Source organism: Lagopus leucura, unplaced genomic scaffold, assembly GCF_019238085.1.
Source record: "Lagopus leucura isolate 7727_CA_CO unplaced genomic scaffold, USGS_WTPT01 Super-Scaffold_702, whole genome shotgun sequence".
In the NCBI taxonomy this organism is placed as follows: domain Eukaryota; kingdom Metazoa; phylum Chordata; class Aves; order Galliformes; family Phasianidae; genus Lagopus; species Lagopus leucura.
Window position 1 is genome coordinate 8,072,856 of NW_024962254.1, and position 140,332 is coordinate 8,213,187.

At 43.4% G+C, this 140,332-nt stretch overlaps 6 protein-coding genes and 7 non-coding genes across 26 annotated transcripts in view; 4 read left to right on the forward strand and 9 right to left on the reverse strand.

Moving 5' to 3' along the window:
* The first annotated feature begins 5,155 nt into the window (after window positions 1-5,155).
* CEP295 (centrosomal protein 295) lies at window positions 5,156-78,151 on the forward strand. The gene is made up of 32 exons (XM_042862456.1): window positions 5,156-5,192; window positions 10,203-11,023; window positions 31,525-31,696; window positions 36,755-36,839; window positions 39,045-39,171; window positions 41,187-41,387; window positions 42,553-42,677; window positions 43,424-43,517; window positions 45,419-45,532; window positions 46,634-46,774; window positions 48,687-48,870; window positions 50,555-50,722; window positions 51,576-51,800; window positions 52,894-53,000; window positions 54,467-54,664; window positions 55,478-55,575; window positions 55,698-56,754; window positions 57,417-57,588; window positions 57,721-57,873; window positions 59,025-59,246; window positions 64,461-64,564; window positions 67,422-67,560; window positions 69,802-70,032; window positions 72,086-72,240; window positions 72,445-72,598; window positions 73,381-74,042; window positions 74,835-75,008; window positions 75,239-75,356; window positions 76,033-76,236; window positions 76,746-76,854; window positions 77,231-77,330; window positions 77,858-78,151. Exons 1-32 carry the CDS (start codon window positions 5,156-5,158, stop codon window positions 77,942-77,944), a joined length of 6,738 nt encoding a protein of 2,245 aa, XP_042718390.1. The 3' UTR covers window positions 77,945-78,151.
* Window positions 67,095-67,177, forward strand: LOC122175193. Its single transcript, XR_006177332.1, has one exon. It is a non-coding gene; the product is annotated as a small nucleolar RNA U2-19 (small nucleolar RNA).
* A 1,900-nt stretch (window positions 78,152-80,051) lies between the features above and the next one.
* Window positions 80,052-89,915, reverse strand: TAF1D (TATA-box binding protein associated factor, RNA polymerase I subunit D). Of its 11 annotated transcripts, XM_042862449.1 has the most exons (14): window positions 89,857-89,915; window positions 88,892-89,131; window positions 88,338-88,794; window positions 87,893-88,068; window positions 86,818-86,878; window positions 86,265-86,540; window positions 85,192-85,235; window positions 84,655-84,751; window positions 84,498-84,562; window positions 84,061-84,116; window positions 83,376-83,449; window positions 82,994-83,031; window positions 80,713-82,497; window positions 80,052-80,133 (listed from the first exon to the last, which is right to left on the reverse strand). In XM_042862449.1, exons 2-6 carry the CDS (start codon window positions 89,116-89,118, stop codon window positions 86,421-86,423), a joined length of 1,041 nt encoding a protein of 346 aa, XP_042718383.1. In that variant the 5' UTR covers window positions 89,119-89,131; window positions 89,857-89,915; the 3' UTR covers window positions 80,052-80,133; window positions 80,713-82,497; window positions 82,994-83,031; window positions 83,376-83,449; window positions 84,061-84,116; window positions 84,498-84,562; window positions 84,655-84,751; window positions 85,192-85,235; window positions 86,265-86,420. The 11 variants fall into 11 exon arrangements, with proteins under 11 accessions (XP_042718383.1, XP_042718384.1, XP_042718380.1 ...); XM_042862450.1 differs by lacking the exon at window positions 83,376-83,449; XM_042862446.1 differs by having other exon boundaries at window positions 82,994-83,449.
* Window positions 80,899-81,037, reverse strand: LOC122175198. The gene has a single exon (XR_006177337.1). It is a non-coding gene; the product is annotated as a small nucleolar RNA SNORA8 (small nucleolar RNA).
* On the reverse strand, window positions 81,743-81,874 carry LOC122175192. The gene has a single exon (XR_006177331.1). It is a non-coding gene; the product is annotated as a small nucleolar RNA SNORA18 (small nucleolar RNA).
* Window positions 82,777-82,849, reverse strand: LOC122175197. The gene has a single exon (XR_006177336.1). It is a non-coding gene; the product is annotated as a small nucleolar RNA Z40 (small nucleolar RNA).
* Window positions 83,550-83,679, reverse strand: LOC122175199. The gene has a single exon (XR_006177338.1). It is a non-coding gene; the product is annotated as a small nucleolar RNA SNORA1 (small nucleolar RNA).
* Window positions 84,272-84,398, reverse strand: LOC122175194. The gene has a single exon (XR_006177333.1). It is a non-coding gene; the product is annotated as a small nucleolar RNA SNORA40 (small nucleolar RNA).
* Window positions 85,368-85,439, reverse strand: LOC122175195. The gene has a single exon (XR_006177334.1). It is a non-coding gene; the product is annotated as a small nucleolar RNA SNORD5 (small nucleolar RNA).
* Window positions 89,916-89,978: 63 nt separating the features above from the next.
* Window positions 89,979-99,903, forward strand: CUNH11orf54 (chromosome unknown C11orf54 homolog). 2 transcript variants are annotated; one of them, XM_042862637.1, is made up of 10 exons: window positions 89,979-90,090; window positions 91,068-91,211; window positions 92,583-92,706; window positions 93,711-93,809; window positions 94,718-94,791; window positions 95,612-95,713; window positions 95,975-96,151; window positions 96,876-97,025; window positions 97,649-97,765; window positions 99,469-99,903. In XM_042862637.1, the coding sequence occupies exons 3-10, from the start codon at window positions 92,649-92,651 to the stop codon at window positions 99,640-99,642; spliced, it is 951 nt and encodes a 316-aa protein (XP_042718571.1). In that variant the 5' UTR covers window positions 89,979-90,090; window positions 91,068-91,211; window positions 92,583-92,648; the 3' UTR covers window positions 99,643-99,903. The 2 variants fall into 2 exon arrangements, with proteins under 2 accessions (XP_042718571.1, XP_042718570.1); XM_042862636.1 differs by lacking the exon at window positions 91,068-91,211.
* A 222-nt stretch (window positions 99,904-100,125) lies between these two features.
* On the forward strand, window positions 100,126-113,164 carry MED17 (mediator complex subunit 17). 2 transcript variants are annotated; one of them, XM_042862633.1, is made up of 12 exons: window positions 100,126-100,374; window positions 101,408-101,574; window positions 102,024-102,243; window positions 104,179-104,315; window positions 104,434-104,518; window positions 105,025-105,177; window positions 105,903-106,033; window positions 106,718-106,902; window positions 107,300-107,437; window positions 108,480-108,597; window positions 109,845-110,004; window positions 112,799-113,164. In XM_042862633.1, exons 1-12 carry the CDS (start codon window positions 100,143-100,145, stop codon window positions 113,002-113,004), a joined length of 1,932 nt encoding a protein of 643 aa, XP_042718567.1. In that variant the 5' UTR covers window positions 100,126-100,142; the 3' UTR covers window positions 113,005-113,164. The 2 variants fall into 2 exon arrangements, with proteins under 2 accessions (XP_042718567.1, XP_042718568.1); XM_042862634.1 differs by lacking the exon at window positions 112,799-113,164 and adding an exon at window positions 111,893-112,695.
* On the reverse strand, window positions 112,686-121,535 carry VSTM5 (V-set and transmembrane domain containing 5). Of its 2 annotated transcripts, none has more exons than XM_042862638.1 (5): window positions 121,388-121,535; window positions 119,057-119,386; window positions 118,820-118,957; window positions 117,911-118,035; window positions 112,686-113,083 (listed from the first exon to the last, which is right to left on the reverse strand). In XM_042862638.1, exons 1-4 carry the CDS (start codon window positions 121,470-121,472, stop codon window positions 117,992-117,994), a joined length of 597 nt encoding a protein of 198 aa, XP_042718572.1. In that variant the 5' UTR covers window positions 121,473-121,535; the 3' UTR covers window positions 112,686-113,083; window positions 117,911-117,991. The 2 variants fall into 2 exon arrangements, with proteins under 2 accessions (XP_042718572.1, XP_042718573.1); XM_042862639.1 differs by lacking the exon at window positions 112,686-113,083 and adding an exon at window positions 117,071-117,394.
* A 13,771-nt stretch (window positions 121,536-135,306) lies between these two features.
* LOC122175135 (high affinity choline transporter 1-like) overlaps window positions 135,307-140,332 on the reverse strand; it is an 8,029-nt gene continuing 3,003 nt past the window's right edge. Inside the window, exons 3-8 of the mRNA XM_042862565.1 lie at window positions 140,112-140,267; window positions 139,499-139,647; window positions 138,889-139,032; window positions 137,722-137,875; window positions 136,644-136,861; window positions 135,307-135,926 (exon numbers count right to left, since the gene is read on the reverse strand). Of these exons, the coding sequence (XP_042718499.1) occupies window positions 135,405-135,926; window positions 136,644-136,861; window positions 137,722-137,875; window positions 138,889-139,032; window positions 139,499-139,647; window positions 140,112-140,267 (1,343 nt within the window). The 3' untranslated portion in view covers window positions 135,307-135,404. The remainder of the gene's footprint in view (window positions 135,927-136,643; window positions 136,862-137,721; window positions 137,876-138,888; window positions 139,033-139,498; window positions 139,648-140,111; window positions 140,268-140,332) is intronic.

Here is a 140,332-nt window from a genome sequence, read left to right on the forward strand (position 1 = left end):
ATGGGCTTCTGTTTCACTGGGGCTGATACATACTGTATGTAGGGATCTTCTCCCCAAATAGTGCACAGCATTCCATAGAGAGCTCCATTACCATCTTGCCTCATGCTTACATAACGTACCAGATGGAAAGCCTGAAGTTACACGAACAGCCACAAAGAGGTTAATCATTAAATTCAAGCTTTTCCAGGGCAGCAACAGAGCTGACCTCTTGAATAAATTGAGTTTGGGTAAGGCAGCATCGATTTTCCTAAAGAGGTTTCATTACTTAACTCTAGATTGCTATTTCTTTTGACAGTCTAAAGTTAAAGTTAAGAGTAAATCCAAATGCTTTTCCTACTCAACCAGCAACCAACTCAATTGAAATGCAGAGAATATGACAGACCTCCCTCCCTTCACTGCTCTCTCCCCTCCAAGAGAAATTGAACTTCACAGACCTTCAAAACTCATGGAAAAAAAACCAACAAAAAAAAACCCTTTTAAAAACACTCATCTTTATTCCAGAAGCCTTTCTTGCAGCACTGAAAGCCCAGTGCTTATTTTCTCCCAACTACTTTTATCTCTGCATTGTTCTTAACACTTCCTTAGAAAAGTTTCTCTAGCACTCAGCTGAATCATTTTGATTTGGCGCAAGGAGCCCCAGCCAGCTAAAAGAAACCACGCAGGCATTCAGATTTGTCACACAACCTCCCAATCTTTCTGACTTATCTTCTGCTTTACAACACTGAGCTTCCTACTTTCATTTTTAAGAAGATACCTCAGAACCCAAGAGCTGCCCATTACAAGCTTTTCCATTAAACAGAAGGGTTGCTTCTCTACCTTGTTCAAGTACGATAGGAAGCATCCATAAAAGCAAAGTGATTTGTTTCTAATTTGCACCAGGTACTCCAAAATGTTTACTGAGCCACAGCCAAGTGCATCCACAACAAACAGGGCATCCAGGGCTGTGCCTAACTTTCTAAACTCACCATTCTGATTCACATCCCTGGGAAGGTGCAGCTTACTTAGGTAATGTCTAAGAAAAACACAAACACTTGCAAATCTTTTGGAGAAAAGGGATGTCATTTCTAACTCTCCTATTTTGTTTCTTTCACAGTTAAACTTCTCCCGAAGCAGCCATCACTGATTGCATCCACTTGGAATTTTTATGTAAACAAGTGTTGGAATATGAAATGCAGTCAGGAGAAGGATCTCAACTCACAGGATATATACATCCCACAGCCTGTGTGCGTCTCTGCAGAGAGCAAGAACAAAAAAATAACAACATGAAAAAGAAAGAAATGCAGACAAGAACATGGAACCTTTTTGCTTAAGGTCCCTCATGTCTTAAGAATGTATTAGATGATGTTAGAACACCTGAATTTCAGAGCATTACTTCAGAGATGGCTCCTGCTGCAGCTTTTTCTGCTGGAATATTTCACTCTGGCTGTCAGCCAAATCTTCACTAGGCTGATGCCAAATAAATGATACCCAATTTCAACGACAGATGCTGTTGTGTTGACACATAATTGATACATTTATATTCAGGGCTCCCTGGAATTCTGTAACAGCAACACTTTATTCACAGGAAATATTACCTGCAGCAGAACTGCAAGGGACTGGCACAGAGCTGGTGCTGCTACGCTGCTGTACCGTGAAGGCATCAGTAACTATTTGGAACTGGTGGAGACCAGCAAGTTTCTAGGGCCATGGAAAATAAGGAGCCCAGCAGTGAAAGTTAAGAGGCCCCACCAGAAACCAGTGTGCTCACAGAAACAGGAAGCCTGAGAGTTTGCAACACAAGGTGCACATCCCCTTCCTGCAGAGCTCATAACTGTGCAGGAGATGGAGGTTACAGGAACTCCACAGCACTGCACTAACAGCTATGTCTGTAATCTCCTTCTCTCTTTGACTTCCTCGGCTTCCTAGGCAGGAAATGCATTAGCAACCCTTACAAATGTCTTTGGAAAAGGTATGCTCCAAAGAAAACACCACATATCCCCACCTCGTGTGTGCAGTCTCCCGTAAATAACTTGAAATAAACTTTCCTAAATGACATTTATATTGGAAAGCAAATATGTCTCCCCAGGATTAACAAACACTTCAGCACTTACTGAAATTACAACAGGAAAAAAAAGCAGACGACAATACAGCCCGTGCCTACAATCTAACTCTATTTTCAGTAACACAGCATCATATTATTTTCACACAACAAATGAAAGTGTTCACAGGAGGAAGATATTCAGCAAAAAACGCATGCCCATTCAGCTTGAAAGAAAACAATCCTGCATCTACTGAAATCTGGCACAAAAGGCGGCAGCAAATAAGCACCACAGAGCAGAATTTCCTGCCACTTATCCAGCCTGCAGATGTGGCTCAGCAAACGTGCAACGTCAAAAACCCTGCCACGACACTTCTTTTTAATTAAAATAAGGCTAAGCTTAAAAATATTTCTGAATTATGTTATATGGGGATCAAAGGAGTTTGAAGCTGACAGATGATCAGGAATCGCTACCTGGAAACCTTTTCAGCCCCTGGAAAACACATTTTGTTGGCTGTTCCTTAAACTGTATTTTAGAAGACTGAACACAGGCCAGGAAGCTTTGCAGCTCACAGGGCCTTACCTAGCTCTCAGGTGCTGTTCTTGCTCTTCTGCTGGTACCACGGGGAAGACTGAATCCTCCCATCACCGTCTTCCTTACACTGCATGAAAAGGGGACCGGATACACTGACATGGATTCTTCAGACTCTGCACACCACAGCCATTCTCCTTAATTCTTCCTCTCCTGCACTTGTAAGGGTTGCTAAGGCCAAAATCTCAGACTTCTCTTCACACAGAACCTCCCCTTCAGGACTGCCAAGCACACAGTACAAAGATAAACCTGCATAGGGAAAAATATGCATTTATCATCAGAAACCCTCAACTGTCATTTAGTTCAGCAACAAGGGATAGTAACATCCCCAGGACTTACACTTGTGAAACAGAAAGTGACTGAAAAGGTCAAAAAAGCGCATTAAGCAGGAAAGCTTTAGGGGCCAATGGGTTCTTCTCACTGCTGCAAAAGAGGCACTGGAAAACCTGCCTCTGCCAAGAAAACACATCCAGATAATAAAAAACTGAGCAAAAAGCACAGAGGTACCTTAAAAATAAATGAATGAAGTAAAGTAAGTAAAACAGCAAACAATCAAAACACTTCACCCCATGAAACAGCTACAAAAAGGCACTGAAATGTTCCAGTGTCACAAAGGACAGAAGCTCCCCTGGCATCTCAGGATGAGGACAGCATGTGAAGAAACCTCCATGCAGTTTATCAAACTGGGCACAAGGCACATCCAGGACCCAGCCTTCCACAGTCCTGCTCAGAGAAGGCCAGAAGCAAGCCAGCTCCAGCCCTACAGCTGCAGCCATTTGTTGGAGCAGTGCTGAGCCTAAGCTAAGAGGCCAGCCTGTCAGCACTGCATGTTTATTGAGCGCAGGACTGAAATAACAAAGCTGGATGGCTTACAGACAAGATCCAGCCCCTACCTGCTGATTTGAGAGTGCAAACAGAGAAGTGCATGCCAGTTGGTAAGACATGGTGCAGCTACAAGCCAGCTCTATTAGGAGGGGCATCATTAGACAGGGAGGAGCCCCATGTTAATACATACAGACCAACTTGAGTATTTCCGCTTGTAACTGAATTTCCTGTGAAGATTTATTCCTGCAGGCTTCTCTGAGTGCTTTAAGCACCCCTCCTCTGCCTTAAGCACACACGAAATTTAAACTTTCTTTTTTTAAAAAAGAAAACCACCGTTTCACCATGTTCAATAGTAATAACCCCTTCTGCTATTAACAAAAGCACAGATTCAAGAGGTCAAAAGGATTCTCACTCCTACTTCTAACACTGGCTTGTGTCATACTCTGGACACAGAACAGAAAGGTCCCCAGTACTCATTCTCCCACACAGGAAGCAGTGCTACAGCTGGAAGACATGGGGAAAAAAAAACAACAATAAAATGACTGTATACAAATCTTTGTCCCTTCTCCCAGTTTATGCCATAAAAAGTAAGCTGTTGTGTGCCTGCTAGAGATTACTGTACAATGAGCTAACATATTACGTGAATTAGCAGCAGAAAGGAGCCAGTTTCAACTTTCAGAAATGTAAGACTTAGAAGTAGCTCCTCCAATCAGATGTCTGAGCAAATCTTACTTTTACAAACACTGTTTTCTATCCTGTTGAATGTTTGTCCGACCGCTGTGAGAACCAGGAACAATGGAGGGAAGGAGGCTGAGGCTGCAGGCTGAAATCAGCCCAGCTCTGCAGCCGGGCTTCTGAGCAGGACTATCAAACCTAAACACTCAGGCAAGAAGTTGACACGCACTCCTTCCTCCAGGCTAGGGCCCTTTAACACACACAACTCAAGCCTCCAAACACATGTCACTCATCCCAATACCACAGCTACAAGCTCCACCTTTAACATGTCAACTCAGGAAAGCATTTGTTTTTTGTAATCCTATTCAGCGCTGCCACCTAACCCCCCTCGCACCACTTGGATAGATGCTTATTTCACAGTTTCTGTCCTAAGCTATCCTTAAATACAGTAGTAAGCTTTCCCACTCCAAAGTGGGCCACACTGCCATGGCAGGCGTGCTGCATTTACAGCAAGACCCGATGCAGTAAGGTGCACAGGTCTCTAGAAAATGGACTCTTGAGATGCAAAGAACTTCATTGAGTTTCAATAATGGGTTTAGCCTGCTCTTTGGACCTGCTGCAAAGCACTGCACTGTGGCCAGAGAAGGGCTCTCTGTGTACACAAAGCCAAGGTGCCAAACAAAATCAAACTGACAGAGGGTGTAAAACCAGTGAGAGCCATTTATAAATAGAAAGCAGTCTGCGAGCGTGACAAATATACACCCGAGGTCTGCATCCAAGGCATGATTATCCATACCACTAGCACAGAACAAAGCCTGGAATCAAGACGGGCTGTATGCAAGACTTTTCTGTTTGGCAATGTAAACATCATGGAGCTTTATTAAAGACCCTTAGACCTTTATCAGAGAGCCTAACTGAAGGCAGATACTACCCAAGCATTGAAGCCTCCCACCTCAGCCCGCTTGATCTTTTCCTGAGGAGCTCTTCTTTCCTTTACACAGGTGGTAACGATACTGCAGGGCTTTTCTCAGTCTGTTGCAGCTGCCATGGGCATGAGAGGCATTAAGAAGACTTTGCCTGCAGGTAGGGTGGGTGGGTTCTGGCTCATGCAGGTGGGCACTGGGTTGTGCAGAAGGGCAGGAGGCGAGCGGGCACGGCTTGGTGAGCTGGCCAGCTGTGCAGCAGAAGGAATGCTGATGCTCATTACCAGACTCATCAGTGCCTGGGAACTGGGCTAGAACATGAACTCGTGTCTGCTGCCTTCAGCCTTACTGCCTGCTAGCCTCTTATCTTCTCCCTTTCACTATTTTTATCTTGTTTGGTTTCTGCATGTTTTGCATTAGACTTTTTCTAATGATCCTTCTCTGTGCAGTCCAGTTGTGTGTGTATTTCTTCCCTTTTTACCCCCAGCTGTTCTTTGTCTCTGATTTTTTTTCAGTTGTATCATTAGATTTTTTTTCTCCTTCTGTGCTTCCCTCCCACAACGTTGTTTACATTTGTTCTTCCTTTACTTTCATCTTCTTATATTTTTTGCCTTTTAACTCTTATCCTTAGAGGAACCCAGCTTTACTTTTGGAGACCAGCCCTTTCTTATTGATTGCCAGCTGCTTTTTTTGAAACTAATTTGCATTCTCTGCTCTTGTTGTGCCAGACAGAGGACCAGTGATTTTGAGTAGAGCTCTTTCCCCAAAGGCTTTGCTTGGAAATTGTCTCTGTATTTCACAAAAAGAGTGGAAAATAAAGAGCAGCATCAGTGCAAAAGCTGCTTCTGCCTAAGCAAATGTGTTGGTGTCTTTGTCACATGAAGAGCAGAAATGTGGCCTGTCCTGCTGCAGGCACAGATGACTTCTTTGGGCTGAAATGAGCTGCTGGGGTAGGGGGGGTGCAGAATGTTTGGCCTTGTGTTTACTGACACTGGCACCCTTTGGACTCCGGCAGCAACAAACCAATCCATTTGGGTTGGGGCAATTTATTGAGGTGGTACTTTTGTTCACAAGCACTTGTTTAGCTGTGTGTTTGTTTTGTTTTGTTTTCCTGTGCCGTGAGTAGCTCTAAAAAATTAAGAGTGCAAATACACTACAGATAGAGAGTTGAGCTGTAGCTGTATGATGGCTAAACTGGGAGGTTGACACAGTGAGTCTTCCTATTATCTTGTCCCATTTTTAAAAGCCAGTTGCAGAGGAAATACATCATGGTCATAGCAGCCTTCCATTGCAGCTATCCTAGACAATGCTCGATATAAAAAGGAAAATAAAGGTATTTTGGTACTGTTAGCTGACTGCACAAGAGAAACCAAACAGAAATAAAATTAAAAAAAGACTCATATTGCAGTTGAGTGCCACGAATCAGTGACCATGCCTTCCATCTGCACACTCAGTCCTGGTTTCACTGACACCCTCTGCCAAACGTTTGGACCTCAGGTCGCTATCTTGCATATACTTTCAGTGTGGCTACCAGCATCAAGGAAGGCAAGCAGGTATTTTTCTCAAAAGCCTTTCAGCCCCAAGGAGTACCATCAACAAATGGCACAAAATAAATCCTTTGACTGGAAATATTTTCAGCAGCTGCTGAAAAAGCACACAATAATTAGACAGGGTGGACAGTGGTGTCATCTGCACTCACGTGAAACTGCAAGGAAGGACTTATCAGTGCATTGTAGTTATTTAGATTAGCTTTTGACCAGCATGTTGGTGGACCAGAGAGAGGTGGCTCTGTCAAGTCACTAATATATTAAAAATTGTGTTTATGCTTTCATGAGTCCTATGAAGAAAGGTTGAGGGAACTGGGCTTGTTTAGCTTGGAGAAGAGAAAGCTGTGGGGAGACCTCAGTGTGGCCTTCCAGTACTTGAAGGGAGCGTATAAACAGGAGGGTATGACTGTTTACAAGGGTGGATAGTGATAGGACAAGGGGGAATGGTGTCAAACTGAGACAGGGGAGGTTTAGGTCAGACATGAGGAGGAAGTTTTTCACACAGAGGGTGGTGACGCACTGGAACAGGCTGCCCAAGGAGGCTGTGGATGCCCCATGCCTGCAGGCATTCAAGGCCAGGCTGGATGTGGCTCTGGGCAGCCTGGTCTGCTGGCTGGTAACCCTGCACATAGCAGGGGGTTGGAACTAGGGGACCACTGTGGTCCTTTTCAACCCAGGCCATTCTGTGATTCTATGTTAACTCCCATACAGAACAATTTAAATGCTCTGCATCCTATGCTTCAAGAAATTCCACAAGATTTCTAATGAACAGAGTGATCAGGAACTTCTAGCCACACTGACATCTAAAAGCACAAAACTCCCATTTTAAAGGAGAAAGAAGTAACTAACTTCTTTGCAACTAAAAGCAGCATAAAAGAAATCAAATGAAGCTGGACAGAGGAGAGTGAAAAACCCTGAGACCAAACCAGGGCTAGGGCAAAAGGCAACAAAGGGAACAGCATCACACATCTCATCCCCCCAGAACACCCTAAGAGCTCACAAACACCCCATCTCCAGCTGTTTGCCATAGCCAGTACAGAGAGCCTTCTTCCTCTGTTGCCTACAGCAATTCCTGCGTTTGTCTTAACAAGAAAATAATCTCTAACTAACATAAAAAAATAGAGGAGAAACCTGCAGCATTGCAGAGGATCACAATGACAACCTCTGGCCCACCACTACTGCTAAGGCAATGACAGCATTTTAACAGCACATCTCCCCGAGGCAGCAGCAGGTGAGAACTCTGTACAGTGAAAGAGATGCCCTTGCACATTAGCATGGCCTATTAGCCACAAACAGGATTAAGAGCTCAGCAAATCCTCACAGAGCCCACATCTGTCAAGCTATTTCCCATATGGACGGAAAGGAAGGTAGCTTCTCAGCTTTAACGAGCACTTAAGGGAAAGCTGATACTACAATAATTAAAAAAAAGAAAACTAAAGGAAGGGGGAGAACAACACAGAACATCACAACCACAGAGGCTCCTCAGTATATAGCACCTCATGATAAATCGCCACCTGGTAAAAGAGCAGCCCTGCTGTTGCCTTGGTGGCCTCTACAGCACTCACCTCAGAGGCCTTTCAAGAAGACCACAGCAAAGATCTGCTTGGCAGACATTTCTTGAAGCACAGCAGTCAAGTGTCAAAAAAGCAGAGAAATCCAGATCTGCACACAACACAGAATTGCTAGGGGACAACGTGGGCATCAGTCATCCATAGATACTCCTTGCAGCACACGATGGAGGGACTAACAGGAAAACAGGCAGAATGTTTTGCTCTGGAGCAAGCAGCTCCAGAGTCAAAAAATGCCAGGGCCATTCCCAAGGAGCTCAGACTTCAGGAGCAGATGGGACATGGAGCTGTGAGGTATGGCAAACACAGCCCGATTCAGCAGAGAGAATTAGTGCTCAGTTCTCTCAAACCCTGATACCAAAAGATGAATTATCTTCCTGTAAGCGCAGTCCTTGTGACAGCACCGCTCCCTGCTGAACCAGGGCTGTGACTCCTAGTGGAGAAAACTCTCCCTTTTCAGTTCCCCTGAATCACTGCCTCTAAGTAGAGCACACACCATCAGGCCAAGTCCTGCTGGATTCAAAGCTAACAGGGAAGGGAGAAAGATGATGGAGGAGGAAAATATGTAACAAAAACAGAGGAGGAAACTGCTTTACATCGCACATGAAGTTCCGCAGCCAGATTTACTGTCCAGCCTATTTACCATCCCATAAGACAGCTGATATCACCTAATCAGCATGTATATACATACAGGAGCATTTCACTGTCTAATGCACAGAGAAACATGATTAGATTGGATTAAAAAAGAGATTATTTTGCTAGCACACTGCTCTAGGAGCGACTAGAGGAAACAGCCCACTCTCTCACCTGTACACAGCACACACCTCCAAATGCGCAGCCAGCAAGGGTGACCGACAGCCACCTCACACAGTGCGAGCTGTGCTGCAGCCCGCTGCTCTGGGATAGCTTCAAAGCCTGACTGCTCCTCCCCAGACAGATGCAGCCATGCAGTCACTGATAAGTATGGCTCCAGTGGATTGGTCCCACCGCTCTGAGAGCACTGGTCACAGCACACAGGGATGCTCCACGAGCTAAGGGCTGTACAAACAGGGCTTTCCAAACCCACCCTCACAGCACCTGAAGGTGCTGTTAATGGCTCATTTTCACCTCTATCAGTGCCGCCTGTACCTTTTGCTTTGGGTCAACACCTTCATCACAACCTGACTGAAGAGCAAAAACCTCTGCAAGCCTGTGCTGGAAAGAGCACTGCAGAAACAGGTGATTCCCAGAAAGTCCTGTCATAAAAGCACAGAATCACAGAATGGTTTGGGTTGGAAGGGACCTCCGAGATTACCTAGGATCAACCCCCTGTCCCGGCAGAAAGAGTACGTGACAACAGCACCCCACATCATGCTGGTCAACTCTGCCTCTACATTTCCCACACAGCACAAGGGAAGGGTGCAGCCTGATCTGCTCCAAGAGTGAGCTGTTCATTTATGGAGAAAAACGGCTGAGGTTTCCATGTGCGATGCTTGAGGACAGCCCAGAACTGCTGTCCTCCTAACTTCAGCCTTTCGGGACTGCATGGTATAAACAGGCCACTACAGGACAGAGAGCAAAAAGTTCTTGCAAAAGCACTAACAAGAAACTCATCCCACTTTTTTTTTTTTTTTTTAAATAAGGCAATGGGGAATTCCCAGCAGACTTTTATTCCATTATAAAGAAGCAGTCTGATCACAGCTAAAAAGAACAGAGCTTTGCAGATGGAGGCAGAGGAGCTGACACAGATGTCGGGACCACGCAAGGGAGACCTCCATATCACCGAACATTTCTTTCCCCCTCTTTTAATCGCAGATTTGAAGCTCGGGCTCTTTAGAAACACACACGGGAAGAAAACGACTTGCTCTCCAGGTGCCCAATAAAAAAAAAAAGAACCGAAGAAAAGCTCCGAATTGCGCTCCTGTCAGCCTCGGCGGGGACAGCGCCGGAACAAACGGCAGCCGCGCTGAGATACAGAGCGAAGCCGCGTTTCCACGTTCAGAACGGATCATCTCGGTTCCCCCCGACCCGGCTCACCTTTAAAGGCTTTTCTGAGGTTCTCCGATCCCCCGCCAGGCTGCACAAACGCGGCTCCCCGCTCGTCTCCCACACGCAACAGCACTCGCGGCCGGAGAACTGAAATTCCGAATAAAGTGAAGGCGATCGAGGAAGCCGCGGGGCTTTCCAAGAGCTGCTCTCCTCGCGGATCCCCGAAGGAGCCGCGGCTCAGTCCGGCGGCACAGCCGCGCACCGCCCCGTCCCGTCCGGCCGCCGCTCTCCCCCCAGCGGGCCGCCCGCGCACCGCCGCCCGCAAACTTTGTGCTTCCTCCCCGCGGCGCTCCGCCAGCGGCGCTGGGAGCCGCAGGAAGTCGGCCCGCACGGAGCCCCGCCGGCGCCGCGCCTCTCCCGGAGAGGCTCCCCGCACCTCGGGACGGCGGCCCCGCGCGCCCTTACCCGGAGTTGCGTTCGCCAGAGAGAGAGAGAGAGGGGCAGAGCGCGAAGCGGCTGCCGGCAACTTCCCCGCTCCGCCGCACGTGGGGCTGAGGCGCTCCGCTCTCCGCAGAGGACGTGGCAGCTCCCTCCTCCTCCCTCCTTCCCCGGCCGAGCCGCGCCGGAGGCTCCTCCCGGCCCCGCTGTGGCGGAACGCGGGGCGCCCTCTGCCGCATGCCGGGGGCGCTGCCTGCCCGCCGCCGGGGGGACGCGGTGCTGCGGCGGGAAGCGGAGAGAGCGGCCGGCACGGCGCGGGGCCGCGGGTGGGCGGGAGCGATGAGGGGCGGGAGCGGTATGGGCCTCCTTCGCGTCAGAGTGGCGCGGTGCTGAGGAAAGGAGCGGGGTTCGGCTGCCTGCGGTGTTGGGAGAAAAACTCTCTTCCAACACAGGTGGTGTTGCGTTTATTGGTTAGTTAGAAGTGAGAAGGCAAAAATGTAGAGTGTATCAGCGGGAGGGAAGCTTGTTACACACGCTCTGAAGTAATTGGCCCAAAACAAACACAGACATCCCAGAATGTCCTCCCGGAATGGGATGAGGACAGCAGGAGGGCAAAGCGGCTGAGGAGCCCCGCCACAGCCTCAGCTGTCTGAGCCAGCAGGAGCCAACATCTGTGCCACAGAATCATAGAACGGCTTGGGTTGGAAGGGACTGCAAGGATCATCAAGTTCCAACTCCAGTGCTACAGGCAGAGCCACCAACCTCCAGATCTGGTACTAGAACAGGTTGCCCAGGGCCAAATGGGTTGGGTTGGGTTGGAAGGGCCCTTAGAATCCACCCCATCCAGCCCCAACCTCATTCCTGGGCTGGTTGGCACCCAGCAGATCAAGCTGCCCAGAGCCCCACCCGTCCACAGGGCGCGTCCATGGCTCAGGGTGCCTGCACTGCAGACATGCTCTGCTTTCATACTGAGGAGATGCCTATTGCTGTGCTCTTGAGGAGACAGGAGCTGCAGCAGGAAGGGAACAAAAGATCTCAGACATCTATTTGCATTTTCTTCTTCACAGGATTACGCGTTTGGAAAATACGTGGCGCTGCCTGGTCTGCGTGGTTTCAGAACACCTGACAGAAGTTTGCACTGAAAAGGTCATTCAGGAGGGGTCTGCCCATCCTTCAGGTTAACAGCAGGCACGAAGCCGCCCCCATGCTCACTGTGTCGCAATGTGTGGTGCCTTTCTTAGAGCTCAGAATGTTTCCTGGAAGAGCATTCAGGTCAGGCACCTTGATGTGCCCTCAGCTCAGCCTCTCACTGAGCGGTATCACAGTGTCAGGCTGGTACCTCCCACTGCACTGCTCTGCTGAAAGCATCCACTGCTTCCAGCTGGGGGCAGATGTTTAATCTCAAGGTGCACTGCCAATGTGAGATTAGAATTGGACTTTGAAGCTGTAAAGAAGCAGTGCTCCTGATGCTCCAATAACACTGAATTGCTTAGGGCTAAAGCAGAGAAGAAATCAAAACTTTCATATAATAAAAACTAAAGCATCCCTGGCACTGTGGCTATCTCAAACGGCCTTATGAATCGATGCCAGGCAAAGGGCCACCTTTAAGCTCAGCAGTGTTCTGTGCACCAGTGTACCTTTGGACATAGAGTTTTTTTAGCCAAGACACCAGAGTTATCCATAATCATTTAATGGGGCTATTGTGTATGTTTAATGATCACCTGCAGTGGCACAAGAAATGTGCTGTAACAATTATCACTTAAAGCCATTAAGGAAAGATAAAGTGCATTGTACATTGGTCTGACTCAGGTAACAGTTCAGTCAATTTAAGGTCGTGTGTTAAGAATGTGTGAATCTTTCCTGCATACCCCAGTAAAGTACATTCTGAAGGTGTAGGGAAAGACCTACCCAGCAATATCACAGAATCACAGAATGGTTTGGGTTGGAAGGGACTTCAAGGATCATGAATTTGCAACCCCCTGAACACAGGCAGGGCCACCAACCTCCCCACTTAATACTAGACCAGGCTGCCCAGGGCCCCATCCTGGCCTTGAACTCCTGCAGGCACGTGGCATCCACAATCCCTCTGGGCAGCTGTTCCAGCACCTCACCACTCTCTCTGTAAAGAACTTCCCCCCACATCCAACCTAAATCTTCCCTCCTTCAACTTAAAACCATTTCCCCTTGTCCTGCAGTTATTAACTCTTTGAAAGAGTTGATTCCCCTCCTGTTTGTAGGCTCCCTTGAGGTACTGAAAGGCTGCAATGAGGTCACCCCGCAGCCTTCTTTTCTCCTGGCTAAACAAGCCCAGCTCCCTCAGCCTGTCTTTATGGGGAAGGTGCTCCAGCCCCCTGATCATCTTTGTGGCTCTCCTCTGGACCCTCTCCATCAGCTCTCTGTCTTTCTTGTACTGGGGGCTTCAGACCCCATTACACAGTGGCTGCTGCCATCATTCTGGCTTCAGAAATGCAGTGTATCAGAAGGACGTGACTTAGGAAACGCAGTTTCATTCCTAACCTTTAAGCAGAAGGCAATACGTGAGCCATACAGGTTTTTTCCAAACTGCATCTATCTGCAATAGATATGATTAAGTGCATTTGTGTTTAGCTATTGATTTATTCACCTGGCTTCCTCAAATGTCAGATATATGTATGTTTTTTTGTCCAAGAAAAATAGGTCTGTTTGGAGTATTGATTACAACAGTGCAGCCTGCAGTACAGCTCAGCAAAAGCTTTGGTTTGCACTTCAAGACACTGCACTCTTTAATAAATAAACCTGCGCCTCCTTTGGATGTAGATGTAAAATCTGCTGCCAGGATTATATTGTAATATTTATTATTTTATTTTTAATCTAGGAAAAAAAGGCTTTTTCATATTTTTTTTTAAATCATGAGCTTGCAGTAATCTCCCCTTAAACCTGCTTAGAATTATAGATTTCTATTCAGTTTGTATTTGTAAACGAACAAAATGATGGAAAATGAATTGAAATGATTATTATTTTTTTCTATACTAATTGCAGTACAACAGCTTGTTCTGTAGTTACAAGATCAAATACAAAATGTAATGTTATGGGTGCATGCACATAAATACTACCAGGACCTTTTCCTGGAGAGTGTTTCCATTCTGGAGGAGCTCACAGCTGTAAAACCTTACAGATAGAACCATAGAATCATAGAATGGCCTGGGTTGAAAAGGACCACAGTGATCATGTAGTTTCAACCTCTGCTATGTGCAGGGTCACCAGCCACCAGACCAGGCTGCCCAGAGCCACATCCTGGCCTTGAATGCCTGCAGGCATGGGGCATCCACAGCCTCCTTGGGCAGCCTGTTCTAATGAATAATATAGGTAATGTCTTTCCCAACAGAGAAGCAGCTGCAGGTTGTCTGGGCTCTTTGGATTTGTGATTTTCACAGACTCCAGCTCTGGATCTCCTGGAAGGGTGAGGGGCCAACAGCAAAACCATCCCATCTCTGCGCAGACCCACCTCTGAGCTGTGCTGGTGTTTTTACCTTTCAGAAATTATCAAGAACTCCTCCACTTTTTCTTTATTTTTTTTCTGGTTCCACACTGGACCACAAGTGACCATTAGTTATTACTGTCAGAAAGTAGTTGAGTAGTCTCAGAAAAATGAGAGAATCCGTCTAGCTCTTCATTTGTATTCTCTGAGATGGTTTCATTATAGATGTCACTCACCAAACTGCCCCAGAGACTCTATTAAATACTCTTTGCTCTATTCTGGAGAGAGGGGACTCGTGGAGTTCAAAGTGTTGCAGAACAAGTTTCTCAAAGAGGTGCTTTTGGGAGCGAATTGGCTGTGAGCTGGAAGTACCCATATGGGGAACAAGACTTCAGAAATAAACTCTTCATGGTCTCAGATGAAAATTAAAGTTCAACATATGCACAGTAAGAATGAATTTAAGAGCAGGTAAGCAGATAAATGGGGAGGGCCAGATACAAACCAGTACAACTTGAGAAATTCTGACTGGAAGGTCTAAATTCTGACTGGAAGGTCTCATAAAAATATATTTATATCTGTAGCTCACATAGAAACTGAGCCCAGAGCTTCTGACAATCTCCATGTACAGAAAGACAGAGTAAATTATCACAGTGCTTTCTTCTGCCTGTACAAACTGTGGGTAAGCTCTTCAAACAGAATGAGTGTCTCTATTGCCAAGGCAGAACAAGTGGTGCTCACCATCACCACTCTGCAGAACTCCTTTGGAAAATGGTTTCACAATCCCACCGGTTTGCTGAGTGTAGAGACTGACAGAACCTTTAGAAGATTATGTCAGTTGTGATGGAAAACAGAAGACTGGATTTGTCTGCTGCTATAATGTCATGGCTTCACTTAAGCCAAAGAAAATATATTTATTTCTATGAGGAGAAATTCTGATCCACGGATATCTGAAGCTAAGGCTGAGATGCACTAACACACTGTCTCTCTTTCCCAGAAATTTTGTTTATAGCAAGAAAGAAGAGTTTCTTTTTCCTCAGGAAAGAATGCATAACCTACTGAAAGATGCTACCGAAATGTGACATCAGCACAGCTTTGGCTGGTCCTATCCGAAATGCACAAGAATGTTATTCAGGAACTTCTGACAGCTGATGTACATTTTGTGTGCCGGATACCCTACAATAGCTATTATATTTTGCAGGCTAATTCTGTAGTGAGCATTTACTCTTTTTACATTGCTTTTGCTGTCACGAGTGATCAAATGACAGATACACAACTGACTTGATAATAATTGAGTATGTCATCTGCCTTCAAAGGCTCACGGCTCCAAAGCTAAGACAGACTGAGAGCAGAAATGTACGGTGCTACGCTGTACTTTATCTTCCAGGTAGCTAAATATTGTGACTAAAAGTCAGATCAGACAGTGACATCTGTACCGTGTTTTACAGAAGTGAAGAGATAAGTCATGACAAAGCTTTCTTCAGCACAGACTGTTGATATAAATGCTTTGGTAGCTCTGCTTATAATTTTTCTCACTATCTATCTCCTCTTTTGGCTCTGAATTTACAAAAGCTACACCTCCAGCTCTCTACGTCAGAACCATTCTGAGAGCTGATGTTTATGCACAACATTTCCACGTTCAGTCATCATAAATACATGAGCAGCTATGTGACCCATGGATGTATGCTTGAGAAAAGATTTTCTCTGCTTTGAGATTTCTTTCTTAATGAAGAACATAACATATCAGTCAGACCTTCAAAACCTGCACTGTAAATGCAATTGCATCGTGCTGAGCAGCTTCCTGCTAAATGCTTTCAACTCCTATTGATCGTTAGGAACTGAACGCACGTGACTATTTACAGGAAGGGCTGAGACTTTTAAAGAATCAAGCACAAACTAATTTTATTGAGCTTACATACTTGTAATTACCTTCAGGTATGGTTTGACGTTTTCTTTTCATGTAAAAATATACTGAGCTGGCGAACACCTGCTGTCATTTCCTTCTGGGATTCTCGCACCAGCCATCAGCTGCCTGTTGCTGATGACGTTATCTCCAGTTTGCTACTTGCAGTGGCACAGGACAAAATGCTGGAATGTACAAAGGTTTTATGATTAGGAGTCAATGTGCAGTCCTGCAACGATCAGCAGGTAACTTGCCTCCCTTGTGTGTACAAACACGCTAATGATGTGAGCTCTTATGTTTTACCTAAATTATTGCAGCTGGATATCCAAAAGACTGACTCAGTTGAGGACTTTTTCTCTACACAATCAGGTCAATTCCAGACCATAGCTGCTGACTGCCCAATGGTCTGTTAGAGGCCTGGTGGCATTCAGCACGTAGATAGGTTTAAAGCACACCCTTTATTCTTTCTGGCACGTAACGAAGCCTTCTGCTTCCTCCTGCTGCACTGATGATCTCCTTACAGTGCTGGGGGAAGTAAAATAATGTCATTAGTAGTTATCCCCAGATACTATTAGAAAGTCACATAGCAGTATTATCAGGCTTTGTCCTTAGCATATTTAGCAGAGAGATGGATGCCGTGCTTTTTTGATGTAGACATCACTATAATTCTTTGTGATGGCCCTTCACATTTGATGGCATAGCAAAATCCAAAAGCCGTGAGTTAAAGTAGGACAGTTTCAACCTTGAAGTAAAATGCAATCTGTGAGAATGGTTAAATGGTAGGATGCCTTAGTGAGGAAGCGGTAGATTCATTATAACTTAAGTTTCTTTTAATTTAAGTACTAATATCCTTTTTATAAAATATGCATTAGTCATCTGGAGGAAATTTACAGCCCGTATGCTGGCATTATGAGCTGGAGATATTGCAGTTCCTTTTGGTCTCAGAAACTATGAATGTGCAGAATGTTTCTTCACAGGTCCTTATCTGGTGAGTACAGTTGTGTGTGCAGCCCTTGCTTTGCTCACAGCACCTGTCTCTCAGTACTGGGACAGTGTCTGTGATGCATCTCATGTGTGCGGGCCTCAGGTCAACTTTGGGCCTCAGAAGAGACACCCTTCAGGTGTGGACCTCAGAAAGGATGTGAGTGTTGGCAGAAGGAAGAGTGTCAGAAGACAATGCTTACAGTTGGGTGGAGATTCTGGCTGTATATTGGCTGATTACAGTCATGTCAATATAAGATACTTCCATGCATATCATTATAAAGATAGAATGTTTGTTTAGATCCAGTGAAGAGAATTTGGTGACTTGATCAACGCCTTGGTCTTTACCTTCCAAACTACGGTGTTTCTTGAAAGCTTGTGCAGCCTGGGGGTTGTATTGCCATGCAAAACTATGCACGCTGAATTCCAGACTGAAAACTCTTTTCTTTATTAATTAGTCTTTCAGACTTTCAGATTTCAGAATAAATGAAGGGCACTCTGTCTAGTTTCTGCAGTTCTGTCTGGGCTCATTTCCAAGGTCTTCTTTCACATTATATCATGGATATAACATCTGATATTATCCCAGAGACAAAGTTCATCAACTTTTTTTTCCCCAAGGTTTTATATTTATAGTGCAAACACATATTGAGCATTGAGAGAAGTGAAGGAGGAGATGTTCTTTAAACCTCTCCTCTTTCAGCCTCGTAACTTGCTTGAGTAGGTGCTTCTCAGCCACAGGAGCAGTCTCACACAGGCAAGATGGGCATTAAGGGCTGTTTTGGACCCAGACTCATGTGGAAACCCACAGTCAGGATGAGGGTATTTCAAATAGGACATTCCTGATTCTTCTGCCTTGGAGTTCTAATTTGGGAAATTTTCCAATGGAGATGAGTATGATTATGCACCCTAGCGGTTGAAATAATCTCTGGTTACATTTGGATTCGTTGCTACGCATATTTCCTCTTATAAAAATATTAGAGATTATCTCCTTTCACCTCCATCTAGGCACTTGTGGGTTTTTTGTGTTTTTTTTTTCTTTTTTTTTTTAATGAAATTCAATAAGAAGAAAAAATCCAATGCATTTATACTCACAGGAAACCAGTCATGCAAAGCATTCATTTAGGAATGAGATATAGTTACACTGAGTCAATATTAACACAATTACCCACTTAAACAAGCCCAGCTACTCTATGCATTACCCAATTCTCCACTGTTATATACTTACTGGTGCTATTTTTTTGTAACGTTCTTGTCTGTATTCTCTTATTCCTGTGCTTTTAAGAACTACCACTATTAGAAATATAGAAGTACAAACCGTTGTCATGGAAAACCTGCCCTAGCCATACAGATACGTTTCTTTCACTATAAGCAAAACACAAGTGTGAGATCTGGTATTTACAGCTCTGAGACACCATGGTAGATTTGGGAGAGTTGGGTTGAAAAAATTTTTTTTTAGACTGTGAAAATGTTGTAGGAAGCTCTTCTTATTCCTGATGGGACAGAAGGTTTCTGCATTCCTAGTGGGACAAAAGCTTCTGTTTATTTATTTTTTAGTACTTTTTGGAGCAGCAGGGAGATAACAGGGATGAGAATCATCTCTGTTAAATTGTAAGACAAAAATAAATTAGGCCTAGGTGAGTCATAATGTCTTATCTTAATCTATTCCAAATATTTTTCAAGGCCAAGTTGGATGGGGCCCTTGGCAACCTGCACACCGCAGGAGAACTGGGTGGGCTTTAAGGTCCCTTCCAACCTGAGCCATTCTATGATTCTGTGATGATTCTGCTTCAATTTAAACTATTCTTATATGATCTTCATTGCTAAATGACAGAGTACTGAAGGTAAAGATCAACATTTCTCATTTGAAGAATGTTCTAAGAGGAAGATTGTAATTATTTCCTGATAGAAATGGTTTTGAAAAGGATAGTTCCATATAAAAACTCCACTTCTGTAGGAATGGCACAATCACAGAAAATTGTCTTGATAAAAGGTGTAACTAATCTGTTTTAACCACCAGTTCTCAAGGATGAACACTGAAGGCTTGGAGTAAGCCTTTTTTGTGAGCCTCTGAAATCAATGGGAACCTTTTACTAACTTCTGAAGAGTGGATCAATCGTGTTTGCAAAGTGTTATAATTCAGAATATTTATGTCAAGCTCATAATACAGGTTGGAAGTAGGTTTCCAAGAGAAACCTATTCAGATCTGCCATATTCTGCTTTTATTGCCCAGCAGTTTAACAGGCACTAATGTTAATGATTAAACATCCCTCTGCACATCCATGCAGCACGTAGCTGCCTGCTTCTTCATCAGCTGTAGTTAGGTACTCCTCCACCACACTGAGCACATGCAGCCTTATTTGATCCTACAACAGCCAGAATTAACCTGCAGTGCTGCACTGGTAACAGTTACAAGTCACTTAGTAAGGCACCAGAGGCACACTGCAAAAGCAAGTAGAAAAGATGCTCCTAAGCAAAGAGGTTTGCTGCCACGTAGTGTCATGGCCCAATGGAAGCCTGCATCATTGTGCATTTCCTGCCTAGCACTCATCATACATTTTCAGTAAAGTACTTAGTAAATTAAAACTCATACTTTCCCTGGAGAATAGATGGGAAGCCCCCTCCCCTCTGCAGACACCAGGGTTTGTCTCTAGGTTTGAGACCCATAATCCCTCAGGTCCCTGTGAATATTAGTTATTCTACACAGAGCAGAATAGCTTCAGCAGAGGTGGCCAGCAGTGCCCTGTAACCTGGTCCTTCTAGTACTCTGTGGGAAAAACAAGCTCAAAGCTTGAAGCCAGAAGCAACCATGTATCCAGGACTGCATTCACATCTAGGCTCCTTATCAGAGAGCTGTTAGCTAGAACAGGCTTATCAGGACCATCCAGCTGAGCTTAGCCCAAATCTAATCTGAGCAACCTCCTAGCAGTACGTTAGTCAAAGGCCACTGCTGACATTAATATTCCTTCCTCCGGTGTTAATCGTTAGTTAGAAAAATCACTGCAGTATTATTTTCGAGGCAGAAGGAAAGAGGGTAGGGCATCCATAATGCTTGATGTGTCGTGAGAGGGATATGAAGCAGTAACTCCTTGGGAAAGCATTCTGCTGGAAATCGACATTGGCTCCATCCCTCTGCAGCTCACAACTGTGAAATGGCTGTTTTGTCGAGCTTGTCAGCAATCTGCATCACTCAGTTGTCAACACAGAGAGCCTGGGTTGGCTCACAGCGCAGCAATTTCCAGTTGATGAGCTGGTTGAACTGATACATTCACTTTGGGAAATAAACTAAGAATATTCTCATTTTGAGTGAAGCTAGCACTGCATGAATATCCCCCTCAACTAAAAGAGAGACAGAACCGGAGTGTGCATAAGACAAGGTGTGATTAGCAGGAGGGAGAGAAAGAAAGACAACATATCTTTGGAGGGAATTGTTTCATTCATTTTTTCTTGGATATTCCCTAAGGAGATTCTGTTTTCTGTATTGGTTGTGTATGCCATTTGAAGCCAATGAGAACTCATTCTTTCACTTTTTCCCCAGCTCCTGTTTCTCCTCACAATGCATTCACTGCCTGACTGTGGGTATAAATTAGCAGTTGTGTGCAGGCTGCATTTCTTCTCCAAAGAAGAGAGGTCATTTCTTTGTAAATATGGAATCAAAGACTCGTGAATTAATGACTCTCCACGATAGCCAAGCTGGACACAGGAGGGATGAATCCTTGTATCAAGTATCAAGGACAAATATGATTTCTAAAAACAAGATGCACAAGGGCAGGAGTTAGGAACCATGCAGGTAACAGCAAGCCTCACTCCATTGCTTGGATGCTGGAGCAAGGCAGGCTGAAGTTGAATGGTATAGTGGTAATAAGAACAATTCATTGTTTAGCACTGCTCTTATCGGCGGTACTTCATCATTTTCTGGTGCAGGAAAAGAAGGAACTCAGTTTTCTCTTTTATTTTTTTACTTTTTTTCAGTAATGTGGCATGCACAGAAGGAATCCCTCATATTCTATGTAATCTGTTACTGTTAGCATTTTCTGCCACTGGCATTCATTCTCCTTACTGCTTCTCCTTCTCTTGCTGCTACATTTGCCATGGGTCTGAGCATGTAATAGTGATGCAGTACATGTTAGCACAAAGATCAGAGCCGTCTCTCACTACCTTGCTGCAACAGCTGCTGCAAAAACACGCTTTATATTCCTGTTTCTGTTTGACAGAAAAATCATCCTGAAAACCTTTAGACAAATTAAACATTCCTAATGTGCAGCATTTAATGTCAAACTTTCATATTTTATGATTTTTTTTTTCTGTCAACTTGATACGGAGTACGTATAATTGGTAGCCTTAAAATCCTGCAGTGTTAAATGAGCCTTCAAAACTCGGGGCTTATTTTGTTTCTGGTATTGATACCAATCCTTAATTACGCTGGCATTGTGTAACTATCTCAGCACACCCTTATCTGTCGGGTTGGACTTTGTTTCACATTGCATATTTACAGTTGGAGGCTTGACAAGAGGCAGAAGCAATCAAATTGTATTGTCTGGCACAGCATTGGGAAACCGCCAGGTCTCTCGTGCAAAATATTAATAATAGACTGTGTGCTGCCTTTGTAAAACAAAAACATGCCTTGCTTAAACTGCTTAAAAGTTGCATCTCATGTGATGCTGTCAGTATGGGGCCCCAGTGTCAGACATCTAAAGGCGTCTTAATCTTTGTAGAGCTTTTTTCCTTGCAAATCACGCTGTAAGCTCCTGCTGCTGATCTCAGGGTAAGATGCTTACATTAAACAGTTGCTGCAGATAGGAAGGAGCCAACTGTTGCTGGGCAGAAGACGAGCCTGTGAGCCACAAAAGAGCTGACGTTGGGAAGGAATAGACTGCTCCTGCAAGGGGAGGGAGCTGTTCAGGTCCAAGCTTGAATTTAGAGACCTGTCTGGAAACACAAGGTGCTACTGCTGCTCTAAGTTCCTTGAGAGCCAGGCACTTGATTGCTGCATCTGGCAACAGCTGGGAAGAGCTCACACAGGTATATCTCTGTCTCTTGCTGAGATTGATCCAAGGAGGCAGGGATACAACCAGTTCTATTAAGTGGGGGGGAAAAAAAAAAACAAACAAAACAAAAAACCAGAAAGATTTATGAAGAGGCAGCAAAAGATATTTAAAAGGCATTCACAGAGTTGTTAAGAAAGACTTCAGAAATACATGAAGCCACTTCAGGGACTTTGCATTCTAGATATATAACTACTCCATAGCACGTTTTCTATAATCCATCAAGGCCTAAATATTTGGATTGAAGGTCATGCAGCACAGCAAGCTGGATTTTATTAATCTCACCAGAAGAATGAGAAAAGGCTAAATATGAACCACCAGAAATGCAGATGTCAGGAAAGAGAGGAACAGCAAGTCCCAGCAATATGCTTGCAGAGCATATCTTGTCTTCATTAGGAAATGCAGAGCCCATCAGCTTGGCATGGATCCTGGCTGGATAGCAGTTTGTTAGCAATGATTTGTTAGCACTGATGGAATGCTCCCTCTACATTAATTCCTAATGGATTATTGCAAAATGTTCTGTAATGATGACGTGCTTGAGCTGTTAATTGATTATTAAATGCCTTAAGAGCTTTATGAAAAGCATAAGAGAAAATTATTGGATCACGCTGCTCATTATCTTTAAAGAAAATGAATACGCTGCATTTCCAACTGGCTTGTAAACCTCTTTTGTTTGGAAATAGATCCATGTCACAATCTTTCTGTCTGGTAATATCAATGACTGCCACCTGCTCAAATGGATTTGTGTTCTGACAGCTTAGAGGCCCGTACCGAGCTGTCAACTGGAGTTGTTCCCATTGACTGCAGGAGTTGGGGCACTGCTTGCTTGCCTAAGTGCAAAACAAAAGTTTGTGGAAGAGCTGGATCACATCCACATTCTTGGATTTCCGTGCTGACACAACAACCATAGGTCTCTGAAGAGAAGAGAGGTGAACATTTTTATTTCTAAAATGGAAGCATTATTATAACCCAAAAATCCCTAAATTTTGGGCCCTTCATTCGGCTGCTACTGCAGAAGCTGTGCAAACACTTGTCTTTGAACACTTGATAGTATGTTTCCTAAGGAATTTGTAACACAGATCCTGTAAGGAATCTCACCTTGGCAGCATGGGTTTTCCTCAGTTCTTGCTCTGTGCTTCTGAAAGCCACAGTGACAATGAGAGCACAATTCTGAAGGCATCAGGAGCCTACATGCTAGGTAAGCACTGGCTGATCTTACCACAGCCCAGACTGACCTGCCATTTTGCATTATGACAAGCCTCTGCTAGGAAGGAAGCTCAACAGGAGCCTGAGTGCTTTTGTGTGAACTGGGAGAATGCAGCCCTGGGTAAGTTATCACAGCATGTATCTGGTGTTATCTGAGCCTGAGAAAGAATATTCTGTGGTGTGGGGTGCTCAGCTGATGCCTGGTGCAGGGGAAAAGGCAGAGAAGAGACAGAGCAGCGTGGGGTCACATCCCCACCACGTAGACCAAAAATCCACAGGTAGATCACTGATTTTCCTTAGGGAAAACATATCACATTCTCTGTGTATCTCAGTTTTTATCACCTAAGACTCATTGTTTTCTACTACTCCAATTAATTAAATGTAAAGGTGAATAAGCAAACATCAGCCCGTGAGATAGAATCCACCTTCTTGGCTATTTGGCTAAAACAGTTCAAGGTTCAGGAAATCCAAACACTTTCTTACTCATCATATAGTAAGGTTTTTATTTATGTTTACAAAAGAAGTTTCCCACCCAGAATGTTAGACCCACCAGCATCTCTCATGCATTCAAGTGCTGCCGTGTGAGACAGATATAGATCCCACCTGATAGCTGTACTAGGAAATCTCTGACAGAGAAAGGAAAGCAGCACTTGTGGATGATGGAAATAATGAAACAGTGATAAGTATTTTCCAAACTGCCTTTACAAGTTGAGGTTCTGAATATCAGTTCTTAGCGAATTGTTCTTTGGCAACTTTACAGTAAATTATTACTTGCATAAGTCACAATAAAGAAATCAATACATACATTCCTAAAAGATACATTTTGTTTTTAAGGTTAGAGAAGCTTTCTCAGTCTCCGCTTGTCTCAAGCAAAGTTCTGGAAATGGACAACAGTCTCTGGAGTTCTGTAGAAATCTGAACAGATTTAATTTTCTGACTCAGAGTTGGCCTTGGCAACTTCAGCTTAATTGGTTTTCTTGTTGACTTTTACCCTTGGAAGGTGTTTCAGATGAGAAACAATTTCTGAATAAGTAAGTGTTTTATTTCCTATTTTGATTTTCAAAACTTAAACATCAGGAGTATCAAACTCAGTTGGAATATTAATCTCAGCAGAGGAGATTCCATGTAAATTTACATCTGTATGGTGTCACTGGTGTCAATGAATCATTACATACAAGCTGGACCTAATGTTGGTTCTGATGCCTGCAGATTCAGTATTATTTCATCTCAAATACTCAAAATTTGGTTACACTCACCTTCTTTAAGCCTCTCACCTAATTTCAAGGAGGAATTAGAACACTTATGGAATGGCTCAGCCGCAGCAAGGGGCTGCCCTGTGCAGTCATTGCCCGTTCAGCTGGTGAGTGCCACTCAAACATGGAAATTAAGGAGTAGGACTTAGACTTGTTTTCAATCTCTGTCCTGATCCTCAGTGTAAGGCTGGATTTCAGCTCCTGTTCCCAAACCTGCAGTGAGTAAACAATAGCTGACAGCTAACCATTTTTAGAATGCATACAATAGAAATAAGTAGAAAACGTGAGTTGTATTTGTGTTTTCAAGTTGTACCTCCTCACAACTAATGCTGTTGCCACACTTACTCTGAAATGAACAGATATTTTGCAAAAAGGTTTTCAGTTTTTGCAGCAAAGCGTGGCCCCTTATTTCTGCACTCAGTCTGGAGGAGTCGGTACACTCCCACTTCACTCCAGACCTCAAATGCAGTCAGGTAGTGCAAGGGCCCTGGAATAGCTGCAAATTGAAAGTGAATTCTGGGTATTCATATGTAAATGAAAGTAACTGATGTCCCATTGTGCTTTTGCTTTCAAAAATTGAAAAAAAAAAGTGGAAAAAAACCCTCCATAATAAAGTATTTGCATATAAAAAGGCTTTTAACTCACATTCTTTGCTCATTGGCAATCTTCAGAAGCCCATTATTCCTCCCTGCTGTTAAAGTTACCTAGAAAAAACATTCACATTGCTGGTCAGATGGAATTTCATAAAAAACAATTTCTTCATTTATTTCCATAGGACGCAAAGCTGGACACAGGGCTATTATTTCTAGGCACAGAGTGGTAGAACAGTGTAAGATTCTGTTTCTGTCACTGTTTGTTTTCAGATGACCCTGGCTCAAGATATAAGCGTGCCATTTATCATCATACTCACCATGCCTGGCTGTGTTTAAGAACCGTTTGGATGTGGTGCTCAGGGACGTGATTTAGCGAAGGGTTGTGAGTTAGGGTAGTATGGTTGGGTTGTGGTTGGAGCCGATGATCTTGAAGGTCTTTTCCAACCTGAGCGATTCTATGATTCTATGATTCAGTAGAAAGTCTTACTGTGAGGGAGAAGGAAGCATTGATGCGCTGAGTTTTTAATCCTGAGCGTGTAGCTGTGTGACAGGATAGCTGCGAGCAAATGGCTTCAGCTTCATTTCTGTATTACTTCTACAGGTGTAAATTTGGAATAACTCCAGGAAATCAGTGGAGTTACAGTGCTAATTCCAATGTTGCTTCCTCATCTGTAAAAGAGGTCAATGGCATTCTCCTCTCTCCTGGGGTTTGACAAGGATATTTAGGGAATGTTGACTCTGTTGTGTAAAATGCTACTACACTGTTAGTGCAGAATTTGTACTGTACAGCTGAAAGAAACTGTACTGTACAGCTGAAAGAAACGGCACACAAGGTATCATGCTCAGCCCACTCTGCTAAAGAGCCATCATAATATTTTGGCTTTCATTATAGCACCTTGTGCGATGTTTCCATGACTGCTCTCATTATAAAAAGAAGTATGGCCTGTTATATTGGGAAAGCACCCAGGTGCATATAAATAAATGAACAGCAAAACATTACTAAGTGTAAAATATGCATACATCCTCTGCTGTGCTGTTCATTTGTGACAAGTCAAAGAGAACGTCCTAAGTTTAAAATCAGCATCTCTCATTCTGCAAAGCAATTTGTTGTTATATACCTACGGTGAGGAGGAATAAAATACACATGGGCAAAACAGTGGTCCAAAAGTTAATGATTGCCAGGAGTGACCTGCAGCTTTCAGGCAATCCTTTGAACATTTCCTGTCTTGTTATTCCTGTATATAAACGAGAACCTTCTTTGTAAGAAGTAGTGAGGGTACCAGACATGAAAGCCCTGGCATATACCTATCCAATGCAAACTAGAATGTAACTTTAATTCTTAATACCTCAGAACTAGCAATTGACAAAGTGATCACAGAATCACAGAATCATAAAATGGCCAGGGTTGGAAGGGACCTCAAGGATCCTCAAGCTCCAACACCCCCCCGGCCCCCCCCCCCACACCAAAGGCAGGGCCACCAACCTCCACATTTAATACCAGACCAGGCTGCCCAGGGCCCCATCCAACCTGGCCTTGAACACCTCCAGGGATGGGGCATCCACAACCTCTCTGGGCAGCCTGTTCCAGCACCTCACCACTCTCATAGTAAAGAACTTCCCCCTGACATCCAACCTAAATCTTCCCTCCTTCAACTTAAAACCATTTCCCCTTGTCCTGCTGTTATCTACACTTGTAAAGATTTGATGTTGTGAAACTGTCACAAAGTAACTGGGAGCAAGGAAAACTGCAATAACAATGCTTTGCACTTCAGTTCTCAATGCACTTTACAAAAAATAACTGTATTGTTCCTATTTTGCAAGTTTGGAAAGTGATGCAACTTGAGCAAGTGCACTGTCAGAATAAAGTGGATGGAGAATGATGTGGGGGAAGACCACACAGGGAAGAGCAGAGTGGGAGTGAGGCCACCACTTCCGGAGGCCATCCCACAGAGCTGCTCCCATTACTGCTGTTGCCGTGGAAAAGCTGGCCTGCCAAACAACCAGAGAGGTGCTACATAAAATTCCATCCCCTGATTAGAGAACCGCTCCTTGGGAATCACTTTCTTAAGTGTTTGGATCTCCTTTTTCCTTCCAAATGACAATATTTAAACAGGATCTCAAGCTGGCTTGTACAATTATGCTGTGATAGCAGCATTGCTACCGGTTCCACATTGTCAGACTGCTTACAGTGGTCTCATCGATGTGATATAAGAAAGACAAGCTAAAGCATGTTTTGTTGCAAAAATATCTGTGATAAGAAGCAAAGGTATTACAACAAATGCTGAAAATTACACACTGGGAAGAGATTTTCTTTCCAAAATCAGGTGCTTGGATATCCACATGATAAAAGAAAAAGAAGCCACAATATTTCCTATAACAATTTAATGTTGGAAATAAATTAATCAAGTGATTTTTCCTGTAGCCTCTATGAACTGGCAATAGCACTGGTTTGGACAACCTGTCCTGAAAAAGAGCTCATTATAACTAATTGGATTGTATTGTATGATAAAATTATGAATTTTATGTCCAATTAGAAAAATACTCAGTGGTGCTCATTACTTGATTCCAGTGGTGGATGTCTGCCAGGATACATGTAACTAAAATGTGCATTTGGGTTAGGTTAATAGATTTTGAGAGCAGAATCAGCTCTGACAACAGAGAAGTCATCTATTAGAAGCAGTAACTCAGAGATCACAGCAAAACTGCTTGTTAAAAAAAATCATGAATTTGGGAAAACATCAACGTTTATGGAAATTTATTATGTCTGATTTAAACAGATGGCTTAGCAGAAGAGGTGAGGATTTCTTAAGAGCTTGTGACTTGACCACAGTGAATCAAAATGATTGAACACATGTCTCAAAGTACAAAATACAGCTTATATCTTTCCCTACAGTCAAAAGCAAAGACAAAATAGACACTTAAATGATGCACAGGTGAACTCAAGAGCACCTATATATGCACTGCTCACAATTATAGAATCATAGAATCACAAGATCACCAAGGTTGGAAAAGGTCTCCAAGATCATCCAGTGCAATTGTCCACCTAACACAGTATTTCCCACTAAACAGTGTCCCTTAGTACAGCATCTCCATGTCTCTTGAACACCTCCAGGGGCAGTGACTCCACCACCTCCACCAGCTCCTAACCACTCTTTCAGAGAAGAAATTTTTCCTAATATCCAACCTCAGCCTCCCCGGAGCAACTTGAGGCCATTCCTTCTAGTTCTGTCACTAGCTAAGCAAGAGGCTGACCCCCATCTTGTCATAATCTCCTTTCAGGCAGTTGTAGAGAGTGATAAGATCTCCCAGAGCCTCCTCTTCTCCAGACTGACCAATCCCTGTTCCCTCAGCGCTCCCTGTAAAACTCCTGCTCCTGTTCCTCACAGCTTTGTAGTCTTTTTCTGGACACACTCCAGGGCCTCAATGTCTTTCTAGTAGTGAGGGCCCAAAACTGAACACAGCAGTTGAGGTGCAGCCTCACCAGGGTCGAGTACATTCAGAACAAAATTAAAAAATTGAGGACTGAAAACTGATTGAACTTCCACGCCTAGACAGTGGCACAAAAAAGTCCGTGCCAGGAATAAGTGAAGTATCCCGAAGGTCAATACTGGATCCAGTCCTGTTCAACATCTTTGTTAATGATCTGGATGAAGGAGGTAGAGTGCACCCTCAGTAATCCCAGACATGACACAGAACGGGGAGGAGTGGCTGGTTCACCAGAGGGCTGTGCAGACATCGAGAGAAACCTTGACATGCTGAAGAGGTAGGCAGGCAGAACTCTTGAAGTTCAACAAGAACTGCAGAGTCCAACATGTGGGGAGGGAACACGTGGAGTACACCCAGCTGGAAAGCTGCTCTGCAGAAAAGGGCCTGGAGGTCCTGGAGGGCACCAACTTGAACACCAGCCAGCAGCGTGGCCTTGCTGCTAAGAAGGCTGATGTTGTATAATTCTGTCTCATTTATCACAAAACAACATTTATTTAATGTGGTATAAAATCTAGCTTTGAGCAGAGGACTGAGCAATAGACTTACACACAATGACAAATGCTGATTGGCCTCGTGTGCATAAAATTTAACCTTGGTCATTCTCCTTCATCCAAAATATAATGCTGTCTGGCACTGATTCATGCCTAGCTGCTCTTTGCTACCTGCAAAGGAATGAGCTGTCTGACCAGCCAACCCAGTCTGCGTGAGAGGAAGCTGATAGATGGCATGCAATAGGGCTTTATTTGTTCCTCAGTATGTGTTTATCCTGCATCACAGAATATCTATTTGTCAAATATTAATTGAATTCTCCAACATTTGGCATATTTGCATAACTATTATGAAATGAGGCATTATGTCTCTTGGCATCATATGCATTTCCCTTAGATGGTGTCTCTTTGATCCATTAATCATGTTTCCTGTATCCTCCCTCTGAAGCTTAATTGCACACATCCTACAGAACCCACTCACAAAGAAAGAAATTAGCTCTATGTAAATCTAAGGTTATTACTTTGCATCTATAAATGTGAAATGATTAAACTATCCTCTAAAAAGGACAGCAATAAAGTTATAGACAAGCAACAATCACTTAAGAAAGCAGACTGAAGTAATTTTATTGGGCCGGTGGGAAAGAATAGTTTTCCTTTGCCAAGGACATTACAGGATCAAATAATACTGCTGTCCTGGTCTTTCTCCACTACTGCTTCAGTCCCCTTTAATGATTTCATTGTTACTTTATTATCGGAAATAAAATGTCTGATCCAACAGAAGCCTCCAGTTGTGAGGCTGCTGTAGGATCACATGGGTTGGTGCATCAGTTTCCCATGCAGCTCCTAGGCATTACTGAGCACTCAGTGTATGAGCCAGGGATGTCAGAACACTTACAGGCAGCCACTTAAAGTCAAAGCTGCAGCTACCTAGCACAGCTTGATAGAAACTGCTGTCACAAGGAATGCACCTTCAATCTGCCCTCTCACACCTGCAGGAAGATGCTTTTCAGGAAATATACCCTTGTCCTCAGTTGGCTACTAAACATAGAAACCCACATTTTCATAAAAAAAGTTGGTCAAAGTTCCCTTTTTCCCCCTAATAGGAGCAGACAGTAGGAACAGCACTTTGGTGATTACAGCCCTTGCAGAGGGAGCAGATCGAATGTTTTTCCATGCAGCTCAGAGCCATATTTCGCAGAGATGTACTAACCATCAGGTATATCTCTTTCTAGGAAAGGAAGCCGGTGAGGATTGTCTGCCTCTTCCTGTGAACCCATGCCACTGTGCCTGAAATATATATACTATTAATTTTGCCATGGTGAGATTGAGCAGCTGACTCTGAAATCAGGTTCTTCTGACAAAACATGGAAAATGGGAGGTCTGGTCTCTAGTCATCTCTTCTGCCCAACAAGTGTTGTTAGCACTGCTGACATCAGAACAACTTGAGCATGTAAAAGCAAGACTAGAAGTCTGTGGACTTTTAGGATTAAAAAATTCTAATTTCTTCAGCAGTTTAGCAAGGCTTATCAAGATCAGGATCTGGAGCTCAGTTGCATTTATCAGACTGAGCCCTAAGAGACTAAGCTGAGAATACCTGCTCTAAAATCTATGATCTCCCAGAAAACAGACTCCAGTTTGCCAAGCTAGCATCTAAGTCATGAACCAGCTTCTCTTACAGATTTTCCTCTCTCAGGTGATGCTAAACTTACCTCAGTCACTAGAGATATTTTGTTCCTTGATCTCTCCTTGGATCCTCTAATATTTAGCAAAGAATCATCTCCCTGTCTGTAGAGATGTTGGTTTCCATTACAAAGAAAAAAACAGAAGCAAGAAGAACCAATCTAACACTGTTACAAATTCACTGCTTTCTTTAAAATACTACTTCGCTGACTCGCAGTTTTTTTCCAGGTCTCTCATCCTGGTATAAATCCATTCTCATGCCTTGTAAATTTTTCTTTACCAAGCTTGACTTTTTAAGGTTCTCTCTGAGACATGTTCCTTCCATAAAGCCTTTTAATGACTCCATCTACAGAATCAGTTTCTTTCTACTAAAGAAAACATCAAAGATAATTTGTGATAGGATGGTAACTTGGTATATCGCAGGGCTGTCTGATCATATAGTCTGTTTGATTCAGACTGTGGGCCTTGATCAAACCAGGATCAACTCTTTTCTCCATGAACATTTTGTTGGTATTTCATAAAGAATACCACGGTACTTTAATGGATATCTGAGGATAATGACAGGTACGTTTTTGAGAGGAACCCATATTCTGTATCTCACTCTATTTCAGCCAGTGCAGAAGATGCCAGTGATGGCAGAAACCAGCAGCTGGGAAATGCAGCACCCTGCAAACAGCTTTCATTGACCTATGTGTAAATGACTACTGAGACATTTAAAGTGTTCTGATTGGATCCTTTCATCACTTATTAAATTGGCCAAAGCTGAACATTTATTCTTCTTTTTTCCTTCTAATATCATCCAGAACCTTTAATGTGTTCCTTGACAATTTGTAGACCTAAAGCCTTCAGAATGTTCTTATATTAATTTTATTGCTCACCATACAGCATTTGGATGCTCTTCTGAGAGAATATGAGGCTTCTGAAGACACTTTTCAATATACACTTAATGTGCTGGACAATGCCAAGGCAAAATTCATGCCAAAAGGCATTATCCAGTTTCTGACTCCCTTTGCTAGTCTTCCTACTTATAACAAACACAAGCAATCAAATGGAGAAGGTAAATAGTATAAAGCAAGTCAGTTTAGGTTGGAGAAATAGTAGTGGCTTTTTTTTTTATTTAGTTTTCTTTTATCCTGTAGCATCTTTCTAATGATTAGAAGCTGCATGTAGGGAATCTATACAGGCATTGTTTTAGTATGGCACTAGAATGTGTAACTCTGCAGCCAAGGAACATAATAATGAACGTTACTCTTCCTCAACTGTCAAGAAAATTTATTTCAAAAATGTATTCAAAATCAGTCTCGGGCAGAGACTATTGTAGGCTGTGCCTGCATGGGCTGCACACACTGTATTAGTCAGTCTCTATAATGAAGATCAGCTTTTTCTTTTTGTTAGGAACCATCTGTCTTTGCAAAGTTTACATATAAAAATTGCACTTAATTCAAACTGTTTAACAAAAACACATTGTGATTTTGAGACCGTATTAACTGGAAGATTGCAAATCTTTGTAAAACCACATCCTGTTAGTTCCTGGTAGTCATGATAATTAGATATTTGTTGTTAAGTGCTAAAAAAGATGAAACAGCATGACAGAAGTAATCACAGATCAAAACAAAATGAACCATAGGGAAACATTTAAGAGCATATGATAACATGCTATGTGACACCAAGGAATGCTGAATGCAGAGAATAGCCAATTCAAACTGAGTGAAGCTTTCCTTTTATTCAGACACTTCAGTAATCAGCAAGAAGGAGACAAGAAACAAAAAACTGCATTACCAACTAATGAGCTGTTGGAGCTCTCCGGTGGGGTGTGAGGGGGAGGAGTGTCTGAATATCACACTTTCTTTAGAGCTCTTCTTTCAGAGTTTATCAAGGAGAACACTGAATTCTTGCAGAGTGCCAAGTCTTGCCAAGGGTGAGCTGTCAGGTGGTTGTACTGTTCCATTAGCAGATCTCAGAAAACCTTTTCTGTTAAAAAGGCAGGAAAGCCTGCAAAGACCATCCTTCCCGCATAAGAGTGAGGGGTATAGCAGCCAGCAAAGAATCATGGAATCCTAGAATCACCAAGGTTGGAAAAGACCTAAAAGATCATCCAGTCCAACCGTTCACCTATTCCCAATAGCTCCCACTAAACCATGTCCCTCAACACAACATACAGCCTTTCCTTGAACACCCCCAGGGTCGGTGATTCCACCACCTCCCTGGGCAGTCCATCCAGTGCTGACCACCCTTTCTGAAAAGTAATACTTCCTCATGTCCAGCCTGAATCTCCCCCGCTGTAGCTTGAAGCCATTCCCTCTGGTCCTATCACTAATGACACGAGAGAAGAGGCCGACCCCCAGCTCACTACAGCCTCCCTTCAGGAAGTTATAGAGAGCAATGAGGTCTCCCCTGAGCCTCCTCTTCTCCAGGCTGAACATTCCCAGCTCCTTCAGCCTCTCCTCATATGGCCTGTGTTCCAGACCCCTCACCAGCTTTGTTGCCCTCCTTTGAACACGTTCCAGGGCCTCAACATCTTTCTTGCAGTGAGGGGCCCAAAACTGGACACAGTACTGCAGGTGCGGCCTCACCAGAGCTGAATATAGGGGAACAATCACCTCTCTGCTCCTGCTTGCAACACTGTTTCTGATGCAAGCCAGGATGCCATTGGCCTTCTTGGCCACCTGGGCACACTGTCGGCTCATGTTCAGCCGAGCATCAATCAATACCCCCAGGTCCATTTCCTCTACGCAGTCCTCCAGCCACACCGCCCCAAGCCTGTAGCGTCGCCTGGGGTTGTTGTGGCCGAAGTGCAGGACCCGGCATTTGGCCTTGTTGAAACTCATCCCATTGGTTCCAGCCCAGCTCTCCAGCCTGTCCAGATCCCTCTGTAGGGCCTCGCTACCCCCAGGCAGATCCACACTTCCAGCCAATTTGGTGTCATCTGCGAATTTACTGAGGGTGCACTCGATGCCCTCATCCAGGTCATCAATAAAGATATTGCAGAGGACAGGCCCCAGCACCGACCCCTGGGGAACACCACTCACGACCGGTCGCCAGCTGGATTTGACTCCATTCACCACCACTCTCTGTGCCCGGCCCTCCAGCCAGCTCCTTACCCAGCCAAGAGTGTACCCATCCAAGCCTCTGGCTGCCAGCTCCTGCAGGAGAATGCTGTGGGAGACAGTGTCAAAGGCTTTGCTGAAGTCTAGGTAGACCACATCAACAGCCTTTCCCTCATCCACCAGATGGGTCACTAGATCATAGAAGGAGATCAGGTTGGTAATTTACAACATAGAAATAAGCAAGCACCCCTGTGTGGCAATAAGAGATAAATCCATGCTGGTCTATTCATCATGCCCATGAGCAGGGAATTTGTTCTCTCAGATTGATCTTAGATCCATAAAAACAGAGCATACCAAGACAACATATCTGTGCCAGCATCTCCTGCGTTCATAGGTTGGTCAAACAAATGCTCTCTGCAGTACGGAAGTATGGATGGTCTTGCTCTTCAAAGCCATATTCCAAGATAGCTGACGGCCTGTCCTGGAAATAAATTCAGATTTCCCCCTAACTATTTTGCAAAGTTGTAGCTAACTCTTCTAACTACATTTCTTCACCCATAGGAGAAATATGACTGGTGGTTGAACTTTATGGGAACTATTATCTCCAGTTTCATATGCACCCAGCTGTCCATACCACTGCATCACTACACAGCTTGTATAAAAGGAACACACCTACTTCCAAAGAGGAAAGAATTAACATCAGCCTGTGATACTGTAATTCAAACAGGTGTATTAAAACATGGAAAGCATTATCATATTAAAACAGCTGCTAAATCTCTGTTTTTAAGTATATGTATGGAAATTAAGGGACAGCAGAAATAATTCTGAAGTATGTTGACTAGAAAACACCTTTGAAATAAAGTTCTTATCCAGTACACGTAGGCTTCACAACTTTTTTCTCTTTTTCTAGAGCATATATTTGACCTCTTTCACATCTTATAAGTGAGCTATAAAATCTATAATCTCATTTACTCTCTTAATAGACTGTCTTCAATTTTTTTTTTTTACCTGCTGACCTGCAGGATAAAGCTATTTAGAAGAGCTGTTATTGTGGAGAGCACTGCAAATGAAAATGCTGAAGGACAAAAAAATCCAATAAGGAGACTGGAAAATACATTTGGAAGGACACTGCTTAAGTTTAATGTATTCAATACGCATATTGTGAAACATCTGGTTGTCTTTAAGGTACAATCAGGTATTAACTTTGTAACCAGCTATTACAGCCAATAGTTTGCAGCAAGTTGCTTCATAGAAAGCAAATGATCTCCCTAAATGATCCCATAGCACACAAGTCTCTGAATAAGAAGGCGATTCAGCACTGTATGACAGCTGTGTAACCTCTTCTTCCTAAGCAACTTGGAATTCCTATTCCTATTTGGAACAGGCTGCCCAGAGATGGTGGAATCACTGTCCCTGGAGGTGTTCAAGAGCCGTGGAGATGTGGCACGGAGGGACATGGTGTGTGGGCATGGTGGGCTGATGGTTGGACATGGTGGTCTTAGTGACCTTTTCCACCCTTAATGCTTCTACTCTTGTGTCTTTTGTTTTGCAGTCCTTTAATTTTCAGTGTTTCATGTGCAGCCATGCATCCACATACAACAATACCATGTACATTTTACGAAGTAATCTTAGCCCTGCTGACTTTGGTCCTGTAGGGCACAGTACAGTGGGTTACTATGCTGGTTAGCTGGTAGTAAAAAGTTACTTTTTCCTGTCTCTAGAGAAAACAGCTATAGAAACCAGTCATATTTTGTACTAGCATTTAAAGGGGTCCTAAAGCATAGATAGGGAAAAAGTCTTTATCAGGGAGAGCAGGGTTAAGAAAATGACTTCAAACTAAAAGAGAGGAGATTCAGGATAGATATGAGGGGAAATTCTTCACTTTGAGGGCACTGATGCCCTGGCACAGCTGCCCAGAGAGCTGTGGTACCCACCACTGGAGGAGCTTAAGGCCAGGTTGGATGGGCCCTGGGCAGCCTGAGCTGGTGGGGGCAACCAGCCCATGGCAGGGGTTGGAGCTGGGTGGGCTTTGAGGTCCCCTCCAATCCAAGCCATTCTGTGACTGTGATTTCAGCATAAGATAGCAGATTGCCTCCTGCACCCAACAAGCGTTACAAGCGTTTCTGCCCTACTAGAAGCAGAAGCTCAGGCCCTGAGGAAATATTCAATGCAAAGAAGCCCTCTAGCACAGCCTCTCGTTCCTCCCTGTCAGTAACGAACTCTGGCTGTTCCTCATAAACCAAGGCTGCCGGACGCACTCCCAGCGCTCCCAGCTCAAACTCAGCCCAGCACGCTCCCCAGGCACGCTGAGGTAAGCCATGAAGCAGTGTGGTCCTCCTGCCTGCCCCCCTCATCCCTGCCACCTTGGGCTGAGCACTGATGCACAGTGCCACACACTGAACCCCTGCAGAGACACAGAACTCTGGGCACAAACCCCTCTGACACCGAGGAGCCGCCATGTCTTCAGTCTGGAGGAGGTTCAGGGGAGACCTTATTGCTCTCTGTAACCACCTGAAGGGAGGTTGCAGTGAGCTGGGGGTCGGCCTCTTCTCTCATGTAACTGGTGATAGCACTAGAGGGAATGGCTTCGGGCTGCGCCAGGGGAGATTTAGGCTGGACGTTCGGAAATGCTACTTTTCTGAAAGAGTGGTCAGGCAGTGGAATGGGCTGCCCAGGAAGGTGGTGGAGTCACCGACCCTGGAGGTGTTCAAGGAACGTTTGGATTTTGTGTTGAGGGACATGGTGTAGTGAGAACTATTGGTGATGGGTGGATGGTTGGATTGGATGATCTTAGGTCTTCCCTAACCTTGATGTTTCTGTGATTCTGCCAAACACCCACACTGCTGCCCAACCCCTGGAGAATGGCTGCGCGGCGCAAGGCACGCCGCCACAGCGCATGCGCACCGCCAGCCTTCACGTAGCGTCTCGGCGAGCGGGAAGTGGAGAGAAGGGAATTGCGCGTGCGCAGAGCCGGAGACTCCGGGCCGCTCGGTTTCCCGCCGCGCTCGCTCTGATTGGTTGCTGGCTGTGTCGCGGGAGGTGGGAGCTGTGGGCCGTTGGGCCCTGAGGCGGTGTGGGGCCGTGCCGTACTGTGCCTTTCTTTTCTTTTTTCTCCTCGTCGGTTCTCTCCAGCCGTCTTGTCCCCGGCTCCAGGTGATCAGGGAGGGCTCCGGGCAGGGCTCACTAACGGGGGGTGGTTCTCCCATTAACCCTGACGTTTTTCGGCCCTGGAGGAGGGTTGGTGTGAGGGGCTGAAGGGCGGGAGGCGTTCGCGAGCAGTCTGCCTTAGTTCGGTTTGCTGCGTGCTTCCCCGCTGCTTTCTGCCCAGTCAGGGCTGTGCTGGTGGGTTGGTCAACAGAGGGTGAACGTTCCCGTCAGTGTCCTTTTACTTTTTGTTGCTGTGTGACAAAAGGCAGCAGAGGGGCAGTCTGACAAAATGGTGTCTGATATGGAAGTGTAGATGAAGCAGAGGTGTGTCACTGAATTCCTCCATGTGGAAAATATGGCACCCATTGGCATTCATTGGTGCTTGCTGAACCTTTTGTGGAGATCAAACAGTAGATGCGAGCACAGTGAGGCATTGGTGAATTTCAGCAGTGGCAACACTGGGTGTGGCATGCAGGCTCTTGTTGATCACTGATGAAAATACACAGTTAATGGTGGTGATTATGTTGGAAAATAGTGTTTTGTAGATGAAAATTTGCTCTATCAAATTGCGCTTTTTGTACTGATTGTAGTTTCTGTGGAAATAACAGGAGGCGTTATTTTTGGAGCAACTTATGTGTATGCAGCGCAGTTCAATTCCTCTTTACTCAATGAGGCCCAGGCAAAGCCAGAGGGTTGGAGACCCGTGGGCTGGGGGCTGATCTGCTGGAAGAGGGCTCTGAGGAGAAGGATCTGGGTGTCCTGGTGAGCCATGAGCCAGCACTGTGCCCTGGTGGCCAAGGCAAATGTGTCCTAGGGTACATCAAAAAGAGCTTGGCCAGTTGAGGGAGGTAATCCTTACCTTTTACTCTGCCTTGGTGAGGCCACATTTGGAGAGGTGTCCAGTGCTGGGCTCCCCAGTTCAAGAAAAGCAGAGATAATTTCGAGTCCAGAGGAAGGCTGCAAAGGTGAAAATGGGCCTGGAGCATGTCCTGTATGAGGAAAGGCTGAACGATCTGGGGCTGTTCTGCCTGAAGAAGGCTGAGAGGAGATATTATCACTGTTTATAAATACCTAAAGAGCAGGAGTCAAATGGATGGGGTGAGGCTCTTTGCAGTGGTGCTTGGTAACAGGACAAGGGGAAATGGGCTAAAGCTGGAACACAGGAAGTTCCAGGTAAACATGAAGAATTTTAGTTTGAGGGTGATGGAGCAATAGAACAGGCTGCCCAGGTGGTGGAGTCTCCTTTTCTGCAGATATTCATGACCTGTCTGGACACTTCACTGTGCAAACTGCTCTAGGGAACCTGCTTTAGCAGTGAGGTGGAATCAGTGATCTCCAGAGGTCCCTTCTAACTCCTGTGATTCTGTGAAACTTCTGATTTGTTCCTCAGCAGCTGAATAAGGGACAGCTGGCAGGAACCACAAACTTTTGTCCCTTTTTATCCTGTACTGAACTTGAAAACTTTGGGCTGCAGTTGGCTATGTGAACAGTCATTTCAACATTTCAACATTTGAACAGTCACAGGATTCTTACATCTCACTATTGTTATGCTAATAATTCAGTATAAGTCAATATAAGACGTGACCTGGAACGGGCTGCCCAGGGAGGTTGTGGATGCCCCGTCCTTGGACGTGTTCAAGGCCAGGTTGGACGGGGTCCTGGGCAACCTGATCAAAATGTGTATGTTTGGTGGCCCTGCTAGGCAGGGGGAGTTTGGAACTACATGATCCTTGGGGTCCCTTCCAACCCGGGTGATTCTGTGATTCTGTGACCAGCCCGCTTTAACTGTGTGGTGAGGGTTGTGATAACTTTTTGGCTTCCAAGGAGTGGAATGGTGCTTGTTATTCACTTTCAGGTGTGACTTTTTAATGCATGGTGTAGATTGTGAAAGTAATACTGTTGCAGCATTTGCTACATAGAGTCACTGAACCAAAGGAGCTGGAAGGGACTTTTGGGGATCATGAAGTCCAGCTCCCCTTGTAAAGCAGGTTCCCTATGGGAGATTGTGTGACAGTAGTTCATGGAACTGCTGTTTGTGGCTGGCAGAGCTGTTGGATGCAAATGGAACAGGCATGAACAGTTGTAGCTCATATTCTTAGTACCCCGATAGTTTTGTAAGATTATGGTAATACATTGTTTGGTTTTTTTCCTACCTTATAGCTATCTTGTGTCACTTATATCCAAATCTCTATTTTCTCTGTTATCCTTTAGAAATTGGTTGTTTCTGAAGATGAAGAGGAAAGCATCAAAAGTTGGGAAACTGAGGCTTAGTCCTAATGAAGAAACCATGCTTCTGAAAGAGGAATATGAAAGAAGAAGAAAGCTGAGGCTGCAGCAAGTATGCTTCCATTTTTGCAAGTTGTCTATTTCATAATGGAAAATAAGTTTTATTTCATATAAGCTAGCTTCTTCACTGTAATAATATTAGGCTTAGATTTAGCTTATGAATTATTTTCCATTGCCACGTTTATTTACAAGTATGTGTATATTTCTATTGTGGGTACCTTCTCAGTTTGTTACATGCACGTGGGCCTCTGTTCCGGAACTACTGCTTCCCTGACAACTGCACTGTGGTTTTGTGTGTGTGTTTGTTGGCAGTCAGCATGCAGGTCTCTCTTCTTCTGACGTTTCACATAGCGGAGCACAAATAAGCCAGCTGAGGCAAATCCAGACCTGAACAGCTTTCCACTTGATCAACTGTTATGATTTGTTATGATTAGCTGGCGACCTGTTTCAAGTGGTGTCCCCCAGGGGTCGGTGCTGGGGCCCATCCTGTTTAATATCTTCATTGATGACTTAGATGAAGGGATTGAGTGTATCCTGAGTAAGTCTGCAGATGACACCAAGTTGGGAGGTGGTGTCGATCTGCCTGAAGGTAGGGAGGCCCTGCAGAGGGATCTAGATAAGCTGGATCGCTGAGCCGAGGTGAATGGGATGAGGTTCAACAAGGCCAAGTGCCGGGTCCTGCACTTTGGCCACAACAACCCCAGCAATGCTACAGGCTTGGGGATGAGTGGCTGGGTGAGTGTGAAGAGGAAAGGGACCAGGGGGTGTTGGTTGATGCTCGGCTAAACATGAGCTGACAGTGTGCCCAGGTGGCCAAGAGGGCCAACGGCATCCTGGCCTCCATTAGAAATAGTGTGGCCAGCAGGAGCAGAGAGGTGATCATCCCCCTGTACTCAGCACTGGTGAGGCCACACCTCGAGTACTGTGTTCAGTTTTGGGCCCCTCACTACAAGAAAGACACTGAGGCCCTGGAATGTGTCCAGAGAAGGGCAACAAAACTGGTGAGGGGTCTGGAGCACAGGGCTTATGAGGAGCGGCTGAGGGAGCTGGGAATGTTCAGCCTGGAGAAGAGGAGGCTCAGGAAAGGCCTCATTGCACTCCACAACTTCCTGAAGGAAGGTTGTGGTGCAAAAGGGTCTGGCCTTTTCTCCCAGGCAAATAGTAGGACCCGAGGAAACGGCCAGAAGTTATACCAGAGGAGGTTGGACATTAGGAGAAACTTTTTCTCTCAGAGGGTGGTCAGGCACTGGAATGGCTGCCAAAGGAGGTGGTGGAGTCACCGTCCCTGGCAGTGTTCAAGAGGCATCTGGATGAGGAGCTACGAGAGATGGTTTAGTGCTTGTGGTAGTGGGAGGGTGGTTGGACCAGATGATCTTGCAGGTCGTTTCCAACCTTATGATTCTATGATGTCACAGTTCTTGATGCTTTAAATATTGCTCCTTTTAGAATTGAGCGCCTGTTCATTGTCTTATTTTCTTCATTTTTGTTATGCTGTGCTGCTGTAAGGGCACAAGGCTATTTCCCCTTTTTTTTTTTTTTAATATATTTCTTTCCTTCCCCAGCCTTCCTCTGCTGTCCTGTACAAGCTGTCCCAGTCTTTCCTACCTTCAAAAATCATATACACTAACATTCTCTAAGATGTCTTTTTTCTTGCATGTACTCCAGAGAAGAGAGTTTTACTGACAAAGGCAGAGAACAAACTTAGTAAACAAGCTTGAATTGGGCAGTACAGTTCTGAGTTTCTTTAGAGTGTGTTGTGTTGTGTGAAGTCTTTAAATTATTGCATTGTAGTTTGAGTATGAAGGCTGTACCAGGCAGTTTTTGCATTTTGTATGTCTGCTGTTTGTTGCTCGTTCACTTTATGCTCTTAATGAAGATTAAATTTAGAATACATTATTCATTTTGGAAAAGGCTAATAGCACGTTTAAGGCATTTTCTGGATAGATTTTTAATGTAAAAGTAAATAAGTGGAAGGATACAAAAGTAGAGTGTGTTGTGGAAATACTTGTTAAAAACCGTACTGCACCCTTTAATGTTACTGACAAGACATGACTTCTATTTCTGCAGGTTAGAGAGCAACAGAAGTATATATCCTTGCAGATAAGACAGAAAGTAAAGCAGAGGAGGGAAGAGAAGCTACATCAGTTAGAGGAGGCACTGAGAGCTGAATGGCAGAAAGCACAAGAGGAGAAGATGAAGGCTTTAGAAAAACTGTTTTTATCAAGCTTAAGAGCTGTTGGTGAGGGTCACCGACAAGCCAAGGAGAATGTAAGTAAACAGCTTAATGTTGTTGTCATAGAAATACTCAATGTTCTAGAAGTACTGAGATTGCCTGTTTCTTGGTTGGTTTGTTGTTGTTTGTTTGTTTGTTTTAATATTCCTGGTCTTTGAGTCTGAGGAGTGAAGAATGGAATGTTTACTTTTGCAGATATTTATCCATGAGGCTGTGCTTGGTGAGAAGGAATGTGACTTTTTGTTGGGAAAGATTTAGAGCAACACTGCTGCTGGTGGGAGATCCTTATTCTCTGTTTGGGCGTAGATAACCCATTGAATTACTTTTAGAAGCCTGTTGGAGTCTGTAGGTTTTGTGTATATTTTTTCCAGGGATTTTGTACAACTTTCTGTGTTTGGAAAATGAAATGTCCCAGCAAACCAATCTGCTGCAGCTTTTGCTGTGCAAACTCCTGAATTATGTGTATGTGATCTAACCTTTGTTAGCATGGCAGTGCATGTTAGATAACCGTGGTACTTAACTGCAATGCACGTGGTGAGTTGTTGTCTCAGATGTGCCACTCACTGCCTAACCTGTCTTTACCATCTCGCAGTTTTCTTTGTATGCTTAAGAAGTCAAATTCCATTTTTTTTTATTCACTTCTTTAGACCTCCAGCCATAAGTACTGTTAAGGGCTTCAGAGGCTTTTGCACAGACTGCAGACTGTGTTGCTTTTCCATTCTGCAGCTGTGAACTAAACTGTCTTTGTTTCAAAATTCTGTGTAGACTCAGTTTGAGGGACTTCTGAGGTTGCTGGGTGAAAAATCCATAGATTTGCACTGATACGTAATTGTTGTAGTTAATGGCCAAGAGGTAGTAAGGTGCCTTATCTTCACAGATTAATCAGCATTACTAAGATGTGCAGGTATGTTTATATTACTGTTGTTACGAGGAGATTAAGAGAGATGCTAAGATTTCCAAATCAGTATTTGGTTACATTGGCTGAGGCAAATTTTCTGCTGTTGGCAGCAGACAAAAGGAGAATAGAGAAGATAGCAGAGGAGAAAAAGTGATTATTAAGAGAATTTTTACTCTAATATGGTGGGGAAGAATTTCAGGTTTCTGGTTCCTACTAAAGTATTTAATTTTGAACTTGATACTGATAGTATGAGAAGTAAATAAAATTGTGTGTTAAATGCTTGCAATATCCTTATTGTTAAGGAACCTGATTTAGAAGCCCTGGCAAAGCAAGCAGAGGAAAGGAAGCAAAGAGCAGAGAAGAGACATAAGAAAGCACTGAAAGAGCAGAAGTTGCAGAAAGAGAAATTACTTCGTGAACAAGCCCGGTATGCAACAGCTGTTTAGTTTCATGAAGCACAGAGTGTATTTCAATGGTGTTACATGGTGAAAGGCAAAATTCCTAATGTTTGGAGCTGTTTAGTTTTGAAATATTATGGATTATTGTGTTCAAGTGTGGTTGTGGACAGACTTATAAGTTTTGATAACATTTGTAGTTTTACATCCAAGACTGAAGTGCCAGCTATACCAGCAGACCTGATCCACTCTTGGAGGCCAGGCAGCCCTTCAGCTCACTGTGTCCCCGCAGTTGGCAGGCAGCTGTCCAGTGACACGTAGCCTGTGTGCTCAGGTCGGTCACCATGGGAAGTTACTTGAAAAAAGGACCTGTTGCATTTGACACAGCCCAAACCTGAGCAGGCATGACAAGTGAACCCCAAGAATGTATTCCTGGGGATAGCTGAGCTTGAGTAGAGCTGACACCTACTGATTCAATGCTTAGCTTTGTTGAGCAATTAAAATATGTGGCAGCAATGTGGGGTGTTCTGAAAACAGAAGTGAAAAGTGCAATTTGGCTTTGATCTCAAGAAACATGTATGTTACTGACATTTTTGCATTACTTCACAAGGTTAATTTTTCAGTGCTGTCTTTCAGATCTGTTGACTTTGCCGTATGCTTGCTTATTCTTGGCAGTTAAATGGAATGATTGATAAAAAATTTTGGTTTGCTTATTATTCTGCTCAGTGCTGTCATTGGTTCTTAAATCATTTTCTTTCTCTCTTCCTTTATTTGCAAGACGAATAGATGCACGTAAGCACGCCCTGGATGTGGAAAGAGAAAGAGCAGCTAGAGTTGCAAACCTGCCACCTCCTCCTCCACATCCTCTTGAGGTGTGTATTTGTGATGGTGTAGTGCATCATTGCAGGATACCATATCAATACAGTGCTCCATTGCTCTGACTCCTCACAGTGAGATATCTGAAATTGCTGTTTTCATACTGCAAGGAGAGTGGTTTGGTGATAATCAAGAAAGTCAATGAATTATGTATTAACAGACTTCTGATCTTCAGTACTTGTTTTGGTTTCTTATCTCTTGTTCGTGTGGATTTTATTTCTCATAGTCAGGAGATGTTTTTATGGCTGATGTGTGCTTGAATCTTATTGTAATTTCATTTTCATTTAAAAGTTGTGGTGACTCTGTGGTTTATCTCAGTATGCACATACTGCCTCACTTGTCTGTCGTGGTGATGAGTGTCATGGACTCGTAGGATGGCTTGGGTTGGAAGGGACCTTAAGGATCGTGCTGGCAGGGTTGCCACCTGCTAGATCAGGCTGCTCAGCAGTAAGCATCGTATTTTGTTTTCTTCTGCCTTATTTGCTGTGTTTATTATTGTCTTTCTTCTGTTTCTTGCAGGGAATACAGAAAGTATGGTAAGCTGTTGAATTTTGATAGAAAAATAATAACTCAGGGCTAAAAGCAGTGGTTTTATTCTGTGCTGTACCTTTTAGGGGAATGACTTTGCATCTCCTTCATGCTTCTTTTGAGTTCAGATATATTCTGAATATGTGTAGAAGTCACAGTAGAACTGTAGATCTGTACTACGGAAAAAACATGCTGTGCTTTTTCATTGTGTAGTTAACTTTTGAGATAAATTTACTAACAGAACTCTTAGAATACAGAATTTGTTAGTACAGAGTTTGTTGCCTAACACATTGTGACCTTTCAGACCATCACATTTAGTAATATTCAGACCACAGACAAGAAAATAAAGAATTTGGGTATTTACTGAGGAAAGACTAATCTAGTCTCTCTCAGAGCCACTGCAATGAGAGCTTTTTCCCAGCTCCACTCAGCACATGAGGTATAGGTTTGTGTCTTGAAAGATAGGGAACTGATGCATCTGGGGAAACTGAGTAAGGACTGATCCTCACTGTTTTCAGAATGATTAAAGGAAGGGATACTTACATACCTTTATTTGTACCCTTTACTGCATACTCCTGTGCAGATCTTATTTGCTGCCCAGCGTTTTCTTACTATAAAAGTTGACTGTGTGTGGATTAAAGCAAGTGTTGAAGTGATAGAAAGTGTCTGGGGTTATTCCTTGGGGAGTTACCTCATTTCTTTCCCACTGAGAGCATTGGTCTGAGCCATATAAGAGGAGATCTGGTTGCTCAGTGTTCAGAATGTCTTTCAGATAAGAGTTGACATGTGGTTGCATTCCTAAAACATTAAAAAAAATCTTGGTGCTGTTTGTGTGAACACTTTTCAGTGAGGTTATGGAAAATGCTCTTTTTCCTGGCTGTCTAACAAACTGAACATAATGGACTGAGTTCTATATACAGAGTCTGTACTTGAGAAAGGTTTTTTACCATTATGTGTAATGATATTGTGGGTCTGAGGTTGCCCTGTATGCAGGTGGCCATGGCAGCTGTTGCGTGGGATGTGTGTTGGAGCATTAAAGCCCAAGCACTTCTGAACTAAGCTGATGCTCTTGAAGGAGGAAGGCGCAGCTCCATGATGAATGCCAACGTCTGTGGAGGAGTTTGCTGCGTGCTGATAGATGCTCTCAGTTATTAAGCTTTCTAAGTATTCTTTATGCTGATACGATTTTTTTAAATTATTAAATGTATGTAAGGAGTGAAATGACAATGTTTTCTGGAGATAATTTTCTGGTTTTTAATTTTTTGCTTTTGTTTGATACTAATTTAAGTGCGGAGCTCATTTCTCTTTCATTTAGCTGCTTTGCCAGAGGAAGCTGTTCTCTATGGCTTATCTGTACTTTTCTTTCTAGAATCTGGAAGTGAAGAAGATTGCTGCCATGAAGGCCCACGGTGCTGGCAAATTTTCTGTTACACGTTACCACATTTCAGAACCTTATGCAGACAGAGAAATGGATGCACAACAGGTGATTAACTCCCCAGTGTTTGTGATGTACACTGCCACCTTTCTTTCTTTGTACTGCGTTCCATATCTGGATATCACCTTAGCAATTAGGCTTCCATTTTAAGGCCTATGCTAAGTTAATTGTTGTCCTTGCCCTGCTTTTTCCTCTTCTCCTCTTTTAGCTGTGTACTCGCAGTCTTTACTTCTCATTCGTGCTCAGATGTTCATGCATTCAACAGCTTTAACTTGGCAAAGTCTGATTTGGGGAAAAGAATCTTGAATAGAGCTATGCCAAATGAAAAGGTTTACTCAGGTTTACAGTACAGTCCCAGACCAAAGTTAGATCAGAAAAGGAGGAGCTGGAAAAGTAAAAGATGGAGTAAGAACTCAGCTTTTAGGGGTGGTGGTCTGTTGTTTGGCTTATCTGTGATGTGAGACCACAGTCTGAATTCCTGTTTGCTATCACCTTTGTTTAGATGGAGTTCTCTTGAGACTCATGAATTTTTGAGCATTCTCTCCAGTGGCATTGTTCTTGTTCATGAGTTTTAAGACTAAGTGATAAGAGCGGGTGCTTTGGTCTGAACTCTTGGAATTTTTGGAAAGCTCCAGAATGTTTATCTTTATAGCCTTGATTATTTGAAATTATTTTATTTTTTTGATTTTCAGGTGTTACTGAGTTTGTACTTTAAACTTGCAGATTTTTTTCTGGTTTCTCAAATGAAAATGGAAACATTTCTGATCTTATTTAAAACCTTTAAACATACAGGTAGTGAATTTGTAATACTGATGGCATTATTTGTTTTTACCTGGTATTGTGGGAAAAATAATCACTGCAATAAAAGATGGATGAATGATTGTCTCTATGGAGTTTGGAACTAGAATACTTTGATTCCCAACCCTTCTAAAATGTGCATGTTTGCTTTTTTTTTCTTTCATTTGTATGAATATTGTTTGGTCCTGCTTGCAACTGAATGCTGTAAAGTCTTTGAAGGTGGTTCGTATTGTGCTGTATGCTTTTTCTGTAAATCCCAAGTGTTTTTGCTACAGAATTACTCACTTAATGTTAAGTACACTTTAAACTACCAGAAGAACTCAGTGGACTAAACTAGTAATTGTCTGCCAGCCAGATGCTCGGTTGGCAGCCGAAGAGGAGGTGAAGCATTTGAAGGAGCTACACAAAGAGGCAGAGAGGGAGAGAAAAGAGCAGCTTGAAAAGGCGCATCTCAGAGGAAGTCATGCCCTGAAGAAGCTCCATTTGGCTCAGGTAGGCAAAGCAGACATCTGATGCCAGGTACCAGCACCTGTTTTTTTACTGCCAAAATGACCAATGTTAAGAAAGCTGTAGGTCGGTATTTGCCAGAGCGGCTGCGGTTTCAAGAGGAAGATGTTTGGACTTAACAGGGTTTTCAGAATGCTTTCAAAACATGATCAAACTCAACTTGCTTATTTTAGCTGTCTGGAAGACTATAGGGTGATCTTTCACTAAGATAAATTGGAAATATATTTGGATGCAGAATAGACACTACAAGTCAGCTTTTCTTGGGCCATAGCTCTTTGTACCATTACAGTGTCTTTATTTGAAGTATTTGCTGTTTGTTTGCATGCCGGCTGAGGTCGGGGGAATCCTCTGTGTCAGTTCAGTGGAAACTAGAAATTGAATTCTTGACTTTTAAACACATGATAGCATTGAAAAAAAACACATTTCACATTTCAAGAACCTTGACAAAGTTGCTCTGCACTTTGTGACTTTCAGCTATGCCTGACTTTTTTGGTATCAAATTGCTTCTGAGCTGAAATGCCTCATGAGTTAGGTGCTTGAAGTATTTGGATAATGAATCACAGAACTGGAAGAACACTGGTTTGAGTCCTCATTTCATCAACTGTTCCTACTGCCATTGTTTAAAAGCTTGTTTATGTTATAGCTATGTGAGATTGAGGAGAAAGCATGTAATGATTTTGAATTATGTCCAGAATGATGGGTATCATTCTTCAAAGCACTTCTGAGAATGTCAGCCACCCTGAATCTCACTAATATCCTTTGAGAAAATTGGAATCTATAGACTCATTTTCAGTCCTTCTACCTCCCTTACATTTTACAGTTCACTTTACATTTTAAAATAGTATTTAATGTATTCATTCAGGGTTTGGTGCTTCTCTCAGACTTTCCTCACCTTTGCATCCTGTTCAGACAAGAGGTGTAAGGACCTTTTGCTACCCAATACAGCGGGAGGTGTGGATAACATGAACTTAATTCTCCCTCAGCTGCAAGGGCTGCTGAATAATGCTGTCTGCAGCACCAGCTGTGACCTGTTAGGAGAACTGCTTCTGCAGTGAGAAGGCAAACACTCACATATAAATATGCACTTCTTGCAGAGCCTGCTTGTGAATTCTTGAGCTGCTTTCTTTTTTCTTTTTTGTTATTGATGTGAGCAGGTACAAGTGTTCACAGTCTGTTTTCAAATCCACACTTGGATTCAGATGGGGTCTTTGCAGTTCTCTTGCTATTAATCTGTTGCTGGCATAAAACCTGTTTCATTAAATGTGTATATATGAGAGAAACTGTTAAATACATGATTATATGCATGGTTCAGTATGTGGGCATAACTTTTTGTTGTCAAATTCTACCCGAAGCTGATAAAAACCTTTAAGCTTCGTCATGACTTGCTCATGGGATGTATCAAAGTATCCCAGATTCTCAGATTGTTTCTTCTTATTAAGAAGACGACTTCTTAAATTTTCAACATTTTAACTTAAAATGAATTTTTCCCCTTAACAAATTATAGATAAAACTTCAAAAATAAAAGATAGTTTTAATGTGACATTGAGCATCAAGAGTATTGGCTTGCTTAAAAGTAACAGTTACTGAAGTACAGACTAAAAAGTAGCTTATTAATGGAAGTACTCCTTTACTTTATACAACAGAAGAGTTAATTCCGTTTAGGGAAGCCAGCCTGCAGTGTACCATCCCATGCTTTGTTTTTTGCCAGGTTGGAAATGCTCTCATGTTTAAAGGTTGGATACAGTCTTCTCCCAAGGAAGCACCTGCTTCCTAGAATAAGATTAATTTAATTCTAAACTCTTCAAGTTAACTTCATGGTAACCAAGTGGAAGTGTTAATTCTGACATACTGCTGTCTGAAAGTTAATGCTGAGTGCTCATCACCCCTTTACTTGAAGGATAGGGAAAGGCTACTGAAGGAACTGGAACAAATGCAGAGAATGGATCGAATGCGCAGAAGACAGATGGTAGCACAGATGCCACCTCAACTTTTTGTACCTGGATACAAACGCATGGAAATAAAAGAAGAGTGGCAGAAAGAATTGGAGTTTGCCTTTGAAGATATGTACAGTGAGGACAGAAGTGAGTAACCTGTGGGAGGATGCTGATTCTGGCTGCCCAGAGATGCTGCTGCAGCCACGTGTTCCCAGGTGCAGCAAGCAGCGAGGCTGCACATTTTTTCCTGGTGGTATGCACACAAACAGTGCGGATTGCTTCATCCTGTTCCCTGCTCTGTATGGGGCTGTGGGAAATACATCTGTACAGCGCTGATCCCTCCAGCAGTTAGTTCCAGACACTGTCGACCCAGTAGCTGGTCCCTGCATCCCAGACCCACCCAGTTGCTGGCATCTGAACTTAGAAGATGCTGAGGCTCACAGCCCTACTCCAGCTTCTTGTACTTGGACACCCTCACTTACAGATATGCATACACATACCTTATAGCACTCTCAGCACGGAATGGATACTCCAGTACTTAAATTTAGATGCTCATTCTGTCCAGTAGCTGATCACAGACCTTGTAGCCTTCCATTTACCCTGCAGTGTCCATAGATGCACCGCTGTGCTCAATAGGTGCTATGGATCTCTTGGTAAGGTGGCTTTAAGTGCTCTTTCTACCCTGCTGGTGCTGGCTCCTTGGGCTCCGCAGTAGCTGCTTCTGGACATGTAAATTGCTGCTTCACTCCAGCTCTTGCTATGCAGACATCACTGTTGTGCAAGCACGCACACGTTACCAAAGCCAGCAGTAACTGACCTTGGATCCTCTCGTCTCTAGTTCTGTCAAAGCCATGTATGGACTTATGCCAGCAAGTTCTTGGTTGAGCTTGTGACCCCACCATCCCCGTGTAGCTGGCAGGGATCTCCTGATCCTCCAGTGGCCAGCAGGCAGACCCTCTGGTCTTTCTGGTATCCGGCCCAGTCTTATGGCTGCTTTGATACTTGGCTTCCAAGGCCCTCGTTATTCTCAAGGACGAATCTGGCTTGCTATTTGCTAATCCTTGCATACTAATACGTATGTTTTGGTTCTGCTCTGGTCTCTGCTGCAGTTGCTGCCTGTTATGCACCCATACGCATGCATACAAAGTAGAGGGTTCCTCACTCACAAAAAATGGAATTTAGCGAAAAGACAGGTCAGAGCCTGTGCACCATCTGGCCTTTTCTAAAATTTATATATGTTTACTCTTCTGTTTCTACCCTAAAACTTGTTTCTTCTCAGTCTAACTTGATTCTTCCCTTTCTCCACCTTTGATTCTTTCCCTACATGTCCACAAGCCCACAACCCATTTATCTCTCTTAGGCAGTAGCCCCTTCAGTCTGTACAGTGATCCTCAGAAAGCCTCTCTCATGGATTCATCTTCTGGGATTTTTGCACCTGGATGATGGGATCAATGTCTGTCCCATGACAGCACTGTGAGCAGCCAGCTTAGGGTGCTTCTTTTCTCTGAAGAGGTTACTGGGCTCCACCTCTATTTACTGCTCTGCTTTTTGTGTGGAGGTAGAACTTTTACTTTATATCCTCTTACTTTGAATGACCTTGTTAGGGGAAATGACCTTGTTTTATGGGAAACCACAGGTCTGAATTAAAAAGATGGCTAATCTAAATGGCTTCGATTTTGAAAGTCTTCTGTTCTGGGGAGAAAAATAGTTGGAGTAAAACTGTTGTGAAACAAACTGTTGATATTGTAACTTCTTAGGAACTTGTATAACTTGTGGTGTTTGCATTTTATTCTAATTAGTCACTTTTCTGTGTTTGTGTTCCTTTAATTAGAAATGAAAGGAGACTTGATTTTGCAGTTTGAACCGCAGCCTTTGCCGTCCCCTTCTGATAGATCTCAAGATAACGATCTTGATCTCTCCTTGGAGCAAGAATCTGTTTGTGACACTCAACAAGAATTGGGGCAGATGGTGGAGGAGGAGATCCCTGCTGAATCAGAAGGTAAACTTCTAAACTCAGTCTTTCTTGTTTTACAGCAGAAGAGGTTGTGTGTTAGTATTAACTAAAATGTCTAAGTACTAAAATTCCATAATGAATATGAAGTGTTTCCAAGTTAAGTGATTTATGATGCTCACCACTGATGATGAATATTCTGACATACAAGTTTGAAGTAGAAATTACTTTTTCTAATACACTTCAGTTCATTAGAATACTGAGATTATAATAGCTGCAAGAACAGTAATGTTAGCTGTAGTGTTTTCTATATAACTATTGCAAATGATGAGATGGCACAGGTATATGAGATATTAGCCAAGTGAATAGTGAAATTTGCTTTAGCTTGACTTCATGTGAAAGTCTTCTTACTGTATACATCCTTTATGCTCTGCGGTGTGCTCGAGTTGCTTCATTTTTTGCATAGGCTACACTAGTGGCATGAGCAGAGTAACTGAACAAGAGATGTGCTACTCAATATTGCTGCACGATGAGCATTTCTGCCACGTCGCTTTGTTGGCACTGAACATTTCTGGGGCTGTGATGCATTCACTGTGTTGCCAGTTCTACTACAAAGAGAGGGCAGGGAAGTACAGATATTGCTGCTGGTTTCTGCAGCAGTGTAGTCTGTAAGGAATCTGCTTCTGAAATGCTGCAACCCTCTTGTTATTGCATCCTGAGACACATTGCTGCTTCCGTCTTGCAAGGAGAAGAAAATACTCAAGCTCTGAGACTTGATAATGTAGTTAGTTATTCAGCTGTGTAAGCAATTAAAAGAAATTGTTTGTTTTGTTTTTTGTTCTTTTCTGTAACATGAAGATAATCATTACCTAAATCTCTTAAAGGTTTATGTTATTTGTAGGTCATAAAGAGGTAAAAACTCATCAACCTCAATCAAAACTTGCCTTGAAGAAATTGCTGAACAAGATTAGAAACCAAAAAGAGGAGTGGATATCAAAAAGCGAGAAAGAGTTTCCAAGCAAGATTGAGACTACTGAATCAGGCACTATTGCTGGCAAAGAGACACAGCAGGTTGATTTAGATCTGAGTGATGAGCAACACAAAAATTCTGAATGTGAAGCCACAGGTATGGATTACGTGCTCACATTGACATTGTTATGTAGGAGGAGTCCATAGGGTGGACTGTAACAATTTTTTTTAATCTGAATGAATCTTTCGGTGGTGTTGTTTTATTGTGCTGCCAAAAAGTAAATCCAGTTCTCTCATCTCTGCCTTTCGTCTTCCCCATAAAGCTCTCTCTGAAGAAAGATGTCTAAAGTACCTCTATGTTGTAATTCTCACCCAAATTTTGGTCAGATTTCATGCTGCTGTGTTTTAAAAGGTGTTTACCTATGGGGGCAGAAGTTGTGGGGCAAAATTGGCTGTGGGAGTTTTTTACCTGTTGAATTGGAAAAGCTGAGTTATGAGATTCACAGCTAGAAATGATTGACAGGCATGAGCTGACGTGTCTGTAGTGAGGGATTTTTCCTGGACTGAACACAACAGTCCAAAAAGTCTCAGTATAAAACTGGATCTTACAACAGTCAAACGTCCCATTTTGTTTGGTAGCTCCTCTTGGTTTGGAGTTTCCCGCCCTGTGTTGCTATTTTAGTTATGTAAGTGCTGAAGGTGATGAATGTGCATGAAGGTTTGATTTTTGTGCTTTTGTGTTTGCCTTGAGAGTGCTGGCTTTATATCCTCCTTTTGTTCTTAGAGGTTAAGGCTTTTTTTTTTTTTCCTATACCTGAGGAGGATGATTTTGCTATCAGGCTACCAAGTGATTTAGAAAACAACCAATGCTGAATCCAGCTAGAACTGAGCCATTGCTCATTGCTGAGTCTTTCACCAGGCTGGATGTGGCTCTGGGCAGCCAGGCCTGGTGATTGGTGACCCTGCACATAACAGGGGGTTGAAACTTGATGATCTTTGTGGTCCTTTGCAATCCAGACCATTCTGTGATTTGGTGATTTCTTTATAGTCAAGAGTGGCACGTAATAAAGGGCCATTAATGACTTAAATAATGCAAAACCTGATCTTTCCAGCTCATGGAGATGGTCATCTTGTCAAGGCTGCCTGCTTGTGCGTTTTTCCTTTTGAGAGCTTGGGAAACTAAAGCAAGATGTAAACAAGATATGAATCTTTTTCTGGGTGCATTTATAGTGCAATAATATGTATTTTAGAGTCTGACGAGATGTTGGAACATAGAGTTGCACTTGAAAATTCAGTTCTAATCCATTCTCAAGAACAAGCAGCTAAAATTAGAATGGAAAATGAGAGACAGCAGTGGGTAAGTGTGAGTGAATATACTTTTTTGTCTCGGTTATGATGTAAAATGAAGTGATTTACAGAAGGTAATAAAGGTGATAAAATGCTTCAGGTTCTAAAGCTGCAACAGACACGTTCAGCATACTGTTAACATTTTAAAGGAACTTTTACTGCAGCATTATCTGTACTTGGCCTTTGTGTAGTAGCTTTTATTTTATAGCAATTAGCGAATGCTGGCTGGAATGTACAATAGTGTGGAGAAAAATTCTTTTGTAGAACTTAACAGCTACTGCAGACAAAGGATTCTATGCCATGATTAAGTAAGAATTCCAGTTGTCAGGTAGCACCTTTTTGGCTTAAGGAAAAGGTCGTCACCAGTATGGAACTGTGAAGATTTTACTAGCCCTGTGCAATCGTATCTGAAAGTCTGTAGGATTGCACAGTGACAGAAAAAGCTTGCAAACCTTGAGTATTTTGTCTCTCAGTTTATAAAATCAAATGCAGAATGTCTTCTGCTATCTGTATGAACACTTTGTTAATGACATGTGCATTATGTATCTGTATTATACGTATTTAATTATATTTTCACTGTATCTTATATAAAGACCTGCCAGCTGCTATGTGGTGGTTTATTAATTAAAAAAAAAAAAAAAAGTTGAATTTCAGGTCCCACTGCAACCTTAAGTTGTAGTTTTAAAGTACAGAAATTCAGGAAATAAATTTCACAGAATAATATTTTAGTGAGGAGGAGAACAAAAGGCAGCTGGTCTCCTGTGGAAGTGGGGTTACTTTCTTTAACATGTTTTCTCCCACTTAACACGTGTCCAGATGTATATATTTCTATGTTTCCATTTCTGTTAACTGCTCCCAGCTTCTCCTTGGGCTCCCTTCATTACTACTTAGAAATTTTTCTTCACTTCCATTCTGAAAGTGTACGTGCTGTTACTTCGTGTGGCTGTGAGTGATTCGTAGATGAAAGATACTTGGAAAGAGATTAAAAATAAACAAAACACTTGAGAGATTTCTGGAGTGGTCTTAAAGTGGTGGTACATGAGCCATTTCAGAAGTTGGGTAAGATTTGAATTAGCATTTAAATGCATTGAACTTCTGATGAGAAGTTCTGTAAAATGCAAAATAGACTTCTGAGTTCAATCCAAAAGAAGGAGTTCCTTTGCAGCCTCTGGAAAATTATGATGCTTCTTGAGTAATTAGATTTGGATTTTTATCCATTCTGTTCGTTCAGTGGCAGATAACTGAGCAATAGTAAATGGATCAAGGGGCCATTAGAAATTTCAGTCGCTACCAAAATGATTCTTGACAGCTTCAGCACTGCTTTTAGTGGCTGCTTACAATTTGAAAAAGCCTGTCATAAGTGATACAATTTTTGCTGCGAGTTAGAAGTTGGAACAAAGTTTCATGTACAAATGTATGGATCTTTTTCCTGGAGTTCTAGAGACACTTTTTTTTTTTTTTTTTTTTTTCCAATAGCTTGAGCAAATAGAGCAACAAAAACAGGAACAGCTGGCCTTGCTGAAACAAATTGAAGAAGAGAGGGCACATCTGGAAATCCAAATGCAAACCTGTTTGGAAGAAGCTAAGAACAAAAAGGAGGAGGAAGAGAGAAGTCAGCCAGTACACAGCTGCAGTGTTCCTTCTACAGATCAACAGAAGGAAGCAGAACATGAGGTGAGGAACTGTGAATGGGGTGTTTGGGGTGGGATCTGTTTTCAGTTGTTTTTCTTTTATAGAACCAAGAGCTCCAATTGCCAGTTTGAAATTCTATTAATGAAGACCTTGTTTTTATTTCTCAGGCCACAAATAAGAGCTGTTCTGAACAGTACTGAAGTCTGTAACTTTTTTGTCTAATGTAGATACTTTTATATCGCATTATATCTACCACTGAAGACTTTCAATACTGGGCAATCTGCAAGGCCTTGGGACGTATCTGTATAAAATGCTTGTTAGTAAAACCTGATTAGAGCTGTATAATGAGGATGCACATACAAATATCCTTTTTCAAGGAAGAATAATCTTAGGAAAAAAAAACCTATCATTTTTGTCTTTGTCTAACTCTTAAATATCTATTTAATTTAAGGGGAGATCATTGAGGGGGTGAAGAGAAAGGGGTTTTTTTGTTTGTTTGTTTTTTTAAATTTTGAACCATTTCCACAATGTGCACTCTGAAAAGAATCTATTTGCCTTACAAAGGCAGCCGTGCTAGATCATTGCTCGCTTAATTTGCTGCTGGGTAGTTTAGCTCTTTGAGCTAAGCTCCTACATGCACCATTGACTTTGATGATGGATGCCAGACTTGCCAAGAGGGACTGTAGCTGTAGGCTGTGTGTTCCAGAAACTGCTTTAGCTTCATTGCCTGAGGCCAAAAGCTCACAGACTTCAAGCAGTGTTATGGAGTGGTTTCTGCATTCTTGAGATTGTTGCTTTAACTGTCTCTATGAGTTATTTGTTTATTTTTACTTAAAATCACTTATTTTCAATTAGTCTGGAAGTACTGCTGTGCCAGAAACCAGAAGTCCTGGAGAAGACAGGCACTTACAGGTGATTCGTAATTATCAACAGCGTCTTCTACAACAAAACAGGTAAACTGCTTTATTAAAGTTCTGACCTTCCTCTTTCAAAATAATTGGAATTGCTTTGGTTATTGCAAATGATGTTACTCTCTGCACCGGTCTGGAAAGATGTGGTTTTTCTTTCTGTTTAGGCTGCACAAACAGACAATCAATGAAGCTGGAACGCGTCTACAAGAATATCAGAATAAATTGAAGCAAAGATACTTGACTGATCCTGTGAAAATTTTAAGCTCTGTGGAAACAACCTCTGTTAATTTAAAGCTTATCTCAGAACCAGTTGAACAGAGGCAGAGCATGCAGTCTGTGCAGACCCAATCACCTGCAGAATACCACACGCTGTCACTGCCTCTTCCCTACAACATGCGCAATGTTCCTGAAAATGCATCTTCACAAAAACATGGAGAGAAAATGCACAGTGTTTATCCTGGTAGGCACCTACGTTCTCTAGAACCATCGAATTTGAAGTTTGGAGAGATCTGTTTGCCACGGAGCTATTCTTTGCAGGAACAAGTGGGAATGTTGGACATCTCCAACAGTGAGGTCAGAGAACCATCTGTGTTCCATTTACCATCAGCGTTGGTCACACAAGATGTTTCTCCAGCCAGAACACAACTGGAAGCATGTGTACAACAGGTTAGATTTGCCTTACCTGCAGAACATTCCTCTGAGCCTTCAGAAACAGAGCACTTTAAGGAATCAGACCTCAGATGGTCTAACCATCAAATGCAAGCACAAGCTGAGGAAGAGCCTCCGCCTCTGACACCCCTTATGGCGGCAACAAAAGGATCCCCTATAGTGCAGGCAGCCACAGTTGATTCTTTGGCTTGTCAGCAGGAGTCTGCAGAGAGCCCCATCACAACAAGCCTTGAGCCCAGTTCTCTTTCTGGACCTGTGTCTTTATGTCACGAAGAAGGCACTGAGGAATCCTTGGTATCAGAAAGTGGAGATGCATCTTTGTTGAATTATTCCTGTATACTGAATTTAAGGGACAGAATGTTGGCCTCATCAGAAAGCATCCAAGCTCAGCAGCAGTATTTGAAGGAATTGCAAGAGCAGCTAGATGCACATAGAGAAGCTCTTCTTTCTAGACAAAAAATACAAGAACAACTACTTATACAGAAACAGGATGAACTGAGGGAACAGATGCAGAAACAACAAGAGGCTTTAGAAGAATTTCTGAACAAGCAGGTAAGCTTTGTAAGTGCTTTGCTTGGTGAGTCATCAGTAAGGGATAAAACTGCAGAGTGAATGCTAGGAGTTGGTAAAGTATCTCATGGAGTGTTGGGAGCTTCAGGTGATTTACTGTATTGGAAATTTTAATTAGGAACATCTTAATTAAATTTCCTTTTCTATAACCTTTTATTTCAAAAAGTTCTGTATGCACATTAAAAATTTGTTTTGGAAGTTGCAATCTTGACTTGGAATTTTGCTCATTTCTGGGTAAGGAAGCTTTGGGTTAAAAGAGCTGCTGCAGTGAGCTGCACTATTGCAGTCTCCATACAGCTAAAATTCCTGAATTTAGGAGCGGAAAAATCAGAATTTTTAGGAATTTTTATTCTCAAAAATGCTGACTGTTGTGATAGAATCTAACAAATGCCTTGAAAATGTAACAAATAATGTTTTGTCATGTTTGGTTTGTAGAGCAAAGTAGGATATCTGTATACCCAAATGCTTCTTCAAGCTGTGCGAGGGGTGGAGCTTGCGTGCTTGAACTTTCTCAAAATGCACACTTGAGCTTGTTTATCAAAGTGCAAAGTAGTGTGAAACGTGCACCCACCAAAAGGCTGGCTTAATTAATGACCATAAATGCGAGTGCTGTTGGTGCTGTTTATTTATTTATTCCCCTTAAGGTGAGACACAGCAACATGAATGGAGTGATGACAGAGCCACAAAGGCCTCACTGGATTAGTAAGAGTGACTTTTTCCAGGACTCAGAAAACTACCAGGAAGAGAACTGTGACATGAGTAAATTTTACAGAGATGAAATGATTTCACAGTACATCAGTCTAGCTGGGCAAATTGGTAAGGCTGGATGGCATGTTTTATTACAGTATTTTGTTTTTCTCATGGAGTTCTCTTCATTTGCCCAAGCTGATTTGATAGGTATGTTGTAACATGCCTGGGGAACCTAAACCATAAAACCTTGTTTTACAGAACGGCCTGAAAATGTTCTGCATAGAGAACAGAAAAGGAGGTTTTCCAAACCTCCTGTGACAAAAGTGAAGTTGGGGCTCGGTTTGGAACAGCACGAACTCAGTGCTATTCCAGAAGTAGACACACCAAGGAGTTGCAACATTTCTTTTGCAGGTAAAATATGAGTATAAAACGTGTGTATACATATAGAATGTATGAATGCTTCTGTTCTTAGGAGTATAGATTGGAGGAAGTAATTATTCTCTGAAGCTTTTGAGGTGATTGGTAATGAAGTAATAGCTGATACTTTTACCATAAGGTATAACTTAAATATTTTTCAAGGGAATTATAGTTGAGAAAAGCTTTCTTTATCAGTGTCAGCTTAGAAGAAGTGTATAAAAAAAAAAAAAAAAAAAATCACTGTAATTTCAGGACTGATTGATTTTCTTCTGTTGAACATATCAGACTTGCAGGTTCTATGCTGAAAATGTCTTTAATAGCAGATAGAAGCCTGAGTGCAGAGTAAAGCTGTGTGTAGTTACTCAGACCCTAGAGAGGATCTGCATTTTTATGCAGCTATTCATATCTTGATCATTCTGAGGGTTGAATCAGATGTGAATGTATCAGTTATTTGTAAAGAGAATAGGCAAAAGCAGCTGATGGAAGTTCTTTTTCTTTAAAATCTTATAAATAAGGAGCTGGCACCAAATATCTGCAGAAGTTTTCAGACAAGCTCTATAGTTGTTTTTTTTTCTTTTTCAATTACAAACCATCCTGTAACAATTTCAGACAAAAACCAGCAAAGCAATCATCAGTTTCTAGGAATGTTGGTTACCATTTGTATGCAGTACTTAGTAATGCTTTGTAAGCAACATTAAGTGACAGGTAAAACAAACTCATGTTTCCTAAATGTAAATTTTGATTTTTCCCCTTACCCTCTCCCTCAAGTCTCTTTACAACTAAAATGTAATGCATGTTTTAATGCTGTGCTAGTGTTCATAAAAGAATTAAGCAGAACAATTCAAGTAGCTACAGGCCAGGTGAAGCTTAGAATCATAGGATCACCAAGAGTTTTAATTGCAATGAGTGGCTGAAAAGGGCTGTTGGTTAGGAGAGAGCACTGGGGAGAAAGGAGATCTTAATCCAAAGCAGAGAAGACAGGCTGTATCTGGATTTGCTAACCTGGTATGGTTAGCTTACATGGAACACTGAGCAAAATCAGCAGATTATTTCTGTAGAACAGCATACCCACCTTAAAATGTTCTTTCATAAAGTGCAGAACATTGTGTATCTATACCTGAACTGATGAGTTGTTTTAAATTCAGGTAAAACAGGTTCTGGTGGTGGAGAACCTTCTCCCATTTCAAGTGTTGGGGGGTTTGCGCATAGGAAATGTTATGGTGATGCTCTTCGTGAAGAAGGCAGGTCACCTGGGAGCATAACAGGCTATGAGCAGCAAATCTCTGTTGAAAGCCCGAGGCAAAGCAAACAGCCTGGATTATTACAAGAGCTGCTGCTGATGTCTACTGAAAATTCCTATGATTCAGGTGAGGAAATCCTCTTTCTTCTGGGACCTATGTGAGTACCATTCTGTACTGCTGATTTAACTGCTGTTTATCTGTAGGATGTGACCTGACTTGTTGAAGATCATAGAGTGCTATTTAAATACTGTTTAATTTCGATTGTAAAAAATGATATTTCAGGAAGTGCCTCTTAGGACTGAGTTTTAATTTTGCTTTGTTTGTTTGTGACCCACTACCACTGTAGCAATAATCCATGGATCTTTGCCTGTCAGCAGTTTTTCATCCAAAGCATGCACTGTGAATCTGTAACTCGTGGAGCTGTCTGTAGAGACCTCTTCTGCATCACCTGATTGTCCTGCTGTGGCAGCCGAGTTGTAGCAGCACACTCTCACGCGTGTACAGAGTGAATTGCTAGATTAGAAGTTGTGCTCTTCTGAGAACTTCTTCCCAGAGTACATGTGAGGTGCCCAGGTGTGTACCTTCACCTGAGAACCTGGAGCAGACCAATGGTGTGCCTGCATCAGTACTCTGTGATTCCTTCTGAAGACACAAGAGATTCATGCTTAGAAAGAAATGTGGATGTTACTGCACTGATAGGCAGCCACAAAGAGATCTCTGTTTGTTAGGAATTGCTTAAAAGTACAACTGAGACAAAATATAAAAGGCTGCTTGTTACCCTTAGTGCAAAGAAACAACTTAGAAAGAATCAACTGGTAGAAAACTAATTCTGGTATGCTCTGTTCATCTGTGAAGAGCTTTAATTAGAGATTACGCCTTTAGACTAGATTGTGTCCATGTGCAACAATGTTAATCTGATATAATGAATTGAAAGCAGTTGTTTTGGTTATCACAAATACAGCAATTTGTGGCTGTGTTCAAGCATGTGGCTTAACTGGCTTATAAAGGGACAAGAAGAAAGCAGGTTAGAGAGAGGGTTTTTGAGTACTTGGCCTAACAAGTGGAGTCAGCTGTTTTTTTCCTGCCTGTAGTAATTCAGTTTGTCTCTGGTCTTGGGGTAAAGTGAACAGGGGGGTTCCAGCGCTTTCAGTTGCAGGGCATTTACAGCTTCTAAAATTTCTTGCAGATTGAAATGCAGTTTACTGCAGTTCCAGTTGGCAGATGGGATGTCTGGCTTGCTGTGAACTGCTCTGTGTTCTGTGAAACGCTGACTTGAGCCATGTAAAGTTGAAAACAAGTAGACAGCACCTTGACATACAGTGGAGTTTTCAGTATCTATTCAAAATAAATACATTATTGGGGCTGCAGAGCACTTGTTTTCAGCACCTTGCCCTTATATGTCTTTATAAGCAATATAGCTATGTCACATGCACCTCCTGGTTTTACTAGAATTTTCAATGCTGTCCCAAATATTAGGGTAAATTTTAGTTTGGTTTGTGCTGAGACATCCTTTGGAATTCAAGTAAGATTTATTAGGGATCAGAGTTGCTTTAAATCAGTACATGTAAGCTGATTTTTCTATCAGTTTTTTCCTTTAATTCTCAAAATAGTCTGTTTGAAATATCACTGAAGTTTAAAGATATGCATAATTTAAGTATTTGTTTTTTAACAGCGTTTGGAGACAAGGCTTGTGTTTTTAGAATAAGTTGTGTAATCATAGAATCACCAAGGTTGGAGAAGACCTCCAAGACCATCCAGTCCAGCCATTCACGTACCTTCAGTATTTTCCTACTAAGCCATGGCTTAGTAGTACAGCATCTCAGTGTTTCTTGAACGCCTCCAGGGATGGTGACTCCACCACCTCCCTGAGCAGCCCATCCTAGCACCTGACCACTTCTTCGGAGGAAAAAAAGTTCATAATATGCAACATGACCCTGCTCTGGTGCAGTTTGAGGCCATTCCCTCCAGTCCTGTCTCTGCTTACACAGGAGAAGAGGCCAACCCTCAGCTGACCACAGCCTCTTGTCAGGCAGTTGTAGAGAGCAATAAAGTCTCCCCTGAGCCTCATCCAGACTGAGCAATCCCAGTTCCCTCAGCCACTCCCTGTAAGACCTGTGCTCCAGACCTCTCACAGCTTTGTTGCCCTTTTCTGGACACACTCCAGGCCCTCAATGTCTTGTAGTGAGGGGCCCAAAACTGAACACCGCATTCAAGGTGCAGCCTCACCAGTGCTGAGTACAGAGGGATGATCACCTCCCTGCTCCTGCTGGCTGCACTATTGCTGATACAAGCCAGGATGCCATTGGCCTTCTTGGCCACCTGAGTGCACTGCTGGTTAGCTGAGCATCAACCAACACCCCCAGATCCACTTCTTCCGCACTGTCTTCCAACCACTCTGCCTCAAGCCTGTAAGCCAACATTGCTAGGTCACCACATTAACATTAAATATTGTTTTCTAGTGTCTTTTTACATTAGTGTGATCTGTGAACAGTGTAATTTATGTAAAAAGATTAGGAAACTTCATGTAAACATGCATATTTAGTTAATTAAAAGAAAAGCAAAAGAAAAGCCTGCTGGGATTGTCTTCTTGAGCAGTTCAAAGAACACCTGAAACTCACCATTGTCTTCTTCATGACTTGAAGATGTAGTGCTTCGTGCCACCTGGAGAAACTAGCACAGTTTTTCAGGAGGAAGATCTAATTTATGGTAAACTTAAAGGTGCATTTTAAATTGTAACTTATGATGGTAGCAGTGAATTCAGTTTTCTACTTGATTCTGACCAGAACATGCTTGCAGTTTTTCATGTGTTTTCAGGAGACATAATTGTCTCTCCAAAGATAGGAGCAAATGAGTGCTTTCTACATGTGATTGTGACCTTATTCTTGGAGGTTTCCACCTTCCTTCAAATAATGTGCACCTTTGCAGCCTAAAGTTGTACTATTTTGTGATTGTAGAACTACTTGATGTGCACAAATCCTATTAATGGCTGTTCACTTGCTTCATCAAAGTGTTAAAGGTAAAAAGGTTAAAGGTGTGCAGGTTCATGAAGATAAACTTGGTAAATCAATTTGGGTGCTTCAGCAACAAAGCTTGTTTGTTTTGGTGTATGAGATTTGTCACTGAGTGACAGGCAAATTTTGGGGGAAGTTTCTGTAACTGTTCATTTTCTTCAGTTATTACAAGATGAGGGGGAAAAAAAAAACTGCTTAAATTTAGATGCAGACACATGTGGGTGCAAAGGGGGAAAGAGGGGATCTTGAGCACTGCTTCTGGTTAAGGGAGCATGAATCCCTGACCTCTGCATTGAGCGGATACAGGTGCTGCACAGACTGGGCAGGGGGGGATGGGTAGCTGTTAGTGATGTTGGACTGTTTGCCTCACTGATTCAGATTGCTTCCTCTTACCATGGCACTGGTATCTCTCAAGGTGAGTTAGGAACTTCACATATTGGAGTTTTCTTCTTCTAAATTCAATTTGCAGAAGAATTAAAAAGGGCTAATAGAATGTAAATTGTTAATAGGGAACTGCAGAGTAATCCCACAGATGAGACAGGCAGTTTGATCACACAAACCTCAGTTCCTTAGGGAAATCGTCTTGAAGACAGTGACTAGACCTGATGCGTGCAACTTTTTCACAGTTCTCCTTCCCTGCATATCAACAAGCCCTTCTCTGCATTCATCCCTGCCTTTAGCCTTTAGGAGTCTCCTTGGGCAGTGTTCCAGATGTGATCATTTTCATGTATTGCTGCCCTAAGCAGGTGTTATTCCAAGCACGATTATTTTCCATGTGACCCGAGATTAAGACTTCAGTTTATTTTTAATAATCTCAAATATTTGTCCCTAATTCATTATTACAACAGTCTTACCCTTCACCAATTTAGAAACGAGTACAACTACTGACTTCTTTTTCCTCTTCTTAATAATAAGGTTTGGGCTAATCTGTTTTTCACTGTCTGTGTGTGATTTGTCATTCAGGTCTCTCAGCTGCGTCCTAAAATTACTACTGCTGCTTCTTCCTTCAGCTTCAGGCAGCACTTCTTTCTGTCACTGTCTGGTGGCCAGACTAAAATGAGAGGCCCATGCAGATGTCGGGAAGCTGTGAGCAATGTGAACTCTTGCTATTAGCTTGGAAGGAGAAATAAAAAAGTAAAAAACCCACCTCTTTTATGAGTCACCAAGAGCAGCCTTTTAAGGATGGTACTGTAATAAAGGCAGGTGGTGTGGGTGTGTTGTATTTTTTACTCTGAAATGAGTTATTAATTTGGGTTTATAGCTTGAAGTTGCTGCTGTTTGTCCCTTGTGTTTATATCGCAGAACAATGCAAGTTACTAAGTATAGGAATGAAATGTTTGTAGAGTAGCTCTTCATAGAATATATATACAAAACCGTGCTGGATACTCGAGTATCATCTCTTGTCACTCTGATGTCCTTCATGAAATAAAACATTTATTTCATAGAAATATCTAATATTGATGTAAAGTGAACAGGAAAATGAGAATTTCTGGCTTTCCATGGTAGCTTATTTCAGCATTTCAGTTTTTATTTCATTTTAAAATAAGTGGTCTGTTTCCAGTTTCTGTGTGTTTTACAGCTGTTTCTTGCCACTGCTTCTTGTTAGGAATGTCAGGAGAATTGGGGATTTGAAATGTCTTTGTGCTAATTCTTGTAGAACTGGGAGAAAACATATCTGCTTCTATTAACTGCAACTTCGTTTTGATATTTAACATTTTCCTTGAAAAATAATACTCAAGATAAGAATATGGAAGTGTTTGCTGCTGGATGTTGATTTAAGGTCTTAGAAGAACTGCCAGACCTGAATGCTTGTCAGTGTTGAATGCATACTTTTTTTTTTTCTAGTGCTGCTATGGTACTTTTCCCACAGATCTTCATCTTATTTCTGTGTCTAAGAGGTTGTTCGTTTCTGTGGTAGTATTCATGCATTACTTAGACAATTCATGTTTCTGGTTCTTCTTATTTAGTTTTAAAGTCCAATTTTCTTCATAATTGTTCTAATAGTAGAGGACAGAAAGATTTCTCCATTCCAATAAATGATTCTAGTAACACTACCAGAGATGTACTTTGTCCTTCAAGGCCAAAACATGCGTTTATAGCTCTTCATGCATGCTCTTCAAAGAGCAGTCTTGCTAATCAGTAACTGTGGTGCAATGGAGCAGAAAGTGAGAAGAAAAAGGTAAGAAATGGGCAAAATCAGTGCGCTAGCAGTGAGAATAGCAGCAGTGGGGTATTACTGCCACCTGGTGTTCCAAAAAAATAACGGCAATTAAAGGGAAAAAAAAAAAAGCACTAACAATGAACTGCTTTCTATTGAATTTGTTTTTAGCTCACTCCCAAGATTCTATTGTGGCTCACGATGTCCCAGTTCTTGCTGCTGCAGTTGGAGGGGGCACACTGCATTCTGCACCATCGTTCGGAAGCTCTTGTGCGGTCAGTCAACCAGAGTAAATGTGTAATGTGATTTTACTCTTTGAGATGTGTTTTAAGGATGCTGTGCAAAAACGAAAAACATGTTATTTTTGTAGACTTGAATTAGGCATTTGGTAACTTTAACTTGTATTCTCAGCATGCTCATGAGTTGGTAGGAATTAGTACAGTCATCTGGTAATTCAGGTTATAAGGGACTTAGTGAGGTCCTTATCTCAACCTCCTGATCGAAGCAGGGACATCTGTGGAATCAGACAAGGTTGCTCGGAGCTTTATTGTGTAGGATCTTGAAAAATTCCAAATGTGGAGGCTTACAGGTCCTGCATGTGAGCTGTTCTGCTGTTTAACTGCCCTGTTGGAAAAGTTCTTCCTTATAACTGCTATGAACCTTTGCTTCTTCAATTCATATCCATTGTATTTGCCCTCCAGACATGCAGCACTGAAGGGCCTGACTCCCATCTCAGTATCACAGAATCACAGAATTGTAGGGGTTGGAAGGGGCCTCCAGAGATCGAGTCCAACCCCTCTGCCAAAGCAGGTTCCCTACACCAGGTCACACAAGTAGGCATCCACAGAATCACAGAATTGCAAGGTTGGAAACGACCTGCAAGATCATCTAGTTCAGCCATCCTCCCATTCCTATTAGTACCACAAGCGAGGCAGGTCTTGAACATCTCTAGAGAAGGAGACTCCACAACCTCCCTGGGCAGACTGTTCCAGACTTCAGTACCCTTCCTGACTACCTACCTTCCTGGCAGGCTGCTGCTAATTTCCCCCTGCAAGCTCTCTCTTCTGACCGCACCAGCTCTTCTTCCTCAGAGCACAGAACAGTCAAGGTGGGAAGGGATTACCTCAGAAGCCACCTGGATCTCCGAAGAGGAGACTCCACAACCTGTCTGGGCAACCTGTGCCAGTGCTCCAGCACTCACACAGCTCAGAAGTGCTTCCTGGTGTTCTGAAGGTGCTCCTGTGTTCCATTGCCTCTTGTCCTGGCACTGGACACCACTGACAGCAGCCTGGTTTCATACTTATAGCACACTCTCTTCAGGTATTTTTAGACATTGACAAGTTCATCCTGAGCCACTTTTCCTGGAAAGAGAATCCTAATTCTCAGCCTGTCCTCACAGAAGAGGTGCTCCAGTCCCTTAATTGTCTTAATGGCTCTTGTTGGGTGGTTCCTGGTATGTCCAGGTATCTCCTCTACTGGGGAGCCCAGAACTGGACCCGGCACTGCAGGTGTGGCATCACGAGTGCTGAGTAAAGTGGAAGGATCACCTCCCTCAGCCTGCTAGTGATACTTTGCCTGATGCAGCCTAGGATACCATGAACCTGCTTTGCTGTAAAGGATTTGCTACTCATGTTCAACTTGGTGTTCACCAGGGAGAAGTGCCCCAGCCCTCTTGACCATTTTGGTGGCTCTTAGTGAAAGTCTGTGTGTTATAATGGAGGCCTAAGACTGGGCATTGATTCTAGATACAGTATAAGAAGCACCAAGCGAAGAGAGATGGTCACTCTGAATTTACTGGCTGCATTCCCATTTATACGGTGCAGAATGCTGCTGTCCCTCCTTGCTGGCAGAGCACACTGTGTGCAGCTTGCTGTTTGCCAGGACTCCTGGATCCTCTTTTATAGAGCTGCTCCCCAGTTAGTCCCTGGCTTGGACTGATGCATGGTTTCTTCCCAGGTACAGGACTGTGTTTGTTCTTGCTGAGTTTCATAATGTTCCTTTAGGTCTCATCTTCATGAGGCCCCCCTGGATGTCAGACCTGCTACTGAATGCATCCAATGTTCAAATGAGAGCATGCTGTTGCCTCTTCTTGGTCCTTACCAAAGGTGTTAGAGAGGGCAGGTTCCAGGGTAGATGCTGGTCATGCTCCAGTTATTCTCCCACCTCCAGGTCGAGTATCACCTGCTGGTCACTGTCTTCTGGGCCTGATCAGCCAGCAGTTTTCCACCTGTCTGGTTGTCCATCCCTGTAGACTGTAACACCCAAATTTTGCTACAAGAACAGAGAGAGAGTATCAGAAGCCCCACCAAAATCAAGGAGATCCACTGCTTTTCTCTGGTCCAAAGATCCTGTTATTTTGGCAGTAGATGAAAAACAGTGCTTAAAAATTAATGTTCATAGATATACAACACTATTTGTGCATACAGTGCATATATATATGTATAAGTGTATGTTGAATATACTTATAGCTAATATATAATGAAAAATAGTATGAGGAATGGGCTTCTTAGGTTTTTATCTTTTATTTTTTTGATGTGTTTTAATTCAAAGTTTTGGAAGAGGTAAAATGTTCATCTCATCCTTCAAAATTTGAAAGTAAGAGCCCTCTGTCTCTATTCTGTGACTGCAGAGCTTCAAAATTAAGGAATACAGTTTTCTAGGAAATTTGACATATATTTAACCATAAAAGTAGAATGAAGCTCTCCAGTCATTCTCCTGTATTCACAAGTCACAGTCTTGAAAGTACTTGGAACGTTCCTGAGTTTTACAGCTTATTCCTCTGAGATCTGCCGTTCTACTGAAGTGGGTCTGTGATGAGAAATAGCCAAATCTGAGCACCAGAAGATAAATAATCTTCCGGGTGTCGTGATTTGTAGGTAGTTCTGAGAGGCTTCTTGTGTGTCTGTGTGTGCGTGGTGTGTGTGTGTGTGTTGGGGGGGAGGGCTGCTGAAGGGAATTGTGTCTGGGAGACTGGATGTGAGTGTTGTGTACTGAGCAATGATGAGTTTCATTCGCCTGACTGCAGAAAATGAAGGCTTCTACACTTGAACTGAGCTCAGAATAAAATCTGTGATTGTGGTTTCAATTATGGGCGTCTGAATACATGGTAACCTGTATGTTGCTTCCTCCTAGGAAGCACTTTCTAAGGTGGTGCCCATGGATGTAGGTTCAGAGGCTTCCACGCAAGCAATACCCTGTGACTTATCCTCAACTATTTCCACTGGAAGCTTTTTGACTACTGAAACCCTGGATGTCAGCCCTGTTGACACTGGTAAGTGTTTTATTGTTCTCATAAATGGAAAAACTGATGTTTTCTTCATTTTATAGCAGAATGGATCTAATTCATTAGACATAAATTCTTCTGGAAAAAATACGATGTGGAACTTTGCTTAAGAATTTATAGTACATGTTACAGAGCGTAGCTGGAATGCACATATTATAATAAGATGTATAGCAACTTTATCACCTGCAAATACATGAGATGGATTTGGAAGTGATGATATAGTGTCCTGTGTGTTTACTTAAGGTTTAATATTGTCTTAATCTGAGTCGTATCTGATCTCAGACACACCCATATATGTGTATCAGTTACTTGGTGCTTATAAATCAATTTTTGAAGATTATTTTTGAAGAAATTTTTTAAAAAGTAACATTAAGGTTTTGGTTACTCGGCTACATGAATGCATTTTTCAAGTCTGGTTGTGCTTCCTCCAGATACTCAGTGATTATTAAGATCTTTTCTGATTGCTTCTGTAAGAGGAGAGACAAAGAAGGACTGGTGTGCTAACCAGGAACCCACTTGTGGTTTCCACAATTCCTTTAATTTTGTTGCATTTATATTAGGTTGTTTCTATTTAAACAGGAATAAAACCATTGCCCTACGTCATAAAGATGCTCAAGGTCACATTAAAGGATTGACACCAAGCTGTGTGGTGTGATTGACACAACTGAGGGATGATATGGCATTCAGAGAGACCTAAAGGAGGCTTGAGCAGTGGGCCCAGTTGAACCTCATAATGCAAATCCAAGTGCAAGATCTTGCACCTGGCCTGTGGCAACCCCCACTATCAGTGCAAGCTGGGAGACAAAAGGACAGGGCACAGCCTTGCTGAGAAGGACTTTGGAGCACTGGTAGAGATGGGAAGCTGGATGTGAGCCAGCAGTGTGCCCTCAGCCCAGAGAACCAACCATATCCTGAGCTGCATCCAGAGCAGTGCGGCTACGGCCAGCAGGGTGAGGGAGGTGATCCTGCCCCTCTGCTCTGTGCTGTGAGGCCTCACCTGGAGCACTGTGTCCAGATGTGGAGTCCTCAATATAGCAGAGACGTGGAGCTGTTGGAGCGCATCCAGAGGAGGGCCACAAAAATGCTCCAAGGGATGGAGCACCTCTCCTCTGAGGACAGGCTGAGAGAGCTGGGGTGTGCAGCATGGAGAAGAGAAGGCTGTGGGGAGACCTTGCAGTATCTAAAGGGGGGCTGTAAAAAAGAAGGGGACGGGCTCTTTAGCAGAGTCTGTTGAGACAGGACAAGGGAAAATGATTTCAAACTAAGGAAGAGAAGATTTAGGTTGGATGTCAGGGGGAAGTTCTTTACTGTGAGAGTGGTGAGGTGCTGGAACAGGGTGCCCAGAGTGGTAGTGGATGCCCCATCCTTGGAGACACACAAGGTCATAGGATCATAAGATTGCAAGGTTGGAAGCGACCTACAAGATCATCTAGTCCAACCATCCTCCTGTTACCATTGCTACCACAAGCTACTGAACTGTATCTCGTAGCTCGTCATCCAGATACCTTTTGAACACTGTTAGGGATGGCGACTCCACCACCTCCCTGGGAGGCCATTCCAGGCCTCTGAGAGAAAAAGTTCTCTCTGAGAGAAAAAGTTCTTCCTTATGTCTAATCTAAACCTCCTCTGGTACAACTTGTGGCCATTTCCTCAGGTTCTGTTTGTTGCGTGGGAGAAGAGGACAAACCCCTCCTCATCACAACCTTCCTTCGGATAGTTATAGAGTGTAATAAGGTCTCCTTTGAGCCCACTCTTCTTCAGACTGAACAATCCCAGCTCCCTCAGCTGCTCCTCATAAGACTTGTGCTCCAGACCCCTCACCAGTTTTGTTGCCCTTCTCTGGACACGTTCCAGGGCCTCAATATCTTTCTTGTAGTGAGGAACCCAAACTGAACACAGTACTCGGGGTGTGGCCTCGCTAGAGCTGAGTACAGAGGGATGGTCACCTCCCTGCTCTGTCAGGCTGGACAGGGCTGGGTGCACCTGACGGAGCTGGAAGTGTCCCAGTTCATGGAAGTGAGTTGGACCAGATGACCTTTGGGAATCCCTTCCAACACAAATGATTCTATGACACTTCTATCTGCAATGGGATATAAAATAAATAAATAAATTAAAAAGTAATAATAAAAGGTGTTACAGGCATTTAAGGGTATTAAGCAGCATCTTTTCAGGTGAATTCGTGTAGATGCTTTATATAAAAGTATGTGAGCATCTAGCTTCTTATTTCAGGATTGTCGTCTGACAGCATGGAAGATCAAATTTGGAAAAGAATCCCAAGCAGCCCATGGGACTCCTCGCTGCCTTTTACCTTGCAGCAGAGGCAGGAGAATCTGCCTGGAGCGCCTGAAACCGAGTTGCCTGAAGGAGTAACGTGCCTTGATAAAGGAAGTCAGATTCAGCAGATCTTGGAGAAATGTGGAGAGTTGAACTCTTCATCAGACAACAATACACATTTTGAAGGTATTTTCTATTTTAAAGCTTTTGTGTCTGTGCTGTCGTACAGAATGAGGAGTTTAATCAGGATTATGTGTATTCAGTATTCCTTATATTTAGCTTACATTTGCAATAAACGTTCTGCACAGCAGAACTCCTGCCTTAATGGAACCAAGTCCTTTATTGCTTTATGTAGCAATGTAGCTACAATGCTCTACATGTAGCATTGTGTAGTGCGCCAAGAAGATAATGGGATCACAGTCTAGTTCTGTGCAGCTTCCTTCCACCATAGCAACATTGTTCTTTGTTGTTTGTGCTAATATTATTGTTTGCATATGTACAACTCTATTTAGGAGTTTAGAGCAGTATCTACACAACACTGTATTATTCAGATGGAGTTGATAGATGAAGAATCACTGATAACAAAGTAGTGGAAGTTCTGTGCTATTTAACTGTGCACATTTAATGATTCATAACAATGAAACCATCCTTACTAGCTGTCGCAGTGATAAGTGGTATTTTAATTTGAACTGCTTCCTTCAGGAATGTGTTGGAAAACCCAGAATCATAGATTCTGGTTTTTAATATTAATCTTTAATATTAATCTTTATATTAATTAAAAAGCAGGTCCAGAGGAGGGCCACTAAGATGATCAGAGGGCTGGAACACCTCTTCTATGAGGAAAGGTTGAGAGAACTGGGATTTTTTAGCTTGGAGAAGAGAAGGCTGCAGGGAGACCTCATTTTGGCCTTCCAGTACTTGAAGGAAGTGTATAAGCAGAAGGGGAACGGCTGTTTATGAGGGTGGACAGTGATAGGACAAGGGGGAATGGTTTTAAAGTGAGACATGGGAGGTTTAGGTTAGATATTAGGAGGAAGTTTTTCACACAGAGGGTGGTGACACACTGGAACAGGCTGCCCAAGGAGGCTGTGGATGCCCCATGCCTGCAGGCATTCAAGGCCAGGCTGGATGTGGCTCTGGGCAGCCTGGTCTGGTGGTTGGCGACCCTGCACATAGCAGGGGGTTGAAACTGGATGATTATTGTGGTCCCTTTCAACCCAGGCCATTCTGTAATTCTATGAATCTAGACCAGAAATTCTTAATCCCACTCAAATGAGAGGTAACTTGCTTGTGGGTTTGTCCAGCCAAGTTCTGATTATCTCCCATGGAAGAATTTCATACCACTCAGACATCTTGCTTAAAATCCTTAATTGGGAATTTTTTCTTTATATCACAGAATGGCCAGGGTTGGAAGGGACCTCAAGGATCCTCAAGCTCCAACCCCCCTGCCAAAGGCAGGGCCACCAACCTCCCCATTTAATACTAGACCAGGCTGCCCAGGGCCCCATCCAACCTGGCCTTGAATACCTCCAGGGATGGGGCATCCACAGCCTCTCTGGGCAGCTGTTCCAGCACCTCACCACTCTCTCTGTAAAGAACTTCCCCTGACGTCCAACCTAAATCTTCCCTCCCTCAACTTAAAACCATTTCCCCTTGTCCTGCTGTTATCTACCCTTTCAAAGAGTTGATATGTAACCAGAATTTCCTGTGTTGCATCTTTTGTCCATCATCTTGAGCCTCTTTTCTTTCACTGAGTATGTTCAACAAGAGGCTGTCTGCACCTTCCCTGTACTTCTTTCTAGGGCAGCATAGACAGCAGAGATCTCTGTGCCTTTTCCCCCATGCTCTCAATACTTTGTGCAAAACTGAACAAACCCAGTTTTTAAGTTTCTCTTTGAACATTGTGTGTTTCATCCTTACTCGTTCTTGTGGCTGCTCACTGGGCTTGCTGCAGTGTGTCAGTGTGTGCATTTTGTACTGGGAAACCCAAACCAGGACAGAGCTTCTAATGCAGTCTCTCAGGTGCTTAACAGAGAGCTTCTTGACCTCAGCACTTTCTTGCAGCAGTTGTACTTGCACTGTGTCAGTGTGAAGGAGTTGAGTGCTGTGAAGATCTGTTTTTGCAAGCTAGCATTTGTTCACCTGTGGAAATCTATATCCTCTCCTTTTTCATCTAGAAGCAAGGTAGGAGATGTCAGTTTCCATTTTTTTTTAAATGACCTCTTTTCTTTTCTTATAGCTCTAGCAGCTGAGCTTGATTTTCCTGAAACGGAGAGGCATTTTCCTAACTTCTGCCACCGGCTATTTCAGCCTTTGGAACCAAGTCCTGCCTTCAGTGTTTCATCACCCATTTCTCACTACAAGATTCAACAGGGCAACAAAGAATTGAGGAAGGTACTGCAGAAAAGCTCTGTTTGACTTGAAATTTATTTTTATGAAATGCCTTAGTAATTTTTTACACGTCTGGAACTGGAAGCATTTCTGCTGTTTGTAGGGGAAATGTGATCCAGAAAGCAAATGTTGCCATTAACTTTTCATCCTTCTCATTCCTAAAAATAAAATAAAATGAAGCCTAATCAGGATTTTTTCTGCTGCTAGATTTCAATGTTTGCAACAGAAAGTGAAGAGCAGTTTCTAGAAGTGAGAACCTCCAATGTGAATATACAAAGAGGCAGTCTGATGGGCAGTCTTGAAACAAACAAGCCAAACAAAAGTACATCAGAAGAGTGCTTCAAAGAGGATGTTACTGTGGGTATGTACAGTGCAGCCTGATCAATGCTATAAACGTGGATCCATTGCCAATATGTAATTACCAACCTTAAAGCTTGTTTTGTTGTGTTGAAACTGGGAAGGAATTCTTCTAAATAAGCTCTGCTTGGAAATGTTTTAGCTCTGATTCTTCTCTCTTAGACATCATCTTCTCCACCATCTTTATCTTTTAATGTGTAGAACTCAAAAATGTTAAGGTCTTCCCTTAGCAGTTATTACTTGAATGCAAGGATCTGCTTTTGTATTGAAGGTGCTAAGCAGATGGTACTTACGTTGTGCAGCAGTTATGATGATAGTGCATTAATTCCAGTGGTGGCTGAAATTAATAAGTTTTACAAAAAAAATTCTTCATTTCCTCGTTTTGTAAGTTTGGGGAAATTATTCAATTTATGGAACTTCCTGACAAAGAGCACGGCCAGCAGGTCAAGGGAGCTGATCCTCCCCCTCTATTCTGGTCCCTGGTGAGGCCACATTTAGACTGCTGTATCCAGTTCTGAGCTCCCCAGTTGCAAAAGGACAGGGATCTTCTGGGAGTGCAGCGGAGGACCACAAAGATGGTAAAGGGCCTGGAGCAGCTCCTGGATGAGGAAAGGCTGAGAGACCTGGGTCTGTTCAGCCTGGGGAAAAGAGGACTGAGGAGGAGATCTGATGTAGTCAGATGTTTGCACAGATGTTCACGCATTCCTCAAAAGCTCTGTTAAGGAGGAATTCCTTTAAAGCTGAAATGTGGTTGTGTTAAGCTCACATTTTGACTTTTTGGAGCAGGTTTGGAAGAATCTTTTCATCCGCTGCAATTGGAACCTGCTCTGAGCAATTGCTGTCAGAATGCTGCTCGGCCAGCAGGCATCAACGTGGAGTCAGAGAGCTCCTGGGAACTAAATCCTGGGATTAAAAACGGGTGCAGTGAGAACAGTGTTTCATCTGACAGACAATACGAAGATCTGGTGAGGAGTATGGAGTGTGTTGGTCTGCAGTGCTCAGTGGAGGATATGCGAAACCAAAGTCTGAATTCGCTGGAAGAACAAAAATCATTTTATCAGCTCAGTACCACACCAGTGACAGTGGCTGAGCCTTTCCCTCAACATGCATTGAAAGAGGGCGTAGCATTCAAAAAGGAGATTCTGTCTTCTGAAAAATTACCTGTCAAGGTACTTGATAGGAAGTACTTGAAGCTTCCCGAAAAATTATTTCGTGTACCTGAAGCAGATAAAGCTGTGGAGGTGGATTTGCACTGCAATACAGATGCAAAGGAGGCAGGTGAAAGTTTTCTTGAAATACAGAAGTCTTCAAGGATTCCTGAAGACATCAGTTTGGAAGCCCCAGACGTTAATTTACACGCAGTAGTAAAACAGAATGCTTTCTGCCTGGGAGGACATGAAAAACACTCTAACTCTGTGGCTGCAGGCTCATCTCGTATTCCAATCTGGGTAAGTAGAACAGATTTCCCAAAGTAAGTGGTGTTTTGTGCAGGTATTTTGGTGGTTTACTTGTTTTTACTTGTTTGTGTCTTTTTTTTCTTTCTTTTTTTTTTTTTGCCTTTACTGAGCTATTTTAGATCTTTAACATCTGAAAACTTGGCAGATGTTCTTTTTATAGTTCTGGTTTCAGACTTGCATGTTTCTTGGACATTTGCTGTCCTTGCTCTTTTAGATCACAGCACTGAAGCAATTAGCAGTGATGTTAGTGGGTGCAGCCTGGCCATGAAACTGCAGTTACTTAACTGATCTTAACCCAGTCTGGGAGGTAAATAATAGAACCAAAGCATAAGTAATTGAAAACTGTGAAACTTATTTCCTTTTTCATTTTTAAAACAAACCAACCAACCTGGCCTGAAACTAGATTTCAGCAGTGATTTAAATTGAGGTGAGTGGAAGAGAGCTTGGTTTGATTGCTTTGGATTGTTTTTTACTTACTGGTTTTAAAAAACAAACCAAACCACTGAACTTCTTGTTGGATTGGTTTGACGTATCAGTTAACACCTTGGGCAAGGCAATCCTTCTGGATTTCATTATTGCTTTGGGCAGGTTCTTTTTTTGTTTCTGTGTTGAATGAGCCTCTTACAAGCTAGCAGCTGTTGCTATTTCTAGTAATAGTGGTTTTAAAATATATATGATTAAAATATATTTTAATGCATACATCGTTTATATACTTTAATATTTTATATTATATAAAATGATACATAGCTTTTACACTGAGGCTTTGTGTCTTCTACCTGCAAGGAGACTGAGTCAGGGCGTGGGATTATGGAAGAGCCTGAACTCACTTTTGTGAGCTCCAATGACGTCAGTACTGCAGAATCAGACGCTGAACATACGAACCAAGAGGGAAGTAGTGAGGATAAAACAAAAAACCCAGCATGTGCAGACAGGTCTGCCATCAGTGTTCTGACTGAGGTGAGTCTTAGTTCAGCTGTTGGGCAAAGGGACTGCAATGTTTTGAAGTTTCTGAGTGTTTTTAGAAGCATTCTAATGCTGTCACTATCCATTTCTGGTGTTTTTCTTGCATCTGCTAAAGGGAAAAGACTGTCTTTTCTTGTGTCTTGTCCATGTTAGGGTACTATATGACTACTTCAGATTTCTGGTGTATTTTCTGCATTTTCAACTAATGATTCCTTTTGAAACAGAAAAGAGAATTTTTACCAGTGGTTCCAGATGCAGTTTGTTCAGTGCTCATAAGGCCTGACAGCTCTTCCAAAGCCCACAGTGCTACCGAGGGTCAGCGTCCATCACATCAGACTGCAGGTAATTCTGTGCAGCTTCAACATACTGAAGTTTTAACTTACAAAGTCATTGCAAGATACTACACCTCTCCTTTGGAAAATATAACTTCTCTTAGACAGGTGCATGTTGCTGTTTGGCCTCTGTTTGTGTACATTTGGCCCAGGTTTGATGTGTGCTTTACTGACAAGGAAATAACTTGTCTCTTCCTGTAGGAAGCAATAATTAAGCAATAGATGGTAATGGCTATAATTAGTGAGACTTCATTTGGTTTTATTTGTAACTATATTTAATTTTGAAACTCTTATGATGTTTTGTTGCTTGTCATTATGTACGTAGTGCACCTTCCCTTGTTTGTTTCCTATCAGTCAGGAACCTCTGCAGTTAAAAGATGTTCTGATGTCAGTATAGAACATAAATAGTGAAACAAGGAAGAAAGGATCTACCAGGCTGTAACCATTTGTTAGGGGCTTCTCCAGTCTTTGTGTTTTGGTGCAGTATCTGTTTTGGCAGTACTGCTTTTGGTTTCTAGATTCCTTAGCTCTAAATTACTGCTTATTGTGCAAAAATGTCACTTCCTGACACCAGTTGTGAAAACAGATCCTGGTCAACATCTTAGGAGAAATGCACTGAAATGTATGAATTAGTAGAGGTGGTTTCTTTGCAGAAAGTGAGAAATGCTTGGACTTTTCTTTCTCAGTGATGCTGCTGGAGTCTGCTTCTGCACCAGGGAGTTTGCAAGAATCTTTTTTGAAAAGAAAGAAGGACTTCATCCAGAAATCCCTGAGAAGAGTTGAAGAAATAAAACAAAGAGAGAGAAAAAATGAAAAGCCAGAAGGCAGACAGTTTCAAAGGAAAAAGTCTGAGACATTAAGCAGTCAAAAGGAGGGTCGTCTTATCCCTGGTATGTTTACTTGGGCATGTGACGTGGGCTAGGACTGCTTTAGTTTTTAAATATCACAGAAAACCTTTCCTATGTGTTGCATCTTCACTTTTGCAGTTGGGGTATTCTTTAATTTCTTAGGGATGTGGGAGCTCCTTTTCCCCACTTTGGCTGTCTCATGTTGCAAGCAGACTGCATTTATCTGCATTTATCATCATAATGTGTCTTTGCAAAATAACTGGTTGTCAAAGAACTGCTGTGGTTTTTAAGACAAACATTCATCTCCACTGTACCAATTCTGTTTCTTTCTTTGTAGTTCTATCTCAACCTTTGAAACCTCTTATGCTTTTGAGTTCTTGTATACTGAAGAAGTCTGTCATTGACAACTGTTGATTTTTTTACAATTAGTACCTGGTATTGGTTTCGTAAACTGAGCAAACTTTTACTGGGGCGCAGTAGTTTATACTGTAAATAGATGTATTGTCTGGATTAAAGATTTAGGATACATTTTGTGTTTGTGTCTTTTAAAGGGAAAAAAGGTGCAGTTGTCAATCAGCTGAAGAAAGTAGGAGAAGTGAAAGTGTCTTCTCCAGAAGACAGGAAGGCTGGAGAAGCTGAAATGTACCAGCGCACCTCAAGGTACTGCATGAACAGTGGAAGAAGTTTGGATTTAAACAAGATAAATGAGAAGTTGTTGATATGAGCCCTAACAGTACATGTTTATACAGGTGAACACTGAGCCATGCCCTTGCCCAGCTTGCAGCAGGAAGGAAGCACTGGCAGCCTGCCCAGCTGCACTCAGCATTTAGTAACGATGCCTGTGTACAAATGCAGTGGTTGAGTGGGGTCTGTGTTAGGTCAGCTAAAAGTTAGTTGAAGTGATGCCAGATCAGGGGATAGTAAAGTCAGAATTGCTATAATTTCTAGCAGTTGCCAGTATAAACCCTTAAGGCTGTTACGTACTCCTGCTTTCCCCCTTTCCTTCCTGACAGTATTTTTTCTAATGTTTTGACAGACTTTATAATCAACTTTCAGAAGTAAAGATCAGAAAAGAAGAAAAATCAAGGCAGGAAACTTATGCTAAAAATAGAGAAAAGGCTAAGGAGTTTCAAAAGGTAAAGTAATCCCCTCTTAGCATCTCGAGCTGGTCAATTCATGTCCCCTAGCTTCTAATCAGACTGGAGGCGTAATTCTGCAGTGATGACTGAACAGACCATGAACCAGGTCTTAACATTTCAGCACAGCCTCTTGGGAATACTACCTTTGCTCAGTCAGTGAGCTTTTAGAGACTGCCCAAGCACTGCTATTGGCTTAGTCTGTCTGAGACCGCCCCAGTCAAGGTAGTGTGCCAATACAACACAGCCCTTATGGCTGAGTTTTCTCTAAAGGACATCAGCCTGAGACTGAATTCTTGTGACTTGAGGTCAAATAAAAGGACTGAGGGGATCCAGCTGCTCGTGTCAAACAGTATTGCTGAGTGTGATCCAAGCACAAGCAGGCTTGGTGCTTCCCTGGGAAGACTCTTCCACCTGCTCTTGTACTTCTCTCTGTTATAGAGCAGCATTACCTCACTTGTACAGCTTGGTGTTATCACCACCATTTCTTGAGCTATGCTATTCTCACATGATTTTAAATCTTGCAGAAAATGCTGGAAAAACTACGAGCCAAGAAGCCAGGGAAAACACCCAGACTAGGAGAAGCCTCTAACCAAGAAACATTGCTGTGCTGATACAACTCAGAGTATTTAACAGTAAGAACTGCATTAACCTAATTCAGGTAGTGACTGACAGATGCTTTCTACAGTGCCATCTACTTTTAATATGTGGCAACCAGCACTGAGTAGAATGACGCTGCAGGAAAGCCTGGTGCTGTAGTGTTTGAAAGAGAGTTTATACTATTGTAATATAAACATCTAATAAAGTGTTTTTAATAAACACTGAGGTCATAGCATGTGTGACAATAAGATTCCTTTTCAAAAAGCTGAAGCTTTTATCCCTTTTTCTCATGTTTAGTAGGAACAGTAATTAATCACTTACATAATCATCATTACAAAGTACAGGTTTGTGCAACAGATGTACATCTCAAAGTCCCTGAAGCCAACAGACTAACATCACTTACAGAACTGTCTTCACTTGTGGATGTCAGCTTGCCTTCAACTAGCTAACTGCAAAGACTTGCCATTGCAAAGTTGCAAAGACTGTCCATAGAATTACTTGGGCTGGTGAAGACTTTCAAGATCAATTCCAGCCTCAATTTAACCATACTGCTGTAACAACTCACTGCTAAACCATGTCCCTGAGCACCACATACATCTCTCAAGACAGCTTTTTAAACACCTTCTGGGATGGGGACTCAACCAGCAGCACCCTGGGGAGCCTATCACTGTACTTAAAGTTTATTAGCTCTGAAATGAAGCAAAGGGCAGAACAGCACAAGTTTTAAGCTGCAGTGCTAACACAGAGCTGATTGTTGTAGCAGTAGGTGAGAACGCCTGAAATGCATTCATTTCCATTTCCAACAGGTCTGCCCAAATTTCAAATACAGCAGTATGAGGTAGCAGCTTCTCTGTAAAGAGTTAACATACATTGCAGTTCACACTAGTTAGAAGTACTGCAGTTGCTGAAGAGACTCAAATTGTTACAACTTCCCCTATATACAGAGGACAAACAGCTGAAAGGAAGAAGAGGCCTCTTGCTACAATAGAGGGCTCATTTCAGTGTGCAGGCTCTCCTCTCATCTTCACTGTAGTGTTTTTCTAGAGGCTGCTCACAGGTCTGAATGTTGTAACAAGGTGAGAAAGAAAGACAAAGTAACGCTCGGCTACAAGGCAGATGTGGTTACAATCCCTGCTTTAGCTTTACACTGTAGCAAAAAGTAATAACAATTCCCTGGCTGCAGCTGGTTCTTTCAAGCAGTTTTATTTGAATGTTACTTTCTGTATGAAGTAAACAGCCCCATCTTCCCACTTGGAACAGTTTGAACACAGTTGATAATCCTTCCCTGCTTACAGCCACACTTTGATCCACTACTTCAACTTACAGGGCAATGAAGTTAAAATATTTAAAATTCTCAATTATTACAAGAAATAGAGGAGTGTTTAAGAGCATTTAAGAGCTTTTCTTTCTTGCAAGACTTGCAGCAACATCACATCAGGACCTGAGAGAAGAAAAAATAATTAGCACCATAATTCAAGAGAAAGAAAAGCATTTCAAGTTATTGACTTCCTATAGGTTGAAGCAACCTAACTTCATAACATGGTGCTGATGTAACAGCAGTAATGCAGCCACACAATCCTACATCCCTTACTAAATTGTTTAGGGGCAAAAAGAATCATTTTGCATGCTTGCTCTGACTCCAGTTTCCTATATGCACTCTATCCATAATATTCCAGTTCAACACTACTGCCCGCTCTTTGGGACTCTCTGTTTCCATGCAGTTTCAAGAACATGCCATACACCCAAGCAGAAGGAAAAAGCATTAAAGATACAAGACAGCTCATAGTGCCACAATTACATCAATATTCTCTTCCAACCCCACATGCTGCTGAAGTCAAATGGTTGCAGATGAAGCCAAGTAGCATTCTGCCTGCAGTAGGAACTCAAAAAGTGACAGGGCAGTAGCTACAGGCGGTTTCTCATTCTAAGCAGCAATGTAACTTAAGGACTGTCTCCTCTGAAATAGACCACAGCACACACAAAGTGGCTACAGCATCCTGCTAAAAGGAGTTCAATGTACGGTCACTGCGTTAAGAGCTGCTGGTTTTCCAGCCATGCAAACCCTCTTTGAAGTGACCTTGAATTTCTTCTGGGTACCAGCACTGCTGCTAAGCATCTTACCTAGTTGCTGTGGCAGCACTCAGGTACAGCTTCATAACCCCAACATTCAGTGACAGCAGCACTCTGGTACACAAAGGCACACCTGGTTTGTATAAATGAAGAGTTAAAATGAAGTTGGATGCCAAGTGCAAGAAGTAGATTTTTGTTTTCCATTCTGAATGCATGACAGTTCTGTCAACAGCCGCTTGTGGGGCTTGATTTCAACAGCTGAAGATTCTTGCTAGCACTTGGGTTCCTTGGTAGCCAAAGAGAGCCACTAACAACCAGCAGAAGGGAGCGCTGTGTCTGTGGCCTACACCAACGCTTTATTCCCAGCAGACCTACTGCCACACAATGCAGCAATTCAAGAGTCTGATGGAGTTGTTTTATGGTCATGTCCACAGCTTACCAGGAACAGGAATATCCTTGCAGCTTTGGTAATGACCAGATCTCCCTTTACTGCTGTTTTTACAAGCACACAAGACTAGCTTGCAGGCACACACCCTGACCCAGATACTGCCAAAATCTGGAGCGAGTGCTACCCAGGACTGCCTGCTACTGGCCAGTCATTTCTATGTTTCTAGACAGCTTACTGAAGTTTTGATCTTCTAGAGTCATGTGTCAGCAACCGAGCTTCCATCATCTTGCCCCAAACCTCCTGAACTGACAACTCAGTGCTCACCTGTCCAACAGGCTGTTTCCTCTTCCACAGAAATCCATTCACACAGCCAACTGACTGCTCTGTACCATAAGGCACCTGTTTAAAGAAACAAACTGAACACACCAGGGAGAACCAGCGGTCAGCTCTCACACTGACAAGTCCTGCCCAACACAAAAGGACTGTGCTCAAATGCTTGAAGAGGACAAAGCCTGTATCAGCAAGAATACCAGGTTTAACAACCACAGCAGAGTGAAAACCAACGATGCCAAATGCTGAACTACTGTAGCACTAATTTTTGAACACCCCATCAGAAGAATGCTGCTGGGTGCAGATACCGTTCAGTGCAACAGTCCTCAATCAACAAATGCACATTAATGTTCAAGCTCTGCAGACACCAGTTAGAGAGAAGCCAAAATGAAGTACCAATCTCACAGAAGTTGCCGTGCTAAGAGAGAAAAGAAATTCCATCAATTTCAGCAGCCTCATTATTCTTTCAAGTATTCTTTATATTGCCAGCACAATGGGCTTATGAGTATTGTCCTTTTACTTCAAGCTATGGTCTGTGGAATAGCACTATGCTCCATGTAACCCAGGAGTTCTAACACTGTACCAGGCTCAGAAATTAACTTTAAATCTTTGAAGCTTAACAAGAGAAAAGCAGCATTGCTGAATTACATAGCAGAGCAAAAATCCAGCATGCTCATCAAGTTACTTTAAGACTGGACAGACATTAGAGGGCTGGACTTTCTAATTTAAACTTACAGGCACCACAAGGAACAGTAAATCATTTTTAGATTGAAGAGGGAAGAGCCTGCTTCAAGCCAACCAGAAAAAAAAACACAAAGAGGTCTGGCACCTTCACAGACATCTGGCTGAGCAAGTTCAACTCACGCAATTAAACGTTAGTTACATTTTACATCTCAGAACATGCTCTTTTTCACTCTTACCAAGCTTTTCCATTTGAATTTTTTTTCATCTATATCAAATTCACGAGCCAGTACCTGAGGGAGAACATGACACGTTACTTCCATTCCTAAAATGGTACATGAAGATTTGTCTTGCAGTTCTATCCCACGGAGCTAACAGGTAGCTCCAAGGGTGAAACTAAACCACAAGTTTGTTCTGTGAGGCGTTTCCAACGACATGAACCTACAGAAGAGATCCTATCGGGATAGACCTCAATGTTTCTGTGACCATAAACCAACCAACAAAAATCAAGCAGACTGGAAAAGCATCTTATACAGTTCCTACGAAGTGCCTTCTTACTTCTGTCATGATTTGTGGGAAAAAGGAGCGCAATGTTACACTACCATTTCATTTGGAAGATGCAGTAATAACTCCACATCAGTTTAATGTTAAAAGCTACGATTACACGAACAGTATTACATGAACATGAGCAGTATAAAACGAAGGGAATTAACTACAACATTTATTCAAACACTCCTAACTTCCCTTAGTACTCATTTACTTTTAAAGTGAAGCCCGAGTTTAGGAAGTTGACCTCGTCACTTCATTTCAGACTGAGATCTTTCTTGGGATAAACCAGAGTTAAAGAAGTCTTCCCTTAACAGACTGAAAGGGAATATTACTTTAAAATATCCTAACATATGTTGAGTTATGCCCCTGCAACACTCCAAAAGGCACTGAGCTTCACCTGGTGAACAGCTCCAGCCACTGAAAACCAGAGCCCCTCAAACACTGATGCATCTGCAGAAGCTCAGAGGGCACACTAACCTATAGGGGAGCTCCGTCTCTGTCAAGTGGCTTTCTGCACTTCTTCTCTCATTTCCTCATACCACCTGCCACCTGAAAAAGCAACATCACCACAGGGTTACAAAATGACTTGCACGTGCATACAGTAGGACCTACAGCAGTGAGTTGTAGAACCTTCAGAAGCCATTTCTAATCACCACAGGCATTTCTGATGATCTCTCCCACTGCAATCACACTTCAAGCTACTGCAGTGAACATTCAAAATGTAATTTGACAGTTTTATCAACAAAAAAAATATCAGTCTTTATTCACTGAGAACATTCTGCACGCTCCATCCTCAGCATGGATACGCAGTATGAAGTCAGGCAGTAGATTTGTTCAGAAAGGCCATTCTCACTCACTCTCTTCAGAGCAGTTGAACATTTTGCCAATCATCACAACAACTTCCTCAGATAGCATCAAGCTTTACAGTCAGTTTTTCTGATGCAGCAGTACTCAGTAGGAACAGCCATATGCCAGCTCAGAAAGTTGAAGCAAAATTTCTAACTCTCACTAAGCAATGGTTACATTAAGCTGGTATCAAACTCACCAAGGTAGTCCTCCGGTCTGCATCGTCAGGTGGGCTTGCTGAAAAGAGCAGATTACAGTACTGATTAACACTTCTAAGTTTCTTCAGCATTTTAGTAACTTCAAGATTCAAGCACTCTTACACTGAATACGCAGCACTTCAAATCAAAGTCTGTCACAAAACTACAAACAAAATCTACCCACACTTAAGAAATCAAAGCACTATGGCACAGAAGATGTATGTGAGCGTGTTACCTACATCAGCTGCACTGCAGTGTGAAGCAACTACAAGACAGCTTCCAAGAGTGCTCTGATAAACTATTTACAGAATTCAGTACTGTGTGTTTTTCTTCCACTTCCCACAGCCAGCAGGATGCAGAATGCTGCAAGATATTGTTTAGTACCTTAGTGGATAGTAATGCTGATAGGAGGATGGTTGGATGGGATGATCTTGTGGGTCTCTTCCAACCCTGTGATTCTATGAATTCAAGAATTCACAACACCACACATGTCAATCCGTCAGAATTTAAGAGTAACCACATTTTGAACCGTGTTTGCACAATTCTCTCAGTATGTAAGCCTGTTACAGGTCTCATTGTCACCACTGCAATGGGTGTTACAGTGAGGAAAGCACAACCTGTTGCTCTTCTGGCCCCGTTGTTCAGTTGAGACACACACAGAGTTGTCTGCCTGCTGAATAACAAGGCGCAACAATCAACTCTTCACTACACCTGCAGAACAGCTTGTTTTAAAGCCCAGCCCATTAACTCCAACATGGACACATCACCAGCTGCCTTCTGCTTTTGCCTTTCCAAATGAAATATTTATTTAAGAAAAAAAAAAACAAACAGCTAAGCCTTCAGCCTACAGTCCTCACAGCACAACCTCCCCACAGGCAAAAAAGCTTCCTCAAAAATTCCTTTACTTCAAGAAACATTAAAGAACCAGGTCAACTTAAATGCACTTTTATCACTTAACAACTTGTCCAACAGTTCCCACTGCTGTGTTTGACAAGCTCCACCAAAGCCTCTCTGAGAAGGCAAAGACTCAAGTTCTCTCACGCCAAAACTCAGCGGAAACAAAGCATACCTCCTTAACCCATGTGTTCCACAGGACAGCACAGAAGTAACAGATTTGTGCACCAGCTGTAAGAATTCAAGCAGATCAAAACAGTTACAATAGCTCAGTGCTGCAGAGCTGGAAAAAATCTGTGAAGGAAACAAAGCAACTGCACAACATTTCTGCACATGCAATACGAAACATGCCCTATGGATTAATTGCTGCTTGAATAAATATAAGCAGTGTCCCTTCATGTAAGTAACACAACCAATACATGCATCGGCTGTGGGTTGCGAAAGAAGGGTTTTTTCTAAGCACCAGGTTCCAGGTTTTTGTCTACAGCACCAGACAAAAACTGAACACGTGCTGAAACTGAATGCGCCTGCTCTGTTATTTTTCATGCCTCTGAAACAGCATTTGAAGACCACACAAAAATGAAGTTATTTCTCAATCAACTGTATACTTACTCCATTAACTTTCACCATCCATTACTGGGCTTCCTGTTTTTAAGAGACAGGTATGACCTGGACTACTAACAGGTGCAACAAGCTCAGTATTACTATCAGATACTGTTGTAAGAACAATTTACACTGTGTCAAGTTGACACATTATGTACTCCAGTACCTTTACTACAAACGCTGAAAGCAGATGCTCCAGTTTGATCCTCATACAGGGAAACATGCTCGTTGTCATTACTGGTGTAGCTGTACCTCCAGGCTCCCTGTGTTAAAGAGTAACCCTCAAGTTTTTCTTCTGTGCTGCATCCTAAGCCCTCCTGAAGAGGCACAGGTCTGATAACATCCCTTTGTGAGAAACTGCACAGCTTTGGCAGTAACATCCAAGACCACCTCCTGATGTTCCTTCCCCCTGCAGTTTTACCACAGGGCAGTTATCAGACACTGCAGCTGCACGAGGCACCAGTACAGACATCTCCACTAGGAGCACCCAACATAAACCACAGTTGGCTTGTCTGCCTGCAGCATTCAACATCGGCTCACACAAGCACTGCTATCTATCACTGCCTACACAAACTACTTTGAATATACAGGTGTTAAAAAAACTGATGCTTTCTGTTCCAGCACAGACTACAGGTTGGACTGGCAGGAGTCACGAAGCCCACAAGCTACCTGGAGAAAAGAACTGCATAACACTACAGCTTACCTCTCACAGCAGCTGATCAATATTCACCATCCAAAAGCAACAAACTAAAAAAAAAGAAAGGGATAAGAATCATCAATTATGGTCAAATAAGCTGAGATCCCTAAAGGCAAAAGCTACTTTTCAGCAATCAATTTGGCAGATGTAATGCACTCACTTTTCAGGTGTGTACATCCAGTTCTAATCAGAATTGAAATTTAGTTCATTTCTGAGTCACTCAGCAGTTGAACAGAAATATTCATCACATGAACTGCAGAATGAGCAGGACTCCACATCCCACCTCACTACGCCTTATCCTGCCAGAACCCCACTCTAGATCTAGGATGAGTCTATCAAGCCACACAGTATTTCTCAAGTAGGTGCCTAAGAGCCATTAACTTTGGACTGTTATTAAATCCGATCTTTAATTAGCAAAGAGCAGATTTTTGCAGTCTCACTCTTGAGCACCAAGCTGCAACAGGGAAATCTCAAGCTTCTTCTGCAAAGATTTAGAAATGCAACTTCAACTCTTTTCAGACTGAGCAACTGCAGCATGTTCCCCTCATGCTATGAGATCAGCAATAGTCCCTGTCATGCTGAAGGACTTCCATCTTCTGCTCAGTCACCTTCATAAAACCCCATTCTAGAGTGAGGAGGGGAAGAAGGGAAAAGAACTTTTCATCACACTTCTAGTTGTTTTAAAGCAACTTTACCCCTGTGTAGGATGAGTGCACCTACACCACACAGAATCACAGAATTGTAGGGGTTGGAAGGGACCTCCAGAGATCATAGAGTCCAATCCCCCTGCCAATGCATATACATGTTTACACACATTTCTACACAACACCTTAATTACAAGATCTGGAACTTTTAATTCTGTAGCTCTACGACCCATTGATGACAGAAGACTTCTGTCAAGCTGCAGAAGCTGGTGTTTCAACAGGATTAGCAGCCACTCAATCGCTAGTGCACACTTCATACAGCACAGAATTGCTCAGATTGGAAAAAACCTTAAAGACCATCAAGTCCAACTGCAAAAATGCTTAGCAAAAAGACAGGCCACAACTTTCTCCTATCCATCTCAGACCCAAACTCACCTTAAATTGATTCTGATGAGGTTTTCTGGCTGACAGCTCAACGCTGACTTCAGACCAACATTTTAAGCCAGGCAGGCTCAATAAGGTCTCTGAGAAGTGACTGCTGCCACCTTATTCGTTCATGTTCTGTTCAACCAAAGAGAACCACACAAATGTTCAGTTATCAGCAGCACTCTTCTTTACTTCAACCACTCCAGCTGACTTTGCTCGCTTTGTTTCGGCCTTCGATTTCTTCTTGTTGGGAATTTTGCTGCTTATGATGAAACAGCTGTTGTCCTAAGAATGAAGAAACAGTATTCACAACCCTGGTTTGGAAACACATCAGGAACAATTACTCATTTCCCAAGATTTAGGAACGCTTCAAAGAACTCGTTTCCACAATTGCAATTCCAAAGAGTACAGACTTCTCTCAAACCAACTTCCTTTCATACTACACATCAGAACCACACCAAGCTCAAGAATTCAGTACTCAAAGCATCATCTATTACTTCTTTAACACCTCAAAAGAGAAAAAAGCTTATAGTATTTTTCAAATTAACGAGTATTTACTCACCACTACTCTGACATCAAAGTCTTCTGGATTATCAGAGCCCACGCAGTTATTATCATCATCACTGAAATATATAAAATTGAAATCAAATCTGTACTTTTACAGTAGCACAGCATATATAAGCTATTCCGCTAATGCAGCACCACTTTCCCATAACGCATATGGAAACACTACAGCTTATACATCTAGGATGCCCCAATTCTACAGGAGGTTGCTCTCTTTCTGGAACTAGATCCCAGCTACTGACACTGACAGAACCATTTCCACCATCACAACTCACAGGTTTCTCTTTTCTCCTACTGGAGAGTGAATGCAGGTGCTTAGGTGCTGGCTGGAGTCAACCTCCACAGGAGTACAGGACTGAAGTGTCGAGGTTTCGATAGCAGGGGGATCCCACCTGGGGTCAGTTGAGGAAGGATGGCATCTCATGGAAGAGACACACTGCTCACTGGAACAGGTTGCCCAAGGAGGCTGTATATACCCCATGCCTGGAGGCATTCAAGGCCAGGCTGGATGTGGCTCTGGGCAGCCTGGTCTGCTGGTTGGTGACCCTGCACATAGCAGGGGGTTGAAACGTGATGATCTTTGTGGTCCTTTTTAACCCAGGCCATTCTGTGATTCTATGACTCCACATGCAGCAGGGATAAAGAGGCAGAAGCAAAGCTTTATGGAATGAGCGCAGTCCCCACTGCACTGCTTGGGGGGAAACTGTTTGTAGTTTGCTTTTAGTTCTCACTGCTTTCACCTGCTACAAATAACAAGACATTACATTCACCTCCCTGTGCTGAGCCTGTTCTGCCTGGGACAGTAACTGGTAAGTGACTGCCCTGTCCTCATCACAAGCCATGAGCTGTCATCTATTTTCTGTCTCTGCTCTTTTGAGGATGAGGAGTGAGCACACAGCACAGGGTGCTAAGTCCCCAGAATCCATTACTGAGTTACAGAAAAATCTATGAGGTATTTCACCAATGAATATAATGCACACACCAGACAATAAAGACAGCAATGCTGCACACACAAACTCAGATTTAAGCTGAGCACAAAACAGCAACTTTTATACTACTCAAGATGAACTTACTTTGTCTCCTGGATAGGAGAAAGGGGGCCTTCATCATCTAAATATTTGTGTTTCCGCACTACCAGGCATTCTCTTTCTAAGTCTTCACTGGCTTCAAGGGCTTTCAAAGCCTTTTTGAGGTGTTCTTCATATTTGAGCATTTCAACATATTGGAAATATCCTTTTGCAGCTGCTTGCTGAAGGAAAGAAATACATCTTAAACGCCACTATAAAAGGAATGAAGCATTTATATAATCAACTGAACTGTAACATTAAATGACAGCCTTAGGTCAGCTGGTTTGGTAAGGTATCAAATGGAAAGCAGCAGTCATCCTGTGTAACAACACAAAAGTGGATTCATTTCACTGTGGTGTTTAGGTAGAAGCACAACATGCCAACCTGCATTCATTGTTCCTTGACATAAATCTAAAATCACAACTTCTCTCCCACAAAACAGAGCGCTCACCTCATAGCTAAGAACCATCTTTAAGGGAATATGTTTTCTCCCATAATGTTTTTCAACAAAAGGGAACTGAAAGCCTCGATCCTTAAGCCTTTTCCTTCGCTCCTGAGGTGAGGCTGTCATGGGCTTCTTCTTACCACGCCTCCGTGTGCACCCAGAGGCTCTATTTATCTTCCGTGAACCACTGCTCCGGTATTTTCGGTGTGCAGCAGCTTTAAACTTCCTTCCTCTGAAGTGATAGGCAAAAATGGCTTTCAGATTGAGCTTAGATTTCTTCTCTTGGGAGGCTTCAGGTGGCCTCACTGGGCTCTGAGTGGGCAAAGAATCAGAACTTTCACCGCCAGGCACTCCTGCATCAGCTTCTGCTTGTTGCTTTGAAGCCTGCAATCTCCTCTTTCGCTTTGAAGGTACAACAGAGTGCTTCCTATGGTGCTTGCTGCCACTAGCAGCTGGAACATCACTGAAAAAGAAATGTGTATGTTCAACAAAACACGTACAGTAATGATGTATCACAAGTTCTGTTCATGAGCAATTCTAAGGAACTAGAGATAACTCACATTTCTGAATCACTGCTATCCACCTCATCTGAAGACGTATCTGTACTACTGATCTCATCTGAAGACTCCTCAGGACTGGCACCCTTCTGCCTCGAGCACAAATGTTCCTTTTGTGCACTTGCTGCACGCTCAGGTACCTTAGATCTTTTTTTCCTCTGAGTGAATATGAGATCTTGGGCATCAGGATAATCAGAACCAGAAGCGTGGGATTCATCTGTATCACTCATGTTTTAATCTGCCCTAAAAAATAAAGTACGCTTTAGCACAGGCAAAGTTTTTCACATACAAGCACACGTGCATGTAAGCCAACAGCTTCTTTAGCTCGTAGGGATGCTGCAGTTCTAAGCCACAAAAAACACTTCACTCTAATTCATAATTATTTTCAACTAAGGATCAGGGCATGAGAACCCCATTTTCCCAATCTTTCGCTGGCTGTACAGCCCTGAGAGTTTCCTACTGTAACAACCTACCAACATTTCATTCCCCGGCCATGAGCACAGAACAGTCCCACGAGAAAACGCTCGCTTTCAGCCGATCTGTAATCCGGCGCACTCCATCCGGCGCCAGGACTGTATACACAAAGGGGCCGAACGCAGAGCGGCACGACGCGCCCTAAACTCTGAGGAAGACCGGGAGTCTGTGATGTCTCCCCACGGCCGCTGCCGAGCTCGGAAGGGAAGTCCGCCCACAGCCGGCCGGTCGCCCGACGCGTGCTGCCTCCCCTCAGGTCGCCCTACCCGCCCAGCATCCCGGGGCGGACATTTTGCGCGATTCGCGCCGCACCACCGCGGCGCCGTGCCGCCACGAGGAGCCCGCTCCCCACCCTAGGGCCTTCCCCGCGTTCCCTCAGGGAAGCGCTCGGAGAGACAACGGGCTTTCGTTCGGCCTCAGCCCCGGACCAGGTTCCCCCACCGCAGATGGCAGTGGATGCTGCGCGCCTCCGCAGCTCACCAGCCCCCCCTCACCTTACGCTTCGTCTCCGCAAAGGGCGGGCGATGGCCGCCTCCGAGACTAAATAGCGCTCGGCTCTCGCGAGATCAGGCGGGGCGGGCTCGGCTGGTCGCGCGGGATGAGGCGCGCCGTAAGGAGGGCGGGGCGGCAGGGAGGGTTGGTTCGTGCTGTGACCTGAAGCGCGCGCCGCCTCTGGGGTTTCCGTGCTGTTCTGCTCGCTGTGGGACTCCGCAGAGTTGCTCTTGCAGGTTTGGCTCCGGGGCTCTTTCTGCGCTCACCTAAATGGCCCAAATTTCCCTTCTTGCACCTACTCTGAGTTCGGCGGCATGTTGGCGCGGTCCGTCGCGGCTCGGCTCGGTTCTGCTCGGCGGCTCAGGCTGTGCCGTGCCCTCCGCCCGCAGCCTTCCCCCGCCGCTGCCTTGTCCGCCCGCCTCCTCCCGGCTGATGACCACGGCCGCAGCAGTCACGTCCCCCGGCGTTTTGCCTTTCTCTGCGTTACGGCTGATTTTCCCTTCTCTTGCTGGCTGCTGTCTCTACTTTGTCCTTAATACTTCTTCCCCCCTCACCCCAATGCGTTTTTATCCAGTTGTTAACTTCTCCTTTCCGGTTTCTGCCCTTCCGTGCCTGGAAAAGCAGAGCTGAAATGTCTTTACGTGCTTGTCGTTACTTTGCCATCCCGGACCTGTTCTTTGTGCGCCTTTCCCGTTTGTCACCCAGCAGCTCTTCTGACAGCATTAATGTCGCTCCATCACGGCCCATCCGAGCCTCCATGCCCCGCCGTGCTCTCCTCCCTCCCACCCCGCACCGACTCCCCTACAAGCGCTGTCCTCACGCCGCTGCTCACCGACCCGCTTCCTTCCCGCTTGGACCCGGTTGTAACGCCCGGAGCTTTTGGCGGCGTGTCGGGAGCTGAGCGCGCTTTTCTCCTTTACGCAGCCGGCGATGGTCGGGGTGTTGCGTCGGAGCCTACCTGGCTGATCTGCGTCCGAGTCCTGTCTCTGCCCTTTGCACAACGCCAGCTCTGTTTCAGGACTATTTCAGCCGGTGTCTCGAGGAGCCCAGCGTCCTCCTGGACCTGATTTACAACAACGCTGCTGGAGTTGTTCTCTCTCTGACTTAATTGCTCCTTTTTTCTCAGTGCACTCTTAAAAGCCCTGGGCTCTGCCTCGGTCCATCTGACAACAGGCACCACATCCAGCCTTTTCCTTTTCCTTGTCCTTCACAGTCAGAGAAGGGAGGATTACCCGTGGAAGTGGATAAGCCCAACTAAGATGGAAATCACTGGACATGGATAGCTTTCTGTCTTTCTCTACTGTCTGTGTATGGGAACTGCTGAGTCACGGCCTGAACCTCTGATTAATCACCTGAGGTGAGCCTTGAGTCAGCCAGAGGAGCACAGGTGAAGGCAATTCACCTGTGCTGCCGGAATGGGTGGAGCCAGGCTCCACCCCTCCTGGACCTATTTAAGAGCTGGCTACCAGAGGGGAAGGATCTCTTCTGGAGATCCTCTTCTTTTGGTATCTTCTGGTGAGCTCAACCAAAGGGTAAGCTCTTCTACTTATTCTCTTTTTGTGATCGTTGTCTGCTTTGCCTTACTCTCTTGATTATATTGCGATTATAACATCTTGATATCTATTGATTATGCATAATTATATTGTGATTATAACATCTTGGTTATACAGTCTGCTACAGGAGGAACCCCACGTTCCAAGGCTGACCTTTGAACTTGAAGACTTGTCTGACTGTTTTGTTCCCCCAATCCTTTTCTTTACTGTATTTTTTTTCCCTGTGAGAGGACAGTAGTTTTTTTTCCCACATACTTTTGACAATCATAAATGTCAGGAATTTATTTATTTAGACAGAAGCTAAAAGTATCTGTAAGTAGCTGTCACATCACAGTCCTTTCTACCAAAAGCTCTGTTAAATCTGAGAGTGCCATTAGGTTTCTTGCTTTTTCTTACAAGGCGTGAGACCCATTTTCTGTTTTATGCAGCAGGCTTGTGCTTAAGCAGTTAATGATTGGTGATGCTAGTTTGTATGTAGGTAGCATATAACCAGCTGCTTGTGCCCAGAGCTGGTAGTTTGTCCTCACAGCTGATTATGCTGTTGCATGGCTGACTGAAATATAGCTCATTTCAAAAGAAACTCCAGCATTTCTGTTCAGAACAAAGCTTTTTGTTAAGGGCTCTGTACTGATACAGAGCCCAATGCTGTAGAACTTGCTGCTGTTTTGTTTTTGTTTTTTTTTGCTTTGAGACATGCTACTGGCTTCTTCCCCTTTGGAAAGGGAAACACGTGCCAATAAGAAACTAGGAACCAAGGTTGAAAGTCTATAGTAGCCAATGCTGGAAAAGTAAACATTAAGGTAGCAAAGACACAGTGAGGCAATTGCTGTGCTTAGAAGAGCCTGGTTTTCTTCCAATGCAGCGTGGCTTCAGGCTTACAAAGGACAAGTAACTGACCTGTCCCCTGAATTAGATTCAGCATATTACACATTTTATCTGCACTGAGTTCGAAGTTTGAGGACTAGCATATGTGGTACTCTGAACCAGCTGTAGGGCTGGTAGGCACACCTTCTTCCAAAGCATGTGAGAAAGTGTTAATCTTGAAGCTGTCGTTTTTTCCCTCAATGGTGTAATAACAATTCTACTGTTGTCTATGTACTTTTGTGTGAATTTGGCAGATAAACTGCATGTTGAAAACAGTGTTTCAATCACTAAACCATTATCCTTGTTGACAGATCAGTCACTTTTGCAGTGTGTTATACTGTAATTTCTAACCTGAAGAAATCAGAACCAAACGGGCAATGGCAACGTTTCAAAAATTTGCTTTACATGTTCCAAGCCTGGAGGAGCTTGCTGGAGGTAAGTCATGTAACCTTTTAGAAACTGGAAATATGTTTTTCAAACTTTCCTTAGTGCTCCCAGCAAATCCTCTGTACAGTTAATGCATACAGCATGTTCTTGCTGTTGGCCCACTGGGATGTAAAGCCCTATTTTTCTGTACACTGTTAGTTCTGTAAAGCAAAGGATAATTCCCCCTCCAAAGCCCCGGGTGTCATTAGAGCATGTGAGCAATCTCTGTGTCTTTAATCTGCTGCATTTGCAGGTTTGTATGGGAGTTGTGAAAGTTTGACAATCGCAGGCTGAGGTTAATTACTCAGCTGGGATCACCTGCTCTCCTCTGCCTCCAGTATTTCTTTTGGAACTGCTCAGGACACACCTAGCAAGATGCAATATGGTCTTCTTCCTTGAGCTCAGCTGGTTCCTCTGCTGGTGACTGAGTTAGAAACAGACTGCGGGGAACAACTTATTTTTCCTTCCAAAGTCTTCACAAAATGCACTTAAAGCTTCTTGTTAAATACTGAACTTGTTTAAGTCAAAATCATCCCTGTTGTTGAGGTGCTTAGGCAGGATTTGGGCTTAAAAACACTGATACAGAACAAAAGAAAAAGTTCAGATTTGGGACTGCTCTGTTTGCTATTTGCTCTGTGTTGCCAGTGGCACTCGTCAGGATGTCTTCTCATGGACAGAAATGTGGCAGTGCATACCCTGCATGAGCAGGTGTAAAAACAAAAGCACTGCTGAATGTGGTTTAAGGTTATCCACGTTACTTAACTGGTGCTTTGTGAAATTCTTAGTTAATGTGGTAATTAGCAGTGCTCTGAACAAGCTCTTGCTGTTCTCTAAAGTTCTGTACAGCGACAGGCACTAACACTTCAGTCAATGGAGTTTCATAGGGTATCTGTGTATTCTTTAAAGTGTCTTGCTGAAGTGAAGGCTAGGCACAGGTTTCTGTTAGTTGTTTGTCAACCTCTCTGTAATTTTTCTTGCCAATAACTTTGCCGATACTTATTTTTTAATTATAGTTTTGCAGAAAGGACTTAAGGAAAACTTTGCTGATGCCCAAGTCTCTGTTGTAGACTGTCCTGATCTGACTCAGGAGCCTTTCAATTTTCCTGCTAAAGGTAACCTGGTGGTCTTGATTCTGCAGATCTCTTTAAAGCTATTAGAAGAGTTCAGGCTGTTTTTCAGGTGAAGAATTTGCATGATGGGAAAGCCACGCTTTATTCCTGCGTTTGCTTCCTAGTTGATGAATGAACAAGCACAAATAATCCAAGCTGTTGTTCTCTTCTTTTTCTTAATCTCTGTCTGCAGTTCTCACTTATTTCATACGCTTCAGTTACTGTGCTCAAAAGGTTTTGACATGGATAAATGTTTTAGATCCATGACAATCACTATCCAAACAAAAGGAGTCGTTCTTCCATTTGTTTAAGATTCCTGCCATCCACATATATAAGTTAAACTGTTACATTTTGTATTATATAAAATATATTTTATGTTATTTTGTGTGGGATTCATAGTCTTTGACATTACCTGTCTGGCAGACAGGTACCTCATCTGTGCTGGTCATGATTTCCCTCTATCATAAGTGTAGTGCAAGAAGCACCTTGGGAAGGTGTTTCATACCCAATATATGCCCAATGTCAGGTATGTGCCCAAATAAATGAGATGACTTGGGCACCCAACACTGCAGAAATTTCCCAAGTGGAGTCTCCCAGTGGGAGTGTCAGCTGTGTGTCAGCTCCATCTTACTGGAGAAACAGCAAATGGCAGCTGTTGCCCACAGTATTTTTGTTTTGTGCTTATTTTACAAATTGATGAGCATTAAATTCCTCTACTGTAAACCATTTTATGGCTTACAGTCCTTACATTTCTTAATAGTGCAGCATCTTATCTAAGCATGCTAGAGAAGTTGTGATCTCCGGGTGTGTTGGATGTTTGAGGAACTTGTTCTTTGCTGTGTTGGGCTGCATGCTGATCTAAGACTGTCGGGGAAAACACTGTACCAAATTAACTGTCTGTATTTTTCCAGGAATGTGTGGAAAGCCTAGAATAACAGAAGTGGGAGGTGTTCCATACCTCGTACCACTTGCACAGACAGACAAAGTGAGTTCTTGGTTTTGTTTTGTTTTTTTTTCCTGTAGCTATGGGATTTAAATTCCATAGCTTTTTTGTTAATAGAAAAGTTATTCCATAGCATTTGTTAATAGAAAAGCAGTATCTTGTCAAAATAAAATCAAAACCCAGGGCTAACAGATACTGCATGATTCCACTCGTGCAAGAGTTTTGCATGTTCTTTGATGTTGATTCTGATGTATATTAAACATTGACCACGTCAGAAGTCTTACACATCTTAGAGAAATATCGTATGCTGCTCCATGGTTCATCTTCTCTTGCCCACAAATACTGGACAGTATTGTAAGTTCATCATCTGTGACAGAAGCCATGGAAGGAACTAGAAGAGCTTGTCTGCACGTTTATAAGTGGCTTGTTGTGTGTCAGTGATTTCAAGTCATGCTTCTTAGTAACAATTGGCTGTATTTGTGTTTTCGAGTCAACAGTAGTTTGACATTTCTGTCCCTTCCCAAGAATACCATGTCTCCTTTCTGACACCCAGCCCCATCTGTCTTGTATGTTGTGTTTTTTATTTTATGCAAATATAGTTTTCAATAAAAGCAGTAGTTTGGTTTTTGGGTAAAATGGCAGGGGATCATACCCACAACCTTCCCTCTCAAAAAACCAGGTAGGGATGTATCCATTCTATTACTGTCAAATGTTGTGTTGTTTAGATTTGGGTGCTGTGTTCATCCTATCTGAAATACTAATGAGAATGTTGTGAATGCACCCAGGGTTACAGTGACAATTTGAGAATGACTACTCCACACCAGAGCACCACACCACAATCACACTTGTGTCTCTTTTGCAGGTTTATGATCTAAATACTGTTGCAAAAGACATAGAGCTTCCTGGAGCTTTTTTTCTTGGAGCTGGGGCTGTTTCATCTAGAGCTGTTGGTGTAAATGCTGAGGTCAGTAGCTATAAGTGTGATCGTTCTCAATGATTTAATCTCAGTACCAAAATAGTAAAGTGGTATCATGCTCAATGATTGCCGCTTAGAACAAATGGATCGCACAGTAAACACGTTTCATGCCAAAAGAGCATAAACCACATAGTCCAAAGATTATATACAAATATAAAAGTCCACAAAGTCCAAACTTCATATAGAGTTAGTTGTGTTCATTATACTGACTCATATTGTTATCGATTTGTTACATGTTCTTTGTCTCAGTTTATCCCTATTGCGCTAACTAAGAATGAAAAACAGCCTGCTGTAAATGGGAGCTACCTTGCTCGGATAAATCCTGCAGATAAACGATGCCTTCTGGAAAAGTACAGCAGTAAATACTCGGACTATGAATTTGGGCTGATGGCCAACCTTTATGCCAGCGAGGGCCAACCTGGTAAGGTGCGTATTTGGATCAGAGGTGACTTCTCTTGTAGAACCTTGTGGCTGAAGGGAAATTCATCTTTCAGTATTAAATCACATCTGTGTGATAATAGTAAAAGAGCAATTCCATGAAACAAGTATCCAGATGTGAGAAACCGTGGCTGGTGAATGAGTAGAATCGTTGGATACAGAGAGGAGTATAAAATGTTGAGGAATAAGTAACAGTTTAGTAAAACTTTTCCTTCATAAATCGTCCATTCAAATCCAGTCCAGACATACAGTGACTTAAGGTCATTGTACAGTGACTGACTTGTGCACAAATGATTTACAAAATCTTAGGTTTTTTTGTAGAAGCTTTACCCTCACCACAGCTGGCACGAAGCAGTGCTGGCAGAGCAGCCAAAAACCAGATTATTGCATGGAAACTGAGCAGTCTCTCTCTCCAAGAACTTATAACAGAGCTGAAGCCAGCTGATGGATAGAAGGGAGTTACCTATACAATTGTTTTATGTGTGAGTAACTGACTTGGTACCCTTCACAGGTAAAGCTAGTGTTGAACAGAGAGTCAGAAATAAAGTTGGATCCAGTACTGGAAGGATGTGGAACAGAAGTTCTGGGGGAAACTCATGCTTTGAAAAAGTAATCTTGGGTTATAAGTATGGGAGAGTTTCAGAACAGCTTTTGCAGACCTTTGCAGACTTGCTGTAGGAGACGGCAGTGATGAAATCACTTTATCCTCCAGGTTCTTGAAGTGAAAGCCAATGGAAGAACTGGGGAGCTTAACTTTGTGTCTTGTATAAGACGAACTTTAGAGAAACACTATGGAGAAAAGACAGTTGGGATGGGTGGTACATTTATCATTCAGAAGGGAAAAGCAAAAATTCACATTATGGTAAGTAGCTCTCAACTCATAATTTTTTTTTTTTTTAGTCCTTCTGAAAGCAGAATTATAAATCAACCTACAATTTCTTACTGTCTGGACTTTTTTTTGTATTCTTAAATTTGTATAAACTCTTAGGATAAGCACTGTATTAAAGTAAGAAGCGAATACTGCAAAATTGACGTAACAAAATTAATGATGCTGTGTAACTTGACTTCTTTCATCTTTTCTTCTGAAATCCGTGGGCAGCTAGAGAAGGAATTGTATGACAGTTGTAAAGTGGAATAAAATAAAATACAGTAACTGAGATGATACTTACAGAAAGCAATACACATTTATTTAAAAAAAAACAAAAAAAAAACAAAAAAACACACAAAAAAAAAAAACAACAACAGTTGAACTTCTAAAATACCAGGAGGAAAATCATCACTTCAGTAGTTGTCCCACAAGATATCTGCAATGAAAGAAGCAATATTCTGGTCACTTCCATTTCTGGCAGAAACAGAGTAATGGGCTTCTAAAAGGAAAGAACAAATGTGAACAGAATAGTGGGGAGGAGGAAGGTGAAGGAAAGTTGATAGAAGAAATGCCTTGATGTATCTTTATCTTACTTAAAGCTTTTGCTTTTACTGTAGCCTGCAGAATTTTCTACCTGTCCTCTGAACACTGATGAGGATTTGAATAACTGGCTCAACTTCTTTGAAATGAAGGCTCCGCTGATTTGTCAGCCAGTATTCGTTTCAAGAGATCCAGTGAGTCTTCTCCACATTTCTAAGTATAAACTGAGTCTTGTAATGAGTTTTGTTATGAATGTGACTTTCCCTTTAAGAACAGGAGTGTGTGCATACTGTCTTAAAGGCTTTCAGAGACGGTGTGATAAAATACCGGCTTCTCATTTCTTCATTGGTTTCAGTTGAGACTTGACCAACCAATTCTGGAATGCAGTGAGTGTTCATAGAGGATTTACCTCAGTGGTTCTGTTACAATTGCAATGTCCAAGTGTTTGCATCCCAAACCTATCAGCACAGTTTGCATTCACAGCTGGCCACATCAGGAAGAATGTCAAGAGCACGGCAGCTTGACCAGTCACATGCTCATGTTGTTCGCTTTCAGAGGAGCTGTCTTGGACAATACTGTGTCAAAATGTCTCCAGCATGAGTCTCAATTACAGATGCAAATTAAAGCCTGCAAATCCTCGTGCTGAAAAGATAGCTAGCATCTTTCACGAGCACTGAAATCAACAGCAAACGATTCAGGAAAGAAAACAATCTAGTTTCAAAAGCTGTTAAGATGTTCACCTTTAGGAAGACTTTGTTCAAAAGTGATCAGGAAATCATACATAAAAATGACTGTTTTGTAAGTAACAATGCAGTCATAAATAATAATTAGAAAAATAATTTTCCAGAGTTAAATGAAAGATGCTGTTGGCTTGAATGCTCTCAGTGGTGAGATGTTGTGTCTTGGCAACTTTTGGTTGTGTACATCTTCCCAGAATCTGTTGAACATTACTTGGAAAGCAGCCATAGACAGCTGACCTGTTCAGAACCAACATGACTTGTGTGGTGGATGCAGCTGGGTTATTCCTATGTGTATCCTCTGATACTCAACAGCATTCAGCAGAGGCTGTGTTTAGAAATACCTGAGTGTCATTACAGACACCGGTGGAAAGTGGTTTTTATCAGTGAACAAATTGTTCTGTTTCAAAAAAGCATAGAATGGTTTGGGTTGCAAAGGACCTTTAAGACCATCCAGTTCCCAACCCCTGCTGTGGCAGGATGACCACCCCCTAGATCAGACTTAAGGCCCCATCCAACCTGGCCTCGAGCACCTCCAGGGCTGGGGCACCCACAGCTCCCTGGGCAGCAGTGCCAGGGCTGCACCCCATTGAGGTGTCCAGAGCCTTCCCTTCTCCAAGCCAAGCATCCTCAGTTCCCTCAGCCTTTCTTCATGGGAGCTTTCCTATGGGATTCACTGCAAAGGGGTTCTATTCTCCAGAATGGCTTCCTTCCTCACTTTTGCCCAGGGAGGTGGTAGAGTCACCGTCCCTGCAGGTGCTCAAGAAACGTGTAGATGTGGCACTGAGGGACATGCTTTAGTGGTGTGGTAGTGATGGATGGCTCAGTGGTGGGGTGAGAGGACCTCGGAGATCTTGTCCAGCCTTAACGATCTATATTTGTAGTCTATGATTCACTGCTGTGATTGCTTGGTTGAATCCCAACTCAAAAAAAGGAAATCTCTGAGAGATGAACACCAAAAAGTTGATGTCTGGCAGAGTTTCTAAATTCTTTTCTCCACACTGTCCCGTGGCACGGATTCACACAGCTGCTCTTCATCTTTCTTAGCAGCTGCACAAACATCCCGCACCTTTTCAGCACCTAATGGCTGTAGCGTCCTTTGCGCTCGCTGCAAAGCCGTGACACCCCACACGTACTGAGGGCCCTTTCTCTGCCTGCAGGGCTGCGACCTGCGCCTGGAGCACACGCACTGCTTCAGCCATCACGGCGAGGGCGGCCATTACCACACGGACACCACGCCGGACGTGGTGCAGTACCTCGCCTACTTGGCGCCCGCCGAGCTGCTCTTCCGCATCGACCGGCCCAAGGAAACGCACAACGTGGGGCGGGAGTGAGCCGCCGGGAGGGGAGCTGAGCTTTTGCCTGAGTAAAACCGCTGATTTTTGTAACTCTTAATTATGCCAGTGATCAAAGCCAAGAGCAAACACGCCGAGCAATAAACTGCCAGCTTTTCGCGTCAATGGGGAAAACGGGAGTTGTAACCGAAGGGGCTACGGCTGAATTCACACAGAATCACAGAATCACCCGGGTTGGAAGGGACCTCAAGGATCATGTAGTTCCAATTTCAGTAAAACATTACTAATGCTGCACTCTGATCACTGATTGGTGGCTTTTCTGTGCGACTGTTTCGGTGATGTGGAACTAGGAGTGAATTTGCGTTCAGCATGCAGAACAAACCCGCTGCCAAAGAAAACGCGCACGCTGCCATCGGGGCCGCGCCCTAGCGCGTTCCCGTGAAGCCGGCCCCGCCTGAGCGCCGCTTCCGGAAACAGCCGAGCGCGCTCGGTTCGCGGCTCCGCCCGGCACCCGTAGGAGGCGAGGAGGGCGCGCCAAGATGGCGGGAGTGCCGGCGGTGCGCATCAGCATCGAGTCGGCGTGCGAGAAACAGGTGCAGGAGGTGGGGCTGGATGGCAGCGAGACCTACCTGCAGCCCCTCTCCATGTCCCAGAACCTGGCGCGCCTGGCTCAGCGCATCGACTTCAGCCAGGGCTCCGGCTCCGAGGAGGACGAGCCGGGCTCGGCGGGCCGCGCCTGGGCCGAGCCGAGCGAGGCGGAGGATGAGGAAGGTGGGGGCGGCCGGGCCGGGCGGTGTAGCTGCCGGAGGCCTTCGGGGTGGGGGTGCGCGGACTGCGGCCGCTGCGGCTGCTCTGTGCGTACCCGGAGGGCGGCGGGGTCGGGCCGGGAGCGCCTCGTGGGGTTCCCCTGAGCCTGGTGCAGGGTGTGTGTCTGCGGCATGGCAAACACCGCTATCTCTGTAAGGATAGAGCACTGCCCTGCTGGGAACGGCTTGGGGGTGTTGGTGGATGGGAAGCTGGACGTGAGCCAGCAGTGTGTCCTAGCTGCCCAGAGAGCCATACGTATCCTGGGCAGCCAGAGCAGCACAGCCAGCAGGGCGAGGGAGATGATCCTGCCCCTCTGCTCTGTGCTGTGAGGCCTCATCTGGAGCACTGAGTCCAGATGTGGAGTCCTCAATATAGCAGAGACGTGGAGCTGTTGGAGCGCATCCAGAGGAGGGCCACAAAAATGCTCCAAGTGATGGAACAACTTTCCTATGAGGACAGGCTGAGAGAGCTGGGGTGTGCAGCCTGGAGATGAGAAGGCTGTGGGGAGACCTGACAGCAGCCTTTCAGTATCTAAAGGGGGGCTGTAAGAAAGGAAGGGTCAGGCTCTTTAGCAGGGTCTGTTGTGACAGAATAAGGGGAAATGGTTTCAAACTAAAAGAGTGAAATTTAGGCTGGATATAAGAAAGAACTATTTTTACAATAAGGATGGTAAGGCACTGGAACACATTGTCCAGGGAGATGGAGATGGCTCTGGTGACCCTCAAGGTCAGGCTGAACTTGGCTCTGAGCAATCTGTTGTAGCTGTAGGGGTCCCGTGGAAGGGCAGTTGGACTAGATGACCATTAAAGGTCTCTTCCAACTCAAATGATTCTAAAATACTTCTGACAGAGGCCTAGAAAACACCTTGGGAAAAGGGAGATAAGATAAACCCATGTATCACGTTGTGTTTTATGCTTTTGTGGCAGGTTTGTAAAACGATAGGGTGTAAGACTCGTTCTCAAAACATACCTTGTGTCTGTATTTGTTTTGTTTTCAGGGTTGGTGAAGTTTCAGCCGTCCCTCTGGCCTTGGGACTCAGTGAGAAACAACTTAAGAAGTGCCCTGACTGAAATGTGTGTGCTGTATGATGTTCTCAGCATCGTTAAGGATAAAAAGTTCATGACTCTGGATCCAGTGGTGCAGGATCCTCCTCCTGCCAAGCAGGTTCGTTGCAGCTTATGCATTGCCTGTGTGTTTATACTGAAGGTTTTGTTACACTGAGGCTTTTCTGTGTGAGTGATAAGTACAAAAACTGGTAGTGTTCCACATGGTGTCTTCATCCTGTGCTCTATGGGTGAGTAGGAGGGCTCAGAGTGGGAAAGGATGCTGAGCTCAGTGGCTTCTTGGAGTTGTAAATCAAAGTGCTTCTTGTGGCCATATAATACTGATGTGAAAGTAATTCTGAATAGGCTACTCAGCATCCAGCAAAAGCTCCCTCACTGTCAGCACAGTGTCAGAAGCTGAAGCATTGTTGCCTCTGTGGAGCGCTGCTCAGCAGCAGCTAAAACATTGTTGTATTATTAACATTATTTCTTTCCCAAAGCCAAAACACAGCATCATACAAGACACAGCAGAAACCATGACATGTTTGTTGGGTTTCATTTTCCTCCTAGAATCCTCAGTTTCTACAGCTGATTTCAAAAAAGAAGTCATTAGCAGGTGCAGCTCAGATCCTGCTAAAAGGAGCAGAAAGATTATCCAAATCAGTTGCAGAAAACCAGGAAAATAAGCGACAAAGAGACTTCAACTCAGAACTACTGAGACTGAGACAGCACTGGAAGCTGAGAAAAGTGGGAGACAAAATTCTTGGTGATCTGAGCTACAGAAGTGCAGGTATGCAGTAGGGTGTTATGCCTTTACTTAGAAATGAATATTAAGATTTTACATAGAGTGTTTTAAGCTGAAAAAAACAGATGGAGTATGTTTAATAATACATATCAGTTAATAACACATAATTATGAGACAGAATTGTAAGAGAACACCTGTTTTATTATCAGGGAAAATATCCCACCATCCTTAACCTAGAAAGTGATTTTAAAGGCAAGAAGAGTTTCAGTAAAGATTGCTTTACAGAACAGTTCTATACTGGCTGACAAGTAGGCCTTATAGACAAAAGCCCATGAAGCATTTTCTTAAATTGAGGAGTCTCTTTTCTGAACACAGATTCGTAGGCATCTATACTGATTATTTTGGGCACCTGTTGTTGCAGTGAAGGTGGGTAGAGATTTAGAGCTGCTCATCTTCCATTAATGAAGAAGCCGTAGCTCTGACTCTCCTTGAGTCTCACCAAAGCCATATGGCAGGTGCTGCCCTTGGGTCACAACAAACGCATTGCAGCAATACAGGTGTGGGAAAGAGCAGCTGGGAAGTTGCTTGGCAGAAAAGGACCTGGGATGCTGGTTAGAAAATGTCTGGATGTGAGCCAGCAGTGTGCCTTAGTGGCCAAGAAGGCCCATAGCATCCTGGCCCACATCAGAAACTGTGCTGCCAGCAGAGCTAGGGAAAGGATTGCCCCTTCCATGCTGCATTGGTGAGACCATACCTTGAGTACTGGGTTCAGTTTTGGGCCTTTCGCTACAAGAAGGATGTGGAGTTGCTCAGATGTGTACAGAGAAGAGTAACAAAGTTGGAGGGACTAGAAAATGAGAATAATGAGGAGTGGCTGAGGGAGGTGGACTTGTGTAGTCTGGAGAATAGAAGGTTGAGAGGAAACCTCAGTGCTCCCTACAACTACCTAGACAGTAGTTTTGGGGGACTTGATAGATGAAAAACTTAACGTGAGCCAGCAGTGTGCCCTTGCAGCTGGGAAAGCAAATGGTATCCTGGGCTTCATCAGAAGAGGGATGTCCAGCAGGGACAGGGAGGTGATTGTCCCCCTCTACTCTGCTCTTGTGAGGCCCCATCTGCAGTACTGTGACCAGGTCTGGAGCCCCCAGTACAAAAAAGACAGAGAGCTGTTGGAGAGGGTCCAGAGGAGGGCCTCAAAGATGATCAGGGGGCTGGAGCACCTCCCCTACAAAGACAGGATGAGGATGCTGGGCTTGTTCAGCCTGGAGAAAAGAAGGCTGCAGGGTGACCTCATTGCAGCCTTTCAATACCTCAAGGGAATCTACAAACAAGAGGGGACTCAACTCTTTGAGAGGGTAGATAACTGTAGGACAAGGGGAAATGGTTTTAAGTTGAGGGAGGAAAGATTTAAGTTGGATGCCAGGGGGAAATTGTTTACTATGAGAGTGGTGAGGTGCTGGAACAGCTGCCCAGAGAGGTTATGGATGTCCCATCCATGGAGGTGTTCAAGGCCAGGTTGGATGGGACCCTGTGCAGCCTGGTCTAGTATTAAATGGGGAGGTTGGTGGCCCTGCATGCGACCGGGGGGTTGGAGTGTCACAATCCTTGAGGGCCCTTACAACCCAGGCTGTTCTGTGATTCTGTGCTTACAGCAAGGAGAGTGTTGGTCTCTTTTCTTAGGTGACAAGCAATAAGGTGCAAGGAAATGGTCTCAAGTTGTGTCAGGAGAAATTAGATTGGATACTAGGAAGAGTTTCTTCATGAAGGGAGTAGTTTAAGGTTGGAAAGGCTGCCTGGGGAGGTGGTGGTGTCCCCATGTGGAGATGTGTAACAGATATGTGGACATGTACCAAGGGACATGGTTTAGTGATGGGACTTGGTAGATCAGATTAATGACTGGACTTGATGATCCTGAAGATCTTTTCCAACTTGGATGATTTTAGGGTTCTACTACATGTGTCTTTGTTCTTCTTTGATTAGGCTCCCTTTTCCTTCATCATGGCACGTTTGAGGTGATTAAAAACACTGACATTGACCTGGATAAAAAGATACCTGAGGATTACTGTCCTTTGGATGTTCAAATCCCAAGTGATTTAGAGGGATCAGCCTATATAAAGGTTTGCCAGAAAATTCAATACAAAAGCATGGGTTTTATGCTATTTGCATGCTTGCAACAAAGAGTAAACTTCAGGTAACCTTTTTCTTTTTTTTTTTTTTCCTTCTTTTTCTACATAGGTTTCTATTCAGAAACAAGCTCCAGACATTGGTGACCTTGGGACAGTCAATCTCTTTAAAAGACCCATGCCAAAATCAAAACCAGGTATGTTATTTTCTGGGTGTGTTCTCAAGAAATAGGTGATATTTAATTTGAAAATTCTCACATAAAGCTTTAAAGAAGAGTGGACAAGAATATTCTTATTTAATCCAAATAAATTCTGAGAAATACTCAATTTGTAGAAGAATCATAGAATGGTGTGGGTTGAAAAGGACCACAGTGATCCCCTAGTTCTGACCCCCTGCTATGTGCAGGGTCACCAACCACCAGACCAGGCTGCCCAGAGCCACAGCCAGCCCGGCCTTGAATGCCTGCAGGCATGGGGCATCCACAGCCTCCTTGGGCAGCCTGTTCCAGTGCGTCACCACCCTCTGAGTGAAAAACTCCCTCCTAATATCTAACCTAAACCTCCCCTGTCTCAGTTTAAAACCATTAATACCACCTTACTACTCCAGTGATGGCATTCAGGGCAACTACTGTAGAATATCTGGTATCTGAACAGAAAAGCAGCCTCTCTTTACTTTTCTGAAGACGTGAATTTATATTTTCAGGTACCCCGCACTGGCAGACAAAACTGGAAACTGCACAGAATGTTCTCTTGTGTAAAGAAATCTTTGCTCAGCTGTCACGAGAAGCTGTTCAAATTAAATCACAAATTCCTCACATTGTTGTGAAAAATCAGATCATCTCTCAGCCTTTCCCAGGTAGGATTACTTGTTAAATACAGACTGAAATTCTGTTTTATGAGACTTTTTCTTTTTTTTTTTTTTTTTTTTTTAGTTTAAGAAACAAAGCAAAGTGTTAACCTTGCTTTTCAAAGATTATGAAAAACAGAGTTTCCCAAATTTTTACTTGCTAATTATAGTAAAATTCACTAACACACTTTATTTTCTAACTTACTCATATTTTATTATACAGACTCTGGGTTTTGTCAGTAGTACTTAACATTGTTTTGTCAACTGTAGTGATAGGTACATGTTTTGGAGCTTTGCAAAGATCACTGCTTCATGTAGGTGAAACTTCAGAGGAGAGTTAATGGGTTATCTGTGGAACTAAGGGTGATGCTCTTCAATGGGGGCAATTAGAGAAGATGAAGATGGGTCAGAGCTGCTGAATTCATACAAGGGATGCGCAACTACTTAGGAAGAAACCTTTTCCTTTTTCTTTCTTTCCTCTGTGTGTGGGTTTGAGTCGTAGAAATAGGTATGAAATCAACCTGTTGAGGTAGTAGTTGGCCTGACAACACTTCAGTGAACACTGTTACCTGCTTTTGCTGCTGTGCTCTCCATCATTTGATTTCTACATTTTTTTTCTCTGAGATAGTGAATGTTGGTTGTAAAGCTGATGTCTGTATAAAGTCAAGAATAAGTTCTCAACAGCCTGCTTGGAAACTGTGTCCTTATTATTAAATAAAACCTGCTTTGCACAGGTTTGCAGTTGTCTATTTCTCTGTGTCACTCTTCCAATGACAAAAAATCACAGAAGTCTGCTTCGGAAAAACAGAATCCTGAGGATCATCTCTATGTTCTGGAACATAATTTGCATCAACTTATCAGAGAGGTAATGCATTCATAGTCCATGATTGGAGGGGGCTCTTTTTGGCTTTTGCTTGGACTTATGCACTGCTGTAATGACAGATGGCCACTAGAGGCCAGTAAATTTCTGTCCATTTCTGTGAAGCAACCTGCTGGTCAGGTTTACTGTGCGGTGGTGACTAAGGAGTTCCACCTGTGCTTTAATGGCACACTGGTTCTGAACCAAAGCTTAAACCTGGCTGCTCACTCGGGAAAAGCCATGCAAGGGTGTTTTCAGTCCAGCTCCTCAGTTTCCCTTTTCTACCTCTGTGTGTAATTAGTGTTTATCAAGTACTTAATGATTTGAGTATTGATTTGGATTATACTTCTACAAAAAAAGATCAATAAATGTCTGCAGTAACTTTGCTTCACTTGAGGTCTGATCACTGCTTCAGTGCTTCAGATTGTCATGTAATTGAATGGGAAGACCTGGGGAAATAGGTAGAGATGTGCTCCCTCCCTGAACAGAGAAAGTGCAGATGTCTCAGCAGTTGTGAAAGCGTGTTCCAGAAAGTGTTCCTATCCATAGGACGTGGCTCCAGAAGCCATGAAGTCATGTAAAAAAGGGAACAGTTTTAAGATTTGATGTGAATCAGCGTATTCAGAGTATGTGTATTAAATCTTGCAGTTGTGTTATTTGGTCACTTTCTCTTTTAACAATTGTTTGCAGTGTCACAAGCAAACTTTGAGCTCCACAGTGATGCCACATCCAGCAAGTGCCCCTTTTGGCCACAAGAGAATGAGGCTAGCGGGGCCACAGGCTTTTGATAAAAATGAAATCAGTTCTTTGCAGTCAAACGAAGGACTTCTGGAAAAGATCATAAAACAGGCAAAACACATCTTTCTGAGGCGCAGGTGGGTCACGAGCTGTGTGATGAAATGGGTCATTATGGAAAACAGGATTTTTGTCAGTGTTCAGTTTCTACTTCTTTGTTTAAGTACTGAGAAGGATAACGATGTATGATCACACAATACTTGGCCAGAGAAATCTGAATTTTTCCTTTTAGTGAGGTCTGTGACAGCTGTGATGGAGGCTGCTGATTGTTATACTTTTTAATGTTCTTTGCTGAGCAGCTGATGCTGAATAATACTGCAGCAATACTTCTGCAGAATATATGTGAAACAGACACAGTAAACAGCCATGCTTAATTTGCAGCTAGAATTTTGAAGTACATCGACTCATTTCCTTTAAAGAAGATAACAGCACAAATCAGCAATGTTATTTTGAGTGGAATGTCTCTTTTTCCTCTAGAACTGCTCGAACCATTGACAGTCTGGCTAGTCGTATAGAGGATCCTCAGATTCAGGCCCACTGGTCAAATATAAATGATGTTTATGAATCCAGTGTTAAAGTTCTAATAACTTCTCAAGGGTATGAACAGATATGCAAGTAAGTATGAAAACATTTGCATCTTTCTATTTGTAAACTGGCATTGCAGTAGCATGGCATATACAAGTAGTGTGTTGCAATTGTCATAGAGTCAAAGAATGTCCTGGGTTGAAAAGGACCACAATGATCATCTAGTTTCAACCCCCAATTTTAGATTTGCTGTAAAACAGAAAGCTAGGGGCCTGTTTTTGTGTACAACTGTTGTGTTTTTCTGAGTGGTGAGAAGGAACAGCTACCTCCTCACCCACTTTACAGTGCATTTAATGTTGAAACTTAGTAAGTAGTTATCTAGCACAGTTTCCTTCAGGGAAAGGTTCGAAGGGGAAAGTGGTTCTTTAGGACAGAGGTGTATGGAGATAGCTGAATATAGAGTGTTTCTGTACATGCTTGCCTTTAAGCTTCCAATCTGGGCATGGAGAGCTAGTCAGTGCTCTGCCCTAGCTTGATTACAGAGGCACTGAAATGTGAAGCTCATGTAATTTATGTTATTACTGTATTGTCACTGAAGTATGAGACTTCAGGTAGTGGAAACGAATGTCTATGTGCTGACCATTGGTGCGTTCACTGATAGGTATGGGTGGGTGAGCTGTTTGCCTTAGCACCCTCTGGCCTTTTTGAGCAGTTCTCTTTGGCTCTGTCCACACTGGTGCAGTTTGCAGTCTCTCTTCCAGAGTACCTCTGCTGCTTAAGTCTTGACAGCAGGATAGAACCATTCCTTAGTAAATTTTCCCCTGTCTTCTGGAAAGAAATGGGCACAGGGGCAGGGAGGGGGCTGTGAGGTACCTCAGGACTTGAACAAGCAGCGGACCAGCTCTGGGAATGTGCCATGGAATACATTTGCCCTGCATTATAGAGGGGGACGTTGTGGTGAATGATGTAACTGAGATGTTTGAAGTTGGTATTGTATTCCACAGGCTTTGCCCTATCCTTATCTTAGAGTTCTTATCAAGTAATCAGAAGAATTCTGTGTTCTTAGAACAAACTTCCTATTTTCTGAGGTGTTAAAATGCGTTCTGAATAAATGTGTATCTTGTTTTCAAAGATCCATTCAACTACAGCTCAACATTGGAGTTGAACAAATCAGAGTAGTGCACAGAGATGGAAGAGTTATTACACTGTCTCATCAAGAGCAAGAGCTGCAGGATTTCCTTTTATCTCAGGTATACTTGTATACTTTGTTCTTCCTTTTCTTCTGGTATTTTGGGGAACAGAAGTGAAAATCTCACCTTTGTCTGTGTAGAAAACATTAGAAAACTTGAAATGAAGTTATTGCCTACGGGAAAGGTGGATAACTGGATTTTCCAGTATGTTTGTATAGTGAATTTAGCAACTGCTATAAAATGTAATACCAGGTCACTAGCAGCAATCAGTTTTTTGCCCTTCCATTAGAAATACTACTGATAGTGATACTCATTATCAGGGCTATAGGTTTGTTGCTGACTTCAGAACCAGCCAGTGAGAGCAGGTTCTCATAAACCTGGGGGAATGGGGAAACAGGTATTCAATATATTAAACTTACTGTAACCAAATCCAATCTAGAGATCTTAATGAGCCCGAAATTATTGTCATTTCAGCACTGTGTTGTCAATGATTGCTTTGCAGCAACCATTATTAAATCAGCTGGTATTTGAACTGAGGCTTGTTAATTGCATGGAGCAAGCTGCTGGTTCTGTTCAGAAGTGACAGTCTCCCTAATACACGTTGCAAATAGTCACAATACAGGTCTGTAGTAACGGTGCTTGGCCTGGTGCAGTTGCATCAAACTCCACAAGGCAAAGAGAACAAGTTGAAACAGATTCTACTGATGGTATCTCTTCATGAAGATGTGGTTTTAGACTTTCAGAGAACTGCTAACAGTGCTGGGTTATTCTTTGCAACAAGTGTTACTTTTTGATGCGGAAAAACATTCTCTTCTAATCTTGTAAGTTGTTGAAGTTCAAAGCTTAAAGCCCTTGAGCATTAATGGAGATAATCGTGTGCCAGAGAACCTTGGCCTTTATTTGAGCTTGCATTGTTAATACATATTTGCAAAGGTATTTTAGATATCTTACAGCAACGATCTCTGTCCAAGAGAAGATATTATTTCAAAATCCTTTTCATAACAGTTGGGTTATTTTTTTCTTAATTGAAAGCAGTACTTGAAAAAGTCATCTGGCTGAGTGGTGTGTTTGATGTAGTGGTTGCCTCTGCCTTCAAAGCTATCCTGACATACATGACATGTTTTGGGGTTTGTTGTTTTTTTTTTAAACAACCACCACCACCAAAAGAACAAAAACAAAGAAAAGAAGCCCAAACAACAACAAAACCACTCAAAAAACCCATAGTAGAACCCAGTTATAGTTCCTCTGTATTTCATTTTGTGGTGTGCTAATACTGATGAGAAGATGAACCTCTTGTCACCTTTCAGATGTCGCAGCACCAAGTCCATGCAGTTCAGCAGCTTGCAAAAGTTATGGGATGGCACGTGCTGAGCTTCAGCAATCACGTTGGCCTGGGGCCAGTGGAGAGTATTGGCAATGCATCTGCAATAACTGTAGCATCGCCAAATGGAGACTATGCCATTTCAGGTAATGCTTCCTATTTCAAATGTGTACAGAATTCTTAAGTTCTAAAGGGTTTTTAAGCTTTCCTCTAAAATCAGTCTCCAGGATTTTTTAGAACAATGACAACTTAGAGCAAAATATTCTAGAAATGATCTCTTGTGTGTGGAATTGGCACCTAAAGCGAATGAGTACTTTGCCAAGTAGCCATTTAGTTATTAAACCAGGTTTGACTTAGACAAGCATGAAAATAATTCTTAGAACTGGCACAGAAAGAACAGATTGCAGAAACCATTGTGATCTTGAGAGGAGGGAATAAGGCAAACAACAGGATCACAACCCTGGGCTTAAGGAGCACAGGGTTTTCTGTAGGGATCTGCTTGGATGAATCACCTGGGATGCTGTTCTATGAAGAGACAGAGGAGTCCAGAAGAGCTGGTTGGTGGTGGTTGTTTTTTCCAACGATCACCTCTTTCAGGTCAGGGATAATCATTTGCATGTGCACCAAGTTGTGCAAGGTGTCAGAAGATCTGTGTGAACAAGGAGTTCGTGATTCAACTCGGATGAAAAAGGCCACAAAAAACAGAAGCAGGTGACCTGAGAATATGATAGAGATGCTGCTTAAGAATTCAAGTATGGGAATAGGAAAGCTAAAGTGCATCTGGGATTGAATTTGGTGTGGGACATACAGAGTAGTAAAGAGCTTCAGTCAGTACGTCAACAGCAAAAGAGAGCCTAGGGAAAGCCTGGGCCTGCTGCTAAGTGGGGACAGGACCTGGTAGCTCAGAACATGAAGAAGGCTAGAGCACCTGATGTCCTCTTTCCTTTGGTCTTAAGACTGACCTTCAGAAATCCCATGTCCCCATGATATGGATCCGGACTTAACCTGACCCTCCTTACTGAGGTTAAAGGATAATTCTGTGAGTCTAGAACAAAGAAGGATGTAGGATGTTTGTGTGAGCGCTGAAGGACCTGGTCAGTGTCACTGCAAATTCACTCTTGATGATCCGTTAAAGGTCCTGTTGATCAGGAGAGATTCCTGAAGACAGGAAGAAGGCCTGTGTCATATATTAAAGAAGGAGAATGGGAAACTCCAATCTGGTCAGCCTCACTGCAGTTACTAAAAAGGTGAAGGGGTAAAAAAAATAGCAGTTTCCCAACATATTAAGGACATAAGATGATTGGGAGTAGCTGACATCAATTTATGAAGGGGAAATTACGTTCAATCAGTCCAAAAGCTTTTTACAGTGAGATAACTAATTCAATAAGTGAGGGGAGAACAATGGACGTTTTCTATTTTAGCAGGATTTTTGAGACTGTATGCCAACATCCCCCTTGATTGACAGAGTGATGGAATAGGAGCTAGGCTGGCTGGATTGCCAGGCTTAAAAGGTTGTGATCCTCAGCCATGAAATCCAGCTGGATGCAAGTGTGGTATAACCCTGAGTTCAGTACTGGGACCATGGCTGCATAGAGCAGCTGGATGCTGGTGATAGAAAAATGGATGCTGGTGATACAAAAATGAGAAGTAGCTGATAATGTGATAATATGTGTGCTGCCATCCTAAGACTTGAACACATTGAGAACTGGGCTGGCAGGAACCTCTGGGTGTTCAGTAAAGGGCAGTGCTAAGTCCCACACATGGGGAGGAGAGTACAGGAGAGGCAGAACATGCTGGAGTGATTCCAACAAACAGCCACAAGGAGCATCGTGGGACTGGAGCACCTCTCCTGTGAGGAAGGGCTGAAGGAGTTAGGACTGTTCAGCCTGGAGAAGAGGAGGCTGAGGGGTGACATCATTAGCGTCCATAAATACCTGAAGGGAAGAGTGCAGTGAGAATGAAGCCAGGTTCTTTTCAGTGGCACCCAGCCATGGGCACAAACTGATACAAGGAAATTTCATTTAATCATAATAGCCTTTTTCACTGTGAGGATGGTTGGACCCAGGTTGCCCCAAGAGGCTGCGGAAACCTGACTGGAAATCTTTCTGAACAACCTGCTCTTGAAGACCTTGCTTTGTGCCAGGGGTTTCGACTAGATGAAGACTAGGCTCCTCTGGTCTACATTTTGAAGACTACCTTTCCTAGGCAAAGAACTGGCAGCTGAGGTAGCTTCTGGATCCACACGTGTTAGTTTTGGTTGATGCATGAGTTGTGTGTCCACCTGTGCTTCTCAGATCTGAAGTGGTCATACAGCAGTTCTGATCCGCTGCCACAGGTGTAATGTTTGGGAAAGCTGAGTGTTACCTCCTTAACCAAATAATGAGCCCTCCACCACCAAAAGAAAAGAAATAAATACAACGAAGAAATACAAGCAAAAAAACTGTCACCTAGATTTGGAGAATATCACTCTCTCTCCACCAAACTTGCAGTTTGATGATAACAGCAGTCCTGTCTTCATTCCTCTCCAGAGAGGTATCCAATAGAATAAATATTTAATAGATGCAGCTCATGAAAATTAAAATGTACTTTTTGGAATAGAATGGTAGGGATCACCTTAGAGATAAGACTTAAGTAGGGAAAACAAGAAAACCACCCAACAATTTGATATTATTAAGGCTATTTTTCTTTGCACTTTATGTGAAATATGTATTCTGTGGATTGTTTGTCAAATGTTTCTTTGATTTGCTTTAGCAAAGAGCAGTGCCAACATAAAAACTGTAGTGAAAAAGTGTGAAACCAGCTTACAACATAAATATATGTAAGGCAATTTGTCATTTGTTTCCAGCGTGTTTGGAATTGACTCAACAATAATGTACTGCATACATGAGGGAGGGTATTTAACATGAGTAAAAATACTCATAAAATCTTTGTTCATCACAGTACGTAATGGTCCTGAAAGTGGCAGCAAAGTTATGGTTCAGTTTCCACGGAGTCAGTGCAAAGATCTCCCCAAGGGCGACGTGCTGCAGGACAACAAGTGGAACCATCTTCGAGGGCCCTTCAAGGAAGTCCAGTGGAATAAAATGGAAGGGCGCAACTTTGTGTATAAAATGGAGCTGCTCATGGCAGCCCTGACTCCATGCTGATCATCTCTCAGTCTCCTCGTGGGGGCTTTGAGTCGTTGCTGTGCTGCCTGTGCAACAAAGGATGATTCAGCCTGTGGGGCTACACAAGAAAACAAAACCACATTTATTTCCTGTACATCTGTTGTAGGGTTTATAATAAAGCATTATCAATGATGTGCAATACAGCTTTTTCCAAGAGTTCCTTTCAGCTGTATCTCTGCAGGCTGCTCTACCTAGACCAACATTCCTAAGTGATTATTGTATTTTTCTTCTATAAAATGAAATTCAAGAGTCCTTTGCCTTACGAAAGGTGCCTGCTCAAAATGATACCCTTTCCTTCCCAGCCTCTGCTTTTTTCTGAACAGATTTTTACAAATGTTTCTGATAAAAAGAAAATTCTGACATTTAAGCTGATAAACCTTTTAGTGGCTGATATCCTGAGGAAAGTACCATTGCTTAAAATTCAAGTTACAAGTCTTCAGTGTGTGATGTTCTTGCCTTGGGGTTGAGGGAATACCTCTGCACTGCATTGGTGCGGCTCTGGGTCATGCACTGAATCTCTTGTGGAGAGGCACAGTGGTGTTGAGGGTTGTACAGTCACAGCTTGTGACATGGCTGTAGGTGACTTTATGCAGTATTTGTTACTGCATAATTTCTGTTGTTTGCAAGCTTGTCGAGGAAATGATCTTTATGTCTAAAATTCTCCTGCCAGTTTGAATTTTTGTGTAACTTTTTTGTGTAAATTCATGTCTAGAAAGAACAGACTGGGAAGAGGAAGAGCAGGTAACTCACGTAATAAGCCTTGGATCTCCATAGTCATCCTGTTCTTTGTTTTCTGCCCTGGCATTTGCTGCCATTCAGAAAAATGATAGTTTTCTCTTAGAGGTCAGCTCCCTTGAGGTCTTCAAGAGGTAATTTTGTTTGTTTCTCCTTCTTTGTTGTAATTATAGCTGCCTTGATATTTCTACTAAAGTTTTGCCCAGTTTTCCTTTTGCTTTGTCATTAATGGCTAAAGGTCTCTTTGAAACTGGTCTGTGTAAGCTGGTTAAGATTTTCATCCACATTGTGTTACAAGGTGTGTATATCCATACATACACAGAAAAGAACTTTTTGCACATAGAACATGCTTGAATTAAACACTGTCCTTCTGTAGTGACAGCTGTTCTTTTGCTACGTTCTTGAGCAATATGGAATAGCTGTTAGAAATACCTATTAAGCAACTGTTTTTGGCAAGCTGCTGTTCAGTGTGTATCCAAAGCAGCTATTATACTGTGTTGAAATTTTCCATTGTGGAACATACTGTTATTTCAGTTCCTTGAAGTTCTTACTTATGTGCAACTGGACTGTGGCAGAGAAAGGCATTTCTCATAAGGTGTCTTGGATAATTCATGACATTGAAAAAATAATGGTTGAAAATAGCACACAGGTCTCTTGATCATCTCGGGGTGGGTGAGTCTTACACAACTGCCTGTTCCCATATTGCTTGGCTAGCAGGTTTTGCTCCTTACTGAACAGGGGGTGGCAGTGCAGCTCCCAGCACGTTGTGCACCTGACACAGCACAAAAATCTCACCCAAAATCAGATGCATGTATGAAAAATTAATTAAATGGATCTGTGTACCTCACTGTTTTCAACCTCAACTGACAAGTCTGCATGGAGCAGCAGTCTTTTTGTCAAAGAAGCACTTGGTTACCAAATAATCACTTTGGAGCTATTAAGTTGTCACGCTTGCAGGATTTGTTTCCTTCTGGAGGAAAAAGAAGGATGCAGGGGGATCATTTATCTTGTTTCAGAAGTGCATGGATGTGATGGGCACAGAAAGTTGTTTAGACTTTCAGGCCTAGCTGTTAGTAAAAACTAGGAGCAGGAGCCTGCAGAGTGCCTTTCACAAAAGGAATATTCAATACTGATGGAAAACAGGCTGGTATGACCTCTAAATTGAGACACGAAGTTGGAGCTCTTAGCAGTATGCCTTTAAGCACAAGCTGGGTACGTTTAGAGAGCACTAAGACCTTTATACTTGATTACGAAAGCAGTTTTGTGAACTTGGACATCTCTTTAATTGCAGTTTAAATGCAAAATGCATTAATGTCCTTGATCTCTTGGAATCTTGCAAATATTACCTTTTGCTGCAGTTTTGCATGCAGTTTATAAGTGGAAAATGAATTGCTATTAATTTCTAAGCTTATACTTTTGTAACAGCTTGCAGAAAAATTTTAAATTCTTCAGCCAGCTCGTGTGCAGCAATGGGCTGCCACAGGCATTTCATCCTCACGTTCTTTATATCAATTACTGCAACAAGTAATATTATTGACAAATACCAGTTTCACAGAATTGGGAATAATTTATTGCTGTACCAGTAACCATTTTAAAATGTGGATAAAATTTTTCAGCAAGGAGTTGTCTATGGGAAAAGCAGCGTGCAGTCTAGTTACTGCCTCCTTGTTCCTCTGGCTATCACTATCTAAAAGCATCTAGAGCCAAGGCTGGGTATCTGATGCTGCTGTATCTTTCACCAAGCTCAGAGCTCCAACTATCAATCATAGAATGGCCTGGGTTGAAAGGGCCCTCAAAGATTGTGACGCTCCAACCCCCCTGTCGCATGCAGGGCCACCAACCTCCACATTTAATACTAGACCAGGCTGCACAGGGTCCCATCCAACCTGGCCTTGAACACCTCCATGCATGGGGCATCCATAACCTCTCTGGGCAGACTGTTCCAGCACCTCACCACTCTCATAGTAAATAATTTCCCCCTGGCATCCAACCTAAATCTTTCCTTCCTCAACTTAAAACCATTTCCCCTTGTCCTACAGTTATCTACCCTCTCAAAGAGTTGAGTCCCCTCTTGTTTGTAGGCTCCCTTGAGGTACTGGAAGGCTGCAATGAGGTCACCCTGCAGCCTTCTTTCTCCAGGCTGAACAAGCCCAGCTCCTTCAGCCTGTCTTTGTAGGGGAGGTGCTCCCTTCTGATCATCTTTGAGGCCCTCCTCTGGCCCCTCTCCCAACAGCTCTCTGTCTTTTTTGTACTGGGGGCTCCAGACCTGGTCACAGTACTGCAGATGGGGCCTCACAAGAGCAGAGTAGAGAGGGACAATCACCTCCCTGTCCCTGCTGATGAAGCCCAGGATACCATTTGCTTTCTGAGCTGCAAGAGCACACTGCTGGCTTATGTTAAGGTTTTCATCCACCAGACCCCCTGGTCGTTCTTTGCAGGTCTCTACTATGCTAGCTGGGAACTTCTCTTTGCTTTTACAGTGCACATACACTGTAAGGATTTTCAGTGGTCACCAACTTTCGAGTCAGGGCATTTGTGCCTGCATACATTTTCTGACTTGTCATATTTATTCAAGTAAATGTTTGTAGGCAAGAAATGGTTTTAAATGTCAGCTGCACTTATCATATTTTCTAAGCAACTCTAGATATGTGCTCAGCTTAGCCTATGCACTTTGTTTAAGTTCTAAGATTTGGGAATTAAAAGTAATAAATGGAAATAGGTATGCAGAAATAAAAGTATTACGTATATTACATGAATACCTTTCAGTCCTTCAAACTTAAAGGAAACACTTTCAGCTTCTGTGTCACCTAGGTTTAATTCACTCAGACATGCAGAGGACTGGCAATACATTTTTAGTGTGAAGAACTGGAACAAACTGTTCCTTCGTTGAGCTGTGTTTTATCTGGGATTTTCTTTTATTTTTCAGTTTCTTACTTCCTGGGTGCAGGAAGGAGCAACCAGCTGAATCTAACACCTGAATTAATGAGTGGCTGTAAGGCCCTGTGCACTGCAATGGCCATTCAGTCTGGGGCTGACTTTTCAGAAGTGTTGTGTTCCAAGTGCTTTGGAAAAAGCCTTTGTGGCTTCTATCTGCACTGTTACGCACTTGATAGGAAGTTCTTTGTTTTCATGGATCAAACCTGTGGTACCTCAACTGCTGAGCAATGCTGACCTTGAGAAGAGGGAAACTGTCACCTGAGAGAGGTGGTGGGTTGCCCACGCCTGGAGACACTCAAGGTCAGACAGGATGGGGCTCTGAGCACCTGGTCAAGCTGTAGATGTCCCTGTTCGCTGCAGGAGGGTTGGACCAGACAGCCCTGAAAGGTCCCTTCCAACTCAAACAATTCTATGATTCTACGACTCGTAAAAGCTTTATGAGACAAGTGAGTGAAGTGTGGAAGAGGCAGTAGCAGCAGTTAAGCTCAAAAAGCCATGTGGTATCTGTAGACACAGACTGGCCCTTGGTCACTTACATTTTCAATGTTTTGCCACACTACTGGTGTGGGGTCAGTTTTTTATCTTCCAATCATTTCAGACAGCATCATCTTCAGTGCCTGTGCACAGTTCCTTGTTCGACAGCCTTTCCTAGCAATGTCATAAAATGTGTGTTCACGTCCCTGGGCAGTGTAAACAACTGGAAGCATAAGCAGAGGAACTTTGACCATCTTGGCATTATTTCAATGTCAGATTTGTCTCAGAATTACAGCTTGTGTTCAGAGCTTTGGGAAATTCCTTATGACTGAAAGTAGCAGCATGTGCATGATAAACAGGATTCAACCCTTGCAGTTAATTTTTTAATGTAATATTGTAATTAGACACTAAATTTATTCGTAGGATCATAGAGTGATCTTAAATGCTATTCTGCTTGTAACAGGGGACTTGCTGTAGCCAAAATGCAAGTGTCCTGCAGGAACACTATCATTTTCTTACAGGTAGATATTATTGGTTGGTTGTTTTTAGGAGTGGCAGAGGCTGTGGATTTTATTAGTTAGCCACAAAAATGTGTTTGTGCTCAGCCATGAACACGTACTCTGACTAGCAGAGCTGAAATCGTAACAGGTCAAAACAAGTCCATCAGACACTGCTGATTTCAGGCCCTGTATTAGCAGTGTAAGTCAGGAATTTTTTATGGTAGTCACAAATACTTTACCTTTTAGGTTCCTTCTTGCTTTTCTTGCCAATACTTTCTCCTGAGGTAGAGTTGTTATTTTTGTTATGAGACAGTCCTTGGCTAACACTCAATGGTTTCCAATTCAATTTCTTCAGTTGTACTTGCTGCAAATGAAAGGATGAAATTATTGATTGGCAAGTGGATGGGAAGGTCAGCATTGCAAAATTAACAACTCCATGTTAATAGCTGAGACATTTTTAATTTTAACTCCAGTTTTACTCATCTAGAATTTGCTTTTAAGTACATCTTTTCAAAATATTTGACCACATAATAAGTCCCTCAGAACCCTGAATGTGACAGTAGTTGTCAAGTACAAGACAAAAAGCACTATGGAAAGTGAAACAAAGTCCACAGGGCTCCATGACTTCCAGAGGAGGGCTCTCCTAAGATGGGACTGAAACATAAGTCATTGGATCCTGTTCTGGATGATGACAGAGCAAGTCTCCAGAACTGCAGTATTCCTGAAGTCTGCCAAGGAGTGCACTGAATTCAGACTCTGAAGAACTCTTGCTGCATAGGAAAATTGGCTTTAACTGGAGGAAGGAGAGGCTTTACCCAAACTCTGGCATGGTAAGAACATTTTCAGTAGCTACAGAAGCTCATGAGCTGTGTGTCCACTGTGAAAAAACAGCAGCAGCTAATGATGTAGGGAAGTGTTTTTTGGTTTCTGATATAAAATACAAGGTAGATGTCCTGTGGATCTTTTTCAATTAAATACCTATTATTCAGTTGCCTGTGTTAGTAAAGAGTTAAACAGGATGACTCAGCCAAGCCCTTCCAATTTCGTTTTTCTGTCACCACTTCACACCTTTACAGCTCAAACCATGAGTGAGTTTCTCAGATTTCTCAGATTGGAAAAACGTGTGTCTGGGCTGCATTCTTAGATACCTGTTAGCTTATGTGTCTTCTTCTGGAACAGGTAGAGGGATTTGTTACACAGCCACATGAAGCAGATCAAAATGGCAGATATTGCAGCAAGAAATACAAAGAGAACCACTACGAAATGTAAATCTTCATAGATAATCTCTGCAAAGAGGGCAGAAATGCGTGATGTTACGACATTGCTTATGAGCAGGTTAGTGTTTAAACACAGGGTAAGGCTAAGAAATCCCACGAGTTTCATACCATAAACATTGAGTATGATGGTGCCATAGGTGTTGGTTCCATACTCTTCTGTAACTGTGATAAAATAGTAGCCAGCATCTCTCATGCCCACGTTCAGAAGCTGTATAGAACCATTTTCAAAAGTAGTCACTCTGTCCTTATAGGCGCTGGATATGTTGATGTAATGCCCACTTTTCCACTCCACAATTTTGGTGGTGCCCCAGCTCGACACATGTTTCCACTCCACAGTGGCAATGCCTCTACAGGAGTACTCAACAGAGAGGAGGACATTCTGTGCCACCGTTGCGTTGATGTTGGGCTGTGGGACAATTAACGACACTCCTCCAGGAGCTGAAAGACAAAGGGGGCAATGAGTGCAGGAGGGGTGCAGCACTTGAATATCCTGGGCAGGGTGGGACCTCTTGGGAGGGCACTTCATCCTATCTTAGTGACTTCAGGACAGGAGTTTCTCTCTCTGTTGACCACTGTAGGAATACACATGTCTAACGTAAGACTAAATACATGCTTTATTTGGTTGTAGTCAGAAGAAATGTCTGTGTCTTACAGGACAAGTAACAGCTTGTGTTTCAAGGAAAAAGTGTGGAAGGGTCCTTCTGAGAAGGAAGTGTGAAGCTCTGGTCTTTTGATTACCTCAAATTGAGAAATGGAAATCACATCATGTTCTCATAAACCTCATCCTTAATGTATTTTATCATGTATGGGAAAAGTAGGCACTGCACTTTCTTCATAAGCTCTCAAAGCCCTGCAACCCACAGCCTCCTCAGAGGTAAATGAACTGTCTTTTGGGAACAGTCCAAAGCTCCATCTCTCCTGTGTCCCCAAAGTCAGTACGTTTCACAGTAATGAATTTACAACTCAATTGCCAAGCACTTAACAAACAAACAAAACAGGGATGGCATTTATGATTTCCAAAGTCAATTACAATGTTCCAGTTTATAGGGACTTCAGACAGACCAAGTCAGCCTAATGCCCACACTAAAATGACAACAAACATTCTGACGAAATACAAAACCTGGTTTATTTACCTCATGCCGTGGATCAAGAGTAATGCTTTTGTGTTCACCAGTAACTGGCTTGCCTTTGAAGTTCTATGTTTAAAATGGAAATCTTAATAGCCATGGCCAAAGTAAGCTGTTATATCAACTAATCATCCCCCCAAAGCACGGACTGTAGCAAGCTTAAGTACGTGAAGACTTGGCAAGGACTTCATCATGTTTGCATAATGAGAGGGACAGCAGGCTGCTGGAGATGTCATGAAGGCTTTAAATCAGAAATAATGTGTTAGCAGTGTTTGAGAGAACAGCTACATCAGGACAGCCAGCTATCTGCCAGTGCAGATAAATCACATCATCAGAGGGATCTTCTTGCACCAACTTCCAGGCAAAAATGTATACGAAAAAGTAATTATCACACACTTCCCACTAATGTGATTATGGAGCTGCTCATAACTGCTGAACAGAATGGATCATTTGGTTTAATGTGTAACTGCAATAACCCTACTTGCATGGGGGTTTTCCTGCATGAGGATTTGGAAGAACACCAAACATTTGAGTTTCAATGGGCACACGTCCTTTTTGAGTTAATGGCACGTTAGTGATACTTGGCGAGAGGCTGGGTTTCCTGCCTGCAGAAATCAAACCAGACCAAAGGCAGATAAAGCACGGGGGGGCTTTTCCTGGTTCAGCTCCCCCACCCTCAGTAGCAGTAGCCTGACTGCTGCTGCCGAGCTGGAACAGCAGTAGGACCTCAGCTCTTCCCAGGACACTGCTGCTGGGATTCTCCCTCCATGGGTTCTCGCCATGCCCTCCCACAGCACCTCTCGGCCAGGGTGCTCGCCTTCAGCCTGTCTTCCCCAGAGACAGAGCAGGCCAGGGAAAGGGCTTTGTGACAGTAAGACAAACAGATGGGAGCTCCTGGTAACCGCTGCAAACCGCTCTCATTGTTTTCAGTTCCCTGCGTTTATTTAAAGGCCTTTTGCTCTGTTTCTGACCAGAGCTGAGCTGACAGTCTCTCTGCAGTGCCTTCTAATGCCGGGATAAAGGCAGTTCTTTTGCATATATGACTGCAAGGTAAAGGTTAAAAAGATACGCCCTTCCACTGAACTATCTGCAAATACCTGAACTCCCCATGCAGCCCACGAGCCAAACGCAGCACCGCAAGATCTGAACACCGACAAATATTTGTGACACGCGGTCCTGCCGGTTGGACCCCAAGAGAAACGCGGCAGCCCGCACAGCAAACGTCGCACCCAGCGCCCGCAAGCGGCCACGGCGCGGCCAAGGGCGACGGGCGCACGCAGGAGGAAGAAGGAAGGGGAGCGGACGCACTTACTCTGCAGAGCCCAGCCGGCCGCCAGGCAGAGGGTGACGGTCCCCACGATGGCACCGCGTCTCCGACAGCCCCGCACAAATCTCATCGGAGAGCGGCCGCGGCGCCGGCATTGACCCCGCCGGGCGGGGCCCGCGAGAACGGGCTGCGGCCTCCTCCTCCCCTCCGACCCTTCCCCGCGCCTCTCCTCCCTGCCCCGACACGATCGCGGGATGCAATTGGCCGCCAAGGGAGCCGCGTGGGAGAGCCCGAGCTGGAAGGGGAGGTTGTGGCCGGGTGGGGGTCGGCTCTGCTCGCACGTAACAGCGATAGGACGAGAGGGAATGGCCTTCAGTTGCGCTAGGAGAGGCTCGGGTTGGGTATTAGAAGCATTTCTTCTCGGTAAGGGCGGTGAGGCGCTGGCACGGGCGGCTCAGGGAGGGGTGGAGTCACCGTCCTGGAGGTGCCCGGGAACAGCAGAGATGTGGCGCTGAGGGACTGGGCACGGCGGGGTGGGCTGCGGCTGGACGTGGTCAGCTTAGAGGTCTTTTCCCACCTTAATGACCCACAGGACGGTCGAGTCCAGCTGGCTCTACACAGTCACCCAAAATGGAAACCCTTTGACTGAGTCTGAGGGAGCTGGGACTGTTCAGCCTGGAGATGAGGAGGCTCAGGGGGATCTCGTTCATGTCCATATGTACCTGAGGGGTGGTACTTACGGACAGGCTGTTGTCAACGGTGCCCAGTGCCAGGACAGGAGGCAATGGGCACAAACTGGCACACAGGAGGTTCCCTCTGAGCACCAGAAGCACCTCTGTGCTGTGCAGGTGATGGAGCAATGGCACAGGTTACACAAAGGCTGTGGGATCTCCTCCTTGGAGATCTCCCAAAGCCACCTGGATGCAGTTCTGGGCACCCTGCGCTGGGTGTCCCTGCTGGAGCAGGGGTTGGAGCAGATGGAGTCAGAGAGCCCCCCAGTCTCAGCCATTCTGCGATTCTTTGAACAGTCTCACAGAATCACAGAATCACCCGGGTTGGAAGGGACCTCAAGGATCATGTAGTTCCAACCCCCCTGCCTAGCAGGGCCACCAAACATACACATTTAGATCAGGTTGCCCAGGACCCCGTCCAACCTGGCCTAGTCTCATATGGATAAAGACGAGAGAGAGCACCTCTACCCCAGGGGGCAGTCACCATCTCAGATGACCGTATGGAAAATGAGTCTATTCCCATCACTCCATGTCCAGCATAAGTACTGAGTGTCACCTTCTGGAAGAAGCCCACAGAAACGCTGGTCATCCTTTCAGAAAAGCTAGGACAGTAAGAGATAGGAGAAACGGGGTTGGAAAACTTGCAAGTGCCCCAATCCTGAGAATGAATCCTTGCTTAGAAATGGTCACTGCCATTGCCATATGCATCCCTTGATTGATGAAGGGTCACAGAGAGCTCCTGCAGGAGCACAGCCCCAGTACAGGAGGCAACAAAGGGGAGGTGAGAAGTGAGCCCTCAAGCTCTTAGCTCAGCCCTTGACTAGAGAGGATGCAACCTCCATGAACTCCAGGGCTCAGCTTTTATTCACAATGCATATTCACAATAAATTCTCCAGCTTACCTGACACCTGGTACATCCCTGAAAACTCAAGAAAGGGATGGCAGGTGAGGGTACAAGAGCAAGAAAAGCCAGTGAAAGCTCTGCACAAGTTTTGCACCCTGCACAGCTGTGGTGCTGGCGTGTCTGAGGGTCCACATCCTCTGTACAGAACCCACAAAGTTCACAACATCTGTTTGAGCTGCTCCTGTGGTTTCCCCTTCTCTCGATCAAGCCAGCATTGTGCTTGTGATGAAAATGATATTACAGCAAAAAGCAATGGGGTCCTTCCCCCAGGAGACCCCAGTGGCAAATTTCTTCCTGACCCCATCTCTTCATGGCAGTTTTGTTCCTCAAAGCATTGAAGGTCTCATGGCGATGTGACTTTATGCCATTATCCCTATTCATTTCTTTGAGCCTTTATTAAATTGTTTTTGGGCTCTTGGCTCAATGACCTGATTGGCAGCGTATGGGGCAAGAGCTTGTATAAAATGGATTTAACTGTAATTTAAAATGTATCACACTGGTTCCATTGATTTAATCTGTTCTATTGATGACAGGTAGCTGTCATGAAGTTGAAATCCAGATCATGAGTGCTTCCCAGATAGTGGAAGTTTTGGCTTTGCAGCATACGGCAAGTGTTCAGTCTTGGGATAAGAAATGGGTGTTTGTTTTCAGCGTCAATGATTAACAGCAAAGACATTTTTGTTCCTTCTTTTTAGAGGGAAAATTATTGAACATTGAAGTACGAAAAAACAACCAACCAAAACTAACCAACCAAACTTGTGCCTCAAGAAACACCCTGCAGTACATGAGAAAATAGTCAGTATTAAGGAAGTATTTAATCAGATTCCAGGCCATAGGGCTGCTGCTGAGGACATGGGTCAAGGAGGAAACTCAGCCTGGTTGCTCCTGCCCCAGTTCCTTGTGGAGTTTCTCAGTATTCAGCTCAGCAGCTCACAGGATTTACTGCCTGAAAAGTCATTGCAAGTGCCAACTTCTTCAGCAAACCGTGTGTGTGGAGGAGTTTTCTCAGTATCCCTCATCCTTGTGAGCTGGATGGCTTGAGGAGCTCTGCAGTGCCTGGTGTGGGCCAGGCTGATTTGTGCCCAGGCTGAATCACGATCTGCTTTCCCAAATTGCAGGGGGTTGAGGCTGGGGCACCCCTCCTGTGAAGAAAAGCTGAGGGAGTTGGGCTTGTTCAGTCTGGAGAAGAGAGAATACTGGGGAGACTTCATTGTGACCTTCCAGTACTTGAAGGGAGCTTACAGGCAGAAAAGAGACCAACTTTTTATAGCGATAGAAGACGGGGAAAAAGCTTTAAACTAAAAGAGGAGAAGCTTAGGTTTGATGCTATGAAGAAATTCTGTACTCAGAAGGTGGTGAAGCCCTGGCCCAGCTGCCCAGAGAGCTGTGGTGCCCCATCCGTGGAGGTGCTCAAGGCCAGGTTGGATGGGCCCTGGGCAGCTGAGCTGGTTGGGAGCAACCAGCCCATGGCAGGGGTTGGGGCTGGGTGGGCTTTGAGATCTCGTTCAACTGAAACCTTTCAACAGTTCTGTGAGTTTAGTGCACGAGAAGCATCACTTAAGGGCTCTAAGGGCTTTAGAAAAGCCACTCATGCTCTCAGCGGTGTCTGAACGCAGTGGTTTGTAGCCGCTGGCACAAACTGTTTGACTTCAAGGAGTTCATATAATGTTTTTTATTAACATCTAACATATCTAAAATAATCTAACCTAATCTAACCTGAGTTAGATTGGATTGCCTGAGTTGTGGCAAGCCCAGGTGATCAGTAGCCCCAGTCACCCCCAGCACCCGAAATGCAGTAGGAGAGCTCTAGCAGATGTGGCAGCTAAACCAGAGAAACTTTACAGGAAAGCTGTAAAGTGGGTCATTAATGCTGAGATTACTTAGCTCGGCATATTCATCATGCATTTTCCTAACTAAGCTCTTTATTGAAATCCTGTCCTGCTGCATTCAGATGGAGGAATGATACGCTGCCCAGGGTTATGGAGGTTTCATCCATTAGTGCTGCCCTTCTGGGTGTAATTTAATCACTTTTCCAAGCAGCAGTTCTAGAGAGCACGAGCATATCAAACAATAAAGCACAGGCTGTAAGTAAGCAGTTTTTTCATGTTTAATTACAAAGTGCCCTTAAAGCAGCCAGCTCCGGGAATGATTTATAGACTTTGTGAAAGTTTCACCATCCATACAGAGCCAGAGACACCTGGAGAGCTTTACTGCTGCATGATTAACTCCAGTATTCATTTTATTTCCCCCTTCCCTTCACTTATTTCCCCTGCTTTAAGGGCTCCCCTCTCCGCTTTGCTCTCTGAGAGTCTCTCAAGTTTGTCTGCAAGGTCTGATTTTTTCTGCTGGTGTCATTAATAATGGAACAAAACCACATTAACAACTGCAACAACAGTCAGATAGGAGCCAGGAAGCTCTTTTCACTCTCTAATGTGCTGCATGAGTACTCTGAAATGCTTTAGACAGAGGTTTTGTTGTTGTTGTTGTGTTTTTTTTACTCACCCTTTTCCTTTGATGTGTTTTTGGACAGAAGACAAAGGCCTGACCTTGCCTTTTGCTAACGAAAACAAAAAAATAAATTCCCCAGTGTTAAAAATGCACAGCAGTTCTAACCTTATGTAAGAGGCAATTTCACCACCAGAGAAAATTCGGAAAAGAAACATCACCATGGATTGGATGACATTGCAACTGCAGGGTCAGAGGGTCAGCTCCGTGTTTCTTCAAGATGCTTTTGGTAGAAGCAGTTGGTGGGGAGGTCTGGGCAGCAGCAGAACCGTGTGCCAGGGAAACAAGGGAAAGAGGCAGCTTCCTGCTGCTCCCTCCTCCATATGCTGTCAGTGGTTCAGGCTTGCCTTATTCGTCCTTTTGGAAGTGGGAAGGACATTCATTGAGAGGATGGTGAGATTTCAGTCTTAAAAAATGCTGCTTCCTTCCACAGAAGATGAAAAAAGCCCTTCAAAGTAGAAAATGGCCAAATCTTCATTATGTCTAAACATCTTCTTTTTGTCTGTTCACTGTTTTGGAAGACGTTTTGGGACACAAAGCCCTTCTCTCACCCCGGATGAATCAATAGCTGCAATAGGAGAGGCTCGGGGCAGTGCTGGTCTGTCAGCATTCCTCTGTTATTTGAGCTATCTGAGCTGAGTCTCTTTGTGGTTTGAGGTCTGTGGATTTGGGAGGAAAATAGAGGAAAAGAAGAAACAAAGTGAACTTCACCTTTGAATGACATAGAAATGAATATGTGAGGAAGCACAGATGCTTTCCCATTTGGAAATAACATTTATCACATCAAAGTACTTCAAGTAGGGATGTCCAGGTGATTGCAGTGCCACTGAGTACCCTTGTCTTCCTTCCCTCTTCTTGGTCCAACTCGCACACCTGCAGATGATGTCTAAGACACTGGGACAAAAACCATTAAAGTGAGATGTGATTTGTAGCCTACAAACCGTGCCAGGAGAAACAGCTTCATCCCAAGAAGCAGCCACTGAACCACCAAGGCAGGTGTGTGTTTAAAAACATACCCACACCCTGCTAGATTAGAAGAGATTCTTGCTTGTATTGAGGAGCTGGCACCCCTCTCCTCCTGCTTTGAGCCCCCAGCACAGACATGGGCACTGCAGCAACAGTTGCCCGGAGGACATTGGGAAACGTGGAGATGTGACACTGAGGGACGTGGTTCAGTGGGCACTGTGGGGATGGGTCGATGGTTTGACTTGATGACCTTAGAGGTCTTTTCCAACTTTGAAGATTTTATGATTCTGTGACCTGCCATCAGGGTGGTCCCAGATGCTGAAGGAAGGTAAGGGCTGCACCTCTGCATCACTCTTACCAAAGCTGCTGAGGTGGGATACCCAGACTGATGTGGTCGGTGGGCATCTGGTGACACAGGCACACCATCTCACCCAGAGAGATGTACACGTGCCGTTTGGAGGCTTGTTTCTCAGATTTTATGGCCCAGCTCGATAAATTAAAGCAGCATAAGGCATCATCAAGATTAATAGTTGGTAAATATTTCAAAATCTTGTTTGATTCACCTGAAACTGTTCAAGAATTTGATTCCTTTGTAGTGATTAATTTCATGATTCTTTTCCCTGGGCTCAGCTCCAAAATCCCACAAGCAGGTTGTGCTCTCTTTCTTATCTTGGTTTTCATTCAACAGCAAAGCTCTCACCCAGCAAATGGGAAATGCAGAGCAAGTGTGGACACTTTTGGAGAGGTGGGATGGAAGGGAACAACTGGGTGTCTGTTTCATTTATTGTGGAATGTTAGCCCCACAAGAAACAGAAAATGAAGACAAGGTAATACCAGGAAAATAACAATATGTTTGTGGTAAAATAACAATATTTATGTTCTGGTTTGGCCATGACACCAGAAGGTCAGTAATCATATAACCCTTCACATAACAGCAGTATCTGAGGTCTGAGATTACTGTGTGTTATCTAGCAAAGAGCCTAATTAGCGCGGTACCACGCAAATAAAGATACAAAAGCAGCTTCTGTCTCATGTAAGAATCGTCAAATCGTTTCCGAAGATATTTAGACTGGATATAAGAGAAAGTTTTGACAATAAGGGTGGTGAGGCTCTGGCACAGGCTGCCCATGGAGGTGGCAGAGTCACCATCCCTGGAGGTGTTTAGGGAAAGGGTAGATACAGTACTCAGGGATGTGGTTTAGTGGGGAATACTGGTGAGAGGTGAACAGTTGGACTCCATGGTCTTAAGGTCTTTTCCAATCTTCTGTGATTCTATTCTGTGATTTTGTATTATTCACTATCAGGAGTGTAAATATTTTCAGGATATCCACTATCCATCTATCCACTGCATGCAAAGGAAAACAATCTTAAAAAAAGGGCAAATTCGCAGAGGGACTCTTCAACCTTCCCTCCTTTCTCGGCAACTTTTGGTTTTCTCCTCTCCGTTACCACACCAGCACTTTGTCATCACAAACCCTGGGATGTCTCAGGAGATTAAGCCTGTTGCCCTTGTCTAATTTGGTCACTGTCCTGAGATGCCAAAGCAGTGATATGCACAGATTTGGTGAGAAATTAAAAAGAATTAAGCCTGAGTTATAATTAAGCAAGGCAATAATTAAGCGTGGTTAAACTAAGTCTAGATTAAACAGACCGTTTAAATATCTCAGTAGGTATTTTTATGCAGATCACCTGACAACTCTCCATTTCATTTAGTGAACATTTGGTGCAAAGGATGTCCTGTGACCTGCTCTGTCAGCACAGCCGTGTCCTCACTTGGTCTAACCAAGCTGCCAAAAGAGGAAGCCTTTTACCACCTGTTTTATGATGAGGTTGGAGCTTGGTGATCTTTGAGGTCCCTTCCAACCCAAGCCATTCTATGCCTCTGTGAGTCTATCATTCTGTTTTAGCTCTCTGAGCTTGCAGAAGTTCTGTGCCACGTGCTCCCCAGCAAGCTGTGCTCAGTGCTCCTGGCCTCACTGCCCTTGTCTGGGCATGTGGGAGAAGCTGGGAATAGGCAGCACCAAAGTGAATCAAATCAAATTCATCCAGCCCTGCAGAATGACTGCTGAAGCATTTTAGGCATGTGGTCTTTTGAATAACGATGTGATTGAGTACACTGGTGTAATTATGGTGTCTGCTGTGGCAGCAAGTGTGGGTAACCCAGGGCAGCCCCAGCTCAGACCCTTGTATATGCACAGGGGGTGGATTCCTCATGGAGCATCATGAACATCACAACAACAATTAGAGCTGTGGCCCCAGCTCCCCATCTCAGCCTGTGTGTGGGAAGAACTTAAGGACTGCCATGAACATTCCAGAGGTAAAAACTTCATTTATTTTTTGCCTCTAATTTGTAGGAGTGTGCTGTGCTTGGTGGAGGAGGTCATGCATGCCATCACAGTCAGCAGCGGACCTCCCAGCAGAGGCACATGGTGCATGGTAAGCGGGGAGGGACTGCAGGCATAGGATCGTAGAATGGCTTGGGTTGGAAGGGACCTCAAAGATTTTGGGGGGTACACTTCTATCCAGCAAGTGGCAGGATGTGGCGCATGGTGGCAACCTGTGCCTCCTGGTAAGGACACTGGCCAGGCTTCCTCTGGGCTCCGTAAAGGAGATCTGGTTTCTGTTACTCGGAGCTGCGTTTAGGTGGTGCTAGAGAGTAAATTATCAAAGCCTCTGCATCTGAGGTGTGAGAGTGGGGAGCTGGAAGAAATCTGTCCCTAAAATATTTAGTGAGGAGGTGAGAACGTCTCTCACCTACAACAGCAGAGCAGGGGCAGCAGTGAGCGCAGCCTCTATTGTACATCACCTCCTGAACCTTCCAAATTCCAAACCAACCCAATTCTCCAAGTTGTGCAAGGCAGAGGGGGCTGACTATGGTGACATTCAGCTCCTAGAGAGCATGGTGGGTCCTCTCCTGTACTGACTCAGCCTGCAGGATTGTCTGAGTGAGTTTTGGTATCACTTGTTGACAGTAAACATCCTTTTCTACATGAGTGTTTTATTGTTGTCATAGACAACACTTGGATAAGGGCTCTCAGACATTATACATGCTTTAGAAGCAACATGGCAAGAGTATGATGATGCTCCACAGTGAAATTCTAACTAGAAATACCAAGTTTTATATCCAGCCAGCTAGTTGTAAGTTTTGCTGTTGGTTTCAACAGTACCTGAATGTCAGACATTACCTCCACTGCAAAGTTAGAATCATAGGATCACTATGGTTGGAAAAGACCTCTCAGATCACCTAGTCCAACAGTCAACCCACCCCACCATGCCCACTAACCATGTTCCTCAGTTGTTTTTTTTTTTTATTTCTGCTTTCTGAAAACTTCTTGTAGATCTGTGGAGAAGCTGTGTTTTAATTGCATGAATGGGAGGAACCCAAGGACAGAGATCATGGGTTAGATTTCAGCCTCATTTCCACTATTTTCACAATCCTACTCCCAGATAAATGTGTTCAGAGATGAGTTTCCTCCTGATGAAGAAGTTATACAGCCCAGGCAGCTTCAATGATCTTACTCTAGTTCTACCCCTATGGGGTTGAACAGTAATCTTTCACAGACTGCAGGCAAGTTAGCATGAACTCATGTTAAGGAGACATTAATTTCTTTGAACTGTTCCAGGACACAATCTCTGTGTTGTCTCCAGGGACTGCAATGCTGCTAAAGGCCTTCTTTTCTTTATGCTTTGCCATCCATGGCAAATGGAACACTCAAATGACCACCACTGCTCATTAAGGCATTAAGAGTTCATTTTGAGACAGGTGTGTTACTCTTGGTACCTGTGAGGTGTGCAGCTGCCTGGAGAGCTGTGGTACCCATCCCTGGAGGTGCTCAAAGCCAGGTTTGATGGGCCCTGAGCAGCCTGAGCTGGTGGAGGCAACCAGTCCATGGCAGGGGATGGGGTTGGGTGGGCTTTGAGGTCCCCTCTTACTTAAGGCAGTCTATGATTCTATGTTAAGATGCTCCTTGCACTTGGACTTAGTAACCAGGTAGTGAGGGTGAGCAGAATGCATCGCTGGTGTTCGCTGATCTGATTTTGGGACTGGACATCACATTCAGATCTCTCCTGAATAAACTTCCATTTAAAACAGAGCACAACTTTCAGAAAGGCTTCCCATTACACTGTAGCATCTTCAGTGATGAGGAATCCATCTCAATCCTTTGCACATTGCTCTAACATTTATAACATTTGATGGACCTTACAGTTTACAAAGCTGACTCTTGTCTGTATTCTGAATTTGTTTAGTTCTAACTTTCCAGTATCAACCGTTCTTGGATTCTGTGATCTTTCCATAAGCCCTATCTGTCAGAGATGTTACCAAAGCAACAGGAACATGCTCTTGTTGTGATTCATCCCAAATAACTTTCAACGTTACATTTCGTTGCACCACTCAAGGCTTCCTTTCAGCAAGTATTTGTACTGAGCACTGGGCTTCGATTCACCTGATCTGGCTCTAGTCATCTGTTTTAGACTGTCCATTAGCCCATAGTGAAGTGCATCACATTTGTTTGCCCGGCTGAGGACAGCATGAGGACTGCATTTCATTGCCTACTCAGCCATTGATAAATGCAGTTCAATAGTGTAGTGCCGAGAATCAACCTCACTAGAGATTCACATACTGGATGATGATTTTCTGCTTGTAATTACATTTCAAGACCTTTCAGTTAATCAGTTAATTTACCTAACGTACAAAGCACTGATTTTTTCGTTGTTCTTGCTTCTTAATCAAATTGCCATTTGATAGCAGCCCAGATGCTCCACAGAAGGTGAAGTCTAAAAAAGCCAATGAAGCCCAAGGCAACAGAAGCCTCTGGGCATCACATAGGATCCTGCCTGCCAGGAGATGCTGTCATACTGCCCGAGTACTGGTGTTTGTTGCTCCAAGTCCGCTTGCTGAAAATATTTCATCCTCTCAGTTCATTCCCAGGTCCTGGGGCATTGATTATTGTCTGCATGAGTGCCAGTGTATTAATCGTAGACTCTTAGAACCATAGAATCACAGACTTGTTGAATCATAAAATGGTTTGGATTGCAAGGGATCTAAAAGCCCATCCAGTTCCAACCCCTGCCATGGGCTGGCTGCCCCACACCAGCTCAGGCTGCCCAGGGCTCATCCAAGCTTGCCTTGAGCACCTCCAGGGATGGGGCACCACAGCTCTCTGGGCAGCTGTGCCAGGGCCTCTCCACCTCTGAGTACAGAATTTCCTTCTGACATATAATCTAAAGCTCCCCTCTTTTAGTTTTAAACCCTCCCCCTTTGTCCTATCAGTGCCAGACTGTGTAAAAAGTCTCTATCTTGTTTAGTTTCTTCCAAACCAAAACTCAGCTGCCACTCTGGAGACATTTCACTCCAGATCACGCTGAGATTGAACTAGATTTGGTTCCTCGAGCTTCTGTGGTCTTCCATTGCTATTCTAGTGGGCTATGCAAGCTCTAACATCCCCCATGGCCTGATTGTATTCACTCCACTAATTGACATAGGTGCCTGGGTCTGCTTTCCCATGCTGATGCATTTCACATAATGATAGAATCACTGAATCATTGAGGTTGGAAAAAAAAGACCACTAAGATTATCTACTCCAACAGTCATTTAGCATTTCAGCCCCTGCATCCTTTCCCTGTCCCATGGAGTGTCCAGCAGAAGCAGTGTTCAAAGGGCTCTTAATCTGCTCTAAGGCAGCTGACCCAAACCCAATCCAGCTGCTAATTTAATCTGTAACTTCTTTTCTCCATTTCTATAATCTTTCTATTTGTTGTCATGGACAAACTGCAATGAAACCTTGAGCCTTGAAGAGTCTTGTCACATTTATTTTCACATTAAGGACCCAGACCATTCCAGCCTTTTTTCCCCAGTTTTTGACAGTTTTTGTAAACAAGGACATGCAGCAAGCTAAGCTGGATTTCTGTTATCTTGGACCTTCAGTGCTTCAGGATTGTGAGTTAGACAGACAGACCAATAAAATATTAGAAAAACACAGACTGATCCAAGAAGAAAAACAAAGAACCCCAATCCTCTTTGTCCATTTGGCCAAAGAACTGAAACAAAATATTGACTCTTCTTGAAGTTGTTTGGTGCTGAAGAAAGACATTTCCCAGCAAAACTAGAGGAAAACTGAGCTATATATCATTTGTGTTAATGAAAACCTGAGCTGTACAGACATCTTGTCATGCACACATCTAGGATACAAAGGTAGTAAATGCACAAATAGAAGGGCACACTGGGACCCCCCAGGCCCCAGGCAATTTTTTTTTTTTACAAAGAGGTGGCAAAGAAAAAGGACTTAAATGAACTGGAGGCATCAATCTGTGAGAGGAATGATTTCGTGTGTGCTGGGTCAACATCTCCTATGCTGGCAGTACCTAAAAGGCACTGGCTGTGCTGGACTGGAACAACGAGGCACTTTGTCATTAAGTACAGACTGGAATTGCTTTTATATTTATTTTACTTGCAGCTAATTGCTTTCAAAACTTTGCCTGACCTTGATGAATGTTTTCCTTTTAATGTTCTGAGGAGGGAGTCATATAAGGATGAAAAATGGTAAACATTCAGGAGAGTTACAGTAATTGTATCTTAGCCATTTCAGTCTCTCCACGCACAGCAGAGTGTGTTTCAGCAGTACTGAATTCAGAGGAGCTTTGTAAGGGCAAAGCATGTGCTGAGTGTGCCAGGTACCCCACTGCAGCACCAAGGCATTCCTATCTGAAGTCACTGCAAGTTTTCTGTGGTGATGTCAGGAGGTGATGTGACTGTGGCTGTGATGTGGCTGTGGTGGTGATGTGGCTGTGGTGGTGATGTGACTGTGGCTGTGATGTGGCTGTGGTGGTGATGTGGCTGTGGTGGTGATGTGATTGTGGTGGTGACGCTCTTCAGCAATGTCATAAAATTACAGAACCATAGAACTGTTTGAGTTGGAAGGGGCCTTTAAAGGCCACCTAGTCCAGCTCCCCTGCAATGAAAGGGACACCTACATTAGATTAGGTGCCCATCCAGCCTGACCTTGAGTGTCTCCAGGGATGAGGCTTCTGCCACCTCTCTGGACAGCCTGAGTGGTGAAAAGATATGTCCAGATCTAGTCATTCACCCTTCACTGCCATTGGGTAGGGTGGTCAGTGGTTAGGATGCTTACCTTGACATGAGGAATTTGGAGTTTTGTTTTTGACTGGGCCATACAGGAGGTCTGTGCCCTTATGCAAGTGCATTTTGTAAGTTTTGGTCTGCTCCACCTACTCCACACAGATGGATGTCTGGATACCCAAACTAGGTCATCCCTAAATCAGGAGAGTATGCTGGAAATAGCATATAGCAACTGTGATTTAACAGCAGCCCAGTTCTTCTGGCGCTATGGTAATGATAGCTTTGGTGTCTCCCTTAGCTAAGTACAACCTCACATACTCCCACTCACATCACTAGAGCATGAAAGATTTCAGTGGGTAACTGCCTGGGGCTTTTAATTTTCGAAACAGCTGTTTTTCCTTTCTCTAAACACCTATTTTAATTAAACGCTGTCTCTAGATATACAGGAATGAACTTGTGGACTGGGTTTAACAAAGCATATCAACAGAACTGCTGTATACAGGTGTCTACCAACAACAGGGTGAAGCAGAAGGTTATATGATATCTTTCTGATGAGCATCAAGATTTCTATCTTCCAGAGGATGACACTGGGGAAGGTATTTTAAAGGGTGCTCTCTGTGGAGGGCAGGAAACTGTGTCTAAGAGTAAAGGGCTGCCAGTTCTTGTCCCAGGCTGCTGCACCATGCCTTGATATAAATGGGAGTAGCACATGGATCCTCAAAGAGTGTGACACAGGAGTGCATGGTGGCATCAGCATTGCTTTTCATTGTGTATGTGCACAGTGTGTGCTGGAAGCAGCTCACTAAATAGCATATTGCTTTCATCCTCTCCACTCAGCTGACCATCAGCTGCTCTGCTGTGGGGTATTGAGGATATGTCACAATCCCATGCCAGGCATTTCCATGCACAGCAGCTCCCACAACTTCCTTCACAGGAAGGTTTGGTGGTGAGAAGCTGCCCAGTTCTGTTGGCTGTGGTGGGTGGATTTAGGCCCTCAAATGGGGGTGGTGAGGCCCTGGCACAGCTGCCCAGAGAGCTGTGGTGCCCCATCCCTGGAGGTGCTCAAGGCAAGCTTGGATGAGCCCTGGGCAGCCTGAGCTGGTGTGGGCAACCAGCCCATGGCAGGAGTTTGGTGCTAAGTAGCTTTTAAGGTCCCTTCCAACACAAACCATTCTATGATTGAATGATGCTGTGATTCTATGGCTCTGTGATCTTGCTCATCTGCTCTTCCAGACCAGGTCATATGAGAAGGGGCGTCTTCACCAGAGCCATGTAGCATTAGACGGACGGTGTAACCTTAGACCACAGCTGGGGAGAAGTGTATGCAAAAGCTTCCTAAATAATACAAAGACTAGTGTAGAACTAATATCACTGATTGGCTCTGCGGAGATTACATGGCATTCAATAATCTCTGTTTTATATCTGAACCCTTCCCCTGGAAAACTTACACCAAAGTTTTGATGGGAACACCTGTTTCAATGGGAACAGATTTGTGCACTTTTTTTTTTTTAAATCAAGTGTGCTCAATCTATTAAGCATTAATTTGTCTCTTTTGAGGTGAGAAATCTACGTGACTTGAGAACATCATAAATGTTGGAGCATGATTGGTAGCCTTGCCTTCAGGTGGGAAACAAGGGACACCCTAAAGCAAACACTTGGGCCCAGGGTGCCCCTTGCTCACTACCACAAGATCATGCCCCATCACTGTGTGCCTTTAATCATGGCAGACTCTGAGCTCACTCATTTTCCTTGCATGAATGGAGTGTGTCTTTATTACTTCGTGAGAACTTTAAATAATTTGTTACTAGAGAAAGCAAAGGGAAGAGCAGTGCCAAGCTCTAATTGCTGAATGCACCATGTCCTTTCAAGGTCCCGCATTTAATCACAATTCTCTTCCAATGGCACTGTTTGCAAACCCGTCTGTTTGTCCATCTGACGCAGAGGGGTGTGAGTGCTGGTTTCCCCCAGGACATTGCAAACATCCCATCTGCGGGGAAGAAGGTTTCTCTGAAACAAAAGTGTAGCCAAATAAGAAACAGCAATGATCGTCCCCAAAGTGAAAAGCATGGTGAATGTCTTATAGGGGAAGAGCTGCGTGTAGGACCCATCCAGGAAGGAGCAGACTGGATAGCAGATGATGGGGGGGATTTGCAGGGCAGGTTCCCCTGCCAGCAGCCTCAGGAGGAGTCCAACCAAGAAACCAGCAGCCGAACCATACGTGTTGCTACTGGGAGCAAAGAGGGCACAACACAGCTGTGGGAAAAGCAGGGCATACACCAGCTCCCCGCTGAGGAACCACAGGTCGTAGACAGAGTTGGAGTAAAAAGCCAGACTGGCAGCCCCAGCCCCAAACACCAGCATGGAGGTCCTCATGGCCCATAAGACCTCCCTGTCTGCAGCCTGTAAAAGAGAAGACTGTAACATTACCACAGCACTGCCTTGCCCTCGACTGAGTCCCACCCCAGGCCTCACTGCTTCCAGCCGTCACCTCGGCTTTCCCCTCTGATCATGGCTCCCACAGCACACAGTGGAGCTGCACCCTCTAATCTTGAGGGTTGATTTTATGCTATTTCCGTTCATATCTTGGTCAATTTTTTTTTCTCAGTTGTCTTATGAAGAGCAAAGCTCACTGCTGTGGGTATTTGTATCCCTGCTGAGGATATGACTCCAGGCTGCATAGTGTGGTTGACGTAGTGTAGGGAAAGGATTCCATCCAGAGGGACCTGGACAGGTTGGAGAGGTGGCAGAGTGGTAGTGGGGTAGCGGTTTTGAATTAAAAAAAAAGGCACAGGTTACTGTGAAGCTGTAGATGTCCCATCTCTGGAAGTGTTCAAGGCCAGATCGGATGTGGGTTTGAGCAGCCTGGTCTAGTGACCCCACCTGTGCTAGGGTATTAGAACTGGATGGGCTTTAAGGTCCCTTTCAATTCAAACCATTCTGTGGACGTGATTCTATGAATAGCCCTGACCTCTGTTTCAAAATCTGCCTCCAGAGCTCAACTCAGCAGCTGAAGGACAGTCACTTCTAACCGTGGGCAGTGCAGACTAAGTTTGCATCTACCCTGAAACAAAAACATCTATCCTGACACCAAAGCTGCTGAATGCTGTAACAAAGTACCTTTTTCCTCAAGATTTTTCTGTAGATGTTGTGAGCAAACATGGAGCCAGCAGAGAGAAGAGCTGAGTCTGCAGAAGACATTGCAGCAGCAGCAATGGCTCCCAAGCCAGCAATGGAGATGTATGCTGGGCAGAGGTAGTGTAAAACAAATGGCAATATCATAGCGGATTCTCCTCTCTCGAGTGGACTTGGAAGACCATAGCTTGTCTGGTTCCAATCTTTAAGACAGAAGAAGAAAAGCTCACAACAGATCCTTCATTGACATTTCTTTCGATAGAAACCAGTCACAGCAGGGCTAAGGACTGAAGCCTGCTAAGCATTTTTGGACTTGTATTCATTTGCTGTATTCTCTTACGATCTCTTGTGATTCTCTAAGCATGCTGCAGTTCTTACTAGATCAAAGTTTTTCCTTTTTACCAGCGACATCAGTAGAAATAGCTGTGCTTCATATGTTTCTAAGAATGGGATGTTTGAAGATCAGTCTTCTGGACTTCACTTATCAGAGGTCTCTCAGAGGAGAAGGAAGTTTTGCTCTGATGTCCTTAATGACTGATGAATTTCAATTGACTTCTGTAAATATTCAGTGATCTGGCTGCTATTTAACTCTGCTCACAGTCAACATAGAACTGAACTCTTCTGGGTGGGGGCTGAGGGTTTATGAAACTGAACTTGATTCATTCAAGCTGATTTTCTCCTGAACATCAAAAGCAATCTATAGTGGTACTACTGGGTCTCACTTGCAGAAGGCATTAAGAGAAGCAAGCATAACATTTCTAGGAAAACCAGATTATACAATGTTTTATGGTTCTGCCTTCCTTTTTCCTCGCTGCAACGTGCATGAAAAATCATTTCACCACAATGAAATAGCTCTAGGCAGATTTGGGGGTGCTTTAAATGTCTCTAGGGCTCTACATTTCTAGTACAGACTTCTAGCTTGGTGGCCACATCTCCCATAATGGGTTTTTAGGCAGTTGGCATGCATTAGTAGGAAATTTGATCAGGGCTTTTTTATCCCTTGTTTTAAACAGCTTTGGCAAAAAACATGTTCATTATTCAGATACAAATAGTTCAGCTTTACCTGTTGATGCTGCAACTGCACCAATGAGCACGGGGGGGATGGCCATTAAAAAGCATCCTAGTCCAGAGAGGTAGGAGATGAACCTTGCTTGGCTGGGTGAGGCAGCAGAGAGCACTCTTTGGAAGAAAGTTTGCCATGGGATGCTCCCAAGCACCTGAAATATTCAGATGTGAAGAGTAGTAATTACTGGATTCCTGCTTGCTACACGGCATCATCTATTCATTCAGATGGTTGATAATCTTTCCTGTTATTAAACCCTCTCTTCAGATGCATAAACTTTGCCCAGCTTTAGTCACTGAGGCTGAATAATTCTCATCGAGGGCATCCTTTGTTTTAATTGCAATGGTTGTGAAATTTTGATCAAAACAGGTTAAAGCTTTTGCAGGTGGAGAAAGTTGGGAAATAGGTTCTCTGCCATGGTAAAGGAGAATCAGAGGAAGATAAAGTTTGCTGAAGATAAGTTTTTCAAGAATGCAACTTTTGTCAAAATCTGCCTAAAGTTATCTAGAGTGTAACTTATTAAAAAATCATAATAAAATGTGAATAATTATTTTCACTTGCTTAACACACAAATTGCATCAGAGGAAGTCTGAGAATTCTGTCCTCACCAAGCAAAGCCAAGCTTCTGTGTGTTCACATTACCAATCTAGTGAGATTGTAACAACCCACTGCAGTCCTGGCTATATTGGTAGCTCAAAAGCTGAGTTGTGCAGTGGAGCCAATGGCATCATTCTTGGCACCATGGTGATGACCTGCAATAGAGCTGTTTTAATAGACTTTCTCAGATAGAGGAAATTTTATATAAATATGTTAAAAGCACATTATTGAGGCTGAAAAACCAAGATATCAGGTGGTAGGAAGTGCCTCATTTTGTGTCAGGAATAGAATTAGTTGTCTGCATGGTCTTACTCAAGAGGTATATTCCTTTACATGGGTACAGGATGCTTCCCTACCCCTCCTTTCCTGTTCAGAGCTAAGCCCTCACTTTTCCAGGTCCATTCAATGTGCTGAAGTCCATTCAGCAGACTGGCTGAGAGAAAGTTTTATACCTCATTCCGCCCTTGCCCAGTGCATTTTAGTACTACTGGAAGAGTCCATAAGTTTTCCATACAGAAAATCCCACATAATTACTTCTCCGAATCACTTGTCCAAGCAAATTTCCCATACCAGGTAGAAGAAGTCATCCAGCCACCTTCCAAGATACTGTTTTTCTATTTTTCCAATCCAGGGGTCTTGGTAATGTTTATGAGTTGCAGTGTAGTAAATACTTTCTGTTGCAGAGTTTTTCAGGGCAAAGGGAATACAGACCAACTAGGATAGAAATTGAAATAATTTAACATTTCTTCAGGATCCTTGTTCTAGGAAAATTTATGCAGACATTGAAATCCATGTAGAGTATAAAGCTACATAACCTTAAGCCCAGATTTGGAGTCTTCTTTTCCCCACCTGCCTTACTCTAAATCTACATGTTTCTGGTTCACGGCATCATCAAGTATATGAATCACTTCAGTAGACAAATCTCTCTCATTTCCAGCCAAGATTGTCCTGGATGAGCTCTGCTGACCTTACTTGTGAGCAGCTTGTCATCCAGCAAGGCCAATAGCTTGTGTCAGCAATGTCTAAAATGCATAAGGATTTTAAGACCTTTCAGGAGACTTGTTCTGAAGAGGATAAAGAAATAATACTGATCAAATTATTTTCATGGAGACATTCTGAAAAGAGAAAGATTTTCTCCCTTGGTTAGGAACCTGGTAACAAAGAAATGCACAGGACTTGCCAGGCTGAGGGTGATGAAAACCAACTGGATGACATCTGTGTATGCCACAGAGTAGAGGCCTCCCAGTAGAGTGTAGAGTATGACTGTGCATGCTGAGAGAGCGATAGCTAAAGAGCCTCCGATATCCAAGATGACCCTCATTGTTGCTCCTGCAGACAAGAACAGCAGTCAAGTATTTTAATGGATATTTCTTACACGTAGAATACAGAATAAATAAGGATACGTTACGCCGCTGAAGTCAGCACGCCATGTTGGTGGAGGAGTGCATGATCTAGCAGAAAGCATGCAGTGAGGACCCAGGGGAGCCCATGTACCCTTCCTGTTGCTGCCTTGCTGCATGGCCTTAGCCCAGTCAGTTTGACTCCTTGCACCTTTTCTCCCACAGACAAGATGAAGGTACTAAATCATATTTCCAGAACCTTCTGTTACAGTATCGTGGATACTGCCATCTAAGAGAATATTTTCCAGAAATTGAAAATACTTTTGTTCCTCTCAGAGAAAGAGACATGAAGCACAGCTTTCCACAGTTTAGTCCAACTCAATTACCACATGTGTACTCTGTGATTTGTGTCATATGATTTTCAATAAATATAACAGCAAAATTGTTACTTACCCAGAGATGCCAGGATAGCTGCAAACCAGAACACCTCTCCGAGCAGGGGAGGAATAAAAAGTAAGCTTCCCATCATGTTCCCGTATACTTCCTGAAGGGGATCCATCACTGTCATGTAATTCTTGGATCTCATTGGATTTACAAAGAAGAAACCACCTATCAGAAGAGTTTACATTTTAATAGAATTTTGCACATATATAGCATAAGAATGCTATAGTAGT

Coding starts and splice junctions, on each gene's coding strand:
- CEP295 (XM_042862456.1), top strand. CDS start 5,156: ATGGGCATGAGAGGCATTAAGAAGACTTTGCCTGCAG. Junction 67,561..69,801: donor TGTCAGCCCTGTTGACACTG/GTAAGTGTTTTA, acceptor TTCTTATTTCAG/GATTGTCGTCTGACAGCATG. Junction 72,241..72,444: donor GCAACAAAGAATTGAGGAAG/GTACTGCAGAAA, acceptor TTCTGCTGCTAG/ATTTCAATGTTTGCAACAGA.
- TAF1D (XM_042862452.1), bottom strand. CDS start 89,118: ATGAGTGATACAGATGAATCCCACGCTTCTGGTTCTGATTATCCTGAT. Junction 88,795..88,891: donor GATAGCAGTGATTCAGAAAT/GTGAGTTATCTC, acceptor TTTCTTTTTCAG/TGATGTTCCAGCTGCTAGTG. Junction 88,069..88,337: donor AGATGGTTCTTAGCTATGAG/GTGAGCGCTCTG, acceptor TCTTTCCTTCAG/CAAGCAGCTGCAAAAGGATA.
- CUNH11orf54 (XM_042862637.1), top strand. CDS start 92,649: ATGGCAACGTTTCAAAAATTTGCTTTACATGTTCCAAGCCTGGAGGAG. Junction 94,792..95,611: donor CACTTGCACAGACAGACAAA/GTGAGTTCTTGG, acceptor TCTCTTTTGCAG/GTTTATGATCTAAATACTGT. Junction 97,766..99,468: donor TATTCGTTTCAAGAGATCCA/GTGAGTCTTCTC, acceptor CTCTGCCTGCAG/GGCTGCGACCTGCGCCTGGA.
- MED17 (XM_042862633.1), top strand. CDS start 100,143: ATGGCGGGAGTGCCGGCGGTGCGCATCAGCATCGAGTCGGCGTGCGAG. Junction 101,575..102,023: donor ATCCTCCTCCTGCCAAGCAG/GTTCGTTGCAGC, acceptor TTTTCCTCCTAG/AATCCTCAGTTTCTACAGCT. Junction 102,244..104,178: donor TCTGAGCTACAGAAGTGCAG/GTATGCAGTAGG, acceptor TTCTTTGATTAG/GCTCCCTTTTCCTTCATCAT.
- VSTM5 (XM_042862638.1), bottom strand. CDS start 121,472: ATGAGATTTGTGCGGGGCTGTCGGAGACGCGGTGCCATCGTGGGGACC. Junction 119,387..121,387: donor GGCCGGCTGGGCTCTGCAGA/GTAAGTGCGTCC, acceptor TTTGTCTTTCAG/CTCCTGGAGGAGTGTCGTTA. Junction 118,958..119,056: donor CATCATACTCAATGTTTATG/GTATGAAACTCG, acceptor CCCTCTTTGCAG/AGATTATCTATGAAGATTTA.